Genomic DNA, 144,179 nt, shown 5'->3' on the forward strand with positions numbered 1-144,179 from the left:
TTTGGAGGTTAAACATTCCCATCACGGTTTTTTCAGCTCTGAATTAACAACTTCAAAACACTCAATAGGTTCCTGTTCCCATTAAGGCTGGATGGGAAGGAAAACGGTTTGAGCACTGATGTGTTCTTCTAACAAGCGTTATATTAATAAACTTTTCAGTGTTAAACACTTTCCTCGTTTAAGCATTTCCCACTGGTATACTTGGGTTAGTCACTGATGAAAAACCTCTTTTGTAACATCTTGTACATTTATTTCTGAGCAATGCCTCCTGTGTTTTGGCATGGGTTCCTTGTAACATTTGCCCAGCCCCTTCTACTGGCTTGGCTCTTAGGACAACCAAAGAGGATTTTGAGATGGAGGACACCTGAGCTCTAAAGATATCAATGAATGGAGAAATGTCGTAACAACTAAGAAAATACAGGTACGCAAGTCCTGTAAAATTTGAAGGCCCAACTAGCTCCCGTGCCAGTACTAAATGTTCTGAAACGTTCTGCAAATTGGTTTTGCTCATTTGTCATTAAGGAAAACTTTCAGAAGTGAAACTTGGCTGTCAATCGCTGTTTCCAGTCAGCTCCACAGCCTTGTGGGCTTCCCTTAAGCTGGATTCTTGGCATCTGGCCCAGACTGTGCCACCTGTTCTGCCTCCAAAGGCCCATTTGTAGTTCCTGCTACGCCCTCCTCTCTACCTTTACTCCCCTTTGATGCAATCGCTCTGCTAGTAGCAAAAAAAGGGAGGAGGAATATTAACTGAGAGCAGAGGCCGGCAAATTAGAGATTTAATATCCTGCTTGATGTTTGCATCTTAAGAATCTTCTTGCTCCCTCATTTTGGGAAGGAAACCTTCAACTGCCCCTCTGCCAGGTTGGATGCTGAGCCCTGGCACATAGCTCTGCTGCTGCCAGCTCCTGAACTGTCTCCCGCAGCTTGGAAGCTTGGAAGGGAAACATTCCCAAACTCTTTGCTGGCTGGGCTCTTCAAGCAAGGAGCTGCCTGATTTCCTCTGCAGTTTCTGAGATGGCGGGGAACGTGTCTTCATCATTTCATTGACTGGTTTATGATGGGGGCTTAGCTCCCCCAGGACTCCAGAGATGAGGAAATTGGCTCTAGCATTGCTCCTTCTGCACCTACCTTCTGCCTGCCTTCGGACTAAAGCTTTTGTGGACACTGTCAGCTGCACCAAGGTAGGTATGCCAGCCTTGCCATGGAAACAGGATGACTAGATGTCATAACCGTAAAGGAAGACAAGGCACTATTCAAGAAAAACGTAGGACATGACCAAATAAAAGCTAAAATCACTGATCTAAATATAAATTCATGTTTCTTAGTCATGCTCAAACCTTTTGAAATTCCTCTTGGACAGAAGGTTGACATGTAGGACCTGTCCTAGAAAAGGAGGACCTCTGGTCACCCTGCATGGAAATGGGAGGCAGGATGTCTTGACACAGCCAAATTATCTGTTCTGTAGGCTTCAATCAGATAACTTTTTTTCCTGTTCTCTCTCTGTGCCTCTTTACTGGTCCAATGGCTTGTGTGCATGTTTGTAATCTGCTCTTGGCCATGAAAACTCACTGGATGCCTTTGGGAAAGTCATACTCTCTGAGCCTCAGAGGGAGGCCATGACAAACCTCCTCTGAACAAATCTTGCCAAGAAAAACCCCAACCTTAGGGTTGCTGCAAGTTGGAAATGACTTGAAAGTAACAGCAACTGTTGTTCACAGGTTCTGTCATAGGGTTGACCTTAAGGCGAACCTATCACAGGGTTTTCTTGGCAAGATTTATTTGGAGGAAGTTTGCCTTTGCCTTCCTCTGATGCCACAGCTTCACCCCAGCATTTTAGTATAGCACTGTATTGTAGCTGTTCAGTACCTCCCACAGGTTGCTTTTCTGATGAGGGCCATGAAAAGGTGAAATCTACTGTCTGTGTAACAAAAATGACCACCTGTCACAGGTCATACTTGAAGCCATGGCAGCTCTGAGAAAGGATGATATTTAGCAAGAAGGAAAGTAATGGTAATTGGCTTGGACAAGATGATCCCTTATAGCAGTGATTCCCAAATTCTGTTCCTCCAGATGTTTTGGATTTCAGCTCCCAGAATTGCTTACTGTTGATAAAACTCCTGGAGCTTTGGGGAGTTGAAGTCCAAACATTTGGAGGACCAAAGTTTGGGAATTCCTGCCTTATAGAAATATCACCAACAACTAGAGCATATCATTAAACAGAGTGTGAACATTTAGAAGGGAATGCCATAATTACAAAAAGTCAACATGGGTTTCTGAGAAACAAGTCATGCCAGACTAATCTGATCTCTTCTTTTGATAAAATACCAGCTTGGTAGATGAAGTGAACGCTATGGATATTGCATACCTTCATTTCAGTAAGGCCTTTGACAAGGTTCCCCATGACATTCTTGCAAACAATCTAGTAAAATGTGGGTTAGACAAGGCAACTGTTAAATGGATTTGTAATTAGTTGACTGACTGAACCCAAAGGGTACCCAGCAATGGTTCCTCTTCATCTTGGGGAGATGTGGCCAGTGGGGTGCCACAGGGTTTTGTCTTGGACCCTTTGCTATTCAACATCTTTATCAATGACTTAGATGAAGGAACAGAGGGCATGCTTACCAAATTTGCAGATGACACCAAAGGAGGAATAGCTATTACCCCAGAGAAAAGGATCAAAATTCAAAATGACCTGAATAGACTAGAAAGCTGAGCCAAAGCTAACGAAATGAAATTCAATACAGAGAAATGTAAGGTACTGCACTTAGGGCAGAAAAATGAAATATACAGATATAGGATGGGGGACACCTGGCTGAACGAGACTACATGTGAAAGGGATTTGGGAGTCCAAGTAAACCACAAGTTGAACATGAGTCAACAGTGTGAAGCGGCAACTAAAAAAAAACCAATGTGATTTTAGGCTGAATCAATAGAAGTCTAGTGTCTAGATCAAGGGAAGTAATAGTGCCACTCTATTCTGCCTTGGTCAGGCCTCACCTAGAATACTGTGTCCAGTTCTGGCCACCACAATTCAAAAGGGACGTTGGCAAATTGGAGCATGTCAGGAGGAGGGCGACCAAAATGGTGAAGGGTTTGGAAACCATGCCCTATGAAGAATGACTTAGGGAGCTGAGGACATTTAATCTGGAGAAGAGATGGTCAAGGGGTGATATGACAGCCCTCTTTAAGTATTTGAAGGGGTGTCACATTGAGGATGGAGCAAGCTTGTTTTCTGCTGCTCCAGAGACTAGATCCAAGGCTGAGGCCAAGGGTAACTTACATGCACACAGGCTAGCTGCTGGATCTGTGATCTCAAACATCATTTTTGGCTTATGGGTTGCAGGAACATGTGGCTAATGAAACCTGGCATGCTAAGATGCAAAATGTATGTGTCAAGCATTTCATATGTCCTGCATCATGTTCAAACTTTATCATCAGACCCTATATATGCAGCACTAACACTGCACATTGCTTGAAAATATCACTGTTTGGACTTCAAAGACAGTACAAGTGCATTCTTCTGACTACAATTTCATACCCTCCAACTATTCCAATTTGACAGGGGCCGTCCCTATCAACCCTGTCATCTCACTTTTTCAGCTGCTTTTAAAATGTCCCAGTTTCTCTCTCCTCCCCCCATTTTCCCCCTTTGTCCTCAGCGTGCTTCCTTTGGAGCAAACTGAGTTCAAAATGCAAAAGCAGTTTGCATTTGATTAACGTATCAGGGGTGGGGAGAGAAGACGGGGCAGAATCTTGCCCTTCCCAGTAGGCTTAGGCAAATGCAAACTGCTGCAGCTTCTCCTAGACTATGTGTTTTTCTTCATTAGTAACTTTTATCATCTTGACTACACTCTGGTGTTGCTTGGCCACACATGTACTACTGTAATTTTCATTTGTCAAATGTTGGAGGGTGGGCAACTGCAAGCATCCCCCAGCCAGCTGGTACATTCCCATGCTAATAATGAGAATGATGCTGGTTTCACGTAACAAAGGAGAAGGGTTTTTTTTTTTTAGCTTTACTATAAATATTTTTTTAAATGCCTGGTATGTCAATTTGAAGTTGAGTCTAACATGTTGGCAGAGGAGAGAGGAGAAGAGAGCATGAGAGGGAAAGCCAGTAGCTGTGGCAGTGGTAAGAAAAGAGGGGCAAGAAAGAGAGAAGAAAAAGAGGAGAGGTGAGACATGGCAAAGGTGAGTGGAGGAGGCAACCAGCACAGGATGAAAAAGACAGAAGGAAGAGAAGAGAGGAGGGAGAGTGATGGCAAGCAAATGGTGGTGTCAATGGCTGGTGGGAAGAGAGAAGCAGAAAGGCAGAATAGCATTGTGTCCAAGGGCACAACAGGACACAATCAGAATGGAAGTCATGCAGTTGACATTCTCAAAAATGAAAAGAATGTCCAAAGTGGTACTGCACATATCATAGGAACATGGAATGTAAGAAACATGTGTCAAGGGAAGATAGACACAGTAAAACAAGAAATGGAACATATAAACATAGCAATACTTGGGGTGAGTGAGCTAAAATGGACAGGAATGGGACATTTTGAGTCAGAGAATTACAGTGTTTATAGTCATGAAATCTAAGAAGAAATGGGGTGGTATTAATTGTGAAGAGAGATGTAGCAAAATCAGTTGAAGGATATAATGTAAAGTTGGATCAAATCATGTCACTAAGATGACAGGGAAAACTCATCAACATTGCCATAGTTCAAGTCTGCACACCAACCACATAAGGCAGAGGAAGAAGAAAATGAAAGATCCTATGATCAAGCCCAGGAAGAAACTGATAACACACAGAAAAAGAGGATTTCATATGTGATTGGAGTCAAAAAGCAGGAAGCAGAGAAAAATAAACAATTGTAGGAAAATTTGGACTAGGATCAAGAAATGAAGCTCAAGAGTGACTGATAGAGTTTTGTGAGACCAATAATCTATTGACTGCAAATATCTTCAGGCAACCAGAGTAGAGATTGTTCACCTGAATATCAACAGATGGCAAAAATAAATAAAATAAAATAAAATAAAATATAAAACCAAAAAATCAGATAGATTACATAATTGGGATAAAAGATAAAGAAACTGGAGAAGAATTATGCAGATACTATGGATGGCTAAAAAGACAAAAGGGTTATAGAAAAAAAATCAAACCTAAAATCTCCTTAGAAGCCAAGTTTACTAAATTGAGGCTGTTTTATTTCACTCACATCATGATAAGGCATGACTCACTGGAAAACACGATAATGCTTGGAAAGGTAGAAGGTAATTGGAAAAGAGGAAGACCACATACCGGATGGATAGACTCACTCAAAGAGAACATGGCTCTAGGTCTGCAGGAACTTAGTAGAACAGTTGAGGATAGGGGGTCTTGGAGGTGGTCAACTTGAGGACAGTTAACCACAAACAACAACTAATACGTTAATAGTTTTTTGTGGGTTTTTCGGGCTATGTGGCCATGTTCTAGAAGAGTTTATTCCTGACGTTTCGCCAGCATCTGTGGCTGGCATCGATGCTGGCCATGGATGCTGGCCATGAAAGCCTTTGACTTAATATGTGATTGTTCTTGTGTCTTTAACACCTGGAGGTGTGGAAGGTCTCACTGTCCCCCTTTCTCCCTTTTCAGAAAGGGCAAAGAAACCTTCTTCCCCTCGCCACCCCATTGCCCAGTGTGCCCAGTGTGTCCTGTGTCCGTCTGGCATAGAGGCTGCTGTGGAAAAAAAGGAGTGTTGTGTGGTTGTTAAGAGAGACTGAGGAGGCCCCACCAGCTCCCCATGTTACCATAGCAGAGCCTCTTGAACTGCTGTTTACCTTGCCCTGCCACCTCTAAGTTGCTCCGGAGTTTTTGCGACCAAGGAGACAGCAGGTGCCAGTTCCTCCCAAATAAAAAGTGATGGTGCTTTTGCTAAGCTAAGAAAAGGAGACAGTCAGGCTGTGCCAGTAGAGCGGCTGCCCTTTCCACCCACTTGGCCTCACCCTTGTTTTTGTCCTTTCAAGTAGCAGTTCTGACATTACAGAAAGTAGGCAGCTCTTTACTGCCACTTATCCCTGTGCCAGGAAAAATGCCACCTAATAAGGGATCAGATCACACAGTTGCGCAGTCACACAATAACGATGATATAAAAATGGAGGAGAAACGCCACTGCATTCCACATACATCTATTTTTGTATCGCTACTGCACATGTCTGAAAATTATGGTTCCGTCCCAAACAGAAGAAAATAAAATTTATATATTTAACAAATTATATTTGTCTAGTTGAAACAAAATTGGCACTACACCTCAAAATAAGACAGAAACCCACTCCAAAGACAATCCTAGCAATAAAAAGGAATTGACTATACCAAAATGCACTCTGGATTGCTCTATGATAGTGCAAATGAATCATTATTGGCTTCCGCACCTTCACGATTGTGAGAATGAAGCACTATCAGCAAACCATTCATGGGTTTTCCCCATGAATAAAAAGTTATGGGAGCATTCCAGTTTATTCACAGTAGAAGTACTGGATAAGTGCTATGTCATGTGGAAATCTTTGTGCGATTGCATGATCATGATAGGAGCATTCAATTTTTCTCACCTTCTTTATCCCCATGTGATAATTCACTATAACCACTCAGCCATGAAACCCACTGGGGTGACCTTGGGCAAGTCACACTCTCTCAGCCTCAGGGAAGGCACTGTCAAACCTCCTCTGAACAAATCCTGCCAAGAAAACCCAGGATGGGTTCACTTTAGGGTTGCCATATATTGGAAACAACTTGAAGGCAAACAACCCAATAAGGGGTCATAGTTTATTAAGATATGGGAGCATAGTCCTAAAGAACAAGATATTTCCATTGTTGTTCCATTGCCTCTTTAAGAGGAAAGTCCAGAAAATCTTGGGTCTACTAGAAACGGAGAGGAACATAAGGGAATGATGTGTGTATGTTGTCCTATTTGTCCTACTATCACAATTTAGACTGTGTAAACCCTGTGTTCATGGACTCTTATTGTTGGGAAAATTTTAGGCTCTTTCTGTCTCCTTTGGTGGGTTTTTAAAATAACAGGGGTTTGACCAGGCAGCTCTCCCAACAAATGGCCCTCATTCCCCCTCCCCCCCCCCCTTTACAATAAACCTTTTCTGTAGCTTAAAATCTAGAAGTTGTGTCCATCTCAAAGCCACCCAACAAGCTTCATGGATGAGTGGGGATTGTAATTGGGAGTCTTTTTCACACTACACTATTCTAACACTTTGCTATCAGTTTAGGAACATTATCACATGAGCCCTGTTCTCACTGTAATCATGTAAGTTTAAGAAAACTAGTTTGAGGATAGCCATTTATTGCATGTCTTCACAATAGGGCAACTGGGGCTGTTTCTGCCATTGCACACTCTTCCACACTCCCTCTTAATTCTGCCTTTCTGCCCTTTGCCCTACCCAGTGTAGCTTTCAGTTTTGCTTTATTTTTATTTTTACTTTTTAATGCAATTTTGGAGTTATGCTAATCTGATTTAAAAAGAAAAGAAAAAAATAAAGGCAATCAGTTTGCTTGGGAATAGTGAGGGGACAAGTGGAGAGGATGAAACACTGACACCACATGACTTCCAATATCACAACTGTTCTGGCAGTGCTGGCAGTGTTTCATACATGAGGTCTGATAGGTGTGCAGGTGGGAGCTTATTGGCATGTTTCCCCCGTCAGTGAAAAGGGATGCCCTAACCATGCAGCTACGGGTTGGAGGCGACGTTGTGTGATAAGTATCACCAAAATGTCAACATTATTTTATGACTATAATTGTGGTTCAAACGCAATGTAGGATAATCTCCTAAATGCCATGGTTTCCTCCTATGAAATCCTGGAGTTTGTAGTTTAAGGAGGCATTGCTGTTCTCTGGTGGAGAATTTTAAGTATCTCACAGAACTAGAGATCCCAGAATAGAGCCTCTGATGGAAGTGTGGACTTTATCACATGGGGAAAATCGGGAGTTTAAACAGTGAAAATCACATGAAAATTGGGCAATCATCATTAACATTTTCACACACATTGCAGTTAATGAGCCATCATCCTGGGAACAAACAGGCAATAAACAGCAACAAATCATTCATGGAATTTCACCATGAATTATTTTTTTCTGTTTATTGCCTGTTTATGCCTGGGATAATGGCACTTTAATTGCAATGTTGTGTGAAAATGTTAATGGTGATTGCATGATTTTCACACAATTTTCGCTGTTTAAACCCCCAATTGTCCATATGTGATAAAGTCCTATGACAGCTAAAGTGGTATCAGAGTGCTATGGCTGCACAGTGTGAAAGAGACATGAGTATTTGAAGAACCTGACTGGAGGATTCTGGGGTTTTCATTTCAAAAAAGTAACATTTCCAAGCTTTTAAAAAGGAAATATGACCTGGTTTAGGCACAGATTTGGTACATGGAATGAACACACACACACATTTGAGAGAGTCATTAGAGAGGGTTTGTTTCTTCAGTTTCAACCTGGCTTAGTGTATTGCAAGTATGAGCTGGAATGAGGGTGGAAAAGGGGTTTGTCTTTCATAGAAACCTTACTCACCCTTGAACTTTCTTTGTCCTTCTACAGGGCTTGAACTGCCAGCTCCTGGGTAAGTAGCCTGGATGGCCCTTGCGGTCTCAGTGTGCTATGAACTTGACTCACCTTGAGTCTAGTCAGGCAGGGTTATCTTGCTATATAAACTTTTTGATTGCTTGCCGTTGCTTTAAAAAAATACACACTATAGATAAAGTGCTTTGTCTTTCAGCAATAATAAACAGACCCATGAGTGACCCATGTAAAAAAGGCAAGCGACACCAAGTGAAAAAATGAGTCAAAAGTACAGTGGGTCCTTGTTATCTGCTAGGGTTTGATTCCAGGATCCCCCATGGATACCAAAATCCATGGATGCTGAAGTCCCATTAAATGCAATGACATAGTAAAATGGTGTCCCTTATATAAAATGACAAAATCAAAGTTTGCCTTTTGGAATTTATACTTATTTTGAATATTTTCAAGCTGTGGATGCTTGAATCCATGGATAAAGAATCCGTGGATATGGAGGGCCAAATGTATTTCATTTTTTTAGTCAAAACTCTCTCTGGTACTACTGATATTAATGGCAAAATACTACTGGTATTCCTGGCAAAGAGAAGAATTGGAGATGAGGATGGCACAAAAGAAAAAAGCCATCTTCTTCAGTGGTCTTTTAGTTTTCCCTTCGCCACCGTACATCCAGATTCAGCAAATGTGCCTCCTCAGACCAGCATTAGCAAAGAGGCTCAGGAAAGCACTCACCTTAGCTATGAGGTACTGAGAAATTGCTGCAAGGTGCTACAAGAGAGAACTGTATACTTGCCCTATCCCAAAGTAGATTTGTTCCCACCGGGCTCAGGCGCAGTGAAAGATACTGTTGTTGTATCACCAGTTCAGTCAGGTTTTCTATATGGAACAGGAGTGGGTGCCACCTTGTTTTTTACCTTGAAGATTTGCTACTCCTTGTCAGCAGAACTCCAGACATCACACATCCTTAGCTTGGTGAATTCTGCTTCACAATGATAGGAAGAGCTGGTATAAAAGGATAAAAAACTGACATCGCTGTGAACACTTGGTTGCTACTAAGCCATGACAAGATATCACTTTTCAGTGATGACTGACTGTAAGCTTTGACTGGCTGTAAGCTATGGCTTTTGGATTCATCATTGCTGGCTTTTCCTCTCAAATCTGTGGACCACAATTATATGTGAGGCTTTCCTGGCTGAGGTGTGTAGCTGTAGAGAGATGTGGAAGGTGCATGGTTATGTTGCTGGCCTTCTTTAATATATCTTCTCCCAAGATAGTCCTTCAATAATGGCAGGGCTTCCTAAGCCAGCCAGGGATTGTAGGGTTTCAGTGCCAGGGCTTTCTGATGAGCAGGAAAAGTAGCATCAAGTGCCATTCCCTCTAGGCTTCCTTGTTCTTTTTGAGCTTAGCAAGGGATATATTTCCTAGCAACAACATACAGTTGGAAACTATCCCACTTGTAGAGCCTTATAAAATTACCTTTTTGGCCTATAAAATCACATAATTTCATAGCCTGCATGGCCAATGGGGATTCTGGGCATTGCAGTCCAAAAATATTAACTCTCCCAGATCTGTTCAATTGCAATGCAAAGCATCCTTTAACTATATGCAACCATTTTAGTGGAGATGGATATAGCTAGAAAACTACTATGTTAGTATGGATCAACATAGCTACTTATATTTTGGGAACTCTCTTGGCGGTGGGCACTTGTACAGAATTTACTGCTAGGTCACTGTCCTTAACCAGCTCCATAGGCCCAGGTGTAAGGCTAAAAGATTCATAGGGTACCTTTAGATGTTACATGTCAAATGTTTAGGTATGTTATATGTTTATGTTATATGTTTTTGGTAGATGTGATGTCTTAGTAATGTTTTGTAGTTTAAATGTTTGTTTGTTAAATTTATTGTTTGTCTTACCATGTGTGATAGTATAGTGAGTATATTATGATAGTCTATATTATGACATATAAGAGATATGATAGATAGTGTACATATTGTATATTATGTGTTATTTTTTAAAATTAATAAAATACTAAAAATAAAAGATTCATAGGGTAACTATGTTTTCCTCTCTCTTGCCTCTCAGAAGAGGATGTGCTGTGTATACCTGGGGAGACAGTACCAGATCCAGAATTTGGTCCTGTCTTGGTGCTGACTGAGATGACGATGAGAAACAAACTTCGATGCCAGGAGCACCAAGACTGTATCCCTTGTGTGCAGGTGATGCTACGCCTTGGCCTGCTGGGTGAGAAAGATAGTGCAGGGGTCTGGTTCTTGAAAGTATAATTCTGGTCTGCTGTCTCATGACCTGGGTTTGGTTGCAGCATACCTTCCTGCTCCATTAGATTAAGTTATTGGTCTCCAGTAGGAGTCTGTTACCTGCAGACTTCTTTCTAGTTTCCTGACAACGTGGGCCAAGTTTCAAACCCTACTCACTCTTCAAGTCCTTCCCACTTTGGCGCCAACTACATGGGTTGTGACCCTGCCCACTGTTGGAATGCAAATCCTGATTGCCTTAATACCCTAAAGGCACCAGATCCCATCTGATCTTGGCAGCCAAGCAGGGGCAGCTTTGGTTAATGCTTGGAACAGTGAGACCACTAATGACTACCAGGTGCTGTTGGCTATATTTCAGAGCAGAAACTGGCAAAACCACTTTTGAGGATTCCTGCCCTAAGAAGACTCATGGACTTGCCAGAAATCAGCAAGTGGGTTGAAGGCGCACACACATTTGCACACACACAAACACACAATGTGGACCTGGATAGGCAAAAGTGTCCCTACATTTGTATATGAGTCTGAGCCAGTGTAAGGCAGCATCATGTTTTTCCATGTTTGGGGCAATGAGAAATTCTCTGCATCAACTTTCTCCAGAATGATTCCTCCCTGGTATAATTTATTATTACACACATGATTCCCAGCCAGCATGCCTATTGGACATGCTGACTGGGGATGATGGAGCTTCTAGCCCAACTCAGGCAGAGGGTGCTGGATTGGAGAATTGGAAAAAGCTGCTATAGAATATGTGCTAGGGGGTCTAGGTCTTCATTACATTCATTCAGAGGCCCACGGGTTCCCCACTACACCCCACCATCTATGGGGAGCATCAAGTAACATCCCTGTCAGCCAGGCCAATGTGCTTTCATAATATCCACAGTTAGTCAAGTTATTTTGGAACACTAGGCAGAAAATTCCAGAAGCACCTCTCCTGCTCCCTGGCAGTAAAAATGCAACAATAACAAAATAGATAACCTACGACCTGAATTGGACATTTTGCTTTGCTTAGTTTTTAGGCTGAACTGGTCAACACCATCAATACAGCCAAACCCCTTTTCTTTGTGTGATTTGGGTCCAACCTTGGAAATAAGATATAGTCAGCTCTCCACATTTGCAGCTTGGACTTTTGCCAATTTGATTATTTGCCAGTTTGAGTAATATGTTCTCTCTAGGAATCTCTGGGTCTTCCAACGCATCTCTTCTGAAAGCTAACCATACATTTGCACTGGAGGATCTAGAGATTTCCTAAGAAAACACTTCTTTAGGCAGGTGTAGGTCCTCCATTGTAATTCTGTGGTCAATGTGTAGCAGATGTTGACCATAAAGTTGCACTGGAAGACTTAGAGATTCCTAGAGAGATGTTCTCTCAGGCTAAAAAAAGTTAGTGCTTTTTATTCGTGGTTCTTCCACTTTCATGGATGTCCAGCGCCCCTAACCCCAGCAAATGTGGAGGGCTCACTGTAATATATTCATAGCAAGCAACATTACTTTTTGCAAAGTAATACAATGATCAGTCATGTTAGTTTTAATTCTTTTTTTAAAAAACACCAACGAGTAACATCTAATAATTATTTCTAAAATCTTGGCTTTGGGGAGGCATCTTGGCCATCATTGTATATAGAAAATGTATTAGGAAGAAATCAATACAACATTACCCATAAAGCAATGATCTGTTTAAAGACAATGTCCCAAGTTCTGATTTAGCTTCCTTGGTCAGCCTAGTCAGTTTTCCTTCCCTTAGGTCATTTCCCTTATTTTTATTAATTCATTTTCTTAAAAACAAACAAACAAACAAACAAACAAACAAACAAAACAGCCAGAATTCATATAAAACAAAGGCTTGCAAACATTGTGCAAAGCACACCACCAAATGAATTGGCACCTTATGGCTTGAAAAAATAGGGAAAGAGATTGAATGCTGGCTGGTTTAGATATTTTGTTTGTTTTGGCCTTTCTGTTAGTTTCCAGCCCCTTTTTACTATGTGGTCACTTTGGATGTTATTTTAACAGAGAACGAAGCAAATATTTTCATAAAAAGAACAGTTTAACATCTCAAGGACAAATTCCTTTCATTTCCTTGTAGAGTCACCAGTACTGGTTGCAAAACAAGATGCAGGAGCTACCAACGCCAGCATGCAGCTGAAGAGACACCATGGAAAAAATGACGGTGAGTTAGAATGAACGTCTCTAGAGTAGCTTTTACTTGGCAGCTGAAAATCCCTCACTCTGCCCTTCTGACTTGTACTCTCCCTTGTTCTCTCTGCATCCAGAAATCCTGCGAACACACATATTACTTTCAGCCCAAACATACCCTTCCTCCCACTGTGTTGCAGTGGAGGTCTGGATTCCCCATGGTCAACCTGACTGGCACAATAGCACCCTGGTAAGTGGCTTCTTACATGAATCCTTAGAAACAGACAGATACCAAACAGGAAAAAGCAGCTTCTTCCTCTGTGATGGTGAATGGGCAATGGTCCCTTGCTTGCCTTTCTCATCACTTGCTATGTCTTTATTTGTGATGCCTTTATTTGTCTCTCTCAGAAGTTGACCTTACTGAATGCATGCTGAGACCCACATTCCAGCTAAACACCAACCTATTCATTACTGCCGTTGTTCTGTTGTTGTTATGTGCCTTCAGGTTGTGTCCTAGTTACAGTAATGCTATCAAGAATGGTTTCTTGCCAAGATTCATTTCAAGGTTTGCCATTGCCTTAGGCTGAATGTGACTAGCCCAAAGTCAGCCAATGGGTTTTCATGGCCAAGTGGGGATTTGAACGCTAGTCTCCCAGTCATACCTTGACTGAATGTCCTAGTCCAGCACCCAAACTACTACAACACACAGGCATAACACCTACTCACTTTGGTTCATTTATTATATAAGAATTGATCTGGGTCAGGAGGAGGTACCTTCAACATTCTTGTTGGCTGCTCCCTCTGGATGGTGGTGTTGAATTGGGTCAGAGGGAGAGGGCAAGTAAATGACACCCACAGCATTGTGGTTTATTTGATTTATTGAAACAATATTTAGCCTACTCTTAAAAAAAACAAAAGGCCATTGAGCATTGAAAAAAGCAATAATTAAACAGTCCTGCCTTCAGGTTTACCACCTAGAGAAAAGACACCTGAAAAGAAAGTAGGAGGTAGGAAGGAAAAAATGATGGTGGTAATGAAATCAGTGTCTCAGATGAATGGAATATCCCTGTTTTAGATCTGATTGATGGAAAGAGCTGTTTGACAGTGGAATGAGCTGCCTTGGATGTGTGATGTGCCATCCTTCATCGGAGGTTTTTAAACAGAGGTTGAACAGCAATCTGTTAGGGATGTTTTAGCAGTGGATTTCTGCACTGGCAGTTTGAACGAGATAATCTTTGAGGTTACTTCCAGCACTACATTTGGAGCCTTATCACATTACAAAACAAACGCTACACCTAAAAGCATGGGAGAGGGTCATAAAACTGTCCCTTTTGCCAAATGGATTTTTCCAGCTTGATGAAAAGGATGGTTTTATGACCGGAAGAGAATGAAAGTGCTTCTACGTCATGGAGAAGCAAGCAGAAAGATGCTTCCGTGTTGTGTTTTGGTAATATTTTATATGTCAAAGAACTCTAGAACCCTTAAAAGCTTATACAGTATATATTTTGTGCCCCTGTTTTTTGGCATAAAATCTGTTGCCTAGTTTAGATTTTAATAAAACAACAAAGAAGAATACTTATAGCAGTTAAAACTATAACCTAAAAACAAGAAATCAGAGTTGGATAAGACTTCTGTTATAAATATTATGAACAAGTCAAGTTTCCAGAGCCTCCAGAAATTATTTATGTTATTGTTGTGTTGTTTTTGTTAATTGCTATCAAGCCAACTTTCACTTATGGCAGTCTTATGAATGAAAGACCTCCAAGTCACCCTATCAACAACAGCCATGATCAGGTCTTGAAGAATAAGGGCCATGGTTTCCTTGTTTGAGTTTAATCCATCTGTAATGCAGTCTTCCTCTTTTCCTACTGCTTTCTACTTTACCAAGCATTATTCTCTTTTCTAGCAAGTCATATCTTCTCATGATGTGCAGTAATGTCACTAGGGCAGGGGGTGCACCTTAGAGCACCTTAGAGCAGAGTTTACATCTGGGGGGCAGTACACCTGGTGGAACTGGCACAGTTGCTGTGTGAGTGAGAAAGAGTGTTGTTGAGTCCCTTTCTTGCTTGCCCTGCAAGCATGATGGACCCCAAATGGCCCTCTGGGGGCTGCGACACTGCCCCTTCAAGCTGCTGGGGGGTAGTGTCTTCCATTTGGGCTCTGCCGATCCTTGCACAAATCACTTTAGCAGTTGCATTCAGAATTCTGACTCTATTACTGTTATTTTGTACTTTTGCTTCTTGGCTCTACTGAACTGCTAGAAGAGTTCCATCCGTTATTCATTCCAGCTTCTCTTTCTTTTGGGCTGCAGAGAGTGTTTTTTGGATTCCTCCCTGACAATGTCCCTGGCTTTAGGCCAGAGTTCTGACCCCTGGTCAACTAGACTTAATAGTGAAAATGTATATTTAAATTCTATGAGGATGTTCTTCAGGTGATATTTTGGCACAATTGTTGGTTTAGTGTTTTTCTTTAGCTTTACTCTAAGTTTTGGTTTCAGCAAATCTGCCACAATCTGCTTCTTGAGTCCTGAACTGGGAAAAAGACAGGACACCATCCCTGTGCACACACGCGCACACATCCCGCACTGTCCCCATGCTCCCCCGCACGCATTCCACCCCACCGCAATGGGGTGGCACAGGGTGAGGGGGCATGCACTGCCCCAGAAGCCCCCCAGGGACGTAGCCAGGATTTGGGGAAGGGGGGGTCCAGACTAAGTGCCACCATTATAATGGGGCTTAGGTGCGGTGGTGCAGCAGCACACACCATTCATTTTTCTAATGGAAGGGGGGGTCTGGACCCCAAGAACCCCCCCCCCTTGGCTACGTCCCTGAGCCCCCCACACCAGGTGACACCCAGTGCAGGAATGCCACTGCAGTATAAGGAGAAGAAAGGCCTTATTCTTTCAAGACAGATTAAAAGAGGAATGTAGAGATTTGTTATGAGTTTGCTCTCTACCACTTGTTGAGCAAGTTTTGGATTCATATAGAGCATCTCACAGAGAGATTGCAAACCCATGGCTACATGTCTGACCACAACTTCCTCCCTTTGCCCTACCCAGAAGTAGAGTTGGATGAACTCCATACCATGACTCAAAGCTCTGTGGGAGGGAAAAAGAGGCAAACTCAATGAGCTTTGCAAAGGGTTCTTAGTAGCACCTTTGAGACTATAGTCTAATCCGCATTGCAGAAGTAATTGACACTGCTTTACCTGCTGTGGTTCAATGCTATGGAATCCTGGGATATGTAGTTTGTTGTGGCAACAGAGCTCTCTGACATGAAAGTTAAACTATGCAAAACCATAAATCCCAGAATTCTATAGCACTGAGCCATAGCAGTTAAAGTGGTGTTAAACTGCATTATTTCTGCAGTTCAGATTAGACCTAAATCTGTGTGAGCATTGAAACCATCCCATGCACAGGAGTTTATTATTTTCATATAGCTTCTCTAGCTAGTGAGATTCCAAGGTTTGTAAGGTGTACACACTAGCAGCTGCATATCCTTACAACTGTAAGGGCTAGAAAATTGCCTTTTAAAAAGCTGAAGATCTTACTCATGTTATATTCTGCAAGGTGTGGTTGCAAATTGCCAAACATATTGAGCCCTGCCTATTTTGAGTGCAGTGCTTGGCTGTTTTAAGAGTTTAAGTGTTTGTGTTTCAGCCACTTTATGATGAAATCTACTCACTTACATGTTGGCTGGAAGATAGGCTCCAAAACAAACTTTTCTGAGGTCACATTACATTGGTCTCATTTAACTTCTCCAAGGAGACATCTAAAATGCTGTATTTTCCTGTTCTATTGTATAGAGATTTCTAAAAATACAAAGGCAACAATATTAAGATATTAGAAACTAGTAAATGAAATGGAGTCCAACATGCATGAGTTTGAAATCTTAGGCATATTAGATAAGAATTTCAATAATCACCCGATTAGGAAAAACCTCTTTAGAGTTTGGAGTAAATATGGGAAGAAATGGTGTATAAATATTCCATTATGGACATCACTGAACGAAGCTATATATAAGAGAGAAGTCCTTAAACAAAACTACTGGGTAACATATAAAGACTTAACTAAATTAAGTGAAGGAAAGAGAGATTTAAAAATGCAGGAGGAATTGAATGAAAAGGATTTCTCTTGTAATTGGTTTACGTACAGACAGATACTGGAAAGGTTTTTAACGGATGTAAAAGAAAAAGGAATAGGCCCAATGGAAGAAGCATTAGAAAGAATAATGAAGGATCCTAAAAAACAAATCACAAAATTATACGATTTGATTAGAAGATTTGAGTTAGAACAAGAAGTGATAAAAGAATTTATGATTAAATGGGCGCCGGATTTAAAGGCACAAATACAATTGGATACATGGGAAAAATTATGGCAAAAGAAAATTAAGTATTCACCATGTGTATTAATAAAGGAAAACATCTATAAATTAATGTATAGATGGCATCTAACTCCTTACAAAATAGCGAAGATGTATAAACAAAAAAATAATAAATGTTGGAAATGCAAGTTAGCAGTCGGAACATACTTACACTGTTGGTGGAATTGTGTAAAGGCAGAAGAGTATTGGAAGAAGATACATACAGAAATTAAAAAGATAATTAGATGGGATGGTAAATTGGATCCGAAACTGTATCTTTTGAACATGACAGAGGGTTTAAATTTAAGGATTAAACAGGACAAATTATTATATTTCCTTATAGTGGCGGCTAGAATGGTTTATGCATATCATTGGAAGGGGAAAGAACCACCAACTCTGGATGAATGGAGATTAAAAGTAATGGAATTCAGTGAAATGGAAAAATTAACTGCATTGATGAGAGTAGGAACATTAAACAATTATTACGAAGTCTGGTCTCCTTGGAAAAATATATGCAAGGTGAGAGGGGACAGCCACTCTACTGAAATACTGGAATATAATTGAAGATCGGGGGATATTAGGGAGAATGGTGACAGGGCTGAAATAAGACATAAAAGAAGAATAGTAAATAGTATCAAATAGTTTTATGATGAACGTAAAGGTCTTGATGTTTGAATTATAGTATTTTACAGGGAGAGTTAGTAAAATTATCTGTAAAGTATATCCGAGTTATCTGGAGTATAGCCTAAGGAAGTTATCCACAGAAAAAGAAATAAGGTTATAGTAACGAAGAAGATAATCAATGAAGGTAAAAGAAGAGAATATAGTTTTATTGAGGTATAGAGTATGGTATTTCTTGTAATTATTTTTTTTCTTTTCTAGGGTGTTTTCTGTATTTTTAACTTTCACATACGAAATCTTTGTATTTGTGATATTTAATAAAATAAAAATTAAAAAAAAAAAAGAAATCTTAGGCATAAAGAATTCCTAAGTATGACACATTTAGGCCTAAATCCCATTGTTAGTCCCAGCTAGTATTAAACCAATTGTAACTTGATAAATCAGTATTTGAATAACTGTTATTAATTCAGTTCATCTATTCTAATAATCTGGAACTAACAATACCATTCAGGCCCTGGAAGTGACCATTTCAGGTTAAGAATATTACAGGACAATTGCAGGACATAATCTCGACAACAGATCAGTCTTTTCTATTCTAGTGCTGTGGTGGAGGTGAGGTTGGGGAATGTTGTCTTCCGTGTACTTTGGAACTCATATTTGTTGGAAAAACATACTCTGATAAGAATTAGCAATTTAAAACCAAATAAATTATTAATAATAATAATAATAATATGTTTTATTTATAGACCGCTATTCCGCGATGATCATAGCGGTGTACAGTAAAATCGTTAATACAATAAAAATACAGTTAAAGGAGGGAGAAGTCTCATCCTTCAGGCAGTCCAAGATGTTGCTGGTCTGCCTGCTGGCTCCCTCTGAGGCCGAGATGACAGTTGAGGAGGGAGGGGCCTCTTCCTTCAGGCAGTCCCTGATGTTGCTGGGTCTGCCTGCTGGCTCCCTCTGAGGCCGAGATGACAGTTGAGGAGGGAGGGGCCTCTTCCTTCAGGCAGTCCCTGATGTTGCTGGGTCTGCCTGATGGCTCCCTCTGAGGCCAAGATGACAGTTGAGGAGGGAGGGGCCTCTTCCTTCAGGCAGTCCCTGATGTTGCTGGTCTGCCTGATGGCTCCCTCTGAGGCCGAGATGACAGTTGAGGAGGGAGGGGCCTCTTCCTTCAGGCAGTCCAAGATGTTGCTGGGTCTGCCTGATGGCTCCCTCTGAGGCCAAGATGACAGTTGAGGAGGGAGGGGCCTCTTCCTTCAGGCAGTCCAAGATGTTGCTGGGTCTGCCTGATGGCTCCCTCTGAGGCCAAGATGACAGTTGAGGAGGGAGGGGCCTCTTCCTTCAGGCAGTCCAAGATGTTGCTGGTCTGCCTGATGGCTCCCTCTGAGGCCAAGATGACAGTTGAGGAGGGAGGGGCCTCTTCCTTCAGGCAGTCCAAGATGTTGCTGGTCTGCCTGATGGCTCCCTCTGAGGCCAAGATGACAGTTGAGGAGGGAGGGGCCTCTTCCTTCAGGCAGTCCAAGATGTTGCTGGGTCTGCCTGATGGCTCCCTCTGAGGCCAAGATGACAGTTGAGGAGGGAGGGGCCTCTTCCTTCAGGCAGTCCAAGATGTTGCTGGGTCTGCCTGATGGCTCCCTCTGAGGCCGAGATGACAGTTGAGGAGGGAGGGGCCTCTTCCTTCAGGCAGTCCCTGATGTTGCTGGGTCTGCCTGATGGCTCCCTCTGAGGCCGAGATGACAGTTGAGGAGGGAGGGGCCTCTTCCTTCAGGCAGTCCCTGATGTTGCTGGGTCTGCCTGATGGCTCCCTCTGAGGCCAAGATGACAGTTGAGGAGGGAGGGGCCTCTTCCTTCAGGCAGTCCAAGATGTTGCTGGGTCTGCCTGATGGCTCCCTCTGAGGCCAAGATGACAGTTGAGGAGGGAGGGGCCTCTTCCTTCAGGCAGTCCAAGATGTTGCTGGGTCTGCCTGATGGCTCCCTCTGAGGCCGAGATGACAGTTGAGGAGGGAGGGGCCTCTTCCTTCAGGCAGTCCAAGATGTTGCTGGGTCTGCCTGATGGCTCCCTCTGAGGCCAAGATGACAGTTGAGGAGGGAGGGGCCTCTTCCTTCAGGCAGTCCAAGATGTTGCTGGGTCTGCCTGATGGCTCCCTCTGAGGCCGAGATGACAGTTAATGAAGTTGGAGTTTTGACAATTAAAAGGTGTAATTCAATTAAATATATTTGTCTTTGATTTTATTTGGAATATCAGCATAAATAGTTTTTTGTGGGTTTTTCGGGCTATGTGGCCATGTTCTAGAAGAGTTTCTTCCTGACGTTTCGCCAGCATCTGTGGCTGCCATTTTCAGAGAATGTTTGCCTAGAAAGGACTTGGCTATATATATTGTGTGATCTGGAAAGGCAGGAGTGATTTGCATGTATATTGTTGGTTGCTAATGGCAGTCCTCAGAGGACTAAAGTCTAGTATGGATGCCGGCCATGAAAGCCTTCCACTTCACATCAGCATGAATGTGTATCCATCCAGGCACATGTTATTAATCAATTCAAGGAACCATGGTGCTAAAGAACCAACAAATTTCACACAACCTATTTGCTTCTATACAACCCATCTCTTTAATTTTTGCAAGAGTATTTCTTACTTTTTAAAAAAGTTGAGGAATTGCAAGGTGTACTACAGGCAGTTTGGAAGAGTTGTCTTCTGTGCATTCAGATAGTCCCAGAATCATAAAACCTTATCACACGGCTTATCATCAGTAAAAAGTTACTGAAGCGTTACTGAAGCACGAAAGTGTGATAGCTGGTCACTCTTCTAAATCTTCATTGAGGCGTCCTGCTTCAAGAACGATTTACTGATGTTTTGGCCTCAGTGTGATAATCACCATAGAGTTAGAAGGTACTGCAGAGGCATCTAATCCAACCCACTGCCATGCAGAAATACACAACATAAAGTACTCTTGGGAGATGCCCATCCAACCTTTATTTAAAGACCTCCAAGGAAAGAGAGTCCACTGCTTTCCAAATCAGTCTGCTGCACTGTTGAACAGTTCTTACATCACAAAATTCTTCCTAATGTTTAGGTGGAATCTCTTATAATTTGAATCTATTGATTCATGCCCTAATCCCTGGAGGAGCAGAAAATAGACTTGCTTACATCCCTTCAGAAATTTAAAGATGTTTTGTGTCATCTCTCAGTCTTCTCCAAGCTAAATATATTGAGCTCCCTAACCTTTGGCTTCCAGACCTTTTACCATCTTGGTTACCCTCCTATGGACACCTTCCTCCCATGTTCCACACTAACACCATATAAAGGCTCCTCAACTGTTCCAGGAAACTAAATTCTGGACTCTGGGACTTCTGCTGGGACCTATATTGGAACCAGTGAGCTAATCCTATGGAATCCTAGAATTTGTAATATTTTGTGTCAACAGAGGTCTCTGACAGAGTAGGCAAAATAGCTAATAAAACTAAGGGCCCATTCACATTACAAAAAAAATCGGTTCTGAAACCGATTCAATCACGTGAAGTTCCTACTCACCCTGAATCTCACACAAGCGAATCCGGGGCTTGCACACCCGTTCCGTGTTAAATGGCCCCTAGCGCGGTGTTGTTGAAATCGGCGCAAATACCGTTTCTTTTGGAAAACCCCGGGTCCTGGGAATGAGAACTTGGCCTCGATCACGATCGAGGCAAATTGAGGGAGGGATTTAGGTCAGAGGGTGGGCAAAGGGCAAGGCATTTCCTCCCCTCATCGGAGGGGAGGGGGAGGAGGAAAGAGCCCTGGGAAGAAGAGAGCAAGGGAAGGCATTCTTTAGGAGCCTCTTTTCCCTGCATCCCCTGCCCAAAGCCCTCTGTCACTGGGCATTCCTTCCCTTGCAGGAGGAAAAAATCCAGGTCATGAACGGAGCTCACGTCAGGCAACCCCCCCCCCTTTTCAAATTCAAACAATTTTTTTTGAGCAAATATGCGCATTGAATACATTATGTTTGTATTCCAGAGGCAGATGGAGCTGGGCTTGCACTTTATATCCTTGGATCTCCTTGCCTTCTGCAGAGGGGGAAGCTACAAATGTTGCAAACAATCAATGTTACATTTTTAACATTTTTTTTGAGCAAATATGCACATTGTTTGTATTCCAGAGGCAGATAGAGCCGGGCTTGCACTTTATATCCTTGGATCTCCTTGCTTTCTGCAGAGGGGGAAGCTACAGATGTTGCAAACAATCAATGTTACATTTTTAACAATTTTTTTTGAGCAAATATGCGCATGATTTGTCTTCTGGAGCAGATACAGCAAGGGAAGCAAAGGGAAAGCTAATGTTGCTTTTAAAAGCATAAAAAAAATGCATGGCAATCCCATCCTTTGCCTGGGACAGGGGCAGATCTGACCCAAAAGCCCACAGGTTTATAAAAAAAGAGAGAGAGAGAGAGAGAGGCATCTCTCTCCCTGCTTCAGCCGCTGAAACCCCTGTGCCTGGCTCTTTAAAAAGGGAGGACACTTTCCACGATGCCCTGCAAACGTCATCATGACGATAGCTTGATTGGCAGCAGCCACCTCGCCAGCAGACACAGAATGCATTCGATTTCTAATTTGCAGGTCAAAATGCATTCGATTTCAAATTTGTAGTGGGCACTTGCTAACGGAGCGATTCGGGGGAGGGGCATCCGGATCAGCCCAGTTCCTTCCAGGTCTTTTAGACCAGTATGAATGGGGCCTACAATTCCAGAATTCCATAGCACTGAGCCAAGGCAGTCAAAAGTGGTGTCAAACTGTATTATTTCTGCAGTGCAGATGCAGCCTATGAGTATATCTACACTGTAGAAATAGTGCAGTTTGATACACTTAAAGTGTTGTAGCTCCTTTCTATGGAATCCTGGGGTTTGTAGTTTTACAAAGTCTTTAGCCTTCTCTGCCAAGTTTGCTGGTGGCCCACAAAACTACAAACCCCAGGATACAGTAGGATGGCGCCATGGCAATTAAAGTGGCATCAAACTGTATTATTTCTACAGTGTAGAGGCACTTTTGAGCAATCTGGGGCCTATTCAGTTATGTTTATGCTGCTTTAAAAGTCAGGTGTTGCCCTGTGTTCCTTCAGTTTTTAATAAATAATATTGGTTGAAAAAGTCTATGTTAAGCATGTTATACCCTGGTTCTGGTGCAGAACATGCTGGATGTCATCCAGATTGTTCCCACCAAAACCAGGGTTTGGGCTGTGTATCACCAAACAGGATGCCACCAGAATGGGAAGGGAAACGGGCCTTTTGATGCCTGCTGAAAAGGCCTTCATTGGAGGCTTGCTTTCTAAAACTGGAAAGTAAACTGGAATTTCTATTTTACTTTTACTTTAAAACAATTAAATGGGAGAGGATGATAAAAACAGTCTTTGGCATCACATGTGCCTGATGGGTTTGTCCACCTTTGCATTATTTCTTCTAATTTCAGACCAGGACAGATTATAGGCAAATTAAAACAAATAAAAAAAACCTTCCCTGCCCAAAGAATGTAGTAAAGCTGTACCAATTCATAGACACTTCTGAAACTTGTATCATTGCATCATGCGATGCAAATCAACTTCAGTCCCAGTCACGTATTTTCAGCATAGTTTTCAAAGTTGAACACATTGCCCGTGCCTGTACTGTACTAGAGAGTCAATTGCTGGTTTCCCCCCTTCAGCTCAATAAAAGGTACAGATAAGAAATGTATTTAGCAATTCCTGTTTCAAGAAATGGTTTATTATTTGTTATTTCTCGAATGCCCTTGTTGCACCTCATACTTCCAGTACAAGAGGACTGATCCCCACCCACTAGATCTTAGTAGGAAATATTCCACAGAAGATGCCAGTTCTAGGAGAAGCTGATTGAACTAATAAATCCTAGGATGGTTGTTACTCAAATAATTAAGATTTCTCAGTATGTTTAAAAGTATCTTTTAGGTCAAAAGTAGGGAATCTGTGCCCCTCAAGATGTTGGATTACAACTCCTATCATTTGGGTGTATTAACCTTGCTGCCTGGGGCTAATGGGAATTGGAGTTCAACAAGATATGGAGGATTCCCCATTCTTGGTTTAGGCAGGCACTGTCCTGAAAAGTTTTATATGAAAATGAGCCACATGCTGCCTCAGTGCTGGTGTCCATCCCACTCCTCTGGCCTGGGTGTAAAGCAAGGGCTTTCATAAACATGATCCGCAGGCCAGGTGTGGCCCCCAGGGCTATTTCTGTGGGTCCTAGGGCTCAAAGATGCCCCCACATGCACTCTATGGGGTCTGGAGGGCATTTCCACCACATTTGGAGCCTCCCTGCCCCTTGTTGTTGTTGTGTGCATTCAAGTTCTTTTTGACTTACAGGGCAATTCTATCATGTGATTTTCTTGGAAGATTTCTTCAGAGGGGGTTTGCCATTGCCATTCTCTGAGGCTTAGAGAGTGTGACTTGCCCAAGGTCACCCAGTATGTTTACATGGATGAGCCACGATTCAAACCCTGGTCTCCAGAGGCATAGTCCAATACTCAAACCACTATACCATGCCGGCTCTCATTCCCTGCCCCTCCCTAGAGTCAAAAACAATTTTTCAAAAAAAAAAAATTAAATTTAAAAACATTTTTTGCCCCACAGTGCTCCACAATGTCCACTCGGGGGCATGGGGTACATTTCCACCACATTTTATGGGCCTCCTGGGCCAATGTAAGCCTAAAAGAGGCCTTTTTTGGAACCTAGTGAAAGTGTTCCCATGCCCCCTAGAGCAGACTTGCATAACATATGGCCCGTGGGCTACTTGTGGCCCTCCAGAGGATGTCAGGTAGCCCACAAGGACTTCAAGGCTCCTCTGCCACTCAACTTTCTCCTAGGAAAGAGCTAGGCTGTAGAGAAGGAGAAAGGGCGAACATGTGCTCATCAAAGCCCTTATGCTGCAATGGCATTCCTGCACTGGGTGTCACCTGGTGTGGGGGGCTTCTGGTGCAGTGCATGCCCCCTCACCCTGTGCCACCCCATCCTTTTCTAGATGAGGAAAATAATAGGGGGTTGCGGTGGGGTGGAATGCGTGTGGGGGAGCATGGGGACAGTGCGGGATGTGTGCGCGTGTGTGCACAGGAATGGTGTCATGTCTTTTTCCCAGTTTGGGAATCAAGGTGACTTACAACAGATTGGGGAAAAATAGTTTAAAATTTGCAAAAGACAAGAGTTAAAAAGTGATTAAACTATATATATATAAATGAAACCAATTACACCCATGAACCATTAAAAAACCCAACAGTACGAAATGCCAGTCCCGACTTATCTGGACTTCCGGCCAAGATGGCGAGAATAGCAGAGCGGGATCCGTGAGCGGGATCCCAGCCGGACCAGCTGTGAAAGGGTAGGATGGAGGATATCTCTCTAAGTTCCTACAAAAACCCCCGTCGTTACTCGGGGCACAGACGGGTCCCCAAAGATCTGCAAACAAGTCTGTATTCTCGAGGTGGTGGTTGTTGGAGAGAGGGAAGCGGCTTGAGATCGCGGACGGACCGCAGTCACAGCTGGCGCTCCAAGAACGGAGCAAATTCCTGCCCTGCCGGATTTTAGAGGACACTTTGGAGTAAATTTTATAAGAAGACCAAAGTAAGCTTGACAAACACTTTTCTTTTCATCTTTGTGGACCTGTGTTGGTCTCTGCTGATCTTTTTTTTTCCACCGGGGTCTTTAAAATAGGCTCCGCGGCAGCGATCCTCCTTTGTTTGGAGGACTGGCAAAGGGCCATGCCGGCTGATCATAATTAAAGGACATCCTCTTAAGGCAAGAGAACTCTGTTTAGTAAAGGAACTGCTAACCTAAGAGGATTATCTCCTTTAAAAGCATGAACTTGAAGGAGTATTAATTATGTTAGATTGGATGTGAATTAATTTAAAACCGATGGTTACAGAGCCAACGGTGCTGGAATCAGTTGGAGGACAAAGCAAGAACGGACTAAAGACTCAAGGACTAAGTATTAAAGAATATTAAAGACTGAATTTAGGCCTGAATTTAGTAGAAGCACAGAATAAATAAATAAAGAAGATAAACTAGGAGAACTGAATTTTTATTTCTTGTTGGATTTATAAGAATTAGTCGGAACTTAAAGGATTGTGACTCAAAGGATTGAAAGCTACATTTCACAACCAACTTAAGAATAGGTTTTTTTTTGTGGGTTTTTTGTGGTTGTTGTTGACGCTGCTGGATCTTATTATCTCCTTCTACCTTCCTTCCTTTTTTCACCTCTGAGAACTGGCTGAAATTTATATCTATAAGCAACTTGTCCTTTGAATAAAGAGGGAAAAACAATAACAATAATATAAACAACAATATAACATAAACAACAATAACAAAGGAGCAGCAGTACAAGAAAGAATTCGTCGGATCTGAGGACAGGGGACGAGTCTATGTTGATACTGTGGAATAAGAACTATGTAACAATCACCAACTGACATAAGTAACACAATTGCTGTTTCTAAGTGGCTTCTATTTCTTTGAATTTTTTTTTCTTTTTTCTCTTTTTCTCCAAGCTTGGGCTTGGTTCGATACATATTGCTTCAAGTATATGTTATGAGGAATAGCTACATTAAGTGGAATAGTAAAAGAGTATAGTGGGCTTGTATCAATTTAAATTACTGGTTTAAGACACCTGAACTATTGATGTAGATGTTTTGATACTGTGTAAATTTTTGGTTTAATTAGCAAAGATATTTCATTGTAAAGAAACTGTGTAAGGCAAAGGCTCTCTAGTTAGGTATATGGGAGCTTTTTGGGAGTGTTAACCTTGTGAAGTTTATTGGTAACAGCTGGCCAAATTGGAGCATTGGAACATTGCGTCATTCTAATTAGACACCTGGCCTGAAATTCTTCTCCTTGTTTTTTTTTTTTTTTTTTTTTGCTGTTTCTCTCTCTTCCTCTACTCCCTTTTTTATTTTTTTATTTTTTTCTCTTTCTTTTCTTTCCTTTCTTTTCTTTCTCCTTTTTCCTCCCCTATTCCTTCCTTTTTTTTCTTTTGCTCTTTCTCTCTCTTCCTCTACTCCCTTTTTTATTTTTTTTATTTTTTTCTCTTTCTTTTCTTTCCTTTCTTTTCTTTCTCCTTTTTCCTCCCCTATTCCTTCCTTTTTTTTCTTTTGCTCTTTCTCTCTCTTCCTCTACTCCCTTTTTTTAATTTTTTTAAATTTTTTTCTCTCTCTTTTCTTTTCTTTCTTTTCTTTCTCCTTTCTCCTCCCCTATTCCTTCCTTTTTTTTCTTTTGCTCTTTCTCTCTCTTCCTCTACTCCTTTTTTTAATTTTTTTTATTTTTTTTCTCTCTCTTTTCTTTCCTTTCTTTTCTTTCTCCTTTCTCCTCCCCTATTCCTTCCTTTTTTTCTTTTTCTCCCTCCTTCCCTCCTTCTTTTTTCTTCGGAGTGGAAAATACAGGTTTTCTTTTTAGGTTATCTTCATAGAACCATACAGTGTTAACATCTCACTTTGACTATAGGTATTAGGAACAAGATAAGGTGCAAAGGAAAAGAATTAATGACAAGAAGGTTTGGAGATAGTTAAAGTTGAAGTAATATTGATTGTATAATCAGCATTAATATCTTGCTCCCTCCAATTGACGGTTTTGCTATTTCTAAAAAAGTAGTTAACATAACTAAAATGTCAATAGTAACTAGGAATGCAGCTCAGAGGTTACAAATAACAAGTCAGACTATGAACAGAAGACCATCTTTGGAAATGAAAACATCAGACTCTAACTCTAAAATTTTAGAAGCAATTGAAAGAATGGAGAAGAATTTCAAACAAGAATTAGTAAGATCTAGAGAAGATATTAGAAAAGATTTCAAAAGAGAGATTGATGAACTAAAATCAACAATACAAACACTGAGGGACGATTTGAAAGAAGCTCACAGTAAGATTGGGACGCTAGAAAATAGAACTGAAGATCTAGAAAGAAGAACCAAAATAATAGAGATGATACAGAAAAATGATGGAGAGGAAGATTTAAAGAGAGAATCTAAAGCCAGGAAAAAATGCCTTAAAATCAGAGGACTGGAAGAAAATGCCAACGAGGATATTTATGAGATTGTGATACAATTTCTGACAGAATTAACGGGCATCCCGTTGGAAGTGATAGATCTAGAGACGGACAAAATATTCCGTGTGAATTCGGCTATTGCAAGGAAAAAACATCTACCCAGAGACATTGTGGTTTATATGACTCGTGAAAGAATGTGTGAAAGAATTATGGAGGCGAGCTACGGGAAACAATTAAAGATAAATGACTCGGAGATAAAAATATTTAAAGATGTCCCGGCTATTGTCCTTAGGAGGAGAAAAGATTATCAATTTCTGGCACGTATAAGATTTCGATGGGACTCAACGGAAGGTATGACTGTTACATGGAATGAAAAAACATTTAAGATAGACTCAGTAGAAAAAGCAAAGAAATTGTTGGACAATATGAAGAGGCATGAGGAAGAGGAGGAGAAAGGACGGAGAAAAGAACAAAAAAAATCCAAAGAACAACGTAAATAAACAGGGTGAAGAAAACAAAATGGACGTGACAGAAGACAAGATGAACACAGATGAGGTGGATGAAAAGGAGGGGGAAAATCAGAGTGGTGCAGCAGGAGGGTTGAATGTCTCTGTTGAAGAGGATTTGGAACTAACTGGAGTGAACAAATTTTGGGAACCATCAATCGGCTCGTACTCTGAAGAATTGTATATAGGTTAAATAACTATGACCACACTATTATCCTGGAATGTACGCGGACTAAACTCACCTCATAAAAGAAGGCAGATCTTCCATATACTAGAAAAAGAGAAAGTGCAAATATGTGGTATTCAGGAAACACATATTAGAAAAAAAGATGTGAAATATTTGACCAATCATAAATTAGGCCAATTGTTTGCTTCAGCCCAAATTAAAAAAAAAAGTGGTGTAGCGATCTATATTTCCAATCAGATTCAAGCTAAAGAAATTATTAATGATGAGGGAGGAAGATATATAGGAGTTGAAATTCAAATAGACGGGAAATGTATTTTCTTATTGAATGTTTATGGACCTCTTGAAAATAAAGCTAACTTTTATAAGGAACTTACAAATAAATTAACTCAATTGGAATATGAAAATTATATATGCTTCGGGGACTGGAACGGGGTAATAAATCCATCTGTGGACAGGGAATCAATCCAAAAGAAATCAATAAAGAAAAATCAGGGCAAACTACCTCTCTCCTTCTTTAAGATGTCTGAACTATTGACTTTAATTGACCCATGGAGACTACTGAATGGAACATCAAGAGAATATACATATTTTTCAGAAGTGCATAAATCCAACTCTAGAATCGACTTTTTTGGTATCAACAGGAGTAATGAGTGATGTACTAGAAACAGAGATAAGGGCAAAAAAACTCTCGGATCATAATCCAATAACATTGAAACTTAAGAGGGAAAAGAAAAAAAGATCCTGGAGACTTAATGAATTTTTATTAAGCAACGAAAAAATAGTCTCACAAGCAAAGGAGTATTTAAGAAACTACTGTGCAGAGAATCTAGATAAAGGTACAAATACCCAAATAGTATGGGAAGCATCCAAGGCTGTGATGCGTGGGTTTTTTATTCAGAAAAACGCAGAATGGAATAAGGAAAAAAGACAAAAATATGAATTTATCAATCAACAAATCCGAATGAAAGAAATAGAACTGAGCAAGGATCTTACAAACAGTAAAATTTTAGAACAAATCAAATTATTGAGGGACCAGTTGGGAGAAGAAATAACAGAGCAAATTGGGAAAAAATTACAAAGATTGAAACAAAAAGAATTTGAAGGAGGAAATAAATCTGGGAAATTACTAGCATATAAACTGAGGAAGGAACGGGGAAAAAAAATGATCCTGAAAATGAAAGACGGTAAAGAAATAGTAACAAATTCAAAGAGGATTCAAAAGATATTTATAAATTTCTTTAATAAATTATATCATGAGAAGGAGAGTAATAAAAATTGGGAGAAAAAGTGTGAAAATTATTTACAGAATCATGGTTTGAACATTCTAACTAATCAGCAGAAAGAACTGTTAAACTCTAATATTACAATGATGGAGATTTTGGAAGGAATTAAGGAAATGAAACAAGGGAAAGCTCCTGGACCAGATGGATTTACAGCAGTTTATTATAAAAAATTACAGGAAGAATTATCTAATTTGATCTATATAACTTTTAATGATGTTAAGAATAACGGAATTCCGGAGTCTTGGTCAAATGCTTTCATAACTCTACTGCCTAAACCAGATAAAGATTTAATGGAACCTCAAAATTATAGGCCCATATCCTTGTTGAACTTAGATTATAAACTTTTCACATCAATATTGGCAAAACGATTAAGAAAAATTTTACAGGATTGTATAAAAGATGACCAAACCGGATTTTTACCCAATAGGCACATGAGACAAAATTTAAGAACAATGATAGATCTGGTGGAATATTATGAAAAAAACCCTAGCACAAAAGCAGCAATTTTATTTCTGGACATCGAGAAAGCATTCGACTCAATTAATTGGAATTTTATGTTTAAATTATTGGAAATCATAGATGTGGGCCACATTTTTTAAAAATGGATTAAGGCAATATATTTTAAGCAATCAGCCCAAATTATAATTAACGGGGAATTAACAGAATATTGTAAAATTATGAAAGGAACAAGACAGGGGTGTCCTCTTTCTCCCTTATTATTTATTCTTTGTATGGAAGTACTTCTTAACAAAATTCGAATCAATAAAGAAATTCGAGGAACAAAGATAAAAAATATAGAATATAAATTACGAGCGTATGCAGACGACTTGGCTTTAACAGTAGAAGAACCTAGAGAAAGTATACAAAAAATAATGATGGAGATGGAAGAATTTGGGAAGTTCGCGCGGCTAAAGGTAAATAAAACAAAATCTAACTTTTTGTCAATAAATATGTCCAAAACAGAAATAGAAAAAATACAGAAAGATATAGGATGTTTACCTAATAAAAAGATTAAATATTTAGGAATAATATTATCAGGGAAGAATTCAGAATTATTTGATAACAACTATGAATCAACATGGAAAAGAATTAGGGAAGATCTTCAAAGGTGGAAATCTCTTAATTTATCTTTGATGGGTAGAATCTCAGCAATTAAAATGTCTATATTACCCAAATTAAATTTTTTATTTCAAAATATCCCAATTATACAAAATGATAGAATATTCAAACCATGGGAAACAGAACTCTCAAAATTTATATGGGGAGGGAAGAAACCAAGATTAAAATGGAAAGTGATGAAAGATTCGAAAAACAGAGGTGGTTTTGGTGTCCCAGATCTTAAATTATATTATTTTGTGTGTGCCTTTATATGGGTCATAGATTGGATCTCTCTTACAGATAAAAAAATGTTGAATTTGGAAGGTTTTAACAAAATATTTGGATGGCACGGGTATTTAGCTTATAATAGAATAAATACAAATAAACAATTTGAAAATCATATCATTAGGAAATCATTATTGTTAGTTTGGGAAAAAATCAAAGCCAAATTTTACACTAAGATCCCAATTTGGATATCACCCCAAGAAGCATGGAAAATTGAGATAGTTTCAAAGGAAGGTAATTCATTAAGATACTCAGATTTGCTAAAATGGAATGACCAAGAACCTGAGATGCGGTCAGTAGAAGAACTACGGGAAAAGAATTATCTGTGTTCTTGGTTTCCTTATAGACAACTTAAAGAGAGGTTAAAAATAGACTTAAAAGATAAAGGAATCTCAAAATCGGAAAATAAATTAGATAACATTATCTTCAAACCAAATAAATTGAAAATATCTAAATTATACTCATTACTTTTAGAAAGAGAATTACAGGAGGAGGTTATAAAAGAATCTACAATAAAATGGGCAAGAAACATAGGGTATTCTCTGAATTTGGGAAGTTGGGAAAGGCTTTGGGGTAATGATATTAAATTTACTGCCTCAATGGATATAAAAGAAAATATATTTAAAATGACACATCGCTGGCACTTGTCACCTAGTAAATTGGCAAAAATGAATAAAAAAGGGAAGGGTAACTGTTGGAAATGCAATAAAAGGATTGGATCATTATATCACATGTGGTGGACCTGTACCAAAGTAAATAAATATTGGAAGGTAGTACATAATTCAATACAGAAAATTCTTGGTATACAAATTCAATTTAAACCAGAATTATTCTTACTAAGTATTTGGAAAGTAAAGAAGAAAGGAAACATTTGAAGATCCTATTGTATTTGATAGCTGCAGCAAGAATTGTATACGCAAAAATGTGGAAAAATAAAGAAACACCCTCAATAGACGATTGGTTGAAAAAAGCTACAGAAATGATGGAATTGGATAGATTAACAAATATTATAAGAAGAAACGGAGTTGAAAAAATAAACAATGATTGGAATAATTTTAAAAGTTTTTGTGAAAAATATTGGTCATAAGTGCAGACATCTTAATGAAGTAAAGAGCTATAAAATATACAGAAATTAAGAACTGAAAATGAGAACACAAAAGGTATAGTAATTCTTATAAATTAGAAAGGATGGGGAAAAGATATATATATATATATATATATATATATATATACACACACACACACACACACACACACACACACACACACACATACACACACACTATTATTTTGTAGTAGTCTCAATACTTTTTCAAGGAATATCCTTTCTTTGAGGGACCTACTGATTTACAGCCGGTACATCAGATATTATACCTATTATTTTACATCTCAACTAAGATAAGTTCACATATTGATTAAATCAGATCAACTAAAACGTACAATAGAAGTAATTAAGCATTGGCCCATAGAGAATAATTATACACATATGTATATATAAAGATAATTTATATTTAAACTGAAACACAGGACAGGTAATGCGAAGAAGCAGATGATAGAGATTGCTATAAGTAAAGAAATTCTTTGGAGAAAAAGCTCAAACAACTGTCAAGCGAAAATAATATAGATGGGATAGGGGGAAGGAGGGGTTTTTCTCTTTTATTAAATATTACACCTTTGTTGTCGGGGATTATTACACTCTTCTTGTTTATATCTTTTGTTATTTGCTCTTCAGTATATAATATGATATATAAGATTGGTGAGGATATATAATGATGAATAACTTGATTGTAATTTTCAATGTATGTTCAATAAAAATAAGAAAATTAAAAAAAAATAAAAATAAAATGCCAGTCCCACCGAAACAATCAGTCTTCAAAGGCCAGTTGAAACAGAATGGTCTTCACTGTTTACAGAAACGGAGTAAGGAGGGTGCCTGTCTAACCTCTCTGGGAAGGAAACTCCATTGCACACAAAGTGTTCCTAAGGAGTGGGAGTTGTTTAACACATTTGTTGTTGTGTGTCTTCAAGTAATTTCCAACTTATGGCAACCCTATGGAGAACCTATCATGGGGTTTTTCCTAGCAAGATTTATTCAGAGGGTTGCCATTGCCTTCCCCTGAGACTAAGAGCATGGGATTTGCCCAAAATCACCCAGTGGGTATCATGGTCTTCCTGGGAATCGAACCCTGGTCTCCAGAGTTGCAGTCCAACACTCAAAACACTATGCCACATTGGCTCTCTTTAACACATCTGTGGGGCATTAAATTAGAGAAGCCTAGCTTAAAATGCTTGCCTTCACCCTAGGTGTATGTATTAATTTTTCCTTTGGTCTTTGACACTCCTGTTATCTTATTCCCTAGGGTTTCCTCCACTTTGACTGCTTTCCGGTTTCCATCAGTGGGGAGCTGTATGTCACAGCTTTCACTAGACCGTCTTACCTGTCCTCTCATGTGTTGCAGCTCACACACTATGGGCCAGGTGAGTTTCCCTCAGGCCTCCAGAAATGAGAAGCAGAATAAACTTCAGATAACAATCAATCTCCTTTTCTGATTGCTCTGCTGTGCTAGCTGCCTTGAATCTCTGCCTTGAGAGAAAGGCAGGATAGAAATCCAATAACTAACTACATAAAATGTTTCTTTCCCATAGACTGCACCTGGCATGAAGCTAAAGATGCCATTCGCCTCTGCAAAGGTATGTAGGAATGCTAGCAATTTTCTTTCAATACTGTTCCCTTGACATAGACACCAGTTGGGACAAAACACATTTCCTGCATTTAGTTTGATCATTATCTTTAGTTTTGATTCAGGAAATTCCCCCACACATTTTTGTACCAATAAGAATTGCCTTGGTGGATCAAAGTAAGCCAAACAGATTCTCCAAAGATGATATATATACATTTCTTGGTGGAGGAGATATTTTCTTATTTTTTGTCCACACCTCAAGGCATGTGGGTATCGGATGCTTCTTGGCCAGACAAAACATAGCATCAGTTGCAGAAAAGAAAGGGTTCCATGATTTGGACGTTATCACACCAGCCTGCTGACCCATCACAAAAATGTACTGGTTTGGCATAATTTCTTATCACTCTTGCCCCCATGATAATGCTTTGGTGATCCATGGTTACATGATCTAGCACTGTCAAATGCCACCTTCAGGGAGAAAGGGGTGGAAACGATTGATCATAGTTGTGATCACCTCTTGAAGCTGGATGCTGCACGAATGTGCCCAGAGCTACTGGCTTCAGGGAGAATCATGCCCACTCACACCAAGTGACTGCCTGAAAAGTGGAACTGTAGTAGAAGGGACCTATTGCAGAAAGGCAGTCATGGAATAGCAGCGAGACTGAGAGACTAGTGATGGATTTTGCGCATCAATTTTGCGCATGTGCCAGCCATTTATTTATTTTTTTAGAGTATTCATACCCCGCTCTTCAGCCACAAGAGGTTCATGTTTTCTTTTAGACTACAGGGTGCCTCTAGAGTAGAACCTAGTTGGAGTTTGGTAGAATCTGAGTGTAAGGGTCTTTGAATGGTCCCCTCTAGCATTTTACAGATGAAAAGCAGGAGAAGATGACCCCCCCCCCCCAAAAAAAAAAAATGAGGACGAACACACAAACAAGAGGTTTGCTGCAGCACTTTGCTTTTCCCTGTGCCAAGTGGGGTCAATGGAGACTTACCTGAAGTCCTGTTGTCCTTAACGGTGGTGCATATGCATGCACATGGCACCACTGGGAACAACGGGACTTGAGTATTTGCAGATTTTGGTATTCATGGGGGTTGGTGGGTTCTGGACCAGATCCCCACATAGATACTGAGGTCCCTCTTGGTACATTTTAAAAACAGCTGCAAAAGTGGGATGAGTATTAATTGGGACTGTTTCTATGAAACTGGGACATTCGGAGGATATGAGAGTAGAGGATTTGTACAGAAGATAATGTGCATTACCTCACTTACAAATTAGTATGCCAGCCTTGCTGCATTGTGAACACCTTCCTGTTCATTTTGTCATGGAGGATCAAGTGCTGCTTCCTTAAAACACTGGATCTCTCCTGACATGCCTTACAAATAGAGAATATTAAGAATTTAGTTTCAGTTATTTTTAAAATAACATTTTATCATAATGCACAATTTTTTGATATTGGAAGCTGGAAAGAACTTGAGATTTTAAGGATTCTGAGATGGAAGAATCCTGTGCTGACAAGATTTGTATAAATTCCTCTTAATTTTTCACACCTGTATGTCAGACCAGTACAGCAACACAATCCTCTTCATGCCCAGAATAATTTATTATATTGAATTTTACTGGTGGAGATTGGGGCCCAAAGACCGGGCATTGCCAAAGTTTGGAACTTTGGATGGAGCTTTGAGTGCCTGTGTAACATTAATGGCAAACTGTCTTGCAGTGCCCAGGCTGGAGATCTCTGTGGGAAAAGAGGAGGCTGTGCTGCATGTGTGGGACATCCCTGAAGGGCAGCCCTTCTGCCTCTGGCTGTATCTGAATCAAGCAAGCGGATTTAAAGAACTGGGCGAAAGCACTACTAAGTTACTGGTGAGTGAAAGGTTCTACCCAATATCTGCTTCACTCCCCACCAAAACAACCTCCTTATTTCGTCTTGTGTTTTTTTTGCCTATGGACTCTGTGCTTGATCCACCTCTTCCATCTTCATTTTACTACCAGCCTCTATTTCCTTGCAATAACAATGAAGGATACGTATTAGCAGGGATCTTCTGTTTTGAATTCCCATTTTGGGGAATGAGCTACATCAGCACCTGTAATTGTTATCTTACTACATATGATGACATAATTTGTAATGAGCTTGAGAATTTCTACAGCTTCTAGGGTGTAAACCTGAGCAAATCTCCAGTTCACAATGTTGTCGTGGTATCTTAATAAAATATCTCACCTCATGTTAGTGTCTCGTTCTCTGCATTCACTCCATGGCAGTCTTAATTGTCCCTCCAGTGGTGCCGCTCAGCACAGACCAGTCCTTGATTGTGTAATCTTTGAGTGCTTCTACATTGTAGAAATAATGCAATTCGACACTAATACAATTTGAAACTACTGTAATTACCATGGCTACATCTTACAGAATCCTGGGATTTGTAGTTTTGTGAGGCACCAGCAGTCTTTGCCAGAGTTGGCTAAAGACCTGGTAAAACAACTAGTTCCAGGATTACATAGGATGGAGCTACAGAACTTAAAGCGATGTCAACCTGCATTATTTCTACAGTACAGATGCACCCTTCTTTGCATTCTTAATATGGAATTATAGGTGGAGGGTCCAGGAGGATGACCTTTTCACCTTCACACACACTCCTTATTTACCCATTGCTACTTTTCTCAGAGAAAATCTGTTAGCTACACAATTCCCTTTGCTTGATAGAAATAGGAGGTGTCTGTTTCGGGCAAGATTTAACAACAAACAAAGGAGTTTATCACACAGGAGGGATCACGTGCAAAAACGGGATTTAAAGTGAAAACCTCCCACAAAAGGAGATTTATTATTATATCCAGAGCCAGTCATATAACACCAGTGCTCAAAGATCTGCACTGGCTGCCTATTCGCTTCCGGGCACAATACAAGGTGTTGGTTAGCACCTATAAAGCCCTAAATGGCTTGGGCCCAGGATACCTTGAGGACCGCCTCTCCCCATACAATCCGCCCCGCACTCTCAGAACATCTGGGCAACAGCTATTGAGGGTTCCAGGGGCCAGATTAGCCTCCACATCAAGGAGGACTTTTACCATCTCGGCCCCGACCCTCTGGAACTCTCTGCCCATTGAGCTCCGCTCGGCCACCTCCCTGGTCCAGTTCAAGAAGGAGTTGAAGACTCTCTTGTTCACACAAGCATTCCCTGACACAGGCTTTAATTAGTCTCTTCCCCCCCTCTATGTCAGCAGTGACATGCTGGCTAGAATGTTTTTAATGTATATGCTTTTAATGTATTTGCTGTTTTTATTGTATGTATTGTATATGATTTTATGCTGTACACCGCCCTGGTTCACAGAAGGGTGGTATATAAATAAATTATTATTATTATTATTATTATTATTATTATTATTATTATTATTAGATGAAATCTGGGTTAACCAAACATTAATCTAGACAGAAAGCAGAAAAGACATGCAAAAGCACAGTTGATTTTCAGATGACATCACTGTTAAGGTGCATTAACGTGACAGTACCCTGACTAGAAAGTAGACAAAATGCTATTCCTTTTACTTCCGGAAAATCCCAAAGGTAAAAAGAATTGCATTTTGTTGACTTTCTAGCCAGTTTAATGTTGTGTTAACCCCAATGTGTCTGAAAATCAATCACACTTTTGCATGTCTTCTTAGGTTTTTATCAGGTTTTAAATTCCATTTTAAATCCCATTTCTGCATGAGATACCTCCCACGTGATAAACTCCAGGGCCTGAGTTTAACCTGACAAGGGAACATCTCCTTAAATGTGGAGCCACCTATCAGCTATCCTAACACTACAGGTATATCTCAGTTAATGAAGCATAAGCATTCATGGGCTTTACTTTTTTAAATGAAAATTTGGTACCAGAAGCCCAAATAACATTGAGAGGATAGAGGATGAAGAGGAATAGAGGGCTGGAAGGCATCAAAAGACTTTGTAAAAAGAAGTTACACTGTGATAATCTTTGCTTACTGAGGTATGCCAGGAACTGGAAAACAGTGGGGCTAGTGGTACCTGAATAAAGTTGGGCATTCTCACTTTGTCCACTTCTCATTCTTGCATTTCAGACTGCACCTGAAAATGTGAGCTTGCCTATCTCAAAGGTGTTTCCCTGTCTGTGCTTGCAGGTGAGGATATAATTTTCCACTCATCTTTGTTTTATACCCCACATTGTTTCTTGTGCAACATCCAAGTGCTTTATATAAAACTAAATAAATAAATGTCGAATAGGGATGTTGACAAACTCAGGTTTCATTGTATTTTCCAGTTCTCATCTTGAAACTCATATCTGATTGTGATTTTTTTTCTCCTTGCATGGAAATTCATGCATCTTTTTTGTGCAATTTTTTTCTATTTATTTTCTTCAACTAACATTTTAAGTACAAAAATTTTAAATTAGAATTTTCTAAATGTGAAATCATATTTTGTTGTTGTCCAAACTGCATCCTGAGCCTGAAAAACGATGTACCTTCAGTCATAGTTTGGGTTCCAGTCCATCCTCCCTCGGGATCAGTATGAGTCCTTGTAGTTTTGCCACATACTGCCTCTTATTCTATTTGTTATTTATTGTGTTCGTAGGTTTGGCCTAAAGTTGAAGACCAAGATGACATACCCCGAACCTACCTCTGCCCCTTTGCAAACAGTAAGAAAAATTTTATTGACCTCTTTAGCTTTGTAAGCCCCCAAGGCAGGTAAATACAGTTTGAAAAAGCTATACAGGTTGAGTCTCTTATCCAAAATGCTTGGGACCAGACGTATTTTGGATTTTTTCAGATTTTGGAATATTTGTATATACGTAATGAGATATCTTGGAGTCATTTATGTTTCATATACTCTTTATAAACATAGAAGGAAGGTAATTTTATATATAATATTTTAATAATTGTGTGCATGAAACAAAGTTTGTCTACACTGAACTACCCGTGTGGACAATTTGGGTTTTGGAGTATTTTGGATTTTGAAATTCCAGATAAGGAGAGTCAACCTGTAGTTTGGACTCCTGTTCTCAGAGTCTCCTGAGCAGCATGGCCAGTAGCCAAGCTGGCTGGAGAATTCTGGGAGTTGTAATCCAAAGATAACTTTTCCAAGTTCGGGGTAAAGAGAGGTTAAAAGTAAATATGAGATTGATTTCCAAATGGTACTCAGATTTATTTTAAGAAGAATGAATCACTGTGGTGACTTGAGATTATGTTTTTAGAAGTGGAGATATTACAATATCTGTACTTTGGGAGGGGCAGTAGAAGCATGAGTTCCTGAACAGTGTGTGAAGAACCTTCTTGCTGTGAAGTTTTTTCTGTGGAGATGATGGTGGTGCCAGTGGTATCCTTTATTCCAAAGTCCAGTTTCCCATTTCAGACAATGAAGCCTTGTCCAGGGCCTGGGCAGAGAGCCACCTCGACCTGAAAGCCCTCAGTGGGATAGTGAGTTGTTCTTTCTCGGCTCCGTGTGACCTCCCAGGAGAGTTGGTTCCATGCTGGAGAGGAGAAGAGCTAGCCTGCCATCCCCTGCACCCCCAGCTGCGCATGGACCTCATTCTACATGTGAGTAGAGAAAGAAGCAAGATGGGTGGAAAGAAATGATGTGGGTGAAGTGGCAAAGAAAACATGTTGGGGACTAGAAGAACAATGAAGCTTCAAGCTACTGGACAATCATTTTGAAAAGCAGTAACTTGAACTTGTAGCCTCCATAAAATGATGGCTAAAGGAATGCATGGCCCTTTTGTTTTAAGGAACTATGAAAATAAAGGGACAGTGGAGGGTGGGAAGCTTCAGCTTCCCAGATGTAGATGGCTACTCCCATCATATCTCACTTTTGGCAGGGGCTGGCTAGAGCTAAGGATGGGAAATGATGTACAGCAATCTCTGAAGCAGGGGCATCATTAGGGGCATGGGTGGGGAGTTTAGGACATATCAGGTGACACCCTAAGGGGTGCTGACACCACTGCTAACCAAACATCTGTCTTTTGATAGAAATGGGCAGTGGTGTTTGCCTGCATCCTTATAAAATGCTGAAGAGATGGGGTGAGGCTCAGTGGGAGGAGAAAGGAGAGGGCCCCAGTTTTTAATTTTTTTTTAATTTTAAAATTTTGTTTAAAAATTGAAATGTTTTAAAAAAAATTTAAAAAATGATTCTTTTAAGATTTTCTTTTAAAACATCACATCTTATCAAATTTTTCACTTTAACCACATGAAACTATGTATGTGTAAATACATTTAAGCTGTGCATAAGATATTGTAACTATTGTCATTACATTCCGTGATATATGGGAATTTTGGTTTAGAATCATAGAACCATAGAATCATAGAATCATAGAGTTGGAAGAGACCACAAGGGCCATCCAGTCCAACCCCATTCTGCCATGCAGGAAATCTAAATCAAAGCATCCCTGACAGATGGCCATCCAGCCTCTGCTTAAAGACCTCTAAGGAAGGAGACTCCACTACACTCTGAGGAAGAGTGTTCCACTGTTGAACAGCCCTTACTGTCAGGAGGTTTCTCCTAATGTTGAGGTGGAATCTTTTTTCCTGGAGCTTGCATCCATTGCTCCGGGTCCTAGTCTCTGGAGCAGCAGAAAACAAGCTAGCTCTCTCCTCAATATGACATCCCTTCAAGTATTTAAACAGGGCTATCATATCACTCCTTAAGTAGTACAAAAGACTAAGGGTTCGGTATGGTGTGGTATAGAAGGAGTCAGTTTGGGAGGGGAGTTGACAACATGAATTACTACACCAGTGACGCCAACCCTAGTGATGCCACTGCTTTGGAGGGCCATATGTTTCCCACTCTTGTCCAATATGGGACTGCAATGTGCTGGAATAAGCAGAATACAAACTAGTAACACATGAAGCTCTGGGGATAAGACAAAACCTTTTGAAAACAAACAATCCTGCACATAAACAATTCTAAAACAGATGCTAAATGGAGAAAGGGAACTTCCATGGGGAACTTGCAATGAAACACAGTTCAGTCATTAGATTTGTTTGTTGTGTGTGTGACTGTGTTTAGGTGGGCATGTGGGTGGGTGGAAATCTAGGCCCAGATGTAAATGTGTGCAGAGGTCAGTTTGGGTGGTAGCCCATTCTGCGAAGAATTTTGTATGTCAAAGACTTTTTACAAATCTCATAGGAGCTACAGGAGTTCCCAGGACTGAGTCCCCATCCCAACCTTTGTGTGCAGGTAGGAATTTGATAATTTTGATACCACAAGTACAAGTTATTGGTGTATCCTGTTTATGTATCTGTTTTTAAAATTCCCTAGAAAAATTAACATGCACTTTCCCATATGTAGCTTATTCACACTGCCGACAATGTGGATCTTTCAGGAAAACTCAGAAAAAACACTGATATTGAATATACCGGGTTACGTGGTTGTTTTTGCCAGCCCCCCACCCCAGTACATTGAGTGCACTCAGGTTGTATGTGAACAACAAGGATTAAACCCAGATTCATCCCAGATTATTTGCATAGTGTGAATGGGGCCTCAGAAACTCCACCAGGATTATTTTATCCTATTTTATCCTAGGGTAAAGGCTCTTTACTCTAGGGTCAAACCAGATCCTCTGGATTTGTGTCTGCACAGTCAGGATCAGGCCCGATCGTGCCATGGGTGTTTTGACCTGCGTCAGCAAAGACGAAACCAGGCCATTTGGCCCATGTGGCTAATTCCACAGAGAGATAGATGGATAGTTGAGGTGATTCAGTGCGTGTGCCTCCATAGAAGTAAGAAGACTGTTTACCAGCCTTCTGCTGTGAAAGGAAAGAATAGCTCAAGCCCACTGCCTAGCAACTCCAGTGAAAGCTTATGCCTCTCTATGGGGTTGTTCCCACTTAAGATTTGAAACGATTTAAAATACAACGTTTTTAATAAAATCGATTCAAAATAACACTGTTCTTATCCCGCTATCCGAATCGCTTTGTTCATCGTTCCCATCTGGTTATTTAAATCGAAGTTTTTACCTGCAAGCGTTCCTACTTGGCATGAAATCGGTGTTTAAATAAAGCGATTCTTCTCCTCCATACCTTATTTGGAGCTGTCAATCAATAGTACGTCAGAATGATGTAACGTTAATCCGGAATATTTAGAAGCGATTTATCTTTTGGCATCGTTTCCATTTCATTGACTGTTTGTGAATTTAGCGAATTTAGGAAAGCGAATTTAGGAAACCCAAGCTCTTTCCAGAGGAACTATGGGATAGGTTTTGCATGACAGCATCCCCTCTTCATGTCTCCCAAGACAGCCAGGGAGAATCCCTTCAGAGAGCACAGAGATCAATGAGGGAGGCTTCTGGCAAAGCGAATTTAGGAAACCCAAGCTCTTTCCAGAGGAACTATGGGATAGGTTTTCCATGACAGCATCCCCTCTTCATGTCTCCCAAGACAGCCAGGGAGAATCCCTTCAGAGAGCACAGAGATCAATGGGGGAGGCTTCTGGCAAAGCGAATTTAGGAAACCCAAGCTCTTTCCAGAGGAACTATGGGATAGGTTTTGCATGACAGCATCCCCTCTTCATGTCTCCCAAGACAGCCAGGGAGAATCCCTTCAGAGAGCACAGAGATCAATGGGGGAGGCTTCTGGCAAAGCGAATTTAGGAAACCCAAGCTCTTTCCAGAGGAACTATGGGATAGGTTTTCCATGACAGCATCCCCTCTTCATGTCTCCCAAGACAGCCAGGGAGAATCCCTTCAGAGAGCACAGAGATCAATGGGGGAGGCTTCTGGCAAAGCGAATTTAGGAAACCCAAGCTCTTTCCAGAGGAACTATGGGATAGGTTTTCCATGACAGCATCCCCTCTTCATGTCTCCCAAGACAGCTAGGGAGAATCCCTTCAGAGAGCCCAGAGATCAATGAAGGAGGCTGCTGGAAAAGCAGGGAGGGAGCACTCTTCCCAAAGATTCTCTTTCCAGGGTTGGAGGAGAAGGCAGATTCCATTTGAGAAAGGGAGGGAGAAAGGCTCTATCCCCCCCCCCCCCATTGATCAGAGCCCTTCCTTGCCTGGGCGAGATCAGATGCCTCCTCGCGAGGAGCCTTCCCTTCCCTGTCTGGGCGAGATCAGAGCCCAAGCGGGCAGGGAATGCCTCTTCGAGAGGAGCCTTCCCTTCCTGCCTCTCCTCCGTTAGAAATGGGCTCTCCCCACACAGAGGGGAGGTTGCAATCCACCGGCAGATGCAGGCGCTTGAGCAGCCGGGACTTCAGGCGCTTAAAGCGCTGAAGAGATTAAGCGCCTGTAAACCATTAAAATAAAAAATAAAAATAATCCTTATCTCTTATTGAAAGACCACAGCGGACAAAGGGGTGAGGGAAGCAAAAATGGAGACAGCCACGACGGATGGGGACAGAAAGGGCAACTCCCCCAAGGCCAGCCCCATCGCACTCGGCTCCTCCCATCCATCTAACCCGATTTCAAAGGTTGTTGTTCCTATTTAAATGCTCCGGTTCCTAACTCGAATCAAGGGAAAAATGTAGGTCGGACCCTAGTGTTTTTTTAACACGCGTTAAATGAGGAAAACTCGATTTAAATTTTTATCCCGCTCTACGATTCGATTTGTAGTGGGGACGATTGCGGGTTGCTCTAGAACCGTTCTAGGTTTAAATCGGATCCTAATAGGAACGCCACTCCTTGGATTCGATTCAGAACGCGGGGTTTCACCTAGTGGGAACAACCCCTATGTTATGGTAATTGTTTCCTTTGTGACTGGGAGCTTTTCAACAGTTGAGATCTATTTTTCAGGTTGGCATAGCCTACATCCTGTTTACATGCATTTTATCAACCAAGCCTCCAAACCTTTAGTGCCAGATACATCTGAGGTTAGCCTTTTGAGAGTATTTCCCAGGCTGTACGTTGTTACAGGGCTTGGGAAGTAATCTATTGTCATTATATCACTCATTGCAATGTTGGGAAAAATAACTACTTGTGGTCCTTGTTGTGCTGCTTGTTGTTTTTTCCTTACTTTTTGTTTAGGGTGGGTGGGTGGATAAGAGAACGCTATAAAATTGGGGGCCATGCCAGAATGGCTTTTAAATCCCTTGAATGCCATTAATAAATGTTTGAAAGGAACTGGAAAATGTTACTCACCCCACCCTCTCTCTCTCACACACAAACACACAAACTTTCTTTGTTATTTTTTGACCAGCAGGGCTGTTAAAGGAGTCTGGGAAGAGCTGGTTGTGGGATTCTGGCTTTCTGGAATTCTGTTAGTGTTGACATTCAGCTGCCTGTTCAGTTGTTTTCTGTACATGGAGAAGGGAAGAGGGTGCTATCTTATCTTTTGCTTCAGACACAAAATGGGATGACCCTGACTGCCCCCCTCCCCTATTGACCTACACTTTCTCTTTTCATGTAGGTAATTAGCAATGGAAGCACCTACCTCCAGAGCTGTCTGCAGGAAGGTGAGTCAGGGGTGTCACTAGGGGGTGCAGACTGCATTGGGTGACTCCTCAGATTGCAGTGTCACCCAGTGTGTTGAAGGGAATGGGTTGCCTTCTGAGTCTGGCAGCTCTGCTGGCCAGCAGCTCCTCCAGACCCAAAAAGCTGACAGGGCATTGGTGGGAAGGGGCTGCCTTTCAGGAATGGTGGCCCTGCTGGCCAGGAGCTAAAGAGAATCAGCTCTCTTTCCCATCCAGCCAGGAGCTATGCCAGACCTAGAAAAGGCTGTTGAAGGGGGTATTAAATGAGCCATATTGGGTGACAAATATACTAGGTACACCGCTGAGGTGAGTGCCTTGGTAGACTCCTGAAGGTAGATTAACCAGGCTATCTTTTGAAACCCCATGCTTCATCTGAAAACATCTCCCCAAGTTGCTTAAAAATAAAGGATGGAGACAGTCCTTGTGGAAATTTGCAGTTCCAGGACCCTTATGGCAGGGGGTAGGAACACACATTTTAAAAATCATAGGACTCTTTCACATGGCAAAAAGTGATGGGAGCATAGCTGGGTGCTCTAGTCACTATCGCACAATTACTTGAAGATTATCAGATGATGTCGTGCGACATCACCATAATCACAGCATTATCCTGCAAATAAAGAGTAATTTTAGAACCACTTTTCATTCATGGGACTTTCCTGTGAATGAAAATTGGTGCTAAAATTACTCTTTATTCATGAGATAATGCTGTGATTATGGTGATGTTGCACGATGTTGTCTGGTAATCTTCAAGCAATTGCATGATAGTGACGGGAGCATCCCACTATACACCTACCACTTTTCGTCATGTGAAAGAGTCCATAAATAGCAGATATGGGTTTTCCTGATCCAGAATGAGAACCTTACTGTGGTGAAAGGTAGAGGTTTTGTCCTCTACAGAGTTCTTTATTTGGTTGTAGACACTCAGGAACACTCCTTCTCCTGCCAATGGCTGCTTTTTATTTTGGGAAGAAGAGAAGATTTGATCTCTGGTGCAAATTGTAAGTGCAGACAGTGTGACCAGATGTCATCCAAAAAGTAAAATTGTCATCATCTGCTTTTTAAAAGGCATTGACACTATTGCTGAGTGCACAAACAACATCTTGACAAGCTTGCTCTCCCATAATAAGACAGCATGGGGATGATGGAAAGGGTGGCGACATGAAGGAACCAAGAGCTATCTCTGCTCCTTCATCAGCCAAAGTTATGTTGAAAGGCCTGAGTTCATATGTCTTTTGCTCTGGCCCCCAGGTAAATAAATTCTGAAAAAGAAGTGCTTCTGAACTTTTAAGCTTTGCTAGAATATATAATTCTGACTTGTAACTTTCCGTTACAAGGGTGAGGTGGGGAATGGTCTACAACCAGAGGCATCCTCTTGTTTTTTTATGTCCTCTGAATTCAGCACCTGATCTCATACCCTTCAGCATTTCACAGATGGAAACTGGAACATATGTGGTCAAGCAACATCAGCTTAAGCTTAGGACAAAAAGGAAAATTGGGAGAAGTAGAGGAAAAACTGAGACATTTTAAAAGCAGCTGGAAAAGTGGGATGACAGCGGCTTAATTAGGACTGTTCATGCCAAACTGAGATAACTGGTTGGTATATGAACGGGAAGTACCCCTCCTCAACTTGGTGCTGTATAGCTCTTTGAACAATAGCTGTCATCATCAAAAACCAACATGGCCAATAGTCTTTTAGCTATGGATAGCAGGAGTTGTAGTCTGGTACATCAGAAAGGCTGAGCTAGATTCATAGCTTAGGCCTTGAAAGTCTGTCTCACAAACTAATCCTACAGCCACCCTTTTACTCTGCTTTTCTTTTCTCCTAGATATCAAAGGAAACCACCATTTAATGGAACAACATTTGCTGTTTTGGACAACTCTGGATTCCCAAGGGAACTACTCTGTTCATGTCTTGGAGCAGGGCTCCTGGGTCCCCCTTGCTCAGGCTGTCAGCACAGTAAGGATTCTCCTAGCTGTCTTTGTTTAGTTTTGCTTTTGGGTTGCCATCATGCAAGCCTACCACCCAGACATTTTGCTGCCAGAGGCGGAGCAACAAATTGTTCTCCTCACCACCATCCAAATCAAGATGCAAAGCATCTGTTGCTGCTGTATGCCTTCAAGTTGTTTCTGACTCATGAACACCCTACGGTGTCCATATCAAGGTTTTATTTGACACGTTTCTTCAGAGGGAGTTTGCCATTGCCATCCTAAGAGGCTGAGAGTGTGACTTGCCCAAGGTCACCCAATGGGTTTCCATGGCTGAGCTGGGATTCAAACCCTGTTCGCCAGAGTCGTAGTCCAACACTGAAACCACTACACCATGCTGGCTCCCTATACATTGTATCTACATAGTGTCTACAGCCAGCCAATTCTTTTTTTACATGTGGTAGATAATTCACCATCCCTGGCAGTAAACAAATAATTATAACAAAATTAATAGCAAACAGTTTGTTACCTTTTCATGTCACGCAGTGGCCTAAATTCTGTTGTTAGTGAAACAGGCGTGGTATCCCACCTATCATAGGAGATTATTGCATGGGAAATCCCTGATGGATCTGCACTGGGTTACATGCAGGTTGTAACTGTCAGGCATTTCCCCATGCCTGGCAGCAGGCAGCCCATACACAACCCAGGCTTTTCCAGCAGCTTTTCATTGCCACTTGTCAACTTATTCTGGATTCTGTTTAGGGTTTCATTATCAGCTTCTGGTCACCTTAGCCCAGCTCATTAAATCAGAAAGGTTAAATTAACATCAACATTCTGCTCATGGGTTTTTAAGTATTGGATTTTCAGGATATTTATATGAGAATTGAGCAGGCTCTTTCAATACTTTTTAAGATGTTTATTATAAATATTCATAGATATATAAACACATACATTCCCCTTATGAGAAACACAAGACATAGCAGTATCTAGGTACTTTGCTTCCTGATTATATTACATTGCATATAAGGCATCCTTACATCATATGGTCTTCAGGATGTTATAGTTTCATTAGGACATTTCACAGGGACTGTCTCTTAGTTCAGCTCTTTAACAGCTTTTGTACTAGTCATCACATAGATTAACAATACCATTAAAACTATTTACTGTAGTTGTTCCTCATCATCAGATTCTTTCCATAATTTCCATGATGTCTGTTCAGGCAAATATACAAATATTTCATAAATGCTTTCACATGTATACAATCCCGTTCCTTATTCATAATCCTCTTAATGGTGGTCCAGGCCTCAGAGGTAGAGAGGAATTGCTGGACCTCTTACCCTTTCCCTCCACCACTCCCTTCTCCTTTTGTGTCATGTCTTTTTAGATTGTAAGCCCGAGGGCAGGGAACCGTCCAATTAAAAAGATTGTATGTACAGCGCTGTGTAAATTTACAGCGCTTCATAAATAAAGGTTAATAATAATAATAATAATAATAATAATAATAATAATAACTCAGTCTATATTTCATTCAGAATACAGTCTAATCTATTGTCATTCAAATCTCCTTAAGCATTGTTAGTTCTCAACAGCATCCATTACTATAAACATGTTCACTGGCAGCCATTACAAGCTGAATGGCATACAGTGGTACCCCGGGATACGAATGCGCCGCCTTACGAAATTCCCGGGTTACGAAAAAAAATTATTTAAAAAAACTGTTCCGCGTTACGAAAGTTTTTTCGGGTTACAAAAAAACTTTTGGTGCTTTTCGGCGCTATTTCGCACCAAATCGCGGCTTTTCCCCATTAGCGCCTATGGCAATTCGGCTTGCGAAAGCCTTCCGGGTTACGAAAAGGGCAGCGGAACGAATTAATTTCGTAACCCGGGGGACCACTGTATATCTCTTTTATTTCTATTTTAGCATTAGTCTTGCCAGTATCTCAGCATGTTTGTGCAGCATGTCTGAGCCAATTATTGAACTATCAGGTTATTAGAAACAAATATATCTGGAAGGTGGCATTGTTGCCTTCTCTTCCTACACAGGAGATATACTTGAAGGCAGTGTGATAAGAATTATGTCTGGACTTCTTTTTATCCTCTCTTTATGCCCCTTTAGCTAATTAGTTGACCAATCAAAATAACATAACTGAAGTGTGCACTAGCTCTTCCCAACTGAAATAGAAATTTGAGGTAAGGTAGGTATCTTTCCTATTCTACCTGTCACAGCTAGTGTACTTATCACAGTCTGTCTACTTTCCAAGATTTACTGATGTCTTGAATATGTGTGTTTCAAGTGTGCAGGCATTTTGCTTATCTATTTACATTACAGAGCATCTGACATTATTTCCAGTCTGATGTGACATCTGTAGCTAGTTTTCCACTGACTCACAGCTCTAACTGCCTGCATTAAATCTTATGGCATATCTTACCTTGTATAGGTGATATTAGGTTAAATGCTGCACGGCACAAAGTTGACAACTAAATAATCTAGCCTGTAACATTAGTCTTGTTGAATCTAAGGGTTTCACCTGTATGTTGACTCACTGTTCAACAGTTGGGTGAGTGGATTTACTCTGATTGGGATTGACCAACAGAATGTCACCCAAAACCTACTGCCTGAAGCAAGCACCACTCCCTCCTTAACAGTGGGGCCAGTAATGGATTGTGTAGGGTATGTAGCTTGGCTGTAACCTCTGCACCACTTACTACATTTGCCTTTCCTTTTCCACAGAGAAATTGGATTCTGCAGGAAGCCCTACAAAATGATGTGCGTTCAGGAGAGTGCACGCTGGTGAGTGCAAGGATGAGGGTTGGATTGGGATGCATGGGAGCTTGAATGCAAACAGTAACTATTGCAGACTTCTTGAACACAACAAAGTGTAAAACTGCATACACATTTATGTTGTGATGAGGGTCATGTTTATGCTAAGCGTCCACAGAGTACCACCCTCCAGAAATAGGAGTCCCATCGTCCCTGACCATTGGCCATCCTTTTTGGGTCTGATAACAGTTGTGGAAGGCAAGAGGAAGCCAGGCTGAGAATTTCCTATAAACATATACGTTAATTCAACATACAAAGCTATCTTCTACTGAGTAATAAGAAATGAACCCTTAGAATTATTTGAGAATGACTCGACATGATTACCAAAATACATGTTTCCTTAAATTTTAAAGAAAAAGTAAAATGGATGGTTCAGAACGGGGAGGTATTCAGCAGATTCTGGCAGCAGACATAATTTTGTTTTAAAAGAAAAAAAAATGATCAACAAACCAGAAGAACGAAGATGTACATTCACACATGCACATGAAGACAAGGGAGGGGCAAAAAACGCTCCTGGCCAGTCCACCTTCGTCTCCCCTCCAGACTACTGCACCCTCAAATCTCTACCTTCTCAAGTGCAGAACCTGGAAATCTTACTTTTTGCAATAATAGCTCCCCCTGTCCCTGAAACAGGAAGGGCAGTGGCCTTGATCATTGGGGATTACTGCAAATGGTACAAAAAGTGTAATTTTTCCAGGCTCTGCTTGGCAGATAGTAGGCTGTCCAATGTTGTGCAGCAGTCCACCTGAGAGCCCATAAGTGCACAAATTGAGAAAGGTGGCTCCTGTCCTGGGCTGCAATCCAGTTGTCATGTAACTATGCCAGTGTAGCAGAGGTAAAATAGTCATGAACGCCACAACAACAGAGGAAGATTAGCATAGGGAGTTCGCTGTACAGAGAAGTCTATCCTGCCCATGCCTAGACTGTTCTGGGAACTGGCAGGTCAGTTTTCTCTTGTGACAGGGATGGCTTTCTCTTTCATTTTCTGCCAGGTTAAATAATAATAATATGTTAAGGAAAAAGCAACATAGGATATACAGTGAAAGAAATAAAACATGTATGTGAGAGTCAGGATGACTCAGCAAAAGCAATTAGAAGCCACACAGGTGTAAAAGGTAATGGAATTAGCAAGTCCTAAATGCCAAGGACAGAAATGCAAAGTGGATAATTGAACACACCTGAGAATTGTTAAAGTGGACAAGGTGAAATGATGAAATCATTAATTGTGGGATGAACCAAGAGAACCAATGAAAATGGATGTACACGCCCACTGGGTGGAAACTGACAAGAGTGGGTGGTGTTTTCCAAGGGCTATAATAATGGCTATGAATCCCAATGTATTGTGTGGGCAGTAGTGGATAGTTGTGTTGGATAGTTTTGGAGCTGTATATAGTAGAATAAAGTAGATCTTTTATATAAGACTACTGAGTTGTCTGGTGTCTTGAGGTGAAGATACAAGAGCCAGCTGGATCCTGAAGAAGTGTGAAGACTTCTGTGGAAGCAAGAGTGAGAAGGCTTGGAGAGTTTGTCAGGGTCTTCAGCCTATTCTCTGTAACTCTGCTGCTTTAGAGCAAAGCTTTAACCACTGGCCAAAACTGGTCAGCGCCGGTGCGTAACAAGGTGGTGAGTTTGAGCCAGAGGTGAAGAGCTACAACTCCCATCATCCCTGACATAATAATAATAATAATAATAATAATAATAATATAATAATAATAATTTCACACTACACAGTTATAGCCCTATGATTCTGCTTTAGCTGCCATTATTACATCCAATGGAATCCTGGGGTTTGAAGTTTGGTGAGAGCTCTCTGGCTTCTACTTTTGTATTCTAAATACTATTCTCCTCAGCTGCCAGTCTCAATATTCCATAGAATGAAACTATGGTGGTAAAAAGTGGAATCATGGTGCTATAACTGTGTGGTGTGGTTCCTTATGAAGAATAACACCTGAAATTCTAGCCCCCTGTTGTATGCTGCCCTCTTCTGCTATGTTCCAGCAGAGGGGTGGATTGGAAGCACTAAAGCAGTCACACAGCTGTGGAAACAAGACTTGTCCTTCCTTATCTGATGCTGCATGGTTTGCTGTTACTCATAAATCAAGTTGTCACTTATAACAGATGGTGACACTGCCCCATGAATACCCTGTGCTATTTCAAGAGTGACCTGTCATCCTCCTCCTTTGAATGGAGCTACTCTTGCCAACCCATCAGAATTCCTTCAGTATTTGTATGCCAGGCATCTGTGGTGGGTTTGTTGTTTGCTGTCAAGTGGATGCCTGAGCAACATACAGTAACAATATTTGGCATGGGTATTATCAAGCAACCTTTCCCAACCTGCCACTCTCTAACATGTTGGATTACAACTCTGGTGGGTACTTTTGTTAGTACAGGATATCATGTTTACAGGCAGTTATCCCTTCTTCTAGCTCTGTGATCTTCTGGGAGGCAAGCCCAGGGAGTCATGTGTACTTTAATTTCTTTACAGGTATGGCAAGCTGAGGACAAGGAAGCTGGCATGCTCTGGGCCTGTTCACTGGAGAAGTGTGAGTGCCTCAAGGCAGGGACTGGCATCTTGGTCCCAACACAGTACAGTTACAGTGCTATGATTCCACCATAGCTTTATCCTATGGGATAGTGGGGTGTGAAGTTTAGCGATAGGTACTTTGAATTCTCAGCTAAAGAGCTCTAGTGCGTCACCAAACTGCAAACACCAGGATTTCATAGGATGCAGTCAAGGCACATAAAGTGGAACCATAGTGTTATAATTGTGTAGTGTGAAAGGGCGCAAGGTCACCTGGGGAAGCAGTAGTATCAGGACTGCATTCTTCACTCTCATATATGTGTGTAGGGAGTGCATGCAGTAGCAGGATTCTTCTCACCATATAATCCAGAAAAGCACAGAACACATGTCTCTGACTTGACAATTGATTCCAGTTAAACTGCAAAGAGTATGTTTTTAGCACTTACTTCAAGACCTTATAGCATACCCTCCAAAAATTTCACAGATAAAAACCATGACACACATGGCCAAGCAACATACTGTAAGAATGTGTGGTCAAAATGTTATTAATGAGGAAAAAAGACAAGCCAGAAGATCCTATTGGGAAGGGCAACACTCTACCCTCTCTTCTCCCTTCCCTCATGCTGAGTTACTTATATGCAAATTACTTTTCCACTTTGAATTCAATTTGCAGGAACTGAAGTAAGCTGAGAATGAAGAGGGAAAGTGGGAGGAGGAAAGAAAAATTGGGACATTTTAAAAGCAGCTGAAAAAGAGGGGCAACAGGAGATTAATCAGCGCTGCCCCTACCAAATTGGGATGGCTGGAGGGTCTTCTTCAGTCTACCACCAACAGCTGGGACTGGTGTGAGCAATTCCCACTTTTTGTTCAGGTTAACCCCCAACATCGTTTGAAAATCTACCTGCTTTGTGGTTGTTGTTTTTTTTCTAGTTTAAATTCAATTTCTGCATGGGATCCATCCCATGTGATAAATTCAATAAATTATTGGGAGCCAATACCAGCCATTGATTTCTACCCATCTTCTTCCCCATGCTTGTGAGCAGATCACCGATCACATTGGGTACTGGCCTGGATGATCACACTCTTTGGACTGAGCTCTATCCTGTTTGTATTGCTGCTCAAAAAGGAAGCACTGAAAGGTACAAGCCATTTTTTCTGCTCCCAATATGCTACCCATTGGTGGTGAACCTATGGCACGCGTGCCGTCTCTGGCACTCAGAGCTCTCTCTGCCAGCATGTGCACCAGCTCCTCCTTTTCTCCTGCCCTTCTGTCCCTTCAACAGTATCTGAGGAGGCAGTTAAAGGCACGGGAGGGTGGGGGGAAGAAGTGGAGGGGTGTTTTCCCTTGCCATCCCTTGAGGCTGAGAGAGTGTAACTTGTGAGTGTCGTGCCTTTAAGTCATTTCCGACTTATGGCGACTCTAAGGTGAAACTTTCATGGAGTTTTCTTGGCAAGTTTTATCAGATGGGGATTTGCTATTGCTAGCCTGAGGCTGAGAGAGTGTGCCTTAGGTCCCCTCCTGAAATCCCACCCCCTAGAAGTGCTGTCAGCAGGAGGTGGAAATCCTGCCCCCAGAAGGCAGAAGTCTTGGCCCCCCGGAAGTGCCCCCCTGGCACCGGGTGACACCTGGTGCAGGAACGCCACTGAGTTTGGACACTTGGTCTCTAAAAAGTTCACCATCACTGTACCACCCCAACCACATTGTCTGTCAGGGCTGCATTTCTACTGCTGTTTATTCTTTTACTCTAAGGATGGGAATCAAGAAACCCTTCCACATTCACTAACTAACACAGACAAAGTTGAGGAATGTTGGTGGTTGCAAAACAGCAGCCTCTGGAGGGCCACATGGTTCCCACAACTGCTTTAAAGGGAGTTTCAGAACCTGTGAGCAACCACCAAAAAGGCCCTCTCCTGTGTTCCTACCAGATGTTCTTGTCAGGTGATGGTACCAAAAGGAGGGTGTCTCACACATTGTTTTGACTTCTTGCACAATGGTTTTGTTTTCATGGATGTCTGTTCTGTGACTGGAGAATCCCTTAACATTCCTTCTCTCCTCAGGCTGGCTCAGACTATTGAAAGAAGATTACAGCTCCAGAGGTAAAAGCAACAAAGAGTCTTGTAGCATCTTGCAAACTAACCAATTTAGGCCTTGTCTGTCTGGGCTAAAAAAAACCATTTTCCTCCTATTGTAGCAGCATTCTGTATGGCAGATGAACACCCCAAACTTTGGTTCTGGGGCAAACACAGTGTTTGTCTCTCTATGTCCTGTTGTTCCTCCTGAGCAGCTCTTGGGAATCAGGGAGAAAGGGTGCAATTGTTTAATGAAGTAAAGAAAACTTTGGTTGGCTGAGGAAGGTGGAAATTGTTGAACTCAGATCCCAGCCAAGAAAGGAGAGTAAAGGGGGTGGACAAAGTCATGGAGAGCTTTGGGGAAGAATTAGAAGCTTGGTATTGCCCAGGGTGTGGGAGCAGAAAGGAAGGCAGTGCAGGAACTTAAGGTGAAGTATCACGTAGTCTTTGTACTAGAGTCATAGAGAGATATAAGGATACCTTCAGTGAGGCAATGGAACAGTGGAGAGAAGAAAGTTGCAGTAGTCAGGACAAGAGAGGACCAGGGCAGCATGGGCCTAGCAGACATGGAGGAAAACCCATATTTTTGTAACACTGTAAAAAAGAAAAATGAAACAACATGACTTGGTATTGAACTGTAAATTAGGCGTAGGAACAAAAGGGGAAGATATGTGGCAAACTGAAAACCAGGATTTTTGCCTTGTATGTGACCATCTGCCCTCTAGAATAGATGGTCTCATACAAGAGGAGAAGGGTTTGGGTGGTAAGATGAGTCTTTTGATCTTGGACATACTGCACTTGAGATGACAAAGCATCCAAGGACTTTTATCACACTAGCCTGCTGTTCTGCCACATTTGTGCTAGTTTAAAAATGGAAGCACACCAGTTTGGTACCATTTCCTGTTACACTTTTCCCCATGATAGCACTTTGGTGATCCATATATTTTCTGCACTGTCAAACATCACCTCCCAGGAAGAAGTGGGGGGTGGATGGGTAAGCTACCTGCCTCCCAAAGCCAGCAACTGTGTGACTGTGCACATAGCAGCTGACTTTGGAGAGGTGTTGAAAGCCACAATCACTGCAAGGGAGAGGGGAAGAAGAGCAGAATAACACCCATTCACACCACATGGCTGACTGAGAAGTGGAACAGAAGGGACCTATCACACAAAGGCAGCCATAGAATAGCAGCAAGATTAAGAGCCTATTGATGGGTTTTGTCCAACAATGAAAAGGTGAACTACAGTAATGAATAAAATGCAAGGCAGCAACGAGATGGACTCAATGTCATGTGATGAGTACTCTCTAAAGACACTTTTATCCTATTAAAAATTGATTTTATAGCCTTTTGTGTTAAAGTCCCAAATGGAAATATCAGAGAGGCAATTGCAGATGGAGGTTTGGATGAGTTGAGGGGTTCGTGAAACCTATGGAGCTTCCATTCGGTAACTAATACTTTCTCTTCTTTCTCTTTCTCCAGGAGTGCTTCAGGGACGTCACATTCTCATTCTGTACTCCCCAGATCACAAAGCCTTTGAGCGTTTGGTGGGCACCCTGGCAGGAGCCCTGACCCAATTGCAGCTGTCTGTTTCCTTGGAGTTGTGGAGCCGAGGGGAGCTGGGTTCTCTTGGGCCCATGCAGTGGCTCCATGCACAGCGACATCAGGTGCTGGAAGCAGGGGGCACCATTCTGTTGCTTTTTTCCCCTGGTGCTGTAGCCGGCTGTGCAGAATGGTTGGGCTGGAAAAAGACAGACAAACTCCCCCTCATCAAACCTGACAACACTTTCTTGGCCTCTCTTAACTGTATCCTGCCAGACTTTCAGGCTGGGAAGTCCAGGGGCAAGTATATGGTTGCCTGCTTTGAGGAACTCCTTGCAGTCAGTGAGATTCCCGGGCTCTTCCATTCGGTACCTATCTACCCTCTGCCATCGCAGCTTCTCAGTTTCCTGTTAGCCCTGGCTGGACCTGTTATAACCTATGAGCAGAGGAGCAGCCTGAGAAGACACGCAGTGTGGATCAGCAAGAGCTTGGAGTGTGCAGTGCTGGAGTGTCAGCAAAATAAGGCAAGCTTCCAGTATCCCCCTCTGCTTCCTGACCACTCTAAGGATGGACAGATAAAAGGGAATGATGATCATCTTTTCATAGTCTCCTGAGAGAGGATGATTCTCAGAAGGAGGTTGTGATTTTGCTCTGTAGTTCACAGGACCAAGCACATGGACCTGAAGACTCTGTGCCAGTATTTTAGACTTGGCAGCTGAGCAATCAGTGATGACATCGAATGGCTGCACAGTGTCGGAGAAGAATACATTTTAGCCTGGGGTGCAAGTGATACCTGCCTGATACCTTTGGAAGGGTTCTGCTTTCTTGCTACTGAATGGAAACCACCTGGTATTTATTATGTTTAGAGAAATGGAGAGATCCAGATCAAGAACGATACATGGGCAGATGTGGGACCTGTTGTCTTCATGCCCTGTTTGGCTGCAGTGGGAAAGCAAATGTTGTCCTGCTGGCTTGATGCTGCTGGATGACAGAAAAATTAAAAGTATTTAAAGCAGAAGGGACTATTTAGGGAAACAGTTGTCAAAAAGCACACAGCTTCTCCCTAATTTATTAATACTTGTTGTTGTTGTTTTTGTTGTTGTTGTTGTTAAATCTTGACCTAGAAGGTGAATGCCAACATTTAAGGCATGGCTTTTACCAGTTGGTTATCATATCAGTGTTACATGTCTATTTCGGGCAACCATGTTTCTCATTTTTGTGTGTGTATGTGCAATTCTTTAACCTGGTGCCCCTTAGAGTGTTTTGCACTGGATATTCCAGAATTCCTAGCTGTTTGCCATGATGGTTGTGGCTAATGGGAAATGCAGTACAAATCATGTGGAAGGCATTGTATTGCAGAAAGTATGCCACAGAGGTGTTTTTTTGCTTCAGTGAGCAGACCATAGACCACAGATGGACCACCACCCACCCTCTTCTTCTTTCTCTCCTGACATTTCTGCTCTTTACCTTCTCTGCTGCTGATAGAGACTGCTAGCATACTAAACATATAAGATCTCACAATATGTGATATCATTGTTGAACTGCAGCCCCCCATGAGCCTTCACAGGGCTCATTGGTGATCTCCCATCCAAGTAGTAACCACAGTTTGCTCTGCTTAGCTTCCAGTTTCAGGTAGGAAGGAACTGATGTCTTTAGGGCAGTGGTTTCCAAATGACAGGGTGGGACCTTCAGAGAAGCATGAGAGTTGCTCAGGGAGGGGTGTGAGACTTGGAGGCCTTGACCCCTCTTCCCCCTCCTCTTCCCAAACCTTTTCTATGTGTAAAATTTAGACTTGTGTTGAGTTAAATATTAATTTTACATAAATAAAACTGTTCTAATTTGAACGATGTTATTTCCTTATAAAATGTTAAAATCTGAACATACATGAAAGTGCAAATGAAAATATGCACACTAAACAAACAAAATATTTTTATTCATATGCTACGTCAGGAGGGGAGGTGCGATGTCCGCATGTAGACGTAAAGGCAGTCACAAAGGTAAAAAGTTGGTGAACCACTGCTTTAGGGTATTTAGACCCTATTAAAAACCTCATGATAGGTTCGCCTGAGGGTCGGCATAAATCAGAAATGACTTGAAGGCACACAACAACAACAAATGAAGAGTCATATGCCCAGGTAAAAACCCTCCTAAGACATTTTGCTACCAGACTCAAAGGAGAAGATGGTCCTTTCCACACAAACCCATTACTACCATTCCACATGCAGAAAGTGCAGGGGTGTAACTATAGAAGTGGTCAGTCAGATTATTACCCTGCTCAAAAGGAAAATTTTCTTTAGTCTTCATATTTCTAGCACCGAAGTAACAAAAAATTCCAGTCTAGCATTGAGAAATGAAGTTTAGGCATCCAGAGAAAAGGGGCAAGCAAAGTTATTAAGGGAATCTGGCACAGAGCAAAAGAAGAGTTCCAAGTGTGTCCAATGTTCAATATTTCACTGTCCACAATGCTAGAAATTGCTTTAAATTTTTTAAAACCAATACACAATATAAAACAACATCTATACATCAACATCTGTACACCACACAATAAGCACTACGTAAGATCATACGACATATACTGTAATAACAATACAGCAAGAAAAAAACTAAATACAACTTCCAACTTACTAAGGGATGGTTCTAGTTATTAAATTATTTTATTTCCTCTAACAGATATATAAAACAAACTCCTACTTATTAATCCAAGCTGCTATGCTTCAAATTTCTGCAATCCCCCCCCCCCAATATTTTCCCATAAAGTAAATTATCAATTTTCATTCTTTTTAAAGGTGACTTTGCATCTGTACTGCAGAAATAATCCGGTTTGACACCACTTTAACTGTCACGGCTCCATGCTGTGGAATTCTGGGAGCTGTAGTTTGTTGTGGCCCCAGAGCTCTCTCAGAGAGAGGGCTAAATGTCTCACAAAACTACAGTTCCCGTAATTCCATAGCACTGAGCAATTGAGCAATGGCAGTTAAAGTGGTGTCAAACTGGATTATTTCTGCAGTGCGGATGCAGCTTTATAGATCTTTGTTTAAAACAATCCAATTTGTCACTTTATCCATTTCTGCTGAAATGCCAGAAATCTGTGAAATGAAATGCACTGGGGGAACAGATTTCTAGTTTGGTCCTCCCAGCCCCTAGCCATTTCTTCTGTAATGGTGAATGTGTGGTTCTCTAGAAGTCTTTCGCTCCAGTTTAAATATTTAAAGGGATGTCATATTGGGGATGGAGCCAGCTTGTTATCTGCTGCTGCACAGCCCAGGGATTCTTGTCTGCACTTGCCAAAATACTTCAGTTGCCCCCTGAAAGTACTGGATGGCCTAACCACTAAGGATGACAAACCACCACAAAATGTAGGACATTCAAGAAAAATGTAGAACATTACCAAACAAAAGCTAGAAACACTAATATAAACACAATTTCATTTCACATGGTTTATTTACAGCTATATTACATATACCGTATTTTATTACGTACTCAGCCATATTTTTTGATGACGTGATCTTCATTAAAATGCCTCATTGCCTTGCAATATTCTTTAATTTTGAGCTAGACAAAGGCTTAAAGCTGCACTTTCCTAGCCATAAACCCTTGACTGAATCTACATTTAAATTATTCCGTTCATTTGTCCATGGTGCTGAAATTAAGGGGAAAAAACCCTCTCTCAACATTTTAATGCTGTCTTCAAGCAGCCCATTGCTTAACATGTTTGCTGTCCTGTTCACTTCGAAGAAACCAGTGTGCCCTGAGCTCTGGGTGCAAGTCTTATCTGCTGCTGCTGCTCCTTGGAAAAAAGAAGTTTAGAAGGATCCATCCTCTCCCCCTATTTGCAGCAAGCATTTTCCTGGGAAAGTTGTGCGATCACAGCAAAGATTTTCACACACATCCCAATAGAGGACTTATCGCGGGAAGAACTGGGAATGCTCCAGCAACAAACCAATCACAGGGAAAATCCATGGTTTGTTGCTGGACACATTCCTGGTTCTTCCTGGGAAAAGTCTTCTTAGATTGCGACATCGTCTGAAAATCTTCGCCGTGATCATGCAACTTTCCTGGGAAAATGCCTTTTTAATCTCCTGATTTTCCCTGTGGGATAGTCTCCAATGCTGGGCAACTTCTTCAGACCTTATAGAAACTCACACCCACATCGGTGGCACTGGGCAACGAAGGGAGACCATGAGCAAAAAGTCTGTTGTCATCATTGTTGAAACATCTCTGAAAACCTGCAGGGAAAATGTGGGTTAGAAAGAGAAAGCCCTCAATTGGGTCCAAGTGTTGTGAAGACAGTCCAGCAAGTGCAAGGAGAACTCAGGGTAAAACACCTATGTAGATAAGGCCTAGGACACTGAGCAATGGGTTCAAACTACATGAAAAGAGAGTCCACCTCAACATTAAGAACCTCCTGACAGTAAGAGCAGTTTTTCAGAAGCTGCCTTGGAGAGTGGTGGAGTCTCCTTCTTTGGAGGTCTTTAAACAGAGGGCAGGCTGGCCATTGGTCGTGAGTGTTTTGATTGCGAGTATCTGCATGGCAAGAGGTTGGACTGGGTGACCCTTAGAGTTTCTTCCAACTCTATGGAGTTTATCACATGGGAGGAAATTAAGAGTTTTAACAGTCATTAACCCGTGAAAATCACCCAATTGAGATTAAAACACAATTAAAATGAGATTAAAACAAGAGCCATTATTATCCCGTGAATAACCAGGGAATAACCAGGCAATAAACAGCAAAAAGTCATTCATGGGAAAATCCTGTGAATGATTTGCTGCTGTTTCTTGCTTGGTTATTCAAGGGATAATGGCACTTTAATCACATTCCATCTCGACGTCATGTGAAAACCATGAGTGCAACTGTGGGATTATCACGGGTTATTCACAGGATAATAGCACTTTGAGCATGATGTCATGTGAAAACCATTTGTACAATTGCAGGATTATCACGGGTTAATCACCATTTACACTTCCAATTGTCCCCCGTGTGATGCTATTCTATCCAATCTTTATCTGTTTATCTATCTAATCTACCTACCCCTCTGTCCTATATATTTATCTACCTATCTATCCATCTGTGTATCCCATCTATCTATTCATCCTATCCATTTATCCTACTTATCTGTTTATCTACTTTATCTATCATCTGTCAATCTCATCTATCTATCCAATCTATTTACCCTATCTGTTTATGTTTATCTGTCTAATTGATCCATCTATCTACCTCATCTATTTCTATATATCTGTTTATCGCTATCTATCCATCGATCCCCTCTATTTATCCTATTTATCTGTTTATCTATGTAATCTATCTGTCCATCTATCCTATTTATCTGTCCATCTCATCTATGCAATCTATTTATCCTGTCTCTTTATCTGTTTATCTATCTAACCTGTCCAGTCTGTTTATGCTATCTATCTGTCTATCCAATCTATTTATTTTATCTATTTTATTTTATTTTTAATCTATCAATCTAATCTAATCTAATCTAAAATTCCCTTCCTTCCTGTCTCACTATTCCTGCTGCAGAGCACTCTTTCCTTTCTCTTTCCACAAGACGCTGCCCCTTTAAGAGGCCTGGCAGGTGCGGCTCAGCTGGGAGCCGGAAGTTGCTCTCCGATTGGGCGCGAGGCCAGCGAGGGGGTGACGTCATGGGGCACGAAGCGACGCTATTGGCTGAGAGGCGGGTTGGGCCACCTGACTGCAATCTGCACTGAGCTGGGGCCAGGAGGGGAGGGGTGGCGCTGGTGGTGTTTTGCTGCAGCCGCTTTGGCCCTGGCCAGGCGGGGCCCCAGGTAGGTGCTTGGAGGAGCCCCAGGCAGGAGCATCTGCTGCTGCTGCTGCTGCTGCTGCTGCAGGGCTCTCCCTGGCTGCAGCCTCCCCTCTCCGCCTTGGGTGCAGAAGGGGAGAAGTCCCTTGCCCCAGAGCCTCTTGGAAGGAAGGGTGGGTCCCCAGTGGATCCCTGCCACTCTCTCTCTCTCCAATGCACTGGATCCTTGGGATCCGCTGGGGTTTGCTTGCAGGCAGGCTGACCAGAGGTGTCCTCCTTTTCCAGGACGCGTCCTCCATTCCAGTCTTCTTCTCTCCAGCAGGGATTCCAAAAGGTCCTCCGTTTGGAGCATGGCTAAGAAGCATGGATTCATATTTATACAGGAGTGTTTTTAGCTTTCATTTGGGTATGTCCTTCATTTCTTTCTCGAAGGCCCTACATTTTGTAATGTCTTGTCTTCTCTGCTGTTAGGAGGCCCTCTGGCCACCCTGGAAACATTTTCCTCCATGGGTACCAAAATCCTTGGATGCTCAAGTCCCATTGAATACAGTGGCATAGTAAAATGGTACCCCATATAGAAAATCGCAAAATCAAGGCTTGCCCTTTTGAATGTATATGTGTCCTTGTGTGCTTTGCAGCCTTTCCAACTTATGGCAACCTATCATGGGGCTTTCTCAGCAAGATTTGTTCAGAGGGAGTTTGCCATGGCCGTCGCCTGAGGCTGAGAGAGTGTGCCAGTGGGCTTCCATAGCCAAGCAGGGATTCGAACCCTGCTTTCCAGAGTCCTAGTCCAGTGCTCAAGCCACTACACCACAATGGCCCACTTGAATATTTTCAATCCATGGATGGTTGAATCCATGGACACAGAGTCTGTGGATATGGAGAAATGACTGTAAATACATACACACAGAGAGAGAGAGAGAGAGAATAAATCAACTGATATATCACATTAATTTTGGGTGGGCTTGTTATTATATATAATTTAATTGCCCTTTTAAATTGATGTGTCTTTTAACTGATGTCTTTAACTGGTGTTGTTTGTCTATTAGTTGTTATTGTTCCCTGCCTCAATCCATGGGGAGAACGAATAGGCAGCCAGTGGAGTGATTTCAATATAGGTGTGATATGGTCACTCCTAGTTGTTCCTGTCATCAATCTGGCTGCCATATTCTGTACCAGTTGAAGTTTCCAGACTAGGCACAAGGGCGCATTGCAAAAATCAAGTCTTGAGGATATCCGGCACATGTACTACAGTTTTGAGGTCACCCTTTTCCAGGAAAGGGTGCAGTTGGCGTATCAGCCGAAGCTGATAGCAGGTGCTCTTGACCCTCGCATTCACCTGATTCCTCATCTGAAGCGACGGATCAAGAAGCACCCCCAGACTGTGAACACAGTCCTTCGAGAAGAGCGTGAACCCATCTAGGGCTGGAGGTTGCAGCCCAATCCCTGGTTTGGGGGCCCCTACTGTTTTATCTGGATTCAACTTGAGCTTGTTTTCCCTCATCCAATCCATTACAGCCTGAAGACAATGGTTGAGGGGAGAGATGCCATCTGTCGTCATTGCTGATGACTGAGGCATGGAGAAGTATATTTGGGTGTCATCAGCATACTGATAACACCCCGCTTGAAGGCGCAAAACAACAAAGGGAAGGAAGTGCCATCATGAAATTAGCTGCAGGGCTTTTTGTCCAAATAAAAACACACTGCTTTATCAGGCTTGTATATGCATTGATGAAGGGGGCTGTCGGGCTCAGGCTAGGCCAAATTTCCAGCACATTGATCTGTAGTAATAATGATGATGATAATTGTTGTTTTTGTTTGGTTCAAAGCAGGGTTTCTTGCCTTCCTTTGCTGTGAGCACCGCAAAGATGTAGTGGCTTGAGTGTTGGACAAGGACACTGGGAGACCAGGACTGGAATTCCCTTTCAGTCACAGAAACCCATTGGAGTGACTGTGCGCAAACCATACTCTCAGCCTCAGAAGAAGGCAAAGACAAGCCTCCTCTGAACAAATCTGGCCAAGAAAACCCCATGATAGGTTCACCTTAGAGTTGCAGGAAGTCAGAAGTTAGTGAGCCCTTCATCAAGATTATGGAATGACCTACCGGAAAAGATCTGTCTCATTACTACCTTAGAGGCCTTTAAGAAGGCACTCATAACAGATCTCTTCCGGCGGGCTTATCCACTGAATTCGATATAAAAGGTTATGACGACTGCTCTTCCATGACTCTGATTGTTGGCAAATGGACGAATTGTAATTTTTAGAGAACTAATAGGAATTCTTGATAAATTCAGTGTTAGTATTTTATTGTTGTATTGATTGTAAATTGTACTAAGTGTCTTTTAAGGTTGTATTCCCGCCTCGATCTGTGGGAGAGGCGGGAGGTATAAATAAACTATATTATTATTATTATTATTATTATTATTATTATTATTATTATATACAAGCCCAATAGAGCCGTGTGTGTTTATTTGGACAAAAAGCCTACAGCTGTTTTCGTGGTGGCACTTCCTTTCCTTTGTTGTTGTTGTGTGCCTTCACACAACATTTCTGACTTAATGCAGCCCTAAGGTAAACCTGCCATGGGGGTTTCAACCAACTCTGTGGTTGAAAGAGGATTCGAACCTTGGTCTCCCAGTGTCCTTGTCCAACATTCAAACCACTATGTCTTTGTGGTGCTCACTGCAAACAAGGGCAAGGCACAGCAAAATGTAGGCCATTCAAGAAAAATGTAGGATGTTACCAAATAAAAGCTGAAAACATTCAATATAAATATAAACTCATGCTTCTTAGTCATGCTCACAATGGAGGACCTTTTGGAATTCCTCCTGAACAGGAGGTTGAAATGTAGTGGATTCCTTACAAAGCCTGTTTCAACTGATGACCATGTTGTCCTGTTTGTGCCCCAAACAACACAGCAGGGATAGACTGTGTCTATATAGCTATCTAATGCCTCCCTCTTCCTCCGTTCTGTCATAAGATGCTGATCCTGCAGAGTGCATGACTTCAACAGCTTCTTTTGCCCCAAATCCTAATTTGCTTGGTGGAGAGATCTGTAGATCATAGAAACTTGCCCAAGAACCCTTAAAACAATTATTGCATGGCCCTCATAAAGGTATTGCATGCACTCTCAAATGAGGGACATGCTATGTGAGGGTCACAGATTGTGTACCTGGTTACTTACATTGGGCAAATGGACCCAAAATCAATGGACTTGAGCTTCAGCCTTCTTGGTTTTCTTGACCTGGTGATATCCAGACATTAACAGTGGGCAACTTTCACACCCATGCTTCCTGACACTGTCAGTGAGAGCTGCACTTTCAATCCACAGTTAAAGAATTGAGGGAAGGGTGTGTGTTGTTGTGGGAGAAGTCTTCATTTATGTATTATTTTACAGTCTGTTCTCAAGGGTTAAAACCATCACAAAAGAAATTATTGTGTTGTTGGGCGCCTTCAAGTGGTTTCTGGATTTACGGCAACCATAAAGTGAAGCTATAGTGGTGTTTCTTGGCGAGATTTGTTCAGAGTGGGGTTGCTTTCCTTTAAGGCTGAGAGTGTGTGACTTGCCCAAGGTCACCCAGTGGGTTTCAAACAATTATATCACTCTGACTCTCATACATACATTTTATATATACACACACACACACACACACACAATCACATATCTCAAAATACACTCACATATTTCAATATACATAAACTATAAATTCAATTCAAAAATCATTAAAATAACCAATGTTTGTTGTTCTTGTGTGCCTTCAAGTAATTTCCCACTTATGGCGACCCTTAGACAAACCTATCATGGGGATTTCTTGGCCAAATTTGTTTAGAACAGGTTTGCCATTGCCTTCCCCCAAGGCTGAGAGCATATGACTTGTGTCAGCCAGTGGATTTCAGAAGCCATAGTTAAAAGCACAAATAACCAAATACAGAATGTAGTAAATGATATGTTTTTAAAATCCTAAAAGACATCAGAAACAGGGCCCGGCTTCCTTCCTGGGGAAGGGTGCTCCATGGGTTTCGGGTGACACCACAGAAAAGGCCCTGTGCTTGATACTTGCCAGCTTCATGGATTCAGATGGTCATATTGAAGCTCAGGAACATTACATGAGCAGAGCCCAGGGGCTCTGGTTATATCAGCTTCCTCAGTAGGATCACCAATCTTATAGCTCCTACTCTTTCTTCCAGCCTTGTTCCTGGCATGAAGATGGCTTTGCCCTGGATGAAGGTCCTGCCTGTGCTGCTCTCATTTCTCTTGTTGTTCCTCTGGCTTCCAAGCCCAAGTGTTTCCCAGCAAGAATCTTGTCAGACCTGCAGGGATCTTGCCAGCAACTTCCATAAGGTGAGAGGCTAGAAAAGATTTTGATCTGGGCTGGGGTGTCTTAACAACTGCCCACGATAGTGATTTGCAAGCATTTAGCAAGGAGCACTAGAGCCCAGCCCTACCCTTTGCTTTCTTCATTGAAGGAAGGCTTGGGGAACTTGGCTGAAATAAGAGCCACTGAGAGATGGGCCCGGGTGGGGGTAGGCTGTGGTTTTTACAAAGCATGTCTTGCAAGCATCAAGAGTTTGTGGGCTGCTGCATGTGGGTGTGGAATAAAGGGTTTTTTGGGGATGGGGGAAAAACCTTAGCTTTGGGTTTGCTGTGAGCCTTCTCCTGCCTTCCCAGGGTCTGGAGCGGACACAGCGAGAGAACTTCGGGGGCGGGAACACAGCCTGGGAAGAAGAGAAACTTGCAAAATATGCAAACAGGTGACCTGAGGCCTAAGCTGCGCCAGGTTGTGGGTGAGATGCTGCTACTGCAGAGTGTGCTGGACTGGCGTTCTTGTTGAAGATGGCAACACCAAGATACTGGTCTTGAAAGAGTCCAGGAAACGGGCATGTTCACGATGGTGCCATTCAATGTACCCTAACAATACAACCCCATACCTACATGGGAGTAAGCCCCAATTAAGTCAGTAAGATTTAATTTTGTGTAGATGTGTATAGGATTGTACTGGATGTGGAGAGGTGAAAAGCCTTACTGCAGCTGTTTCCCTTCTTTGTTTTAAAAGCAAGTTGTCATTATGTGCCTTCATGTCATTTCTGACTTATGGCGACCCTATCATGGGGCTTTCTTGGCAAGATTTATTTGGAGGTTTGCCATTGCCTTCCTCTGAGGTTGAGAGTATATGACTCACCCAAGATCCCCCATAGGGTTTAATGGCCGAGCTGGGATTCAAATCCTGGTCTTTAGCGTTAGTCTTAATGTTAGCCCCAATAGAATAGACCAACTGCATCCATTAGAACCAAGTAAGTTGACAGTTCTAAGGATCCCATTTATCCATTAAAGCTTCTACTTTGGTTGAAAATAACAATAGGATTTAAGCTATAAAGACAAAAGCTGAATAATATGTATTTGTAGCATTGCACTACCTACATTGCCTTGGTAGTCTTTACATCAATATCATTATCCCCTTATTGAGGAAGGGGAACTGAAGCACACTGTAACTGGCTGGAGACTGCCAAGTAAGATTGTGGTTGAGATTTGAACCATTGAGGATTCCCAGTTCATGTTTGTAGAAAGACAGATATAACACATGTCAGTCAATGGAGCCACATCTGAATGGACCTTTGCTAAATTCCAACCAAATCTACCTTTTCTTCTCTAAGACTGAGCTTGAAAAATGTGGATTATGCCAGTTTAGAAGAGCAGCCAGCTGTGCAGATTGATTGGCCCTCTGTGTTTTCATCAAGAATACACATACACATATACCTGATCTCATTTTGGCATGTCAAGTAGACATTTCCTTTTTATTACTATTAATAAAGATGATGAAAGTATAGATAAATGATAATATTCATGCTCTATTTGCCCTACTGTCATCTCAAAATTGACAGCTGCCTTGAATCCCATTTTGGAAGAAAGGTAGGATATAAATACAATAAATAAATAAATTGCCATTAACCCCCTTCTCTCTCCTCCCAGAAGATGATAGAAAAAAATTACCTTAAGACAGTGGCTGTTGTAAGAATTTATTAGATAAAGAAACCACCTTCAAAATCCCTTACCTCTTGGCCACAAATGGCATGTTCAGGTTCCCCTTGGTGGTTTGTTTGCCATCTTGCTGGTTCTTAGGTTATTTCTGGAGAGGAAGGAAAACATTAAGGACTAGTTGCCTGAGCAAAGAAAGCTCTGTTTATCTTGGTGGAGCTTAGAGAGAGAATATATGGGCCAGCCAAGATAGTTTGCTGCTGGAGAGGAAACCAGCTAGAATAGTAGTTGAATCTTGGTTCAGCTGTACCAATGGAACATTTTTCCCACAACACCAGAGGGCAGCTTTAGGGGCTGTAGGACACTCTGTGTCTAGCAGACCCTGCAGCTCTTGTTTTCTAAGATATGACTGCTGCTGCCTCTGCCCCACAGCTAGTATCTACCTCGTGAGGCTGCTGCTTCACTACCAAATGGTAGAAATGGCCTTGATCATGCTCTCATGCATGAATGGAGAAAGGTATACATGGTTGACTGAGGAGGAAGGGGAGGTAGAGAGTTGGTAGAGAGGTTGCTTTGGTCTCTGTCCTAGTGAATTGATGCTCACTCAGACTCTTTCTCTCCTTGCAGCGAAACACGCCTGCTGGAGGTACTGGAGGCCGTGTGCGCCACATCAGACTTTGCCTGCCATCAGTTGTTGGAACAGAGTGAAGAACATGTGGAGCGGTGGTGGTTCCACGAGTGAGTGGAGAACAACAAAGTTGGGATGTGTCTTCGCCTGCGATTAGAACTGCAGCAAGAAGCCTGGGATCCTTTCATACTGCACAGTTATAGTACTATGATTCCACTTTGTCATAGGTCCAGCTTATGGAATCCTGTGATTTGCAGTTTAGGGAGAAGTATTGAGAATTCTTAGCCAAAGAGCTCTGGATTACAAATCCAAGATTCAAAAAAAAATGCAGCCATGGCAGTTCAAGTGCTATTCCACCTGAACTGCCAGGCTGTATCCTATGGAACTGTGCTATAATTGTGGGGTGGGAAAAGACTCCAGATGAATGACGAATAAGGGAGATGGAGCAATGCAGAAGCAGGGCTGTTACTCTTTCTGATTAAGCCTAACCTTTTATATCAGTAGGTAGTAGTATGAATACAAGGAGCTGGAAAGGGGAAAAGGACTGATTCCCAATTCTGTTTTTTGCACTTATCTCATGTTCCTTTCCTCATAATTATATCTATCTATTTATTTACTTACAGATATTTATAATCCATTTGGCTCAGAAGATTTCAAACCAGTGCATAGCAATAATAATAATACAAACAATAAACACAATAAAAACACAGTATTTTCGGAATTGTCCATTTGATGAATGTTGAACTAAACTGGGAAGGAGTGAAAAAACAGGCATGTTCATAGAGTAGGCTCCATAGACTATATTTCACGGTGTGTGTTTTCATGTGTTGAGTTCAGCTTTTTGCTTTGTTTTGGGAGCAGTGGATGCTCAAGCAATTGGTGCTGAAATGTACAGTCTCAAAGATCAGGTGATGCAGGGTTTTGCTGAGCTGTATTGTTTTATATTGTGTTTGTGTGTGTGTGTGTGTGTGTGTGTGTGTGTGTGTGTGTATGTGGTGAGGGATATTGCCCATTTTTTTCTTTGCTTGCTAGTTTTTTTACATGAAGGGAGTTGGCTCATTTGTCTACCTAGTTCAGTATTGTGTCTTGTGGCTCTCCAGGGCCTCAGACAGTGGTCTGTGCCTTCACCTGTTCCCTGACACTTGAAGAGACCAGGGACTGAATCAGGCACCTTCTGCATATAGTGTCTGTACTCTGCTATCACTTCTCAGACTGAGCAAAAGAAGTCGTAGCATAAACTTTTATAGACTTGATCTAGTCACTCAAACGTTTGGACTCCAAATCTATGACATAGACCAAGTCTACAAAATCGTATACTACAACACTTTTCACTCAGCTGGTCTCAAAGGTATTACAGAATCCCTTTGCATACTAATATTCCAGACTAACATGTCTGTGTTTTTCAATTCTGCTGTCACTGTTATGGTCCCTCCTAAATGGCTGGATGTAGCTGACAAAGCCCCATTGAAAGGCCAGGATTGTCTGATGGACAGAGAGCCAATCAGGAGATCCAAGTTGTGGGAACCTGAAGAAAAATCCTTAACAAGTGATGCAATTAGGGTAGAGCAGGAAGATGGTTGCTACAGAGCCCTGTAAGAGAGGAGGCATGCCATTTTAAAATATGTCTATGGTGTTTACAGCCATAGAACCTGGAGTGAGATGTTTTTGGACTACAGCTCTGTGTGCATCTACACTGTAGAAGTAATTCAGTTTGAAACTACCAACTGCCATGGTTCCATTTTACAGAATCTTGGAATTTGTAGTATTGTGAGGCACCAGTACTCTTTGTTAGTGAAGGTAAAATATTTTGTAAAACTACACATCCCAGGATATTGTCAAATGGAACTACAGCACTTAAAGTGGTGTCAAACTACATTATTTCTACAGTGTAGATGCATTCTCTGCCTTTCTTTGCCAGCAGAGCCAGTGATAATGGGAGAGGCCTAACAAACATTTCTGGAGTAAAGAGTCCAGATCTTGGGCTTAGGTAAGACTACCAGAACACAGTTGATGAAAATGTGGACCTCCAGATATTGTTCTACAACTCCCATCAGTTCTAGCCAGCATAGCCTATGCTGAAGATTGACAGGAGTTACAATCAAACAAGATTTGGTGAGCCACATGTTCCCCATCTCTGCCATAGACCATCCGTCCCCAACCTGGGGCACCTCAGAAGTTGATAGACTATCACTCTTGATAGGTCCAGTCCCACAGCATCTGGAGTGCCCCAAGTTGAGGAAGGTTGCTGTAAATCATCTCTGCAGGGACACCTTTCGTATCAGAACTTGGCTGTCCTGTTCTTGGGACCAGTGGTTGAGTAATGTAAGGCCTGTATTACTAGTAAAAGATAACACAATGCAAAAGAGGTGGCAGTAACAAGACTCTTGTTTTCCCCAGGCAGCAGCAGCACCCGGACTTTTCCCAGTGGCTCTGCATGGATGCATTGAAACTCTGTTGCCCACCAGGCACTTATGGCCCTGATTGCCACAGTGAGTTGTTATATGGCCTTCTGCATTGTTATAGCAGTGTCTAAACATTTGTGTGTGCGCCTGTACCTCAGGATGTGCTTGGGTGGGTTCTTAAGGATCCCTGCTGGGAAGCAAACTCAAAGATAAGCCCTCTATAGCCAAAGCTATATTGCAAAAGACTGATGAATCTTGTTTCCAAATTCTGCAAATAGCCCATTTTATTTCATTGTGTGAAATTCAAAGACAGGCAGCAAGGAAAATATAGCTGCCACTGAGCAGGTCATGCTACTAAGTGAAACTAAAGTTAAAGGTATGGCTTTCAGGCTATGCATATTAATTTTTAATCTTAGGCCCGTTACAAATGGGCATAAAGTACGGACTGGGTCCGTATTAGGGTTAGAAAGGGGCGTCCCTTCCGGATGCCCCTAACCCTAATACGGACCCAGTCCATACAAAATGGCGGCGCCCGTTCCACATGGGGGCTGCCATCTTTACGTAGCAGACGCGCTGCATCTGCACGTCACTCCCTGGATGTGATGCTGCGAGTGCGCAAGTAGAGCCTCGCGGTATTCCATCCGGGGCACAAGAAGAAGCACCATTTTGGCGCTTCTTCGCTGCGTCCGGGAACTGCGCGGTTTGGCTGCTGCAGTTCCCAGACGCAGCAACCGGCGGTGGCGGCAGAGCACCGCTTTTCGGCGGTCTGTAACCCGCCTTAGTTACTTTTTTTAATAATCTAGGAACAAAATCAATCTGGATTCTGACTGGAAAAGTGTTTGGTTAAAGGGTCAGCGAAACTTCTGTCCTCAAATACCAAAAAGCATTGTATTGAATTAATCAATTGCTAGTATTTAACCCCCATGAAATGGAAAGGATTTTCTGTCTAAAGGCTCATATGGCTATTGTTGGTGACAGTATGCTGAGTTGGGATCTTACTATGATATGTGGTGGCCATGCCCACAAGTACTTCATTTCTGGAATTTGGTATTCAGAAATCAGTAAAGTTACATCAAGAATAATTGCAATCAGAATTGGGACTAGTATCTCTTTTCCATAATGCAAATGAATCTCATAAAGAACTTATCAAGTGTTTATGTTTGGCAGGGCATTTAGAGATTGCAGAGATATGAGAAGGCTTAAATGCCTACCACTTTCTTGGTGGTTAGATAGAGTTTGGAACATCATGCTGATGAAGAAATTAACTAAAAAAATAAATAAAGGCTGCTAGAGATAACTAAGAGCACTCTAAATTCTATGAGATTCGATATAGGTTTATTATATGCAAACAAAAATACCAGTCTTCTAACTTCCCCTTCCTCCCATGCTGATTTTGCAAAAATACTTTATTATAATTGTCATTTCAGCTGGAGATTTCTTATTTAGGTAATCAGAGAATATCAGCTCAACATACCTCACTGTACTGGATCTCAGATGCATTGTTTGTTGGATATGTTTGTTTCTGTAACATCTTTTAAAAACCATTAAAAAAAAAAGCAAAATGCTGATGAAAGGGGAAAATTTAAAGTCACTTGATTTTAAAGGTTAAGGTACATTTTGGGCTCCCAACTCTCCCAGAGAGGGCAGGATTCTATTGCTCTGTGTCCTATTCTCTGGAGCAGCAGGAAACAAACTAGTTCCATCCTCAATATGACACTCCTTCAAATACTTAAAAAGGGTCGCCCCTTAACCTTCTGTTCTCTAGGCTAAAGATACCCAGTTCCCTAGGTCATAGGGCATGGTTTCCAGACCCTTCACCATTTTTGTCGTCCTCCTCTGGACATGCTCCAGCCACTGGACACTACATTCATCTGTTGAATTGGTTGGGCTGAGCATTACAAGTAAAAACCAAATTCCTACTGATTCCAAAATATAATTATATCTCTCCACAGCCTGTCCCGGAGGTGCCCAGAAGCCTTGCAGTGGGTATGGGCAATGTGATGGTGATGGCACACGTGGGGGCACTGGCCTGTGCATGTGCCAGACAGGCTACGGTGGCCCTTTCTGTTCAGAGTGTGGAGATGGCTACTATGAAGCTGCTCGCAACGACAGCCACCTGGTATGTGCGGGTATGTAGAGAGCCCGTGCTGGGCTGGACTGGGGGCAGGGTCCGGAGATGGAAGCTCTACTGCCCCCTGCTGGCTGGTACTGGTTAGTGATTCTCCACACCACCCACATCCATATTCTTTGGGTCTACTGACAACTCTAACTCTTTAGTTTGGCCCAGACTCTGTGTGTGTCCAAGTCTGAAAATCACCATAATGTTCTGTTAAATAAAATGTAAACATCATCCTTTTCAGGAAAAGCAAATGCTCTGAATTTCAAAGGTATTGATCAGTTTCTTAATCAATCATATAGGTGTTTTTGTGTGCCTTCAAGTCATTGCCAACTTATGGCAATGCTATCACAGGCTTTTCTTGGCAAGATATGTTCAGAAGGGGTGTGTCTTTGCCTTCCTCTGAGGCTGAGAGAATGGGACCTGCCCAAGATCACCCATGGGTTTTCATGACTGAGCACGGGTTTGAACCCTAATCTCCAGCATCATAGTCCAGTGCTCAAACAGCCACACCACACTGGCTGTCTCCCTGGCTTTTATACTGAAAGGGCTGGTGTACTCCTCAGTTAAGTCTGACAGGCTTCTCTCCACAATACACAGTATTTTACCCATGCATTGAGGAGAGAGCAGAAGTAATTTTTCTTAAGTTTTCTAACTTAAAATAATTGTTATTGAAGTGTGGAGCCATAATAATAACAACACACTACTGCAGTGCAATTATTCTTCTAAATATCATTGCTATTTGGCATTAGTAAAAGAATATTTAGGAAGACAGGAATCTATGGGATACCAGGTGCAGCTCTTTGTCAGTTCAGCTTAGTAAATGCTACTCTGATTGGCAGACACTATCTAGAGTTTCGGGGAGAGAAGGGGGTCTTCCCCATCACCTGCTTTGTTGTTGCTGTGTGCCTTCAAGTTGATTCTGGTTTATGGAAATCCTTTCCTCGGGTTTTCTTGGCAAGATTTGTTCAGAGGAGGGTTGCTTTTGCTTTCTAAGGCTGAGAATATGTGAGTTGCCCAAGTTCACCCAGTAGATTTCTATGGTCAAGTTGGATTTGAACTGGTCTCTAGAGTCCAGCAATCAAACCACTACACCATAGTTGCTCTGTCACTTCCTATTTGAACCTATCATCCATGCTGAAGATTGGCCCTGGCATCTTCTCTGCAAAAAGGATATGCTCTAACACTGGAGCTTGTCATGGGCATTTTTTCTTTATCATCACAGAGCCTGTTCATTTTTTTTTTTAAAAAAAAGACTTTTTAAAATTTACTGAAGCAGACCTATTAGGTCAGCACTGGGCCTGTAGCTCTATTTCAGCTCTCACCACAATTACAAGTACATTGGTAAGAAGAAATGAATTAAATGGAAGTGTCATCACCTTCTTTACATTCCTCAATGACTCATTTTTATTTTCAGTGGCCACTCCCCATTGTTGCCCCTACATACTAGGTTCTTTTTTCTTTCCCCATACACAGAGTGCTACCGGGCTTGTGGACGCTGTTCAGGCCCTGAAGACTCAAGCTGTCTGCGCTGCAAGAGGGGCTGGATGCTGCATGACCGAAGATGCATTGGTGAGCTTGTGAGGCTGGGCTTGAAGAAAGGGCTGGTTAGCAACATTTGAAAAAGGATTTACCCTTTTAATGCATTGTGTATTCTGGATAGAGGCAACCTTGGCTGCTACCACACTGCAGAAATAAAGCAGTTTTACTTCCATGGCCCATTATTATGAAAGCACCAGAACTCTCTGATAGGGAAGGTTAAATATTTCACAAAACTGCAAATCTCAGCGTTCCATAGCATTGATTTCTGGCAGTTAAAGTGGTGTCAAACTGCTTTATTTCTTCAATGTATACACACCCCTGTAGGCTGGAAAGTTTTGAGAGTGAAACCCCTACAAAGAGTTGTGTAGTGTACTTTGGGTTGAACGAAGAGAGTTCCTATAGCGAGGGAGGGGATTACACAATTCTTAACTTAACTCTTTTCCGTTAAACAGACATAGATGAGTGTGGCACAGACATGGCGCACTGTCGCTCCAACCAGTTTTGTATCAACACGGAAGGATCCTATGAGTGTCGAGGTAAGAACTATAAGCCTGAAAAGTGGGCAGCATGAATGCCACACATGCTTTGTTCTGAGCTGGTCTGTACCCTATAAGGTTTTTTTTCTCCCTTCTAGTGGACAAATCCTAAGATTATGACATGGGAAGGCACTCATTCTTTTACAGAGGAGTGGGTGGAATATATAGGCAGCTGTGGCAAAAGCAACCTGGTCAAGACACAGGCCTATCTGAAGAGTTGCTTTTCACAGGAGCTTTTGCCCCCCGTTCTCTCACACAGAGCAATGCTGGCTTTTCCATGAGGCAGAGTGAGACAGCTACCACAGGCAGATGTCAGAGAGGAAGATGAAGGGATGCAGACTAGAACTGGATGTTTCTGATTCTGTTCTTAATAATAATAATAATAATAATAATAATAATAATAATAATAAATCTCACCTTTCTCCTGACATGAGACCTAAGGCAGTTTACAACAGAATTTACCCAAAATATATCTAAATACTCACTGATAAAAAGTTAATACAAAGTTAAGCTATCTTATTGAAACACCATTAATGTTATAAGTATAAAATAGTTTTAAAACTTCACAATAAAGATATAAGTACAGCACAAGTTCTGCATACCCTCATAAAAACACATCCTATTAGTTATCAAATAACAAGGCCTGATGACCTGACACCCCCCCCCCCCCAAAATGATCTTGTCACTTTCAGGTGAATTGGAGAGCACTGTCCCCTTGCAGGTTAAATGAAGAGCCTGATCAGCTTCTCAAGCAAAACCAGTGGTGTCATTCAAAATAATAAACAATTGGTGCTTGCTTGCAGTAGTGTGCCCTCACCCCAATTTTTCATGTACCTACATATATTTGCATAGGGCTGGGAAGTGGAGCATGTGGCCTTTGGGACATGGTTAGACTGGACTCCCCTGTCCACCATGGTCACTGCAGTTCAACAACAAAGGGAAGACTACACTTCCCCACTCCTAACACAACATAAATACAATTCCCGTTTTTGTTTTCCTTTCCAACGTCAGGGAGGTCATGAGAGGGAAAGGGGAAGAAAATAAAAGCCTTGCTTGCAACCCAAATTGAGGATTTCAGTTAAAGAGGAATTTGGTGTTCAGTCTGGTTTCCATACACTCCACCATTATGAAAATAGCTTGTATAACGTGTGAAAATGTAATTTCACCTTTCACAGAGTCCTCTCTTTGAAGGTCTGCCCACTTAATTTGACTGGAACTTAGTCCAGAACTCAATTTTAATGCCAGAACTCAATTTTAATTCACCTTCCCAATTTAGAGGGGAGATACTCTACATGGTCAGGACTCAAACTCACCATGAGTCTGTGTAAAGGAACCAGTGCCATACAAGAGCTCTGCACCTCAGGGGCTCTCAGCTCCTTTTCTCTGTTGTTTCCACAGCCTCCTTTGTGCTCCTGCCTGGGGGCCATTTAACAAATGGTTCATGTGAACTGTTGTGAACCAGTTGAATAACACCACTGGGCAGAACAGGCAGGAGGTGGGCACCATTTCATATTCTGTCTCAGGTAGCAGAATGTCTTGTACCCTCTTATACTACACATGTATCACTATCACCAGTACCATAACACAAAAGTTTCCCTTGGCCAAAAGAAGTTTGTGTTCCTATCTCCTTACTTTTCTCCTTCCTTTCTCTGCAGATTGTGCCAAGGCCTGCATTGGCTGCATGGGAGCTGGACCTTCTCGCTGCAAAAAATGCAACAAGGGTTATCAGCGTGATGGCGTCAAATGCCTTGGTAAATCTCGTCACTAAGCAATGTTTTTTTTAGTAACTATCCTGTCTCTACATGATTTAATTAATCTGGATAATGCAAGCTGTGTTCTTTGAGGCCTGTGGAGGGAACATGGAACAGCCTTCTAAAACTACTATATTTTCCCCACAAGCCCACATACTCAGTTCTTCAATTTATTATAAAATTGGTAGTCTTTAAATGGTTGTAGACTGTATTTTACCTTCTCTGAACTCTGAAATGGGGGACATTTCATGCTATACAGCTACGTGGCTTTGATCCCATTTTAACTGCTAAGACACCATCCTATGGAATCCTGGGAGTTGCAGTTTAGGGAGGAACATGTAGAATTCTCAGCCAGATGCTTTCTTTAGTGCCTCGCCAAACTACAAACCCAAGATGTCATAGTATATTAGCATGACAATTAAAGTGGAATGAGACTGCTTTAATTTCATCATGTAAAATTAAAGTGAAATGATAGTGCTATAATTGCATTCTGTGCTTCTTTTTATCTTGGGAATCCAACAGTAGGGCACTGCTGTAGAGATCACTGTGGCATCCTTGCTATTGTCTCAGTTTGATACCGAAGGTTCTGAGTAATACTCTGTCATCCCACTTTTTCAGCTGCTTTAAAAATGTCTTGATTTCTCCTTCCACCCCTCCGCTCTTTGTTTTCATCTTAGTTCAACTGCTGCAAACTGAGTTCAAAGTGCAAAAGCAGATTGCACTCAGTTAGCAGGGAGGAGAGGAGAAAGGGGAACAGAATATTGCTCTTCCCAGTAGGCTTAGGCAAAGCAAATTGCTAAAGCCTCTCCTAGCATGTGTGTTCTTCTTCATTAATAACTTTTGCCATCTTGACCATATGCTGATGTTGGTTGGCCACATGTATCCTGGTTCTAATCTGTGAAATGTTGGAAGGTATGGATGACCTTAAGCTCTGAGTGAATCTACCACATGAAAGACTACAACTCTGCTCCAAATAGGTCTTGGTGACTGAAGAGAGAGTTAGCTTAGCTGTGTCACTTGTTGAATATGCAACCAACTGAAGTTGGCTCAGAAATTAGGGCATTTCAGAAAATATTTTCAGGAGAGTATCATAAAGCACAAAATACAACTATTTAAGTACAACTACTGTATCTATCATTCTTAAAGATTAGTATATATTATGACTTTTGGCTCTTGTAGAACAAAATGAATGCATTTAAAGAAGAGAGGTGGGGCTTTCTCTCTGTCTCTCTCTCTCTCACTGTGGGTTTAGACATCTTCCTGTATAAAATGAAAATCCACCTACCATAAAAGCTGAGGAGCTGCTACTTTGGTGTGTTTGTAAATGTGGGAGACATATGGTCATATGGAATGGTTGGTGTTGGGCCTAAGGAGTATACTAACAGCTCTATGGGTTTATAGAACCGTTTATTATCCCCTCTGTTGTAAGCCGCCCAGATTCCCAGTGATTGGGCGGCATATAAATAAATCCTATTATTATTATTATTATTATTATTATTATTATTATTATTATAGTTTCCAACCCCCTAATGTGATTTACAAAATCCCCTTTTTCCTTCCACAGATGTCGATGAATGTGCTGGTGAAGTGGAAGAACCTGTATGCACTAGTGCCAATGAGGCCTGTGAAAACACAGATGGCAGCTATCGGTGTGTTTGTGTGGAGGGATATGTACGCAAAGAGGGGATCTGTGTGGAAGATAAACCTCCAGGTAAGCCCCAGAAGCAGCATCCTTGATAGCACATAGTGTTCTCTAGCTGAGGAATTTTGGATGTGTTCACATAGAGTCAGTTTCCAGGGTTTGTCGTATGCCTTGGAAGCAGTTTTGTTCTTTTGCTTGGAGATGGTCCAGTTTGTATACTGTACCTTCTCTGCTATGGGTTCTGGTTGTGGAATGGGCTCCTTTTGGCTAAGTTGAGGCTGATGTCAGCCACATTTTGTTACCAAATTAAAACTTAGCTCTTCAAGCTTTTGTGGTCCAGTGACCATACTTTGCTAAGATATAAGGGTGGGATATAAATACTTCAGTGAACCAATGACAAATAATAATGTTGATAGCTACTGGATTCTCCCAAGTATTGTTCTGCCTTGGAAACTGCATATCTATGGTCTGGTTCCACAATGAGGTTAGCACCTCCCAGCATGACAGGCTTCCCAGAGACAGGCACTCAGGTACAGCATTACATACAAATAAGTAAATAGATGGGTGTAAAATTTAGGATCAAAATGAGAGAGTGGTGGAATCTTCCTGTCTCTTACTAGTTCAATATATCTGTATTGAGAGTTGTCAGAACTCACTTGGCGGTTGGGGCAGAAGCAGTGGTCTAACTCTCCAAACTGCTTCAGGGGGGGAAGACACTTATGACTCTTGCTTACAGCCTCTTCCATTTCCCACAGATGCTCCGGAGAAAGGCTTTTTTGATGACATCACTGATGATGAAGTGGTTGTGCTGCAGCAGATGTTTTTTGGCGTTATAATCTGTGCGCTAGCCACGCTAGCTGCCAAAGGTGACATGGTGTTCACTGCCATTTTCATTGGTGCTGTGGCTGCTATGGCAGGCTACTGGCTGTCGGAGCGCAGTGATCGTGTGCTGGACGGGTTCATAAAAGGCAGATAGTGCATGGCAAAGTATGTGTTCTGTGCGGCTTCCTGCCTCAGAGAGCCAGCTGGTTGGCAGGAACTCCCTGACCCTGCTCCCTACCCCCTACCCTGGCAGGGCTGTAAAATCTAGAAGGAAGAGGTGGAAGGGCCATTCTGTATCCCAGCCTGGGCTGATGGAAGCCTAGCCTAGCATGCTCTGAAAGGAGAAATGGGAAAAGAAGCAAAGCATGCTCGCCAGCCCTGCTGTTGCCTGAGGAGAAGATTTCTGGGGAAAAGTAGGATAAATTGAGAGGTTTTGTGTGGGATACCATCTGTGGGTCTCAAGAACAGGCCTCTGTTACTCTCCTATTGGCCCAGCTCTTTGAATCTATGGGATGATCTCAAACGTGTTCCAACCCATATGCTCTCCCCCATTTTAGCCAAGTAACATTAACCAGAAAAATGCAAATCACTTTGGAGAGAAACCTGGGACTGGGTGGGTGGGTGGGGATTGCTTCTTGCTGGCTCTTTGAGGAATTGTCCCCATGGCCAAGAGCTGATCTGCACATTATGCTGAAGGAGGCAACAAAATGAAGTAATATAATTGATAATTGTACCACTTCAGGCAGCTGTTGTTTTTCATTTCAATGCCATGCTGTTGCCAAAGGTTTTTGTGTGTGGTAAACTAGCACCTTCAGTCAGAGCATGTTAGACCTTCTTCCTGGTATGCTAGTTTATTGCATGCAGAAGATAGAGAAGGAACATTCAAGAAATAACCTTCACTCATGCTCAGACCTGCAACCTGAAGTGGTATGGTCCAAAATTTTATCACCTCAAATTCCTGTCTCATCCTGTATAATGTGCAGAATAGCTCTTGTGACAATGTGTAAAGCAGAGGAAGCCTGAGTGGCATGCATGTCCACACTTGCCCCTTTGCGTCTGTCCACTCACTATACTGTTTTGTCCATCCATATCTCAGGAAAAATAAAGGCCTGTGTACACACACCGTGTTGGTTTTTTCTTCTTGTGTGTTTCTCTCCTCTTTTACAGAGTTATCCGGGGTTTACATAAGATTCTTTAGTTCACCTTTGTCGTGTTTAAGATGTGCCGCTCTTTTTGAAAACCCAGCACTGTAAAGTGTCAGCGAAAAGCTAGTTTATCTTCACATCTGTGTTTGCACATGCTCAACACTTAGAATGTGTTCTGTTTCCCTTCTACTAACATCCACACATCATATAAATCTTCACTCATATACGGCAGAAGGAGTGCTAGAATTTGCAGGAGTGATGAGTGAAGTGGGGGAATAGAGAAGCTGTGTTTCCTCAGTGCTTTTGAGATTTCAGACCTGTGAAAAATGGGAAATATCCTTTGCTCCTTTGGTCATTCTCCTCACCTCATTTTAAATAGCATGAAAATTTCCATTCTCCCTTCCCCTAATGTGGGATGAAGTACTGATTTCCCCTTTAGAGCAATGGGTAGGCAATGCAGGTAAAAGAGAAAGGCTCTAAAAATGCTTTAAGACACATGGATAACTCTAGTTCCCCATCTTCTCATTTATTCTGTTATATATGCATCCAACCCACTCATTCTTTTCTTCCCTTTTCAAGCAGTTATCCCATTGCCTCACCAAATAGCAGGAAATCTAGCCTTTATCTTTGTGCACCATTGAGCCAACAAAACCAGGTGTCTCTTTGTGTAAGCCTCTTTTCCAAGGTTGGCCCAAGACATTTTGCTGCCAGAGGTAGAACAGCAATTGGCATTCTCCTCCACCTTCAAATCAGGGTGCAGAGTGCCAAAAGCTAGCCTAGTCATTTTGAAGCAAATCCCACTAGCACCTCTCCCATCCCTTAGCTGTAAGAGTATAACAAAATAATCCCCAGTATGGTCCTCCTTTATGATGCCCAAAATCTGACCCTGGAGGTGCTGCTTCACCTGACTTAGTGCCAATCTCCATGACAGCCGCTTCCCAGCTGCTGGCCTTTCTTCAACTCCCCTAGCATTTCATCACACCCTTGGTATCACTTTCCAGTTGCTATGTGTTTCTGTTTCTGACATCATGACAGGCGGCTCTGAAGAAAGACCTCCTAGAATTTGCTCCCTGGGGCTATTACAGCCATTTCCATTTCCAGTGCTTTTGAAGCTAAATGCCAGCAGCAGTGGGTTGACAACTTGCTTTTGCATATTTACTACTGTGTCCCCTTTGAACGGAGAGCCTGTGTGGTGTAGTGGTTTGAGTGTTGGGCTATAACTCTGGAGACCAGGGTTTGATTCCCTCCTTGGCCATGAAACCCATTGGGTGACCTTGGCCAAGTCACATGCTCTCAGCCTCAAGGGAAGGCAATGGCAAACCTCTTCTGACCAACTCGTGCCATGAAAACCCCATGATAGATTTCCCTTAGGCTTGCCATAAATTGGAAATTACTTAAAAGGCACACAACAACAACAGTCCCTTTGTACATACATTTTATACATCAGTTTTTTAAAATCCTTCGAGCTGCGGCTGAGAATTTTTTCTTAAAGAAGTAATAGTCCAGGAGCACATCTATTTCATTAACTGAAGTATACCTATAGCCATAGAAATCTCCATGTAAATATACATATGCATGTATATACAGGGCCACATCAGTGCATTTATGCTGATCCCTCCAAAACTGCTGTCTTAGTCAGGTTCTTATATATGACAGCAACAGTATGGATTATAGTCCTCTTTCATCCATGAATGTTCCTCCAAAGGGTATGGAAATTTATGTTTATCATTTTCACACAATTGGGAGACTCTTTAAACCTGTCAAGAGGATGATTAAGAAACAGCACATGCATTATTGTCTTGAGAATCCTTTTTATGGAAATGATTGCCTAAAAATAGCTTGGTTTTCTGGATAAGGTTGGTGGCAGCGGGGGTGACTACTCTTTCACATGACAGTCGCTATCTTTTTTAAAAGGGAAAGCAAGGTGGCAAATGAAAGATTAGGCTGACCGTATTTCCTTGAGACAAAAACGGGATATTGGAATGGCAAAAGCGGGATGGCGTTATGTAATATTCCATACTCATGATAAAGTAAGATGATAACAAATGTTTTATTACATGAACCTGTTGAGCTAACAATTATTCTTTAGTGACAGAACTAATACAAAAATTCAGATAAATGTAGAGGGGGACTGTATTTCACCAATTGTACCATGAATATTTATTTCTTGGATGACGTAATCTTACATAGCAAATTTCTGTCTTTCAGCACCTTATCATAAAACTTTACAACTCTTCTTTACAACTATTAAAGGTACAGGAACCCTGTCCTGTATCTCACCCAACAACTCTACATGGGAAGGAGCTATATTGGTCCCTGGAATCCTGTGTAGTCTTCTCTCTCCACTCAGATTTCACTACATCCTGCTTGAAGCAAGTCAATGCACTGTTGGCAAACATTACACCCCACCTGAGAACAGAAAGGAAGGTTCTCAGATTGAACCTCTTAGCTCCTGAGTATTGCCTATGAAGTTTACAAACCTATATTCTTGAAGATTAGATATTTGCTTTAAAAAGAACAAGAAAACCTTGAGATTCTTTAGACACTGAGTATTGCACCAGAAAATAATTCAACAACTTTAAGCCCTGCAGTCTAGAGACTGTAGGATGCCATATTTGATTGCCAGCAGAGGTGGAGATGGGGTGGAGGCGACAGCTCAGTAACAGACCACATTCCTTGAATGCAAAATGTCCTGGGTTCAATTCTTGGCATCTCCAATTAAAAGAATGTCTGGCAGGTGCTCAGATTGATTGATGCCTTGAAATTCGGGAGGTCCACAGCAAGTAAGTATGAAAAAGGACTGGATGCATGGATAGCTTATTTAAGTTATTATTTTAAGTATTTCTTTATTGCCTCCCGGCCCACAAGGGTTCAAAACAAAAATAAATAGCAAAATAAACAACAAATAAAAAAACTGAAACAAAACAATGATAACATTTTAAAAATACATTAAAATACTCTAAAAACTCCTAAAAGCAATAAAAAAAACAATCCTGGAATCCAGTTTTGAAACAGTTAAAACAACAGTTTCAAACATTAAATGCCACTTGGAACAGCACTGTTTTGGCTGCCCACTGGGAGCTTAAAAGAAATGAGGCCTGCCTAACTTCCTTGGGTAGGAGTTCCATAATTGAGGTGCTGCTACAGAGAAATCCCTGCCATATGTACCCACAAAGCTAACTTCGCAAGGTGCTGGGACACACAACAGGGCCTCCTCTGAAGATCTCAAATTTCTGGCAGGCTCAGATGAGAGGAGGTGGTATTTCAGATATCCTGCTCCCCAGTCATTTAAGGCTTCGTAAGTCAACAACAACACCATGAATTGAATTCAGAAACAAACTGGAAGCTAGTGCAGTCCTTGCAAGATTGGTGTTATATGGTCTCTAAAATGCACACCTGGCACCAGTCTGGCTACTGCATTTTGCACTAGCTACAGCTTCTGAATACTTTTCAAAAGAAGCCAATAGTCTAATCGGAAGGTAACTAAGGCATGAACTACTGTGACCAGATCTGCCTTCCTTAAGAAAGGGTGTAGCTAGAGCACCAGCCAAAGGTGGGCAAAGGCACTTCTGGCCACCCACTCCAGCAATCTGGCTTTCCAGGAGCAGTGCTGGGTTGAAGAGCACTCCCAAGCTCTGAACGTGATCTTTCAGGGGCTATACAGCATGCATCCGCCCCTTTCCTGGTTGGATTGATGCTGCCGCAACCAGCATGCAGCTGCCGCAACCTCATACCACGGCCCCAATCCAGCCTGTGGAGGGCACAAAAAGGAGTCGCAAAAAGCAGCTCCTTTTTGCATCCTCCAAAGGGCATAGCTGTATGACGTCCCTTCGATAATGCATCATGTGGATGCAGCACCAGTGTTGTGCCATGATGCCATGGGCTGTCTGGAACATTGTGCAGCATCATGATGCCCTGGGGGCGGAGTTAGGGCATCCAGCATCAGGATGCTGCACCCTGACTTCACCCACAGGCCAGCACAAAGTGCCAGTCTGTACAGGGCCTCAGAAGGAGAACAACCCCATTGAGAACAGGCTGTGATCCCAATCCCAGTTTGGTTTTCCTACTGACCAGCAGCATTTCCATCTTGTCTGGCTTAAGCCTCAGTCTGTTCACTCAGATCTTTACTGCATCCAGACAACCATTCAGGTCTTCTGCAGCCTCCTTGGCATCAGTTGTAAAGACAGTAGTGGGCATCATCAGCATACTGTTAACACCCAACCCTAAAACTCTGGATTACCTCTTCCAAGTGCCTTCATGCAGATGTTGAAAAGCATAGGAGACAGTATTGACTCCTGTAGAACCCTACAGGCTAATGACAAAAAGCTAAACCACAGTCTCCCAGCATCACCTTCTGGAAATGTTCAGCCAAGAAAGACCAGAACCACTGCAAAGCTATGCCCCCAAGTCCCATATCAGTCAAAAGACCCACAAGGATACCAGAAAGATACCATGGTGCCATCCAGCCATGGAGGGAGAGATTCAGGCTCAGCTCCATCAGGCCTGGCCTAGATTAAGAAGCAGAGCCCTCCCTCCAGTTCATCCGGTGCCATCTGGCCATGACATAGGCAGGGTTAAAAGAAACGTATGCATACTGGTGTGACATAGGATGCCAGCCAATGTGCAAGTGATTTTTTGAGTTTTTGTGAATTCTCTACTGTTCTTGTGCAACAACCAAAATCTGCTCCAAGCCTAGCTTTTACCAGCTGCATGTCCTATTATGGCCATTTACTGTCCAGTGGAGAGTGGAAGGGATGGCAACAGGGTGGCTGTGTTCCTGTAGCAGAATATACAGCAATGATATAATTCCCCCAGACCTTTGGAGGACCTCTGCATGGTTCCAGAAAATGTCTGTTGTTGTGTGTCCAACCACAGGAACATTGCTAGATGCTGCTCTGCCACTGTTTTTTCCACCAGCCAGTAAATTGTGGGTTTTAGGAGTGGAAGAAGAGATGTGGTGTAGATCTAGCAGGGCAGGGTGAACAAATGGCCTCCTTTTCCAGAACACATTCTGCATTTTGGCCTTCTGTCCAGGAAGAATTCCCAAATGTCCTCCAGGTTGAGCATGACTAAGAAGCATTAATTTATAGTTATATGAGTGTTCTTAGTTTTTATTTAGCAATGTCCTGCATTTTCCTTGAATGTCCTTCATTCTGCGGTGCCTTGTCTTCCTTTGCGGTTATGACATCTGGTCACCCCGTAGCTGGCAGAACTTTATGATGGCTCTCCCTCTCCCTGACCCAGGATCCTGACTACTGTGTTGTTTTATTTGAATAACCAGCAAGAAAGCGAGAGAGTGAGAAAGCGCTAAGCAGCAGCAGCTCATTCATGTCTCTGGATAGCAACTAGTTCTGTCTTAATTGGCTTGCCCTATTTATAGCTTAGGCTGCACTATCCTATCAAGAGTACCCTGTTTACAAAGAGGGGCACCAAAGCAGGTGCCACAACTGGAAAGGTGAGGCAAGGGCAGTGCCCAAAGGAAACACCTCAGGCAAGAAAAGTGGAGCTGAAATCCTGGGACATGAAACACAAGCTGAAAACCTCCTAGCAGGAATGAGACCATCTGGTCTGCAAGGCCAAGATATCAGGGACAAAGGGTCAGAAATAATATGGGAGAAGTGGCTGCTGAAATGAGACTGGCCACCTTTTCCTATCCCGAGCAAAGCTCCTGTGGTCTAAACAATTGCAGGGCCTGCAGGAACCAAATAGATGAGGCTTTTCTTAGCACAGAGATGCAGTGATGATGAGGAAAACTTCATCCATCCAGTTTCTACCTGTAATAGAAGGATACAGAGATCCTCTGCACCCATCAAAATTACCTCCAGAATTACTGTGAATCTCCTGCAGCCACTACCTCATGGATGTGTCGGTTAGGGGAAGGATCTGAGAAATGGCTGGCTATGTCCCCATAGGGCAGTGGTTCTCAACCTTCCTAATGCTGTGACCCTTTAATACAGTTCCTCATGTTGTGATGACCCCCAACCATAAAATTATTTTCATTGCTACATGCAAATATGTGTTTCCTGATGTTCTTAGGCGACCTCTGTTCTTAGGTGACCCCAAAGGGGTCCCGACCCACAGGTTGGGAACCACTGCCATAGGGAGATGTAAAATGGTGGCACCATCTGCTGAGACCTTGGAAGGACCTCAGTGAGTCTCAGCAGGGGATGTGATCATTTTGTACCTGGCTATGGGGACATAGGTAGACACTTTCTAGTAGGCAGGGAATGTTATGCTAACTCAGCATAACCCTGGTCTACAGAGGTCATGCTCCCTTCCCATGTGTTGAGAGCAAATGGAAGTGCCAGCCCAGCTAGCGTCTATATAGAATGGAGAAGCGCCATTTTGTCTTTTGCTTCTGGCAGCATAATGTCATGGTGCAACCCTGTAAGGACATTTGCTAAGAAACAGACATTATTGAGTTCAGTGGAGCTTGTTCCCAGGACAGTCTACAGGACATAGCAGCTGGTGACATGTTAAATCAGTAGATTTATAGAAGTCTCCTCAAAGAAATCTTATCTTTTGTATCAATTTCAGCATTCACCCCTCAGTCAAAAGACAAGCAGTGTCTGGAAGTATTCTCTAGCCCTTCCCTGATGTAGCATTCTTTGATATCTTCCCTTTGCTGCTGCTTCACTTGCAACGTGGAGCTTGTTTTTATTAAATTCCTGGATTTCGTCTTATAGTTCTTATCTGACCAAAGCTCTGACCCTGCGGTGCATAAATATAAGTGGGCTGAACTAAAGCAAGTGTTTGTGAATTCTGAACATATTGTGTAGAGACCCTTGTCTCACCTCTGTAGGCGAAAGAAATGGTGGCAATGGAGAAAACTTGCTTAGGTATATTTAGGATGAGATCCAACAATACAGTTATATAGTGTAAACTTACACCCGCAGAGTTATGCAGTGGTTTTACTACCCCACTCTTACTGTGAATGCTGGCGTTGTGATCATATATCTGTTTTGTTGATTTTTATATTGTCTTTAAATGGTTTTAATTTCGTGGATTGTTTACTTTTTAAAAAAATGGCTGACATCCTGTTTAATATTTAGGATGTCTTAAGATGAATCTACAACATCATAACTATTGGAATTAAGGAACCAGCTTGATATAGTGGTTTGAGCATTGGACTATGACTCTGGAGACCAGGGTTCAAATCCCCACTTGGTCACCACTGGGTTACCTTGGGCAAGTCACACATCTTCTTGTACCTTTTTTTTTAAATATAAACTCACACAGTTGTGCACAGACAAACAAAACTCTACTTTTGATTTTCCAGCACAGATACAGGAAGGAAAAAAATGTATAACTCTGCCAAAAAGCTACTGGGCAGCAGCAGTAGAGGAAGTTGACTCTGGCAGAGGATAGATAACACTTGTTAGTACTATATAAAAGGAGGCTTTTATGTAGTCTTTTACCATTAAACCCCTATGATGAGACAACAGAAAATGAAACAAGGGATAGTGCCAGAAGATGAAAGTCCCATGTCAAATGGCACTAAACAAGCCACTGGGGTACCGCAGACAGGGACGTAGCCAAGGGGGGGGGGTCCTTGTGATCTGGACCCCCCCTTCCATTAGAAAAATGAATGATGTATGCTGCTGCGCCACCACACCCAAGCCCCATTATAATGGTGGCACTTAGTCTGGACCCCCCCCATTTCCTAAAATCCTGGCTATGTCCCTGCCGCAGAGGACAACTACGGATAGCACCATGGTGAATGATGTAAGTGGACTCAAAGCAAAAGGGTGTGCTCAGAGGTGAAAGGAAAGTCCAAAGCTGTACATATTATAGGTACATGGAATGTGAAAAGCATAAATCAGGGAAAGCTAGATATATTAAAAGAAATGGAAAACATAAACATTGCAATACTTTGGGTAAGTGAGTTAAAGTGGACAGAAATGGAACATTTTGAGACAGATAACTACAAATTGTTTTACTCAGAAAATGAGTACACTCCTTGCATGGCCTCTGGTCAATCATTCTCTCTCAGCCTGAACTACCTGACAGGCCTGTTGTGAGGATAAAGTTTGGAAGAGGAAAAATCTAGACATGCCACCTTGAGCTCACTAGAGGAAAGGATAGTTATTAATGTAACTAATGATAAAAGAATGAGAACTGAAGCCAAGATGACATACTCTGATAGATGGTTTCTTTTTATTTTGGCACAAACTGACCATTATCACATTCAACAGTAGGTCCATCCAACCACAGGTTTGGGCACCTCCTTCCCTTCTCTGTCCTGCCACAGCAGGAGACCAATATAATACCAGACAAATACAATTTGTGCTATTGCAAGGAGACCCAGACCAAGAAAAGCTGCAGTTTCTCCAGTTTTAACAAACCCGCCCCACAGCTGTTGTTCCCTCATCCAGCACCATCCCACAATACAAAAACCAAGTTTTGAATTTCAAGCTATTTCTGGAAAGGTTTGGACTTAGATTTTTTTTTTTAAAGACACAAAGAGAGGGAGCAAGACTGTATATAGATTACATGGATGGACAGAAAGGAAGAGCCCAGAAGGCTGTGGAGAGCTCTCACACCCTTTTCCATTCTAGTATCGTAAAATATAACCCAGGTGTATGCTTGCATGAAGTGGGAAGGTTCTCTCTTTTGGATAACAGAAGAAACTGGCTACATGAATCACCTTTTCTACTGCAATCATGAGGGCTATACATTTGTTTTCTGTCTGAGAAAAGATAAATGGAAGTTTCCCAGTGTCTGAGCAAAATCATTCCATTTTGGATTGTGGAAATTGAACCAGAAACTTCAGTTCCATTATTCATAGGGGGCGTTTCCACTTGCGATTTAAAACGATTTTAAATACAGCGATTTGTTTTAAAACGACTCAAAATACAGCGAGTGTTATCCCGCTTTTCAAATTGCTTTATTTGTATTGTTTCCATTTATGTAACGTTTTATTTTGTTTCGCTGTAATTGACACAGTATCGTTCCCATTCATGGATGAATTGATGTATATTTAAACCGGTTTTGTTACTTTTTCGTTCACATTCACTTGTTTCGGCTATGAATGTCATGTCAATCAAAGAGACGTCATCATGACATCACAATACTTCGGAGTAACTTGCATTGATGTAGCCTGTACCTGCGTTCCCACTACCTGACCGTTTTTAATTCGTATTAAATTGCGCGGTTTTTTAAAAAAAGAGCCAATGAGGAGGTACTTAAGCTCTTAAGAGTCCTAAGCGCCTAAGCTCTTAAGAGTTAAATGCATAATAAAATGCACAATAAAAATACTATGCATTTAACACACTTACCTCATATCGCAAAGACCTCCGCGGACAAAGGGGCAAGGGAGGGAAAGATGGTGGCTGCGACAACGGATAGGGACAAAGAAAGGGCGACTCCCCTGAGCCAGCCCATCGCGCTCCGCTCCTCCCATCCTGTGGAACCCGATTCAGACGCCGAAACGTTCCCATTTAAATACAGCGATTCTTATATCGGCACAAGGGATAACCCGGGGTAAAACCTACTATTTTTTTGCGCCGGTTTATAGGCTTCTGATCCGGTTTAAATGTCTGGATTCGAATCAAATTCGAATCGCTGTGGGAACGATAGAGGGTAAATCTAGAACTGTTCTAGAGTTAATTCGGGACTGAGTGAGAACGATACACCCTGGATTCACTTTGTAAATCGGTTTATAAGCGAGTGGGAACGCCCCCATAGTGTAAACAGCTGCACATACAATACTTAGAAAAGTACCTTTTTTTGGGACTGTAATTCCCAGAATGCTTCAGTTGGGAGATGCTGGGATTCACAGTCCCAAAGGATAGCTTTTTCAAAGCTCTGTGTACAAATTCATTAAAGGCTGCTTTCTTATCCTGATTCATGCTGCTGGCCCATCAAATCCAGAACTAGCTGTTCTTGCCTGGCATGGACTCTACAGAAAGCCTCTTCTGCTCTTGTTGTGTAAAATAAACCCCTTAATAGGGTTGCCAGGCATGGAACATGCTGCATGCAAAGCATATATTCTACCAGTGAACTGTTGAGCACCCCATATTTGGTTGCAGGGCTGATGCTGCACTTGCAACCTGATACAGTAGCAGTTCCTGGCAAATCTTACCATCCCTTCTTGACTGTTTCTTAAAGAGCATCTTTCTATGGGATGCTATGGAATATCACAAACACCAAACAGCAGCTAAACTTGTTAGGTTTGCAGGTATGATTGTCTCAGATGTGGAGAATGATTGTGCCCTGCCTCACCTTGTCTCTTCATCTGAGTTTGAGAAACTTACTTTTTTGGACTAAAACTCTCAGCATTCCCCGGCTAGCAGTGGCCATGCTGATGGGGTTTCTGGGATTTATTGTCCAAAAAAGGAACTGTTCCAAATCTAGTTCTCCACAAGAGACTCCATGTTGCAATTGGAAGGTATTTCAGCAATCTTCCTATTATGAAATCCACTACTGGGCAATGTCTTTATTAGGAGCAACAGAAATACTCCAGACGTGTGAAGGCTTTTGACTGCTTCAGACATCATCAGGCTATGTGGTACCAGATATTAGGGGTTGGGGAAACAAAGTCCAAAATAGGCCAGAAAGTGTGACCATAAGATCTGTAGTTAGACACAGTCATAAGATGGAGAGTACAGACTGATTAAATCACTGGTAGGTGTGGAGGTATCAGGTTACACGGAGTAGTGCATTTTGGGATTGAAAAACAATGGCAAATCTCCATTTCTGGAAACACAAAGGCTGGTTGTAACTCAAGAGATCTGACTATTGCTGACAGTACAGAACTTGAAATGAAGTGGCTACTGGGTACTGCTGGGTATATAGCTGACAAGGTGTGGAAGTCTGGTACTAGACGTTAATGTGGCTGATACTATAGGAAAGGCCCAGCCAGGACCATACTGGAGGCTGTTACATGAGTGGCTGGTACTAGATGTGATTGGGGGGCAGAGGTCCCATTGCTTTTAAAAACGAAACTGGATTTTCCCCTGGCCCATGCTCTTTGAAACAAACCAGCTCCACAGCAGTCGTCACCGTCTTCTCCTCCTCTTCTTCTTTCTGTTTTTCTTTTCTTTACTGCTCTTTCTCCTCAGCCAACAACCAGGCTGGTGTCTCCAAGTGGGCACAGGCAGGCAAAAGCCATTGCCCAGTCTCACAATTCAATAGTGTCACTTGAGAGGCTACGGGAATCCACCTGCTTGCTCAAGGCCAAGAAGCTCCTCCTGGCCTCACGTTCGGAGTTTGGAGCACTGTTGGATGGAACCGGGGGCAGGTCATCTGGAAGCAGCTGGGTCTGGCTGGGAAGCTCTTCAGGGGGCAGGCTCTCGGGTGAGGACAGGCCATGGCGCCAAGGATTCCAACTAATTTTGAGGGAGGCACGGGAAAAGGAGGTGCGGGAGAAGCTGTCAAAGGAAGTATCTGTCGGTGGCTCGCTGGCCAGGCCCCGGCTGTGGGTGATGAGCTCCCCCATTGAACTGGCCCGCGCTAAACTGTACAGGCAGTCCGGGTCGCTGCTGCGGCGTGGCCGGGCCAGAAGGGGCTGAGCGGTATGGGACAGCGTCGAACAGTCGCCACGCAATGATGAGCAGGAATCTTGGCGTGCCAAGCGGGAGGGAAAATGGAGGCTGGAGCGCAGGAAGATGGAGTCGCGCACCAAATGCTCCCGGAAGAGCGCTTCGTCAATGCTGCGGCTGAGGTTGATGGGTGAGGGAGGCCGGAATTCGAGCTCCGCCAAAGAAAGGACCGAATCCCTTTCAAAGCAGATGCTGGTGTAGGAGCGGCCCATGGAAGCAGCTGCAGCATTGGGGCACTTGGGGCTGTAGACAGGACGGACGGGCAATGGGCTGGAACCTTGTCTAGCTGCGGCCCGTAATTCATTGCTGTCCTTGAGTGCCCAGAGGCGTCCACTGCTGGGGGGATTTCGGATCAAGTTCTTGCTGATGTCATTGTTGGGTACTTTCTCCAGGACAGCACCAGTCCAGTCATAACAATTGTTGGGATACTCTGGCACCTCGGCCTTGCGGTAGGTACAGAAGTAGCGCATGAGCTTGGCCCAGCAGGAATGTTCAGTAGATCCATAACGCTGACAAAGAGCCTGCCAGGCTAGGAAGACCAGGGCGAATGAGAGCACCAACTCCCCAATCCGGAACCAGAACTGCACGAACCACCAGCCCCAGGTGAAAAGGTCCACTTGGCCCAAGAGCTCTGCCTGCCACAGTACACCATAGAACTGCAGCCCACAGCACGGCAGTGCCAGACCACTGCTTCCCAGGAGCACCCATGCCCCACTCCACACGCCTGGCTCAGGAGTACCCTCCACTGCCACATTGTGCTGTAATTGTCGGTACACAAACACTGTGGCTGGCAGGAGAGAGATGCCAGCTATGCAGGAAAGTGTGTGCAGTCCCACTGGCACGGCTGGGTGCAACGGAGGTGAAAATAAGTCAGCTGCCAAGAGAACAGCACTCTGGATGGTCCCCAGCACTGCCAACACTGGCAGGCTTTGCCACTTTGGGGGCAGGATCTCTAAATGGGCTTGGCAGAAGAGTCGTAGCAGAAGCATGGCAAAGGTGGTCAACAGCAGGGGGAAAGGTGCCGTGTACAGGACTCGCAGAGCCTGGGTGGGGAGCCACTCTCGGGAGCCATAGGGATCAGCCAGAAAGAACGTGGCACGCAAAACTCCAAACAACAACAGCAGAGTGCTGGCACCCATGACGTAGGGGAGATGGGGCACACGCAAAGCAAGGGAACCCCCCAGGCAGGCCAAACTCAGTAGGCTAAGAAGGAGGTAAAGCACCCCAGAGCCATAGACATGCAGCACCCAGGCAAAGCTCAGAGTGCGCTCAAGGTCTCCCCAGTGGAGCAGAGTCTGGTTGGGCAATAACTGGCTGCAAGCACCACCTGCGTGTGGGCAAGGGGCGCTTGAGGCAGGCAGCATGGCGGGCAGGCTGGGCTCTGGTCTGGTGAGCTGTGGGTGCTGCAGAATTCGTTGTGTGGTGACTCGGATAAGGCCGCGGCGAGGAGTAGCCAGGATGCGAGCAGAAGTGCTGGAGGCCACAGGGGTGCTCTGCACAGGAGGGCGAGTCTCAGCTGCATCTGCAAATCACAAATGAAATACTTGAGTGGTCAGGACCAGAAAGGGTGCAAAAAACCAGGGCTATCCATATTGCTCATTTTTCCTTAGGTGCTGGGGAAAGGGGCAAGAAATGCGGTTCTGAGTATAGAATTTAAACTTCTGGTTTTGCCCAGAAGCTACATTCTCATTTTATTTTTATTTTATTGTTTTGTTATAATCTTTATTGACATTTATTTACATTAAAATACTTACAATTCTTCTTTTACTACATTAACAACATAACCTTCACCCCTCCCCCTCCCCCCAGATTGCTTGTATATTTGTTACTAACATAATGACAGCTTTGCTCCAATATTCCTCAATTCTGATATAACTTATCTTTATCTCACCCTTTACATATTGATTGTGAGTGTTTACTAAGATTGTGCAATATGTGTTCCTTATGCAATTTGTTACAAAATATCCTTACACATATATCTATTATATCTTATTACTAAATTATCTTATTACTTTAGTAATACATTCTAATTTTATAAAGGAAGAATTTTACATCTTGTACAGTTTTCTCCCCATTTTTTTAATTTATTACAATTCAGGAATTATATAAAATATCAACATATAAAAACAGCAACAATCATCTAACAATTATTAGTAACAAACTAACAAATCAAAAATGATGTGGATATGATAATATAGAAGAAGGGCACTGAGGAAAGTTTTAAAAATCCAATGCTTGAAGGGCATGGCAGGAGTGAGGAAATGTTGGCCTCCAAATGTTTCTGACCATATATGGTGTCTTCCAACTCTATGATCCTGTTCTATGCTGGCTGGGACCTCTGAGAGTTGAAGTCCAAAACACATGATGGTTCCCCAGTGGAGGCATTTGCTCTTAATAAATATCAGTAAAGCCCTGCCTTTCAATAAATTTCTAGTGGTCTGACTAGCTTTTCAAACCTTGCACAACTCAGGAAGAAAAATAAAAGTTGACTATATGATGCAAAGGAAGGAAAGTAATATAACTCTAGAATATGCAAAAGATCAAAGAATTCAGCTTAGGACAGATTTTGGGTCTCAATGGAGACTTTTTTTTTTTTTTTTAAAAGAACACATTACACACAAAACTGGTCTGAGTATGGAAATGTTTGTCGGAATCCTATGTGACCTTTTACGTAATATATCTTTGTGTTTACCTACTTACATAGGAGCCAGCATAGTGTAGGTGTTTGAGCACTGGACTATGGAGACCATGGCTCGAATCCCAGCTTGGGCATGAAAACCTACTGGATGACCTTTGGCAAGTCACACCCTCTCAGCCTCAGAGGATGGCAATGGTAAACCCTCTCTGAAGAAACTTGCCAAGAAAACTGTGGGACAATAGAAAGATTGATGTGATGTGCATTGGTCCCACTGTGCATCAAGCATCATGTGTATCGGGCACTTTGCCAGCTCTGCTACATGGTAACATAACAGCACCCCTCTACTAAGGGAGCCCTGGTAGCACAGCGGTTAAATGCCAGTACTGCAGCCACAAGGTTGTGAGTTTGATCCCAGGGCTCCAAGGTTGATTCAGCCTTCCATCCTTTCGTAGGTCAATAAAATGAGTACCCAGCTTGTTGGGGGAAATTGTCTTACACATTGTAAACTACTTAGAGAGTGCTGAGTTCACTGATAAGAGGTACAGAAATGTACTTGCTATTGCTATTGCTCTACGGGATCTGGATGCTGTGCAATGTCGCAACTCTAATTCTTGCAGACGTTAAGTCCAATTACAAAGACACTACACCCCAACAGGACTCCAGCCTTCACTCTGTGGACTCTGAGTCCAGTATTTAGGGGATTGTGGGGGCTGTAGTACAAAATAGCAAACTAGTCTTTACCAAACCATGAACCTGCCTCTCTTCCCCTTCCCTTGCTACCTGCCATTTTGTCTTCTCAGGAGTCTCTGATTAATTTATCCACTGTAGTGCAATTAAAGTTCTCTAATGGCCCACAGTATGGGAATTGCTGACCTTCTTATGTCCCCCTCCCCATCCCACTTAGTGGCAGCTCTCCCAGAGAAAGAGAGAGAGAGATTGAGATTCATTCCTAGCCTGAGTGCCTGAGATGCTTTCCTTAGATGTGATGCCAGGGATAGAAGCTGCAGCAGGCCTTCTGCATGTGAAGCGTGCGCTCTCCCACTGAGTCATCTGGGCAAAAAGGGAGGGGAATGAGGATGACCGCAGCAGCATGACATGAATGCTTCTCTCCTCCCTGCCGGCAATCTCCCGAATTGGAGGCGACAGCAGTCAAATTAAGGAACAGCTTCTGCTGCCATCTGCTCCAGGGTCTGCCAAACAGCAGGTGCCTGACCCAGCGCCAGGCATCTGCCTCCTCCCCTTCATTTGCCCCACCACCTGGCCATAGTTGGCAGGATGACTGCTGCAGGAATGCTACAATAAAAGGCTTTCCATACACAATCTCCAACAAAGATGGCACACAGTGCATATGCAAGTGTGCAATAGCAAGAAATAGCACTAGCATTTACATTTCTATACCGTGGTTTACAATCTGTAAATCAACTGCCCTCAACAAGCTGGGTCTTCATTTTACCAACCAATGAAAGAGTGAAAGCCTGAGTCAACCTGGAGCCCTGTGGAGATCAAACTCACAACATTGTGGCTGTAGTACTGTGTGCATGCACAGCAACATTTGTGCATAAGAGGGAAGTGACAGCAGGTTGGGGCAACCCTCAGGTTATAGAATTAGGAAAAAGTACTTTGCAGTACAATGCTCAGAGGAACTGAGGGCACTGCAAGTTAAAAAAAAGTGACTCTCAATCTTTGTACAACTCCCCCTCCACAAGTATTATTATTATTATTATTATTATTATTATTATTATTAACCAATAGAAAGCCCTCTCCCCAAAACCCCAGGACTGAGCATGGTCAACAGCCTTACTGCCTGTTCTGGAGGGCATGGCTAGTGGCTGGTTGGAATCTAGAACATCAGCTTTCTGCACAGCAACATTTTGTTGCAGTGCATAATAACTAACCCTCCTCTTCCTCTTTCTGAAGAGGAGCCTGGGGATAAGGGAAGACTTAGTAGGATAGTTAGGGAACCATAAGGTAAACTAGGAGGCCACTGCTGAGATAAGCCGGAGGATATCAACTGGAGATCCTGGGAAGCTATAGAAGGGAAATTGTTCCTTCCTGCCATGAAGCAGGAAAGTGAAGCAGGAGATTTAGGGCCAGGCCCCATGCTGCCATTGAAATTAATTTGAACAGCTATGTATGGCCAGGGGAGTTTATCTTTTACACAATTACACTGGACACAGTGAACACTCAGAGTGATTCCAAAACAAAGCATTTTAAAAGACCAGAGAATAAGCAAGAGTCAAGAGATGGAATGTCTGCAGCAGAAAGAAAAAGAAATACCTGCAGACTGCATCCTGTTTCTAAAACCAGAAAATCTGATTGTGAAGAATCTAGGCAAAAATCCTGGAGGGGTGTGTTGGATGCTTTGCTGTTAAGACATAGAATGTATGGTCTGCCCTCCACATCCACAGATTCTTTATCCATGAATTCAGCTAGCCAAGGCTTGAAAATATTCCAAAAATATATACGTTCCAAAAAGCAAACCTTTATTTTGTTATTTTATATAAGGGACACCACTTTATTATACCATTGCATATAATGGTACTTGAACATCCATGTATTTTGGAGGCCCTGGAACCAAACCCCAGCAGATACCAAGGGCCCACTGTGTTGTTGTTGTTGTGAGCCTTCAAGTCGTTTCTGACATATAACTACCCTAAGGCAACTATTTCATGGCGTTCTCATGGCAAATTTATTCAGAGGGAGGTTGCATTGCCATTTTCTGAAGCTAAGTGAGTGTGACTTGCCCTAGATCATCCAGTGGGGTTCCATAGCTAAGCGGGGATTTGAACCTTGTTTTCCAGTGTCATAGCCAAACCACTATATCCCTCTGGCTCTGAAGAATGTATAGAGACCCTTAACTCTCCCAGGACAACAAGAGATACCTATCAAAGGCTCCTCCTGCCTCTTTCACCCATTCCCAACCCCCTTGTCCATCCTACCCCCACGCTGCTGTAACTGATCAAAGCCTCCTGCAGCCAGTGTGGTGTAGTGGTTTGAGTGTTGGACTACAACTCTGGAGACCAGGGTTTGATTCCCAGCTTGGCCATGAAAACCACTGGTTGACCTTGGGCAAGTCACACTCTCTCAGCCTCAGGGGAAGGCAATGACAAATTTCCTCTGAACAAATATTATCACAAAAACTTCATGATAGGTTTAACAGCCTTAGGGTCACCATAAGTCGGAAATGACTTAAAGGCACACAACACACACAAGGCTTGGCTAGGGAGGAAAATTATAATAGCTATTATTATTATTATTATTATTATTATTATTATTATTATTATTATTATTTTATATCCCACCTTTCTCCCAATATAGGAACTCAAGGCTGCAGACAACAACTTAAAAACAACACAATTTAAAAACAATACATTAAAATATATAAATATAAAATTAAAAAAACACAATCAAGCAATTTTAAGAGTTTATAAATTATAAATTTATAAATTATAAATTAAAATGTAATGTGTTAAAATGCAAATCTTAAAATTTAAATTGCACATCATTTAAAACCCAGCCCTTATCAGCTTGAAAAGGCCTGATGGCATAAGAATGTCTTTATCTGCCGCCGAAAAGATATCCTGGATGGCGCCATCCTGGCCTCTCTGGGGAGGGAGATCCAAAGCTTGGAAGCAGCCACTGAGAAGGCCCTCTCTCTTGTTCCCACCAAACAAGCCTGGGAAGATGGTGGTGGGACAGAGAGAAGGGCCTCTCTGGACGATCTCAATACTCTCGTGGGCTTGTAAAGGGAGCTATGGTCCTTCAAATAACCTGGACCCAAGTTGTATAGGGCTTTATGGGTCAAAACCAGCACTTTGCATTGTGCTTGGAAAGAGAGTGACAGCTAAAGAAGCTGTTGCAACAAGGGAGTAGGCTTTTGGATATAAAGTTGTTAAGTTGGAGATGTATTCTTCTAACTTTGTCCAATTGTTTTTGCAACAAGGGAGTTGTGTGCTCCATGTAGCCTGCTTCAGTTAACAATTTGGCTGCAGCTCTTTCAGCCAGGTGAAGTTTCTGAGCACTTTTCAAAGGCATTCCCATGTAGTGCGCATTACAGTAATCAGTACAGTAAAAAAGCTATACCCCACAAGGAAACTGCTAGGTCCTGCGAAATAAAAATCATGACTCTGTGTAAAGCCACTGTTTTTCTCACCAAACAAGCATGTGGCAAGACATGAGAGAGAAAGCGAGAGAATAAAGGGAACAGAGGAAGGGAGAGGGAAAGGGTGAGTGGGATGGGTGGGAGAAAGGAAAGGCAGTAGGGAGCATCAGAGAGAAAGGGTTAATGGGTGAGAAAGTTTATTTGGGCAAATCACTCTCTCAGCCTCAGGGGAAGGCAATGGCAAACCTCCTCTGAACACATCTTGCCTAGAAAGCCCCATGATAGATTCACCTTCGGGCTGCCATAAGTCAGAAACAATTTGAAGGCACCCAACAACAACAAAAGTTGCATTGTAGGGACTAATTACTTTAAAGGCACCAGATCCTGTCTGATCTTGCAAGCTAAGCAGAGTTAGTACTTGGATGGGAGACCAGCGATGAATACCAGGTGCAGTGGGCTGTATTTCAGAGGAAGGAACTGCCCAACCCACTTCTTGAGTATTCCATGCCTAAGAAAACCCTAAAATCAATGGGGTTGTTATAAATCAGCAGGCTACGTGAAGGCACACGTGTGCACACATAGTTAGGTGAGCAAGGAAGCTTTGCCTGTTGGGTTTCTATCTGTCATTTTGCTCTTGAAAGCAAATAAACCTCACCTGAGAAGAAAAACCTCAAAATGGTATCATGTGACCGTTAAGACAGATAGGACATTTGTTTTAGTATTTTAGCATATTATTTTTATATTTTAGCATTTTATAGTGTTGTGTTTATTGTCCAGTTTTTGATTATAGATGTTTGATGTTCTGCCCTTTGATTGAATGGACATTATAAATAAATGTTGTTGTTGTTATGTGATCTTGGCCTTCACACCACCTTCTCCTGCAGTGAATGTATCAGAGATCCAAGGCCTAAGACACAGGCAACAAAATAGCTCAGCATGGCCATGCAAAGCTTGGGGAAAGAGGGAATTTCTTTCGTTTGGATTAAAATTTCCAGAATGGCAATTTCTTTCTGTTACAATGGTGCTTATTGATTGTAAGAATTGGTTAAACTGTATTGTATCTTATCTTTTCTCCCTGAGTCCAACGTCAATTCTGGAAATTCTGAGAGTAGTTGTCCAAAACAAAAGGAATAAATTTTACAAGCTCTGCTATGGCAGAGTTAGGGTCCCCCGGTTGGACCTGGGGCTTCTTGCATTCACAGAGACATTCAGCAGAGTCTATTGGGAAGGAGTAGTTACAAACAGGGGAAGCCCAGCCTGCGTAGCTTTGTGTTAATCAGGTTGAGAGATTATCCTGATTGGAAACGGCACCAAGCTCTCAATATAACCAGTACCTCCCGCTGCCTCTGGAGCAATCCCTTTAAGGCAGAACTGGGTCCCTCACACGACAACCTACCTCCCAGCCCTCCAAAATCCTCCTTGTGGAACTAGGGCAGAATCACTAGAGAAAGCTCTGGGTGGCTTACATACCATATTTGGATTCCCTCTTTACAATGGGCTTTATGTACTGTATGCAAGCAATAACTTTATTACGGTCAAAGACCAGCAAACATGTACAGTATGGATTGCTTACATTTTTTGTCTCACCTTTTCTACTTGAGAGGATCAATATTCAAAATCACCGTAACAGATTAGAAAGCTGGGTCAAAACTAACAAAATGAACTTCAGCAGGGAGAATTGTAAAGTACTACACTTCAGCAGAAGAAAAAAAGAAATGCATATATACAGGATGGGGGACAGCTGGCTTAACAACACAACATGTGAAAGGGATCTAGGAGTCCTAGAACATAGATCACAAAGTGAACATGAGTCAACAGTGTTATGTGAAGCTAAAAAAGCCAATGTGTTTCTAGGTTGCATCAATAGAAGTATGATGTCTAGATCAAGGGAAGTAATAGTGCCACTCTATTCTGCTTTGATCAGGCGGCCTCACCTAGAATACTGCATCCAGTTCTGGACACCACAATTTTAAAAAGATGTTGAGAAGTTGGCTGTGTCCAGAGGAGGGCAACCATTCTCCTCCCCAGCAGAAGAAGAATGGTTAAGGGTCTGGAAACCATGCCTTATGAGGAGCAACATAGGGAGCTGGGTATGTTTGGCCTGGAGAAGAGAAGGTTAAGAGGTGATATGAGAGCCCTTTTTAAATATTTGAAGGGGTGTCATGTTGAGCATGGAGCAAGCTTTTTTTCGGATGCTCCAGAGAATAAGACATGGAACAATGGATACAAACTGCAGGAAAAGAGATTCCACCTAAACATTAGGAGGAACTTCCCGACAGTAAGAGCTGTGGGGCAGTGGAACACCCTCCCTTGGAGAATGGTGGAATGTTCTTCTCTGGAGCTTTTTAAACAGAGGTTGGATGGCCATCTGTAGGGGGTACTTTGATTGTGAGTTCCTGCATGGCAGAATGAGGCTGGACTGGATGGGCCTTGGGGTTTCTTCCAACTATATGATACTGTAATTCTCCCTGAGTGCAACGATTAATCCTCACTACTCTCTCAGAAAAAGTCTGTGGTACAGGGTCAGATAGAAAGAGAGAGTGAGAGTAATGACCCAGTTTTTCTCTTGTATGACTTTTTAACACTTTTGCCTGTAAACAAACCAGTGGAGCTTTGAAAGCTTGCATCATGTATTTGTACATTTTGGTTGGAGCCATGAAGGTACCACTGTTTTGTGGATTTCAGATGTTATCATACTTTGCGACATGGTCAACATGGCTACCCCTGAATATGTTTCCTGGATCCAGTGAGTTTTCCTAGCTCAATGGGGACAAGGATTACGGCCTCCAAAGTCCCAAGTCATCATTCCAACCCAGGCATAGGAATTGTCAGCCTCTGCAGACTGGCCATTAAGGCTGGCCTGGGGATGGAGTCGGGGCATGGCATCCGCACGGCGCATGCCTCAACTCTGCTCCATGGTGGCATGGCACTGTGTGTGGCAGTACAGCGCTCCTTTGGCGCTGTGTTTGGATGATGCAGAGCCAAAGGAGCACCGTAAAGGCATGGTACAGCAGCTATGGCGCCCTTTCCAGGGCGCAAAAAGGAGCCACTTTTTGCTGCTCCTTTTTGCGCCACAGAAAGGCCAGACTGGGGCATCGGCATGCAGTTACCATGGCCCTGATCTGGCTCTAAAAGTAGAGGCTGCAGGCCACCCCTTAGGGGTCGTCTGCACAACCCCTAAGTCTTCTTCCAGTTATTGTTGCACTGCAAGTTCCCCCTTCCTAGGTAGACTGCTAGAAGTTGCAGTCTGAGGATATCTGGAGAGATGCATGATTCTCACCCTGGCTCTTAATGCACTGCCTTTAAAAAAAACAACAACTACCTGGAATGGCAGGAAGGACATGCCTTATTGCTATACCCCTAAACCAGTTATGAAACTTTGAAGAGTTTCTGTTACTCTAGATCCCTGTCAAGCCTCTTGGCCTTTCTGAAGTCACCCTTATAGGCACCTTCATCCTGGGAGAACCAGTGACTGGGAAATCTTAAACCAAAGACTGTTGGTCATAGAAGCAGAGATAGCATGTCATCTAGATGTAAAGTGCAAAAATTTCCATCATTCTCCAGCCATCAGGGGGTGTTGCGAGTCATAACCCAATGTATCTGGTGGGTAATGGATATGGGAAATCTAGGATAACATCACCGTCCCAGACCTATGCTATCCCAGTTATACACTGGCATAAACAATCATTGCACAGAACAGAAGTTCCTGATTTGGGCAAGCCAGCCAAGCCACACAACTAAGGCAGACAGAGTTATGTGTCTATGTCACTGTTCTACATTGATCAGAAAAGCTGCGGTAGTCAGCCTCTACAGAATCTCTGCTTTTGCTGTTTGTGTTTATTAAACCAGGTTTCTTGCAGCTTGCAGATATAATATGCATAAAACTCAAATGCCTGAAGAACTGCTGTCTTAGCTATACCCGAATGAGTTTAAAGCTATCTTGTTCCCATCTCTGGTATAGATGAACCAAGGGAGACCATTGGTTCATCTATACCAGAGATGGGAACTGTCACTGAACTGCAGAAATTGCTGAACTGCAACTGCTAGCAGTCCTAGCCAGCATAGCTAATGGTGAGTTGAAGTTCAACAACATCTGGAGGGTCAGACAAAATGGCAACTAGTGGCTTCCACATTGGTGGACAAGTGAATCTGCTCTGAGTTTCAGCAAGAACATTAAAGCTAAACCCTGTAATTTGACCACTACCAGAAACTTAACTCGAGCTGCATCAGTGATGTGATTTGAATCTGTATCTTTAAGGGGAGACCAGAGCACCTGGTAAAGGGATGCAGAAGCCTTGAATCTGGTGTCATAGCTCTCTCAGTCAGCCTGACGTTCAATAGAATGCCCTGCATTTAACTATTACCATTCTCCTCCCTAGCAGAAGAATACATTATGCAAAATAAGAGTAATCATGATTATGATGCTAGTCAACTCGACATTTTTGCAAGAAGGGCATGTTTAAAATCTGCTTGGAAACTAAAACTCAGCAGTAATGTAATTCACCACCTTCAATAACACATCCAATCTATTATTACAATTTATTATTTATGGAGCCCTGGAAGAGTGAACAGCACTTTATGGAGCACTGTTAGCGAACAAGAGACACCTTTGCCTTGTGGGGGGCCCCATCCAAATTTAATACAGGGTTGCACAACTTTTTCTGGTCTGAAGGTCACAATTAGTGTCAGGTGGGAATTGCACATCCATTCACATATACGCATGCACACACAGAATGGGAACAAGAGGCTGTGTCTGGGTTGTTGTGATTTTCACCTCCTCCCCATTCCAATGACCCTGATAAATACTGCTGTTGCTGTTTCTGCCTTACTAGTTTGTTGTTGCTTCTGCCTTCTGCCATACACCCTGGAATCAGAGAATCCAGTCTGCACAAAGGGGGGTCTTGAGGCAGAGACTTGCATAACAGGCCACCAGAGGCTTTTCCACATTACGAAATTATAGTGCTATGGTTCCAGTTTAAATGCCATGCTTCCATCCTATGGGAAATGCAGTATAGGAAGAGGCATTTAGAATTTAGAGCAAGAGAGCTCTAGCACCTTGTTGTTGTTGTTAACTATCCTTGAGTTGATCTCGACTCATGGCAACTCTGTGGATGAGACATCTCCGAGACTCCACTATTCTTTTAAATTCTTGCAAATTTATACCTGTGACCTCCTTAATAAAGTCCATCCATCTAGCATCTAGTCTTCCTTTCTACTTCCCTCCACCTTTCCTAACATTATTCTCTTTTCTAATGAGTTGTGCCTTTTCATGATGTGGCCAAAGTATGACAGCCTCAGTTCAGTCATCTGTGCCTCCAGGGAAATTTCAGGCTTGATTCGTTCTAGGGCCCATTTATGTGTTCTTTTTGCTGTCCACAGTATCCTCAGCAGCCTTCTCCAGAACCACAACTCAAATGAATTTATTCTCTTATTAGTATATGTGCTGCTGAAGCGAGCACAGAATTTTTGTCCATTTTCTTAACTGTCTGGTTCTCGCATCCATGCATGGTAAAGGGGAATACAAGTGCTTGGATGATTCTAACTTTCGTGCTTAGTTTTATCTTTCCTTTTTAGAAGCTTTTCTAGTTCTTTAATAGCGCCTCACCAAACTGCAAATTCCATGATTCCACAGTATGTAGCCATGGCATTTAAACTAGAATCGCAGCAGTATAATTCTGTAGTTCGAAAAGGCTCCATGGTGAGCCACGGATGGAAGGTGAGTCATGGTGAGTCCATGATATAAACAGTGGAGACAGACAACAGTTAGAGCAGCACAAAAGGAAGGGAGAGCCATGGGAACAGAGGATGAATAGATGATAGAGTTACATAATATTCTTAAAGCCAAATTACACATTATGTCATTAAGTACCCCCCCCCCCCTTTAAAGGAATGCTTATAACTGGTTACTTTTACTCTGAAGAAAAAGCAGTCACAGGCCAGAATCTTGCCAATGTAGTAAGCAGCATAACTACTCCAGCATAGACTATGGAGGCAGGAAAATAATACCTGGAAAGGCAGGCAGTCATTGGAGAAATAGGCTGCTTGGAGCTGGCATTTTGTCTTCCCAATCCTAGAAACATCAGTAATCAAAGGGATCTTGTAGCACCTTTGAGACTAAATGTGCTTTCATAGACTTCTCAGGTGGATGGAGTGAACTGCCTTATACAACAGCTTTCTTCCTGCCTTTGTCCCTCAGTGACCATAGTTAAAACTGAACTTGTCACCTCATCACCGTATACGATAGTTTTGTTTCTATGGCTATTCATAAAGTCTGATTATAACGGTCCTTCCTAGGCAATGCTTCATTCCATGCATCTAAGAAAGGAGACCAAATGTATGAAAGTTTATGTTACAAAGTTTCTTGTGGGATTTTCGGGCTATGTTGATATCTTCTAAAAGAGTTTATTCCTAACGTTTCACCTGTATCAGTGGCTGGCATCTTCAGAGAAGATGCTACAACATCCTTCCCAGAGTTTGTCTCAAAGGTAATACAAGATTCCTTTGACTACTGATATTCCAGACGAACACGGCTGGGTCTCTGAATCTGACCCTAGAAACAGTGCAACTGGCAGTGCTCCAACAGGATTCCAACCACAGAAGGTGTTCTCAGTTTCAATCTGGTTATTATAAATTCAAATCAGGCTACTGGTTATTAAAATATTATAACAAGCATTTATTAAGTCCTGCTATTACTTAGGAAAACAATTCTATCTCTTCCTTGAGCACAAAGGTTGCAATGGCTGCTAAGAGATCCAAAACTGCTTCCCTCCACCCTAAGGTTCCCAAGCTTCCAAGACAGCAATAAGGGGCAATTGAAATTCATGACTTGCAGGATTGACAAATCAGGGAGTAGCTGTTAAGAAGTTTATGTTCTACTGAAATAACAAATGAAAGTACAGTTGGCCCTTTCCTTACACAGGGATCCATTCCAGATCCCCCCACATAAGGGAAATACCATGTATGCTTGAGAAATGGGTCTTGTGCATGTGGCGCAGTATGCACAGCATGGGCACGTGCACCATTGTTACTTCCGTTGCATGGCTTCAGCATAAGCTGAAAGCTGCATATGGCATGCCTGTATATGGCAGGCATTGGTTTTGGTTTCAGTTGTATTGGTTTCAGTTAATTTAGCCAATCTCTAATCTCTGTAAATTTAAGATATTATCCACGTTCATAAATTACATGACACACACATTTCTATCTTTATATTAAGGGTATGTGTGTGTCTCTGTGTTGTGTGCATTCAAATCATTTCCCACCAATGGCAACCCTAAAGCGAACCTGTCCTGGGATTTTTCTGGCAAGATTTATTCAAAGGAGATTTGCCACTGCCTTTCCTTGAGGTTGAGAGTGTGTGACTTGCTGAAGGTCACCCAGTGGGAATTGAACCCTAATCTCTAGAGTGATAGTCCAACACTCAGACCACTACACCGCACTTGAAGGGATCATACCCTAAAATATAAGATTTTTGGCATCCTCTTCACTCTATATGAAAGTGAAGGAAAAGCTTTCCAATCTGAAATAGGGGACATTTCTTATAAGAAGGGACACCTGGAAACCTTACTCCACCCCTCTGAAATTCACAGCAATCCTGTAAAGACTGTGATGCTGAGGGTGCATCCTCATGGTAGAAATAATGCAGTTTGACACAACTTTAAGTACTGTAACTCCATCCTATGGAACCCTGGGATTTGTAGTTTTACAAGGTCTTTAGCCTTCTCTGCCAAAGAGTGCTGGGTTCAGTTCCCACTGGGTGACCTTGGGCAAATCCCAGGATTGTGTAGGATGAAGTCTTGGCAGTTAAAGTGGTGACAAAGTGTATTATTTCTGCAGTGCACATGCTACCTGAGAGACAACAGCTGGCTGAGAGACTGACTGACTGGAAACTGAAATTACATATGGCCTTTCCAGTCGTAACTCAGGGCAGGCTACAAGGAAATGTTTGATGATGGGAATTCTATAAAAATGCTTGTTCCCGCAGTTGTTTTATTCATTAGGACTCAGTGTGAAAAGCAGACTCCAAACACACTCACTCACTCACACAAAGAACACATGGTCCTTTATAAGGGTGACTAATAATGATCAATCCAATGAATCACTGAGCATGCCAATTCACCCATTGCTTTCTTTTCTCCTTTTTAAAATTAAAGAACACAAAAAGGACCTAACACTAAAGTCTCGTACATAACAAAAAAGCAATTTATCTGATATGTTTACATTCATATGTCAAAATGCGTTCTGCATCTTGTTTATACTACAGCAGTAGCCCCTAGCTTCATGTGTACTGGCAATCACCTTTTTCTCAGTTATTCCACAACACAGGCACAGGGATATGAATGGCAACGAAATGGCAAAGGGAATAGATAACTAGAATTCAAATTAGCTGGCCATATGCTGTTGGTAAAATGCTGTTTGAAAACACTGAAATTCTGGACCATGTCAACAACTATCAGGTCAGAATGCACAGGGAAGCCATTGAGATCTACAAACACCTGGATAACTTTAACAGGAAAGAACAAAGAAAGTTTGGCTACCAGTCCTGAAAAACACCAAAATCAAGACCTAGCCCATGCAAATGAAAACCAGCCAGGGTGAGGGGGTTTCCCAGCAGACAATGGATCATTAATTAAATAAGACACACTGAGACCTTGCCATTCAACCTCAGAACAATACACAGATTAACATGCAAATTACTTGCCCTCAACCAACAGTATATATACCCCCTTCTCTTCCATGCCAGCATTCTCTGAAGATGCCAGCCACAGCTGCTGGTGAAATGTCAGGAAAAAACTCTTCTAGAACATGGCCACATAGCCCGAAAAACCCACAAAAAACTTTAGATGCTGGTCATGAAAGCCTTTGACTTCACAATGAGAAGTTTATTGCCTTTCTATATTGCTTGTGAGCTTCTGAAAAGCATCTGGTTACTGCAGACTTCTGTAAGACTACGTCTCACCTTCTGTAAGAAAACATCTTCCTACTGTTGTTCTCACTTACCTGGATGCTTGGTTCCTGGGCCATTCCTCACCACTGAGCTGTCTTGTCCAGGAGTAGAGGAGCCAAAATAAGTCACTGGGACCCTGGGGTTCACTGCTCCCCGAACTCGTTGCGGCTCAACAACATCGATTCCTGAAAGACAGGAAGAGGCTCAGCTGGAACCAACAACAAGGGGTTTTTTCTCCCTTTGCTTTTACTCTGTGGAAAGGAAAACCCCTTCAGTTTCCTTCTGAAGCTGCTGTCCTAGTTCCTCTAGGAAGCTTTGCTGTCAATGGGATGGAGGTCATTTTAAACAGAGAAATATGAGGGAGATCCAACAGCTCCATTGATAATCTCATACACACACACACACACACACACACACACACACAATTTGTTATAATTAAAAACATATATTGCCATTAACAGTTAACACAGAACATATCTATACACAACATAAAACAAATGCTTAATCATAACATAAACTACAAACAAATATAGCAACTTTATATATTAACAGACTTCCTTGCCAACAAGATTTGTCTTTGTTGTCTGTTTATATGTCTTATCTCATTCTAAATATCAAATAAAACATCCTGTTGCATTATCAAGCTTTGCCTACATATATTTTCAAAAATAAAGTCTATACATTTATATATAGGATTTGTATTTTTGCATATTTTTCCATATCTATATGCATATTCCCCACACATACATATACAAGCATTCCACCCTGGACACGTCTGATCTCGTCTGAGCTCCATGAACAATTCTGACAGGGTTTCTAAAAGGGAGAAGACCAAAGGTGAATCCTAATTCAAGGGAAGATCCTGAATTGTTATTCATTTATATGAGGGGTGCAGATCTTTGGTCCTCATGATAGGCCGTGTGCTACAATTCCCACAGTCCCTTACCACTGTCCAAGTGTGTGTGTTGATGTGAGTTACACCCAAATATCTGGATGGCCACAAGAGATTGCAAATGCCATGGGGAGAATTCTGAAGGGGCTTATATGCCTGTTACACTGGTGCAGGTACGTTTTCAAAGCTTGCTTAAAAGCAATTCCCCATTTGCCTGAAGTGCAGCCGGCCAGTTTAAAGGTTAGTCCCGCTTGTGAGCACAAGTAAATTCCCAGAATGGCCCCTAAAACAACCTGGAATAGCCTCCCAAAATGTCTCTGTGACACTACACAAGATCTCAGCCTATGTTTTTGGGATGACATTTCTCAGAATTCCCCAGGTATTTTGGCAACACCATTTAAGTTTTTTTCTTTGAAGGTATTCCTACTCAACTACTCAACTCTCATTCACAAAACAAAAAGGAAATGTGTGTGTGTGTGTGTCTGTGAGTGAGACAGGAAGGGAGGGAGGGAGGGCTTAAACCTCCCAGAATCCCGCAACCAACATGGCCAGTTAAAGTAATTTTTACAAGCTTTGGCTAGGAGCTATGAAGTCCATCAGAAACCAAGTGGGATGCCCTTAGGTGCTAAAGGCAAAGACAGACACCAACCTACCTGCAGTGACAGAGCTGCCATGAGGGAAGCGAGCCCTTTCCCTTTCAGTCACATCCCAAGGTCCAGGCTGCTGGGTCGTATCAACACTGAGACTCCAGTGGGTGCTGCTTTGACGGGCAGCTGGTCCCTGGCTGGTCCCTGTCATGTCACCTGCTGGTGAAGGGGTGGAAGAGCCTAGGAAGATCTTCTCTGGGGCTGGTTGGTGGGAGCTTCCTGGGAGAGGGGTCCAGCTTTGACCCTGTCCAGCCAGTGCCACAGTGGACTGTGGTGCACGGGAGGTGGAAGCAACGGGCACAGTGTCCCTCTGTGGCAGATTCTGGGTATATCCCACTGCTGGAGTGGTTGAGAGATCCCTCTGGCCTTGGGAACTATCATAGACCTGTGTGCTCCTGTATGATGCCAAATATTTGACTGTAGTTTGATTTCCCCCCAGCAGTTCCTGCTCTAAGACCCTGCCTCCTGGATGCACTACGGAACTATCACCCCAAAGACTGTTACCCTCAGTTGGCAGCCATTGCATATGGGGACTGTCAGTGGGTAATGGTATCAAGGGGATGGTGGACACAGTCGGTACAGGGCTTAGTGTGGTTGCTGTGGAGAAGTGTTTGAGTACTTTTAAGTGGTGACTAGGCCTGGTCTCCTCCTGGGAGGCCATTGTGCCTGAGGCCTGTATTGTGGACAAGGAAGGGAGGGAGCCTGATGCGGTCTCAATGCCAGGAAGAGTCAAAGATGGACTATTCTCTTCCTGCTCCAGACTTAGTCCCAGAGTTACAGGGCCAATAGTTTTAGGCTCTGTTTGAACAGTAGAAGGGCCCACAGTTGATAGAGTGAAGTTGTCCACCCCAGGAAGCTCCTGCACATTGGGATGGGGGGCTAAACTACTTCCAGAAGTACTGGTGGTTTTTCTCAAGCTGGAGTTGGTCGTTGTGGGAAAGTCAAAGGGCGTCATGGCTGTAGGAGTCCCAGGAACGTGAGCAAGAGTATCCCCCCTCCAGTTCTCATCGCTCAGTTCTTCCTCCCCACTGGAGGCCTCACGGGGAGAGGGCTCTGCAGAAAGTTGGGCAGGTGGCACACTTGGAAGAGGCCCTTGTGTGGGATCTTCAAAAAGAGGCACCCCAGGAGCTGAGTTCAAAGGAAGGTCCCAGGCAGGGCTGTCTGGGGTCGGGAGTCGAAATGCTAGGTGCAAAGCTGGTAGGAGCAAGCTCAAGGCGAGGAATAACTCAGTAGCAGCAGCCATTCTTGATGTGAGATGGCACAGCTCAGTGCCCAGAGATGTCATGGGTTCTCATGCTTCACCCTGTGAGACAGAAACATAATAAGGATGGGTGGGCAGGGGGTAAGTCTGAAGGGCCAACCCAAGCAGAGAAGGCATTGGCTAGTGGTGGGTTGATGAGTGGTCACAAGATGCATCTGTGGCAAAGCAGACCTTTGAAAAGTTTCTAGTTTTGGATTAGATCTACAAGATCCCTTCAGCTATAGTTCTGGCAATACTGGTTGGGGGATTCTAGGAGCTGTAGTACTAAAAAAAGAGGAAGTAATCCAAGATCTGTGCCAAATTACTAGAATGGGACATAAGAAGATGAGAACATGAGGTGAACCCTTTTGGATCAGACCAAAAAAGACCTAATTTAGTCCTGAATTCTGCTCCCACAGTGGCCAGCCAAATGCTCCAATAGGAAGGCAACAAACAGGACAGAAGAGCAACATCATTTCCCATCAACAACTGGAATGCAGAGGCAGGCTGCCTTTGGTCTCAGAGGCAATGCATAGCAAAAGAACAAAATCAAAACACTTGAGGAAAAAAATCAAAGAAAGAAGCAGCCAAACCAAGAGTGAAAGAGCTGCAGGCAAGCATGAGTGTATGGCTGTGCATGGCTGCGCTCGTGCCAAGGCACATGGATATGAACATGAAGATGCAATCACATGCATCACATGTCTGCTATTCAGCCCTCCTAAGGCTGAAATTATGCTCCCTTTCTGCCCAGGCGCAGCTTCGTGTCCCCTCCTCACTCTCTGCCAACCTCAGAGACTGCACATGGCAGCTGCCAAGACTTCACCCTCCCTGCAGCTACAAACACTGGGGGTTGCCACAGCACCTGCCTCTGCAGCTAAACCCCAGAGCATAGTAATGAGGTTGTTCTCTCAGAGATGAGGTGGAGGATCCTTGGAAGCTGAGCCTGAGGCAGCTCCTCTCCCCTGTGCTGTCCTCGCAGGACTGGTGTTGCCCCTTTCTCCTTGCCATTTGGTCACAGTAGCAAAGCATTCCAGAGGAAAGAGCATTATACACGGAGCTGAGTGAGCCTGCAAGCCAGCATGATTCACTCTGGCTGCCAGCAGCTCCTTGGGGCCTCTGAGATCTTTCTCTATCTATGCAAAGAACATTTCCCTAGAGGCGCCAGGGACTGAGCTTGGCACCATCTACCCAAAAGCAAGGAAAAGAGCAAACCTGTCCTGCTTCCAAAACACAGGTGAGCCCACTGAAACAGCTCAATCTCCAGATGCTGTGCAGCTCCATGGTCGATGCCAAAGTCCTGCAGCAAGCGCACTGATTCCCGGCTGCACATGCAAGTTCACCTTGGGCTCCCACTCCAGCTCAGCGCAAGGATGGGGATGCTCAGACCAAGGCAGCCGAAACCTGCACCCCGATTGGAGCCTGGAATCCTGCAGCACTTTATTTAACCCTTGATCAGCAAGGCAGCAAAGAGTTGCCCGCATCTCTCACTCTGCAGTCAATCCCTTCTCTACAGCTGGTGACAAGGTATTTCTTGTAGAGGGAGCCACTCTCTTCTGAAATGCATTCCTCTCCCTCTGCACAGATTAGTAGCATAAGCACCCATTCTATATGTAAAAAGGAAAGCAAGGCCCCGTGGAGCACAGCTGAACTGAAACTTGGGTACAAATACCCATTCAGTCAGGGAATCGTGGGGTTGTCTCATGGGGCATAGCTGCACTGCAGCTTGGATGCAAATATCCATTCTATTAGGGACTCATGGGATTAGCCCATGGGGCACAGGTGAACTGAAATGTGGGTGCAGGTGCCCATTCCATTAGTGGCACAGTGGGTTGTCCTATGGGGCACAGCTGAACTGAAATGTGGGTGCAAGTACCAATTCCAATAGGGACACATGAGGTTGTTCCTGAGCAAGTTCCTATCTCTCAGCCTTGATTCCCCACTTGTACATGGGGGCAAGAATTGCTAAATTCACTGGCTTAAAGTAAAACAAATGACAATGTCTAACAATGGGAGCCAATGTGATGTAGCAGTTTGAATGCTGGACTATGACTCTGGGAGAGCAGGGTTCAAATCCCAGTTCAACTATGGAAACCCGCTAGATAAGGTCATCCACTGGGTTTTCATAGTTGAGCTAGGATTTAGATCCTGCTCTCCCAGAGTTATAGTCCAGCACTCAAACTGAACCTATCACAGGGTTTTCTTGGCAAGGTTTCTTCCCCTGAGGCTGAGAGAGTGTGACTTGTCCAAGGCCAGACAAGTTACACTCTCTCAGTCTCAGGGGAAGAAATCTTGCCAAGAAAACCCCCGTGACAGGTTCATCTTAGCTCGCCATATGTCGGAAATGACTTGAAGCCACACAACAACAACAAATGAGCAACATTAGGCTGCACCGCTGGCATCTCTTGCCTATTCACCCACTTCCACATTCTCACATGTTTGTGCTGCCACCCCACAATCTCATCCCGGAAGCAAAACAGTCCATCTCTTCTCACCACAGTCCTCCAACCCCCCCTTGCCCTCTTTTGCTCCAAACCTGGAGGAGTTGGCAAAGCCTGGAGCACGATGTTCCTCCCAACGCATGCCTTACCTGGGCTTCTCTGCACCTGGAATCACATCAGCCTCTCCCCAGTTGTCCCCAGTTTGAAGGCTGCTATTCCCTAGAGATGGTGGATGGAAAGGGAGGTTGAGGAGAAAATGCCAGGCCAGGTGGCACAACAGTGCCCTGGCAGGGAATGGGGAAGGAACACAAGGAACGGGGTCACGCTCCCTGTGAAGGACTCCGTGCGCAGTCTGGGGGTGCTTCTGGATTCGTCGCTTCACCTGACTGCTCAGGTGAGTGCGACGGTCAGGAGCACATGTTATCAGCTTCGGCTGATTCGCCAGCTGCGCCCATACCTGGCCCAGAGGGACCTTGAAACGATCGTACATGCTCTGGTAACCTCAAGATTGGATTTTTGCAATGTACTCTACATGGGGCAACCCTTATACCAAACTCGGAAGCTACAATTGGTGCAGAATATGGCAGCCCGGCTGGTCACTGGTGCTCCCAGGACCAGCCATATAACACCGATTTTAAAAGATCTTCACTGGCTGCCTATTCGCTTCCGAGCTCAATATAAGGCGTTGGTAATTACCTATAAAGCCCTAAATGGCTTGGGTCCAGGATACCTGAAGGACCGCCTCTCCCCATATATTCCGTCCCGCACCCTCAGAACATCTGGGCAGCAACTCCTGAAGGTGCCAGGGGCTAGGCTTTCTTCCGTCACTAAGCGGACGTTTTCCATCGCCGCCCCGGCCCTCTGGAATACGCTGCCCGCTGAGCTCCGCTCGACTACCTCCCTGGCCCAATTTAAGAAGGATTTAAAGACCTTCTTATTTCATCAAGCATTCCCCCCATGAACATCTTTTTAGGGCCTCCCTCCTCTTCCGTGGCCATGAGGAAGGGCTAATTGGGGTTTTATCCTTTTTATTGTTTTTATTGTTTCTTTGATGCACTGTTTGCGCGCGATTTGTTGATTTATGTATTTTTCACTGTTGTAAACCGCCCTGATCTATGGAAGGTTGCGGTATATAAATAAAACTTTTATTATTATTTATTTAAGCATGGAGGGTGACTGGTTAGAGTCAACTGCGTGGTCCAGGAGGGTAATGAAAACAGCAACACGAGTGCAATTCTCAGCCTATCCAAAGCAAGGGAGATCTCCACATCCAGAGAGAGAGGAGGGGCCTGTGTGAATGATTGCCCTCCACACCAACTGATGGGGAAATGGGCCACGCAGTTGACTCTAACCAGGCACCCTCCATGCTTGTGTTCCTTCCCCATTCCCCTGGTTTTTAAGAGCCACCCTGGTTTAGTGGTTTGAGCATTGGACTCTGACTCTTGAGATCAGGGTTCGAGTCCCTGCTTGACCATGAAACCCACTGGGTGATCTTGGGCAAGTCACACTCTCTCAGCCTCAGAGGAAGCCAAAGCTGAATCCTCCTGAACAGATCTTGCCCAGAAAATCCATGATAGGGTCACATAAGGAGGGGGGGGGGGACCTGAAGGCACACATCAACAAATCCATGGCAACTCACATCAACAAATCCTATGATAGGTTCGCCTTAAGTCAAAAATGACTTGGAGGCACATAATACACACATATCATTTTTAAAGATATAGCTGTGTTAGTCTGTAAAATCAGTATGGAAAAAGATCTTGCAGCACCTTTGAGACTCCCTGCAAGAAAGAAGTTAGCAGCATGAGCTTTGCTAGGCTCAAACCTACTTCCTCAGATGCATTAGTTGATCTTACTAGTTTATCCTAATGCATCTGAGGAAGCAGACTGAAGTCTAGGAAAGCTCATGCTGCCAACTTCCTTCTTTCAGTTTAGTCTCAAAGGTGCCACAAAGCATTTGGAGGGCTATGTCTTTGAGCAACTACAGAGCCTTTGTGGTTCGAGCTATACATAGTTTATCTGAATGCATTAAAATAAACAAAATAAAATGCCTCCTTGTCTTTCATCCAGAACAATTTGGGGGCTACACACTCCTCTATTCCTCTCTCTTAACCCCCCCCCCCAATAGAAACCCTCTGAGTGACCTTGGGCAAGTCACACTCTCTCAGCCTCAGAGGATGGCAATGGCATTGCCAACCCCTCTCTGAAGAACCTTAGCCCCCCAAAACCCTATGATAGGTTCACCGCCTCAGAGTCGCCCTAAGTTGGAACGGACTTGGAGGCACTCAACAACAACAACAGCAACAACAACAACCACAACACTACCACTACCCCTGGGGAGAAGGCAGTGGCTGGTGTCTTACCTGAGGCCCAGGTTGCCCGTCCTTCTCCCTCCAGGTGCCCTAAATGCAAAGGAGGACAAGGCACCCCAAAATGGAGAGGATCCCAGGAGAAGGGAGGCCATGGCAGCAAGGGAAGCTCAAGCCCTGCTGCTGGCGATCTCAGTCCATGCTGCCTCTGAGCCAGGCTCCCAAGGGAGGAGGAGGAGGAGGAGGAGGAGGAGGAGGGCCTGTCCTGGAAAAGGAGGACGCCTCTGCTCAGCCTGCCCCAGGGGGCCTCACCGCAAAGGGGGCCGGGAAATGGAGGGCCTTGAAGGAAGATGTAGGACGCGGCCACAGAAACGCTCCAAAGACAACAGAATTGCCAATCCCTGGGCGATCTTCAGCGATGCTCCAAGGGAAGCAGGAGGAGGGCTCCTTGCAGGTCCTCCTGGAGAGAAAAGGAACCCTCAACACAAGGCAGGCTTCTGGGGGGTGCTCCAAAGGGAGGACCTTCTCCTGGGGGGCGGGTCCGGGAAATGGAGGGCGCCTCTGGACCCTCCTGCGCTCGGGGAATACGGCCAGCCCTCGGGCCCTAGATTTGGGGGGCAGAGATCCCCTTCCCCTGGCTGCCCTCCTCCTCCGCCCCAGCGAGCCTCCCAGCAAGGACCCAGCCACGCTGCCCGAGGAGGAGGCAGCCAGCCAGCCAGCCAGGCAAGCGCTCCCTCCTCCTCCTCCTCCTCCTCTTCCCTCTGCCGGGACCCAATTCGCACCCAGGCCCCTGCCTCCTGATCGCCTGGACTGCAGACTCTGGACAAGGAAGGAAGGAAGGAAGGAAGGAAGGAAGGAAGGACTCGGACTGGATTATTTCTCCATTGCAGAGGCACCCTATGGCCTGTTACAGACTGCCCAAATAAAGCTGCTTGGGGTCTCTTTGGAGGTATGCTGTTTAAATGCTGCATGCATCCTAAGAATCCAAAAGCTGCACCAAAGCTGCACTCCAGTGCTTAGGAACTGAGTGTGGCTTTGGTGCGACCTCCGGACTCTTAGGACCCAAGCATCATTTAAACAGCATACCTCCAAAGAGACCCGAAGCAGCTTTATTTTGGCAGTCTGTAACAGGCCATAGTCTACTTTTCATCATCCTTCCCCCTGCCTTCATAGATGTGTGTGTGTAGAACCAGCATGGGATAGTACCTTGCTTGAGCCTTGGACTGTAACTCTGGAGACCTGAGTTCAAATCTTCGCTCAGGCATGGCAACCCATCTCCTCTCAGCCTCAGAGGAAGGCAAATCTTGCCAAGAAAACACCACGAAAGGGTCGGAAATGATGTTCAAGCCACAGGGCAGATGTGTGTGTCTGTGTGTGTCTTTGCACATGCACACACATGCCCCTTAGGCTGGTGAGATCTTCATAACTTTGCAAGCAAGGGGAGACTGAAGGGACTGTGAAAATGGGACTGTAGGGAGTTTTCCCTTTGGAAAGGTTTGGGCCTTTTTGTCAGGCTGCTGGGGCTGGAAACTACCCAGCAGGATTAAAGTTTAAACAGAAATAGTTCCTTTAGGGCAAGGCTATGGGGCAGAAGTCCAGAGCCCAAGGGAAAGCAGAAGGGTCAGTCCATCACATTTTGAAGCGTGTGATCATGCAATGTACCTAAAAGAGCCTCCCTGCCCCCCAAAGACCATGAAAGTCCAGAGTCTAGAAAAACCAGACTGACTGCAGCATTCCTTAAACAGTGTAAATATCCCACCGCACCAAGACACCAAAAGTATCAAGAGAACCTTCCTGAAAAATGTCACATTGCTGGAGAAAATTTCAGAGCAGTGGCCTTTCCAGGAGCTCTGGTCCCAATTCCAAGTGACTGCTTGTGGAAAGGCATTTTGTATATGCTCAGAAGCCCTGACGACTTTGTGTAAAAATCATTGCTAATATTTTACATTGATCACTTAGTTGCAGAGGACCAGCGTGGTGCAATGGTTAGGCATTGGACTAGGACACTGGGAGGCTAGGGTTTGAATCCCGACTTGGTCATATAAACGCACTGGGTGACTTTGAGCAAGTCACACTCTTTCAACCTCAGAGGATGGGAATGGTAAACTCCCTCTGAAGAAACCTGCCAAGAAAATTGTGGAATAGGTTCACCTTAGGGTCACCATAAGTCAGACACAACTTGAAGGCATGCAACAACAACAACAAACTTAGGGTATGTACAGGCCACCCCTAAGGGGTGGCCTGCAGCTGCCCCTTTCAGTGCCAGATCGGGGGCGCGGCAACTGCACGCCACAGCCCCAATCTCACCTTTCCATGGTGCAAAAAGGAGTTGCAGAAAGGGCACCATATCCTCCTGCACTGTGGCTTTTCCATGCTCCTTTGGTGCTGTGTCATGTAGACACAGCGCCAGAGGAGTGCCATGACACCACATGGGGGTGGAGTCAGGGTGTGCATTGTGTGGATGCCATGCCCTGACTCCTTCCCTAGGCCAATCTTAATGGCTGGTCTGTACAGCCCCTTAGTTACATATACATACACACACATATAGAGTGAGTACTGTGTAATACAGAATATGTGGTGATGGTAGTAGTAATATATAATGAGTAATAAACTGTTGATCAATGGCCATGCAGTTATAATTAAAATGTAGTTATAAACTATAGTTATAATTAAATTAGTCATCATTAAAGCAGGGGTTGGCCTGGATGGCCCTTGTGGTCTCTTCCTATTCTATGATTCTATGATATGCATAACTAAGGGGTTGAACAGACCACTCCTTATGGGCGGCCTGCAGCCACCTCTTTCTTCACCAAATTGGGACTGCGGCAACAGCACACTGTGGTTCTGCTGTGGAAAGGGCATCATAGCCACCAGTGCTGCAACTTTTCAATGGTCCTTTCACACTGTATCTGGACACGGTGCCAGAGGAGTGCCGTGATGCTACCCGTCATGCGGTGTCTCGCCAGCATGGGGATGCCATGCCTCCATTCCGCCCCCATGCTGGCCTTTGATGCCAGTCTGACCAGGCTGTAAGTAACAAGCCCTGGCCTACCCTCTCCAGTCCACTTCAATAGCCAGCAGCCATTGACAAAACCTGAGCTTCCAGCCTCAAAACTACAAACCTGCATCTTCATGGGGAGTGAAACCCCATCCACCACAGGCTGAATCCCTATCTCTGATCTGCCTTTTGAAAGACTAGGAGCATCTCTGAGGTTTTCACACGGGCAAAAGTGATGGGAGCATAGCAAGATGCTCCTGTCATTATCACGCAATTACGCAACGATTATCAGATGACATCGCAATAATTGTGTCATCTCATGAATAAAGAGGAATTCTAGCACCACTTTTTATTCAAGGGATAATGATGAATTAATCAGTCTGCAAAGGGATGTTGCAACACCTTTGAGACTAACTGAAAGAAAGATGCTGGGAGCATGAGCTTTCATAGACTTCACCCTACTTCCTCAAATGCCTGGATTAAGTTTGTCTGGATTATGTTTCAAATTGTACACCCTCATCCTTGACCATTACTGAAGATAGGCGATGGGAATACTATGGCTTGGACAAGTCGAATATTAGTGTCAGTTGTATATCTTTACTGTTTAGGATCTTGTCCAGTTCTTTCATAGCTGCCCTTCCCATTCCTAGTCTTTGTCTGATTTCCCGAATGCAATCTCTATTCTCATCAATGTTTGATCCAGGGTATGGGAATGCTTTATTTCCAGTTTCTTCAGGTTGAATTTATGTAGCTCCTCCATGGTCATTATTTTTGTTTGCTTTATGTAAAGCATTAGTCCTGCCTTTGCACTTTCATCTTTGATCTTCTTTAGTAATTGTTCCAAGTCTGTGATGTTTTCCATTAGTAGTATAGTGGATATCTTCATATCTTAGATTGTTGATGTTCCTTCAGTCTTCAGTTCTGATAAGCAGCCTCTTGTCCTGAGTACAGGTTACGCATCATGACTATCACATGTTGTGGCACTTCCATTTCTTTTAGAACAGTGATTCCTAAAATTTGGTCTTCCAGATGTTTTTCACTTCTGTTCCCAGAATTCCTAATTGTTAGCCAAGCTGGGGATTCTGGGAGTTGATGTCCAAAATAGCTGGAGGACCAAAGTTTGGGAACTACAATCGCCCCCTCCTTTCTTGCAGTCTGTGATCTTGAATATTCATGGAGGGGTGACCTCTGTAATTTTCAGTGGGGTGCACCCATGTGGCATGTGCCCCATGCTCACTCGCAGGGACACAACCTATTCAACTCTATTGGGCTTGAATATAGGTGAGTCTCCATTTTCACGGGTTAGTCTCTCGCGAAAACAGAGGGCCGACTGTACTGTTTTAGAGCAATACTGTACATAGCTTTTTGTGACTTATGCAGTCAAAGGCTTTACTGTAGTCAATAATACACTGCCTGCACCTTTTCTTTGGATTCTGTTTCTAAATGTTCACCTGACGTTTTGAGTTACTGTAATGCTAGAAATTTAGGGAATGAAGGAAAAATGATTTGTTTCCCTGTAGCTACTCCCCTCTACTCCAAAAGAGTCACAGGAACTCTGTTTTTGTTAGGGAGAGAATAAACTAGCTGCCTTACATGGAATCAAACTCTTGGGATGTCTAGACTGAGAGGCTGCGGTTCTTCAGGGTTTCTAGAAAAAAAATATTTCCTTTTCTTACCTGGAAATACAAGGGATTAAACTAGGCACCTTCTGTGATGTCTGTCCCCCTCACATATGGTAATTTGAGGAAAGCAAGTTACCTCTGAATACAGAGGATGCATTTAGCTGTTGAATTGGTCTAATCCCTACTATAATGATATCTAAGATGTTTATCACACTATACTCTTAAAGTGCTACTATTCCACTTTGACTCCTCAGCTGCCTCCTGTTGCATTCTGGGATTGGCAGTTTTAAGGAGGGGTATTTAGAATTCTCAGGCAGAGAATTTTTCACTTCTGTTCCCAGAGAACTTCTCTGCCTGAGAATTCTAAATACCCCTCCTTAAAACTGCCAATCCCAGAATGCAACAGGAGGCAGCTAGAGCAGTCAAAGTGGAATAGTAGCACTTTAAGAGTATAGTGTGATAAACATCTAAGATAGAACCCTTCCCCAGCACTTGGGGTAATGAGTCCCTCGCATTAAGTATACTTTGCCTATAGTAGTCCCCCCTTATCCAAGGAGATACTTTCCAAGATCCTCACTGGGAACGTAACACTGTGGATACTACCAAACCTTATTTGCTGTTGTTGCTAACTGCCCTTGAGTTGATCTCGATCCATGGCAACCCTTCAGATGAGGTATCTCTAAGGACCTTACCACACGGGGGCTTCTTGAGCGTCAATTCGCATTGGCCAATGCAATTTCACGTCATATCGCATTGGGCATCCACATTCGCACTCTCTCAATACGCTTTGCCGATCCGATTTCACATCATATCGTATCATTCATCCACACCTGGGCGGCCTTCTGGATCGGCCAATGCGCATCGGCCAATACGTATTGACGCAAAGCGAGGCCAGTGCAGATTGGAGAACCACACCAGCCGAATAATGTGTGTTTGCCGATGCGCATCGGCAGCTTTGCGCATGCTCTGTGGGGCTCTGAACGGGGCGCAACATTTTTAACTTCTGGGGGTGAAGAATGAAGTCACTGTTTAGCGCGGAATATCGCGAGAATTGCTGCCTTAAGCCACTTACAAAAGGGGTATGCTCCATCTGTATGTGTGTGTGTGTGTGTGTGTGTGTATGCACACACATAAATACATACATACATACTTATATATATATATACACACATAGTGGTATAGCCAAAAGTGTGATGCCTTTTCTATGTGTAAACATACATTTGTCTGTATGAGAGTTTATATATATATATATATATGTGTGTGTGTGTGTGTGTGTGTGTGTGTGTACACACACATACATATACATATACACACACGCATATACACACACACAAACTGTGGAGCAGCTGAAAGTGTAATGCTGCATGTATATGCTTGCACACACATCTTTGTGTTTGTGTGTGTATATATATATATATATATATACACATACATATACATATGCACACACGCATATATATATATATATATATATATATATATATGCAGGAATTCCCTGTTACAAGGAAATTTCCCTGGATGGCAATTGCCAAGGATCCACTCAGTGAAATCATGCGGTTGGTACATTGCCACTCAGGAATACTGGATCACCCACCCATGGCAATGTACCTGCCTTTCCCTTGGGATTGGGATGAGAGTTTATATATATGTATGTATGTATGTATGTGTCTTTTTAGATTGTAAGCCTGAGGGCAGGGAACCGTCCAATTAAAAAGACTGTATGTACAGTGCTGTGTAAATTTACAGCGCTTTATAAATAAAGGTTAATAATAATATATATATATATATATATATACACACAAACACACACATATATATACAAAAACACACTGTGCCACAGCCAAAAGTGTGATGCCTTACAGTATTTATATGTGTACACACACATCTGCCTGCTTGAGTGTTTATATATATATGTGTGTGTGTGTGTGTGTGTGTGTGTGTGTGTATATATATATATATATATACTGTGGAGCAGCTGAAAGTGTAATGCTGCATGTATATGCTTACACACACATCTTTGTGTGTGTGTATATAAATATATATGTGTGTGTGTGTGTATATGTATATGTATGTGTGTATATATATATATATATATATATATATATATACACACACATACATATACATATACACACACACACACATATATATATATATATATATACACACACACAAACTGTGGAGCATCTGAAAGTGTAATGCTGCATGTATATGCTTGCACACACACACACATATACATTCCCCCCTCCCCGGACACAAAAGCTTTCTGCTTTATCTCGTTCAGTGGAAATAACGCTCCCAGCCCCAGCGGTTGTGCTAAAAGGGAAAAGGGCCACCGGAAGGAGAAGGGGGAAATTCCAGCGCAGCATCATGGGAGGTTTGTAACCGGTGGTCTTCAAGAGAACCAGCGGATTGGATGTACACACCAGCCAAAGCAGCAGAGGTTCCGCACTGGCCATCGGTGCAGATCCAGCCGATCCCCTAATTTTGCGGACTCGGAAAACGGAGGAGCCGGCTGCCTTCAGTTCGGAACCCAGCCGTGAATATGCATTGACCAAAGCGTATTCATGTTATATCGCATTGGTCAATGCGTATTCAGAGCTCACAGGTGTGGAACTCCAATGCTATATAACGTGAATACGCATTGGCCAATGCGAACTGACGCTCAAAAAGCCCCCATGTGGTAAGGTCCTAAGACCCTCTGTCCTCCACTGCTCTGCCCGGCTCCTTCAAATTCATACTTGTGATCTCCATCTAGCATGGGGCCTCCCTCTGTCCCCTTCCCTCCACTTTATTGTTTTTTCCATTGAGTTGTGCCTTCTCATGATGTGGCCAAAGTACGAGAGCCTCAGTTTGGTCATCTTGGCTTCCAGGGAGATATCTGGCCCGATCTGCTCCAGGACCCATTTGTTTGTCTTTTTGGTTGTGCACGGGATCCTCAGCACTCTTCTCTGGCACCACATCTCAAATGAGTTGATTTTTTCCCTCTTCTTTTTTAACTGTCCAGCTCTCATTTCTATACATGGTAACAGGAAAGACAATGCCTTGTATGAGTCTAACTTAACTGAAACCCCAGAGACCAAAACTACAGATAAGGGGCAAACTGCAGCCTCAAAAAGTGATCAAGCTTGAGACTACAGAGCATGGAAAAGTTGCTTCTGGGAGCCAATTTTGCCACAATCCTCTCCACCCCTGCAATCAGCATGGCCATTGGCTAGGGCACTCTGGGAGCTGTAGTCTATCCAAGTAACTTTTCTATGCTAATGGGAGCTTCCCGTCCTACACACTGAAGAAGCATTTTTGATTGGCACCTAGGAGGGGGTTGAGAGGAAGGATTTAAATTCCTACGCTGTCTGCCCTTTGAACCTGTGCCTGTCCTCTCTGAAGCCCACATCCCTCTTCACCCTGTGCTACTATTTGCATAGGAGAAAAAGATTTAGGCAAGTTAAACAGACACATTGAGAGTCACATATGGTTAGCTGTTTTTTACTAAATCTAGAGAACCCGAAATGCGAGTGACTCTTCAGATGTTGGGACTTCAGTTTCCACCAGTCCTAGCCAAGAAAGATGATACCAGTTGCAGACAAACAAATTCTTGGAGGACACATGTTTGCCATCCAGGGATATAGCTGCAAGAAGGGGGACAAATGCCTGTCCATTAATACCCCTCGACACAAAATTCCTTTAGTTCCAAATGTCTAATATTGTAGTATGTTGAGCTTTTGAAACTATAGTTTAGACATCCAGACAAAAGGAGCATAGTCAGGCATAGTTAGCAAAGGAATGTGGACACAGCAAATATAGGACTTGTAGGTATGTGAACCACTTCCAGTGTCTCACTCTCTGCAATGCTAGAAAATTTGGGGACTGAAGGGAAAAAAACAAACATTTGGAGAGGCAGATTTTTTATTTGCGGTATGATGTACTTCCCCTCTACACCATCCCTGTTTTTAGCGCTTCTTTCCTGGGCAGGTGATTCAAATAAATTGTTATTTATTACCCATTTCTGTACTTTCCCCCAGAATTCTGATATTATTTCTAAGGAGTTTGTCACACAGGAGGCTAGGTCCAAGAAAAATCCCACAAGAGTGGGATCATTTTCACACTCACGAGGGGCATTGAGCATTAACGTGAAAATAAACGGCACAGAAAGTGGACAAAATTGGCCACTTTTTACTTTCGGGAGAATCCTGAAAGTGCAGAATAGCTGATTTTGTCCACTTTTCTGTGCGGGTTATTTTTGCATTAATGCTCAATGCCTGTGACATCGTGTGTAAACAATCCTGCTTTTGTGGGATTTTTTCACTTTCTGTACACATTAATACATGACGTCATGTGAAAATGCTCCTGCTTTTGCAGAATTTCCCTGTTTTAAATCACGTTTCTGCACAGGAAAGCCCCCATGTGATAAACCCATAAGGCAGGGCAACCAAAACTATACAAGGGGCATCAAATTATGTTTTATATATTTACCCTGCCCTTCTGCCAAATAGTTTGCAAGTCTTCCTTTTTAGGGCAAGTGCAATAAAACAGTTTCACCCAGTTTTCACCAAATGCTGTCCAAATGTAGGGGACAATTGGAGCTGAATCCAGTTTAGGGCCCAGGGCCTCAGGGCTTTAACTTGGAGGGAGGAAAGTGGGGATTTGTCTCGGTTTTCAGCAGAAAATCTGGATATTATGACATCAGTGTGAGGATGGAAGCAGGAACTCAGAAATATTTGCCTCAGGATGCATCCACTGTGCAGAAATAATCCGGTTTGACACGACTTTAACTGCCATGGCTCCATGCTGTGGGAATGGCTCCGCTCTGGTGCAACAACAAACTACCATTCCCAGAATTCCATAGCACGGAGCCATGGCAGTTAAAGTGGTGTCAAACCAATTATTTCTGCAGTGGAGCAGTGTGTGTAGACGGGTCTGTGGTCACTGTGGATTGAAATAACCCAAAGGTAAACTTCAAAGAAACTCGGGGTCACCCATAGAGCTTTATAACTGAGTTTTACCTTGGCAATTTGTATAAAGTGTGCAGTACCAATGATCTTGTTCATCCATTTTAACTAGCAAAGATAATCACAGTCCCATCTGGCTTGCAGATGTCAAGAGGACAGGAAAGCACTGAGACAGATTTCAGGTGTGGGGTGAGGAGACTCTGAGGTGGTGATGACCTAAATGTCACTTATACAAGGGTAGTCAAGAGGAAAATTGGCTTAATCCATGCATTTCCGTGTTTATTTTATTTATATCCTGCCTTTCTCCCAACATGGGCCCCAAGGGAGCTTACAACAAGGATCAAAGAATATATAATTAAAAAGTGGATGATAATTAACTAAAACACACAAAGAAAGTTAGCTATTGGGTTAAAGTACCAATAATTGAAACAGGATATATTCATTTTTTAAAAGTAAGAATACGGGTAAAAATGTAGCACACCCCTCATTAAAAAAGCAAAAGCCCTTTTGCTGTGTATCCAGTGACTCTCCAAATGAAATTTGAACCACAATAATGTCTCTCATGGAGCTCAGAGTGGTATATCTGTTTTTCTCCCATTTTATCCTCACAGAGCCAGCGTGGCGTAATGGTATGAGTGTTGGGACTACAACTCTGGAGACGAGGGTTCGGTTCCCATCTTGGCCATGAATCCTACTAGGTGACCTTGGGCAAGTAACACTCCCTCAGCCTTAGGGTAAGGCAAGGGCAAACCTCCTCTGAACAAATCTTGCTAAGAAAACCCACAGATTAGCTTGCCTTAGGGTCGCCATAAATCAGAAACAACCTGAAGGCACAAAGCAACCACAACCCTGTGAAGTAGGTTAAGGCGAAGATCCATGCATTTCTTGGTTGAGTGGAGATTTGAGCCTGGATACCTTGATCTTGATAGTGTTAGTTCATTGCTTTAACCACTAAACCACACTGGTCGTGAAGGACTGTGTGGGGATGATGCCTCCAAACATAACTCAAGATAATAATTCCCAACTGACCTTATATTCTGCACTGATGAGAACAGTATGGCAGGGTGCACCCTCCCATTAGACCAGTGATTCCTAAACTTTGGTCTTTGGACTTCAGCTTCCAGAAGCCTCAGCCAACTTGGGCAAGAGTCAGGAATTCTGGGAGCTGAAGACCAAAACATTTGAAGGACCAAAGTTTGGAAACTACTGCATTGGACAGAGTGAAGCAGCAAATGCTGGGAGCAGTGTGGTAGCCCCCCCCCCCCTTTGAGCCCCCCTATTGCTTGAATCTCTAGTTTTCCTGTGTCATCTTTGGGCAACAAATGAAGGTGCATATTCTTCAGTTCTGGAGGGCTCTGCTCCAGGCAAGGGGAAAGAACTGTGTGCAGATCTCCTGCTCAACTATTAAACAATTTGCCAGTGGCATCATTAGGATTGGCATCAGCCGGTGCAGTAACTCATAGGGTCACCCCCCCCCCCACTCCATTCAGAATCCATAATAAAAAATAAATAAATTTGTACTAATGTTACTAATCAATTGTAATTCTTGTATATCACTGGATGTAATGGTAATAATTGTGACAAAAACAACTAGCAAAAGTAAAATTATACCTCTTAATTAGAATATCATTTGCACAGCCTAAATGTATTTCATGTGGTTAAAGTTAAAATTCAGCAAGATGTGATTTAAAAAAAATTGAAAAGCATTTTAAAAATTAATTTGTTACATTTTAAAAAAAATCTGGGGTCTCTCCTTTCCACTCTCACAGAGCCTCACCCCACTCACCCCATCTCTTCAGTGTTTTAAAGGGATGCAGGCAAACATTACAGCCTGTTTCTGCCAAAAGGCAGCTGTTTGGGGAGCAGTTGTGTCATTCCCTCCCTTAGGGTGTCACCTGGTACGGTCCACATACCCTGCAGCCCCCTTATGACATGCTTGCAATTTGCAAGGTTTAACTGAGTTGTTGTTGCAGCTTGCAAAGACTCTATGTATTTCTGTATTTACTTAATTAGTGTCCTTCTTCCCTCCTAGCCACTGAAGTGCTAAGGTTCACCTTCTGCTCTGCTGTGCATCACCTTCTGTCTCTAGAAGCAAGGAGAGTAGATGAATGTTCCTTATCTCAGCTCCTTATGTAGGTGAGAAGGAACAATGCCTTTATTTCACCTTGACCTGACAACAGCCCCTTTAGCTAAGATTTCTGTCTTAATTTCCGAAAAGGAAAACATGTTCTCTTTGCGTGTGTTTGAATAAGCTGTGAGCAACTGAATGCATAACAAATTAATGACATTGCCAGGGGCCATCCCTAGGTTTCATTCCAACTTAGAAACCTCGGGGCCTGGAACAATCCTAAAGCAACAGCCTTATAAATCACAGCTAGAACTCTTATATAGTATTTGCTTTCTTTGGACCTTTCCACACAGGGCACAGAAGTAGGGTCAGTTCACATTGGCCGATGCGTATTCACGTTATATTGCATTGGTGTTCCACACCTCTGAGCTCAGAATACATTTTGACCAATGTGATATAACATGAATACGCTTTGGCCAATGCGTTTTCACGGCTGGGTTCCGAACTGAAGGCAACCGGCTCCTCCGTTTTGCGAGTGGATTGGCGGGATCCGTATTGATGGCCAGTGTGAAACCTCTGCTGCTTTGGCTGGTGTGTATATCCAATCCGCTGGTTCTCCTGAAGACCACCGAGTTACTAATTTCCCATGATGCTGCGCTGGAATTTCCCCCATCTCCTTCCGTTGGCCCTTTCCCCTTTCAGGACAACCGCCAGGGCTGGGGAGCGATTTTTCCACTGACTGACGAGATAAAGCAGAAACCTTTTGTGTGTGTGGGGGGGGGGGGGAATGTATATGTATATGTGTGTATATATACACACACACACACACACACACACAAAGATGTGTGTGTAAGCATATACATGCAGCATTACACTTTCAGCTGCTCCACAGTTTGTGTGTGTGTGTGTGTGTGTATGCGTGTGTGTGTAAATGTATATGTATGTATACACACACACACACACACACACACACAGCTGTGTGTGTACACATATAAATACGGCTTCACACTTTTGGCTGTGGCACAGTGTGTTTTTGTATATATATGTGTGTGTTTGTGTGTGTATATATATATATATTAACACTCATACAGACAAATGTGTGTGTACACATAAAAAAGGCATCTCACTTTTGGCTTTACCACTATGTGTATATATATAAGTATGTATGTATATATATAAGTATGTATGTATGTATTTATGTGTGTGCATATATATATACATACACACACACATATACAGATGGTGCATACCCCTTTCGTAAGTGGCTAAAGGCAGCAATTCTCACGATATTACGTGCTAAACAGTGACCTCATTTTTCACCCCGGAAATTAAAAATGTTGCCCCCGTTCAGAGCCCCACAGAGCATGCGCAAGGCTGCCGATGCGCATCGGCCAATACACATTGTATTGGGCTGGTTTGGTTATCCAATCTGCACTTGCCTCACTTTGCCTGAATACGCATTGGCCGATTCGCAAAACCTCGATTCGGAAGGCCACCCAGGTGTGAATGAACGATGCGATATGACGCGAATACAAATCGGCAAAGCGTATTCAGAGAATCCGAGTGTGAATGAACGATGCGATATGATGCGAATACACATTGACCAATGCAAACTGACCCTACTTCTGTGCCCTGTGTGGAAAGGTCCTTTGTATTCTCTGGGTAACGCAAGACAATGGATGCTGAAATTGTATTTCTAAATGTTCAACTGAAATTTTAAGTTAATACAATGCTATACATTTGGGGACTGGAGGAAAATTTAATGGGGGGGGGTAGAATTCTTATGGGGGAAAATAATGGCATTTTGAGAGCCATCATGGGGTAGTGGTTTGAGCGTTGGACTGTGACTTCAGAGATTGGAGTTTGATCCCCAGCTTGGCCATGGAAACCCACTGGGTGACCTTGGGTGGGTCACACACTCTCATTACCAAAAAGACCCGTAATAGGTTTGCCTTTTGTGTGTGTTGTTTGCCTTCAAGTAATTTCCAACGACCCTAAGGCAAGCCAATCACAGGGTTTTCTTAAGGTCAAAGTAAGTTGGAAACTGCTTGAAGGGACCCAACAACACAATGGCATTTGGGTGCAGAGAAAACACCAGTAGAAGGCACTGCTTCCCTATCATCATTCTGGAGGTAGTAGAAGGGGTGGCTTGAAAGAGGATTGATTGAGCTTATAGCTTGCAATGGCAGTAGCGTGGGTGGATGGGTGTTAGGTTGGAGGTTTCACTGAAAGTGTTTTCATTCATGAGATTTATATTGATGTTGGCTCAGATTGGCCAGTAAATAATGGAAATATGTCAGCCTATAGCTGAGCAAATTCTTATTTAATTCAAGTTCCCTGTTTCAGATGAACAGCATTCCTACAGACATCTTGGCACAAACAGAATACAGGCTTCATTTGAGGAAATTAATAAAATGGTTCCTGAACTGCATCCTACTTCCAACTGCATGTGAGGGACCCATATGTGGCATAGTGGTTTGAGCTTTGGACTGTGACTCTGGAGAACAGAGTTCAAATCACATGGAAACCTACTGGGTGACCTTGAGCAAGTCACACTCTCTCAGTCTCAGAGGATACTAATGGCAAACCCACTCTGAAGAAACTTGCTATAAAATTCTGTACCAGGTTCTCCTAAGGGTCGGCAACGATTTGACGGCACACAACAACAAACACCCATACTTAAACTGTTCTGCACCTGCAGAATTTGCATTCTGGAAAATTGACATATTCTAGCTAGGCTAGAAAACATTCTGGTGCCTAGATTTGTAAATGTAAGAGATGAAGAGACAAATGACACACAAAAAAGACAAGCTGCTGTACTTGGTGCTGCTCTGGTCCATAGCTAATATTTATTTATATAAATACAGGGGGCCCTCTCCTTACGCAGGGGATCCATTCCAGACCCACCCCCCCGCGTAAGGGAAAATCCGCATATGCTCACACCCCATAGGAAACAATGGTGGCGGTGTGGTGTGTGTGCCAAGGTGCGCATGCCATTGTTTGTATCGTCGTGCGGCTTCCACGTAAGCGGGCACACTGTATTTATATCTTGCCCTATAGCCAAAGATTTCAAGGCTACATACACTAAAATCAGTTTAACTAATTTCAAAAGTAAAAGAGCATTTAAGTCTAAAACATATCAAAGTATATATAACAAAATAAGTTAAAATAGAGCCTTCCAGACTAGAAAAATTAGTATGTGAAATTCCCAGGTTTTGTTCTTGTACAAACTGAGGGGCCATTCAGACTACCTTTTAGCCCGCATCCCAAACCAGATTAATAGTGGGAAGTTCCCACTGGCGCTAGTTTTTACACACCCGGATTGGGGTTTTGCACACCCGATCTGGGACAAATCCACCTCAGAGTGGGTTTTCTGAAGGCGTTTTCCCCCTGTTTCTTTTGGGAAAACCCACTTCTCCCAGGGTGCCAGCAAATGTGAACTTGGCCCCAGTCATGATCGGGTCAGGTTCAGGGGGAGGGATAAAGGTCAGAGGGTGGGCAGTGGGCAGAACATGCCTTCCCTCTCGCACTGGTCACTTTATAAGTGGAATTTTTTTTTAAATTATTTTTTTGTGTGTATGACAGAATATGCAAATGCTTGTGTTACATATGTTTCCCTTTCAAATTTGGCAAATTGATACAATGTGTGAATGCTTGTGCTACATATGTGTGACTTGAGATGGCACCAGGGTGAAAAGAGAAGGGAAGGCAAGGGGATATAAAGAAGGAGAGAAGGAGGGATGGCATTCTGGGATGCAAAAAGGAGGGAAAGCAAGAGGATGCAAAGAGGAGGGAATCTGAAATGACCCAAAGGCACACAACACATGCGCATAAACACCTTGACAAGTTGGCAGAATATGCGAACGGTGCCGCCAGTTGTTGTTTTTTTTAAAGGAAAGGGAAAGCATCCATTCCGTTGGCCAGTGGTTGTAGGACACGTCACCATTGACGAAAACAGAAGCGAATTTGATTGACAACAAAAGAGGCTCCATTTTAAAGTGCTACTGCAAATGTGAACTTCAGCGGGGCAAATTGCATCAATCAAGGTAAATGGTAGTGGGAACTTCTTTCTGGGGAGATTCGGTACCGGTTTACTGAATTCGATCTGGTTCCACCCAGGGCAAATTCCCACTAAGAATAGGGCCTGATTTTGTTTTGGAGATCCACAGGACATTTTCTCCTGCAGTATTTCCTGGGAACTACCATAATAGTATTACTAAGGATTTTTCATACTTGTCTCCCAGGTGAGTTCAAATTATCCCAGTATTTTCTGAAATGTAACATATCTCACTTTGGCAATTTGTATTATCCCAGCACTATAGCTTCTAGCAGTAAACACAGCTATTGTTTCCAGAACACCAGTTCAACAGAGATAAAGCAAGGAAAGAAAATGGTTTGCACTCAAACAAATAATCCTGATGTAATATTGCAAAAGCTTCTTAGGACTTTGGCTATAACTCCTGAATAATAAATTTCAGTGAAAATATATGAGAATCAATTTCTGAAACATTAGAGGAAAATGTGAAAGGTGATCAGTGAGAGGGGAAGGAAGAAAAGCGAGTCTCAAAGGAGAGAGGGAGGGGGAGTCGGAGAAACCCAGGATATTTCAACAAAGAGTTTGGAAGCAGATCTGGGAATTTGCGGGTAAAATCAAAACAACAACAGTGGAAAATGTCCAGAGACTTTGGGGCTGTAGAGATAGCCTCCAGCTGCCCCTTTTACAGCCAGATTGAGGCCGCAGCAACCATGCGCTATGGCCCTGCTCTGGCCTTTCCAGCGGCACCTTTTTTCACCCTAGAAAGGGCACAATAGCTGTGGCACCACAGCTTTACGGTGCTCTTTCAGGGCTGCGTCATGTGGACGCAACACCAGAGGAGTGCCGTGACACCATGCATCATGTGGTGTGGTGCACAGCATCACACCACCCTAGGGGCAGAGCCAGAGCATGCGCATGTAGACACTATGCCCCGACTCCGCCTCAAGCCGGCCCAAACTGCCAGTCTGCACAGCCCCTTTGTTTCCCTTCTGGATGAGTCCATATTTAAAATAATGTACATTGTGTACAAATTGAGCAACATCAGCTGCATCCACACTGCAGAAATAATTCAGGTTGACACCACCACCTGAAGATTATTTTATTTTAAATATGAGCATGAAACCAAGTTTGTGTATATCGAACCATCAGAAAGCAAAGGTCTCTCAGCCACTCATATGATCAATTTTGACATTTTTCAGGTTCTGAAATTCTGGATAAGGTAGACTCAACCTATAGTAGTATCTCAGAAAGCTCTGTCTTGTTTTCCTGCCCCCTTTTAAACCTCAGGAACCTTATCAGCAGTGCTTTAGTTCTCTCTTGTGTTCTTATCTCTCACCCACCCCTTTAGGAGTGTTGGCAGTCTCTTTTATAGACACACACACACATCTCCTGTGCTCCAGCAGTGTCAAACTGCATTCTTTCTACAATATAGATGCACTTGCTGTTTTCCTGTCTATAGATTTATTCTGGAAAACTTTCTCAGAGTGATTGCCTTTCTGATTCCTCCAGGGTCCATTCACAGTTACCTATATCACAATTCATAGGAAAAGGTGGGTGGTAACAACAACAACAACAACAACAACAACATATCGCTACGGACAACAACAACAACAACAACAACAATATATGGCTACGGAAAAGCGGTATATAAATAAAGTTTTTATTATTATTATTAACAACAATATCATCTTCTGTAATAATAGCTTCTGTTATGATCAGGAAGGAAGGAAGGAAGGAAGGAAGCAAGGAGCCTCCTTTGGTTTACTTCAGGTATGGGGACTCATGTGTTGATGCTTCTTAATACTTCTCATTTCTTTCATGACACAGCAGTTTCCTCCAGCTCCATTTTTCCTTCTCTGCTTCATCCCGATCCTTTTCTGACTGCTGCTTCTGCCTCCCTCTCCTCCAGTTTTATTCATGCACCACTGATTAAATGTGGTGTACTAAATATATCTTGTTCCCAAACTATGAATGCTTAATCCAGGCAGATTAAAAGGAGAAGGAAAGCAGCTGCCAACAGAAGGCCAGGTTTTGTGTATCACTGAATACCCAAAAGAGAATCAAAACAGCAGTTTAGAGCTAGCAGGGGGGAAGGAAATAAACACTTAAAAAAAAACCCACACCAAACAGCACATTCCTTGCATATACTGTGGGCATAGGATGGTAAATAAAACAAATCAGATTGCGAAGGAAGGCGCCAAACTGACAAGCTTATCAAGTGCAGCTTCATGGTGACTGTATTTAATATCCAGCCCTGAGAAATAAAGGAGTTGAACTTTGTCCTGTACCTGAGAAAAGTCAGAAGTCCTATCCTGCTCAGTCTTTGCGAATTCAGGGCCAGAACCTGAAACAAGTGAATGGGCACATGTTCTTCCATAATGGTAACTCCTTGTGGCGTTAAAGGGCAAGGCAGGGGTAAAGTTATTGGAGGGGGCATAGCTATGGCAGGGTGGGGACAACATGAGAACATTGCCACCCCAATACAAATTCTGCTCTCCCCCATGAAATTTTCCTTCAGTCCCAAATTTCTAGGGTTTCAGTAATATAAAACTTGATTTGAACATTTGGAAGTACAGTGTAGATATCCCAAGAAAAGAAAGAGGCAGTGTTCCAGGGAAAACAAACACAACAAATATAAGAGTTCTAAGTGTGAATAGTTTTCAGTGTTTCACTTTCTGCAGTGCTAGAAATGTGGGGATTGAAGGTTAAGCATAATTCCTGTTTGGAGAGGCAATGTGTTCATCTTGGCCGTTTCCTCTGTAGCTACACCCTTGAGACAAGTGTTTGTACATACTGACACTTTTGGGTTGAGCCAGAGAGCTCTAGCACTAGCAGGAAAATGGTGGGGAGGGATTCCAGGTTTAAAACCCACCTCTCACACTCAGACAGTTTTCCCCTTCTCTGGAGCTACTTCTCACCTGAATTTGTCTTCTCACATGAAGATCAGGAAGGAGATGCATACTGATTCCCTGAGAATTCAGCCAATTCTCTGAAACCTGGCAACCCTAATGCTCACACTACAATTTTCAGCCCTTTTATACAGTATGCAAGGAAGACTATGCTTGCCGGAACATTTTATATCCAAAGCCAAAGGAGATGGACTGGCAACCATAGTGACAAGGCATGTGTCATGCTTTGTGCTCACACCACCTCCCCCTCCCCCTTATAGAGCCCTGAATCCTTCAATAGGTCCATGACAAAAGTGCAACAGGCATAGCTTTCCTCCTTATGATATCTCTCTGACAACAAATGTTGTATGGTTGAATTTCTCTTTCTCATGTTAAAGACAGGGAGTCAGAAAAAGGGGTAAAGTGGCATCTCTTTTTTTTTTTTACTAGATCAAGCCCTCCAACTTGTGTTCACTCATGTAAGTAGGGATTATCATACTTGTAGTTTTTCCAAGTCTGGTAAAATGTTGCATGAAGTTATTCAGCTTTTTCTCCTTGATTAGCTAGTGCAGTGGGTCACCTAAGACCATCAGAAAACACATATTTGCACATAGCAATGAAAATAATTGTATGGTAGGGGGTCGCCACAACATGAGGAACTGTATTAAAGGGTCGCGGCATTAGAAAGGTTGGGATCCACTGAGCTAGAGGATGGCATCTTCAGAATTTTTGTATCTGGATGCTGGCGTATGGCTGGAGTACATGTGGCCTTCCAGATGTTGCTGGACTATAACATCCATAATCTTCATCACTGCTTCTGCAGGCTAGGGCTGAAGGAAGTTACAAGTTCAGTCCTCTTAGGAGGGCCATACATATCCCAGTGGCACACCCACTGACTGGGTATTATGGATGCTTCAGTCCAATTCACCTGGCAGGCATCAGATTAGAGAAGGCAATTCAGACATCATGTTGGTGACTGAAAAGTTTCTTGAACAAATCTGTCTTTGTAACTTTAACTTTAAAAAATCACTGTACCATTAACATTAACTGCCTTATGACAATGTTATGCTGCTCTTTGACATATAATGTTTTTAATATTTTATAGCTTCGTTTACAAAATTAGTTTAAAAATGAATTCAGGGGGGAAAGAGACTAGTGTAACAGAAACAACTGAAGTGTGATGTAGGGAAAATCAGAGTAGCTGTTCCTTCTTTTAGCCCTGATCTTGTCTTTGAACCCCAGTCTCTTAACACTCTCAGATGGGAGGAACAGGAAAGCAATTGAGAGCATGGGAAAGGGTTTGTGTGTGTGGGGTGTGTGTGTGTGTGTTGTTTTTTGTTTGTTTTTTGGAGTACCAGAATGGCCAAACTAGATGGAGGATTTGGCAGGTTGTCATCTGAAACAGTAACTGTTCCAAAATCTGGTGCCATTGCTCAAGAGACACACTCCTCTGCAATTTTTTTCATACTGTTTCTTCCTCTGCTCAGGTGGCTTCTTTGCATGTCACCCAAATAATGACACAAGTAAGCTTCACTTGCATGCCTCTGACAGGGACACATGTGTCTTCAAGCAGAGGCAACTTCTGTGTCTCTAGTCTTTCCTATTTCCTTCCCCCTTTCATTTTTACAAGATTTATGGGGATCTGTTAAATCTTAGGTTTATGGAATAGGTTAATTCTTATGTTTTCTTTCTGCTCTTAAGAAAAATGCATTAGAATATCAGAGAGAGAGAGAATAGCCTTACCCATGCAAAGCAGATTATTTTCCATGCCACCCTTAACACACCTGAGCTGGCATCTGTTTGTGCTATATGTGAGTGTAAGACCATCTTATGCATGTGTATATATTTGTTGTTGTTACAGCCATTTTGTTTCTGGTGCTGAGTGTGTGGGGAGGATCAGAGAAGCATCTGGCTATGTCCCCATAGCCAGAAGCAGAATGGTTACATCATCTGCTGAAACCTTCAACAGACCTCAGTGGAGATGCCCTTGGTCTGTGTCTGGCTGTGGAGAATAGCCAGATGCTTCTGTGATCACTCCACTCTGCTGCAGCAAATATGGAATAGCCTTTAGAGGGGTTACTGCAGTAAAATCACTCCTGGGGATTGTGAGTGGGGAGTTGTAGCAGAGATTCACCTCAGGAATACTAGACAAAATAGGACCCTAGTCCTAATCGTGTCTGATTTCAGGAGCTAATCAGAGTCAATCCTTGTTTGTACATACTCAGAAAGGAGACAACAGAGGAGCAAGGATTTCCAGACAAAGCTAGGAAAGAATCCTGGTTGAAATTCTGGAGACCTGCTGCCAGTCAGAGTTGACAGTACTGAGGCCCAGAACAGACGATTCAAATGCACTGTGCTGGTGATGATTTTAGGGTTAGGGACTGCTCACCAACTGCACGGTCCCTAACCCTAGTACGTGCCGGTGACACAATAATGGCAGTGTCCCGTGTACCTGGGTGCCGCCATTTTGACATGATAGACGTGGCGCCGCTCTTACGTCACGAGTGCACCATTGGTGTACTTGCAATGTAACGATGGTGGCACAAAAAGAACCTGGTTTTTCTGGGTTCTTTTTACTCTGGAATGACGGCGCGCGCTTTGGGAGCTGTGCCATCCCTCTGAAGTAAAAACAGGTGCCTGCAGACTGCCATTTCTCGGCGGTCTGTACTTCCCTTGAGTTAGATGAGCCAAGGTAGTTTCCAATATTAATATGCTTACCAAAAAGAGGGCAAAGTCTTTGATCCCATTGTTGTTAGTTGATGTGTGCCTTCAAGTCATTTCCAACTTATGATGGGTTTTCTTGGCTTGTTTCTTCAGAAGGGGCTTGCCATTGCCATCCTCTGAAGCTGAAAGAGTATGACTTGATCACTGTCACTCAGTGGTTTTCATGGCTGAGCACCAAATGAGACCCAGTGAATCAATGGGATTTACTTATATGTTGCTGCGAGTCTACATTGAATTGATGGGTTTGCTCTTGTTGCTGTCTGCCTTCAAGTTGTTTCTGATTCATAGTGACCTTATTGTGACCCTATCACAGGGCTTTATTATTATTGTTAATATTAACCTTTATTTATGAAGCGCTGTAAATTTACACAGCGCTGTACATGCAATCTTTTTAGTTAGACGGATCCCTGCCCTCGGGCTTACAATCTAAAAAGACATGACACAGAAGGAGAAGGGAGTGGTGGCGGGAAAGGGTAAGAGGTCCAGCAGATCCTCTCTACCTCCGAGGCCTGGACCAAGGCAGATGGACTGGAGGGAGGGCTTGGGTTCTTAATGGATGGTTAATCATTTTCCAGGGAAAATACATACTCTCAAGTAGGATAATGCATATACAGTACATAGCAATACAGGAAATGGTTTGATAAACAGGCACCAAAAGAACATCAAATAGCTTTCCTAGCAAGATTTGTTCAGAGAAGATTTGCCATAGCATTTCTTCTGGGGCTAAGAGAGTGTGCCTTGCTGATGTTCACCCAGTGAGTTTCCGTGACCAAGCGGGGATTTGAACTCTGATCTCCCAGAGTCCTAGCCTGATCCACTGTCGTAATGGTTTCCTTGAATCAATGGGTTTGCTCTAGTTAGGATTAATTCAAAGGATGCATGCCAAAATTTGCCTACTTTTTCCTACAGTCAAAACAAACAAGAGCAACTTTGTATGTTACAAATACGCCATCAGACAGGAGATAATCAGGTTTTCTCAAGGTTGTTGTTTTTCATAATCCTAACCAAGAAATCCAAACAAAAACCCCCTATTCTCTGGCCAAGGAATAAATACAATAGACAATATAATGCATACAATATTCTCAGCTGATAAAATGTTTTGCATCCATGGACACCTATCAAATGTTATCTTCGTTGCAGATAGGGTGTTTCCAGTGTTAGGAAGCACAAACCCACAAAGGCACCTCTGGAAAGGCCAAATGTTTTCATCCAAATAGAACTTGAACATATGGCTGAATTTTAAGTGTGGCTGAGCTAAGTTTTAAAAGGGACATGTACAAGAAATGGGGAAAAAGGGGGAATCACCAAAGAGGAATTAAAGCAAATAGATAGCACATGTAGGGAGAAAGTCAGAACAGCTAAATCACAGAACAAGCTCAAGCTTGCTAGAGAGATTAAAAACGATAAAACTTTGGTTATTTCCATAGCTATCTCTCTGAAAACAACCTTAGAGTATGAGTCTTTTAGCTATAATAAAGCCATGTAGGATGCAATCATGTTAGCCATTAGCTAATTTCCAAGTCACAGGAATATCGTTTAAAAGGACATACATGTCTACAAAGATTTTGTACCAAACTTTTTTCTAATACAATATTAATTGGTTGTAACACAACCAGTCAGAATGGAAGTACCCCTGCACATGTCTGTTCTGGTATTACTTTGTCAACATTTAGTTAAAGTAACCAATATCTTTCTAATAAGATGTAATGATGTTCCTGAACCAAACCTAGTTTGTAATCTAAAGAGTTTTTAGCTACTGAGGTTGGATTAATTGGTTGATTTTGAAAATCTAAAGGATAGGAGATAAAAATAGAGATTTTTTTTTTAAAAATGGGAACGTGGAAAAAAAAAGCAAAAAACTATATATTTGTTGGTCTCTATATCCAACTCCTTTCACTGCTTATTACTTTTCAGTCTGTGACCTATTGTTGTTGAACAGAAAATCCCTGTCTAAAGAGGATTTGGGCCCATGTATCTTCTGTGGATCTCATATCTCATTGTTAGAGGATTCAAAACTGCATTCACCGGGCCTGGGGCAGGGACCTTTAAACCCATGGAATTTGGGGAATGCTAGTGGAGCGATCTGGGCATAAAAGCATGGTTTTCAGAGCATGGGGCAGCTAATCGGTGGATTTATGCAGGGGAGGTTGGGAAGTCAGTCAGCCACAGTTTTCAAGTACAAAGAAATCAGCAAAGTAACAAGAATTTTTCTGAACCAGGAGTAGGAATCATGCAGTCCTCCAGAAGCTGTTGGACTACAACTTTCAACATGCTTCATCATACCCTCCAACTGTTCCAGTTTGGTAGACAAAATCTGAATTAATCCTCTCACTTCTCACTTTTCAGACACTTTTAAAATGTCTTAGGTTCTCTCTACCTTCTCCTCCCCTCGCTCTCCTTTTGTCCTCAGCTTAATTCAGTTGCTGCAAACTGAGGACTTTATCACATGGACAAAAAAGATGGGAGCATAGCAGGATGCTCCCATCAATATCGCGCAATAGTACTAAGGTTTTCATATGACATCACACGATATCACGATTATCCTGCAATTATTGCATGAATTAAGATAAATTCTAGCACAACTTTTTATTCACAATAAATTCCTTTTTAAAACTTGCACAATATTGATGGGAACATCCCACTATGCTCCCATCTTTTTTATCTGTGTGATAAAGTCCTGAGTTCAGAATGCAAAAGCAGTTTGCACTCAGTTAATTCAGCAGGGGATGAAGAGAAAAGAATCATAGAATCATAGAGTTGGAAGAGACCGCACGGCCCATGGGATCTTGCCCTTTCCTGTATGCTCAGGCAGAAGCAAACTGCTGCAGCTTTCCCTTGTTCTCTCTCATTGGCCCGGTACATATCTCTTGGTAAGTCTGGAGTGGTAGTGGCTTTTTTTCCTCTGCAGGGAAGCCGCAGCCGCCAAACTGCGCAGCTTCCCTGAGGAGGAAAAAGAACCCTCAAAAAGCGGGTTCTTTCCCCCCGTGTCAACTACGTGTGACATGCAGACGCTATGCATCCGTTATGTCATAATGGCGGTGCCCGTATACACGGGGCGCCACCATTATTGCGCTGCCAGTACGTGCTAGGGTTAGGGACCGTGTGGTTGCTGCGTGGTCCCATAACCCTAGCATGGCACGAGCACGGCGCTTTAGCACCGTGTGTACTGAGCCATTAATAACTTTTGCAGTCTTGACCACTTTGTGATGTTGCTTTGCTGGGGGATCAATGGTGGAAGGTATGCCTTATCACTAGCTATGCTGAGTAGGACGCTGTGAGTTGTATTTCAGTAGGTTCTGGGAGGAGCGCAATTCTCAACCATTCTCTAAACCTTGGGTTGCCAACAAATTGGGGTGGAGGTAGGCTTGCTATATCCCACCTGGGGGCAGGACTTTCCCGGTTTGGGGCGGGTCTGCACGGTCCCGCCCCGGTTTGGCCCCGCACCCGGGATTCCCCCCCCCAGTGAGGCCCTGGAAGGCTTCGCCGGGGGCTTGGGAGACACTGTCTCCCAGGCCCCAGCGAAGCCTTGGAGCGACTCTACGATCGCGGAGCCCTGGAAGGCCTCGCCGCGGCTTGGGAGACACTGTCTCCCAGGCCCTGGCGAGGCCCTGGAAGCGGCTCCGCGATCATGGAGTCCTCCAAGGCCTCGCTGGGGCTTGGGAGACGCTGTCTCCCAGGCCCCAGCGAGGCCTTGGACAATGTTTTAAAATGTAGGACCTTTTTTTTAAAATTTCCTGGCCAGGAAATTTTTTTAAAAAAGGGTCCTACATTTTAAAACATTGTCCTACATTTTCCCCGGTTTGGAGGTCCTTGGGGATGGCAACCCTAGGTGGAGGGAGATGTATTCAGCCTGCCATGTTGTCCTGTGTTTAATGGAAGCCTGAACTGCAGAAATGAGCATGATGAGCTTCTGAGTGAACCCTACCTTTGTGCAGAGTAAAGCCCTCATCTCAGGTGACTTATACTGAGGTGGGCAGAAAGGAGTAGCAAAGTGTTTTGGGACAAAACTGCATCTGCCACAAGTTTTGTTTTGAGTTTTACCACTAATTTTGTCCTTCAGCTAGCTGTGATTTTCAGAGGAGAATGTCCCATCAACATTTTAAAACTAGCAATTGGCTATCTGTCTGGTCAGCTTCTGCACAAAAAATGGAGTGCTGGATGAAATGCTATATATCCTCTGCCCACCTTGAGGGGAAAAATACGATTTGAACTACAGATCCCAGTATTGCCCAGGCACTATGGTGAGGGACTTTAGAATTTGTTATCCAAAGAAGTAACTTGTCCAGGGTCATTCTCAGCAGAAAATTGTCTTTGGCTGGCCCTATTTTCACATTATGGTGGCGTGGGTGAAGGTAGTGAATCACCTGCTAATGTCTGCAGATCAAACTACACTAAAAGTATAGGAACATAGGCCTATATGTACATATGTTTGTGTCTGAAAAAGGTTCGCAGTTCTGTACAGTATATGTTTTTGTTGTTGGGTATTTTCAAGTCATTTCCGACTTATGGCGACCCTAAGGTCAAATTATCATGGAATCTTCTTGGCAAGTTTCTTTAAAGGGGGTTTACCATTGCCATGATATGTTATGTATATCATGTCATTAAATGGATAGGTTGATAAAATGCAGAGTTGTCACTTACCATTGCCAGTGCAAAGCCACAGTAATACCTACATAGGTATGTAGCCTATTCGTGTCTATTGCACAGTCTCTAGGCACCACCTAGAGGCAAAATCAATGCCAGGCACATTGCTAGCTCATCTGTCCACCACCACTGTCCTAATGTTTGAGATCTCAAGCCATTAATCTCTGCTTGGATTTATTCTGGTTGCTTTAACAGCTAACTGCAGAAAGTGGGGATATCTCTACATATTCTCCTGTCTAATAAACTCTAATTTTTGTCCACATACCTTTTGTGCAAAAACTAAGTCAGTGGAGGTTTTCTTTTCTTCAATCCTGGCACAGAGACGGAGTAAAAGGGATGTATTTGCTTGCTTTATTCCGGCATAGTGTATAGAATTTCTCTGCAGACAGTGACCTGACTCCTATTAGTTATTCCCAGCTAGAGAAGTCCAGTTGAATCAATTGTTGCATGGGTCAACATGTAGGCATATCTCACTGATATAATGGGACTTCTCTAGTTGAAACTAACAGTAGGATTCAGGCCAATGTCAGTAAGTCAACTGATATACAAAGTGGAGTTAGCACATCCAGAAAAATGGATCTATTAGGTTTCTGCCTCTAATTCAGCTGCTAACGCACAGAAGTCCTGCCTGTACAAAAAGATGGCAACCCATAATTCTGGGCATTAAAATGAAGCATAATGATAAAATTATTACTGTACTTCAAAACTCTTCCTTGTAGCCTCTATTCCTTTTATTCTTACTGTTTCTTCATGCTACCCTCCCTGTTCCATTTTTGTAGGCCAGGTTTGGTTAAGGTCATGCTTAAATACAATTCTCACCATCCTTGTTCATTTTTTGTAAAACACTAGTCTCAGTACTGGTGAAAGGGCAGGAATAAATAGTGATCTAGTCAAGTCTTTTCCTCCAAATCTCAAGTCAAGTCTCAAGTCTCTACTTTTCAGTCTCAAGAGTCTCAAGTCTTTGCAAGATACTTTGAAGTCAAGTCACAAATTGAGTCTCAAGTCTAGGAGACAATTTTTAACAGGAAAAAAGGAGTTGGGATGTGTTTCTTGGAGGAGAACAGCAAGCACATTAAGCAATGGGCCTGAGGTGGGGAGTGAGATCTGTTTAGCTGCCTGTACCCACTGCACATCAGAGGGGCCTTCTAAAGTGTTTCAAAAGCTTTAGGAAGATCCTTCCATCTCAAGCCCATGCCCAAATGCATTTGCTGGTCCCCTCTGAGAAATGCACCCATGCACTGGGGGCAAATCTTGCCTGCTGCTCAAATTGTATGATGCCAGTAAGTCGGTTGCTAAAAATATACTAGTTGTGGGTTGAGTCAAGTCAGTGTTTCATTTATTGCTGAGTCAAGTCCAAGTGGATTCACTCAAGCAACTTGAGTCCTACTACTTTAGCCTGAGTCAACTGACTTGCATCTAAATCAATGGAAATAAATCATCATCATCATCATCATCATCATCATCATCATCATCATCATCATCATTTTCTTCTTCTCTTAACTGCAAAACAGAAACTGGACAGTGACCAAGTGGCCTCACCCTGTCTTAGCCACTAATTGATTATGGGGTGCCTCTGACATTGAAAATGACAGAGGGATCAGTGTGAAAAAAGTACAAAATACATCTTTGCAAATTAACAAAAAATTGCATAGAATGATATAAAAGGAGGATGTTTTCATGTTTTTCACCAACGGGATACCAACAGGATTTCAGCAGCAATATAGCTAGGGCTGAGCCAAGACATTTTACTGACTGAGGTGAAGGATGAGATGAAACCTTTCTCCTGTTCCACATACAGAAGCTGGCTGAACTGCCGACTGAACCTTACTTCAGTGCTGGCAATAGTTCACCACTCCTCAGAGCAGCAGACTGATTTAAGGGGATGGGAAAGGCCTTATGGCACATCCAGTTCTGCTCTCAAAGAGAAAGAAATGGTTTACGGTCTCAGGAGGAAGTCAAGGAAGTGATGCTGGTGCATCCCAGCTATGCCCAATGGTAAGGCAGGCTTTGTGCATAGCTTTGTTCACTGCCACTCCTCTTCTTCACTGCAGCTTTCACAGGATGCATCCAGACTGACCGAAAAGTCCCAGATTTTGTTCTTGTTGTTCTAAATTTTATACTGGGTTAAAATAAACCCATTTGGGGGTGGGTGGGGGCTGATATAAAAAGTTTCTGATCATATTGTGACTTGACAAAAATATTCTGAGATAAACAAAAAGTGTATGGCTCTCCAAAATAAATAAGAAAAAAATATAGGAACAAAATTTGGGGCTTTCTGGTCCTTTTACAGGAAAATGCTTCACTAGTGGATGATTGCCATTCTGAAGTCAAAGGCTTTCACGGTCGCCATCCATAGTTTTTTGTGGGTTTTTCAGGCTATGAGGCCATGTTCTAGAAGAGTTTATTCCTGATGTTTCGCCAGCAGCTGCTATAATTGCTATTCTGTTACTTTATATAAGAATTTCACCATTTATCCTGGGAGATTTCCTCCTTATTTAGCCCTTTCTCACCAATATGACCTTAAGACCCTTTTAACTAAGTGCAGATTAAATACTTTGCATCTTAAGGAAGTTAAAGGGGAATATGATCGCATACCAAACTCCAATAGACAGTGCATGTATTGCTGTAGAAAGACAGAAGATTTGTATCATTTTTAAATGGGATGTTCTTTGTATTTAGACTTGAGAGCCCAGTACCTTGACCCTCTTATTGTACATATCAGAGAAACTTTTAAATGATCTAGTGACAAGATACAATCTTAGACTTATTTTGTATGTTTTATTACTAATTTAACTGTCCCATTTTATCTATGGTTTAATATGGTATTGGACTATTTTATGATTTTATGCAAAGGCCTGGTTGGCTAATGTAAATAAACTTGTGTATGTGTGTGACTGATCTTCTTCATCATTGTCTGGTTTCTCACTCACCTGGCTTCACCTCTGATTCAGTCTGAAATGCACAGTTTGGCACGTGATGGGCAAGCACATGATATCACAACTGTGTATTTCATATGTATTTTCTTTATGCTGCAAGAAGACATTCAAGCTGAGGAAAGGCAGATGGCTGTTGGCACATTAGCCATGATGCAACTGTCTGGTGAAGTGGAATGAACCAGACAGAAATAGCCATGAACTGCATGCTGCGAGCTCTAAAAATATCTGCTGCCTGAGAAGAACAAGAGCATTGAGAAAGCATGAGCCATAGTAGCCGGTCTTGCTTGACACCTTTTCCCAGAAGGTGATGTTTGCTGTGTGTTGACTGAGAGTAGTACATGCATAAGCAAAATGGCCTGACATTGGTAGAATCCATATCTTTTCAAAAGGCTTTTGTATTTGTGTAGGAATCATTTGTAGACTTGAGTTGCAGTTTTGTAATTCTACATGGCTCAGTGCAAGTTTAAATATTTGCGGGTCAGAGCTGATGGTGGTTCTTCTGATTTCATATCAGAACCTGGAAACATTACTGGGTGGGGATATTTGAATGAAACACTGCTTTCAACCACACAGATGGTAAAAAAGTTAAAAGCCAAATGAAGCACTTGCTTTGCCCTGCCTGCCTGCCTGCCTTTTTTGTCCAAGTGGAAGAGTTACTTTTTTGAACCACTATTCTCAGAATCCGCATGTTACCCCAGAAACTAATTATTTGAAGCTCCTTGTGCAAAAGCTGGATAGAGTGATAGCTACAACCCTAGTAACAGGATAGAGCTGCATTCTCCATTGCACCACTCTGTGCCAGGCAAACCTCAGGGGCTTATGACAAGTCATGCAGTGGACACAGAGCTCTCTACTTTCTTTGGCATCTTGTCTCTGCTTCCTCAGCATCTCAGTGGACACCAGACTCTGCCTAATGATAAGTCTAGTCTGGGATACTTGTTTATATCAGAGATTTTTGAGCTGTGTGCAAGATAAGCCCAGAT

At 42.8% G+C, this 144,179-nt stretch overlaps 3 protein-coding genes across 11 annotated transcripts; 2 read left to right on the top strand and 1 right to left on the bottom strand.

Annotated features, from left to right (window-relative positions):
- The first annotated feature begins 748 nt into the window (after nucleotides 1–748).
- IL17RC (interleukin 17 receptor C) lies at nucleotides 749–57,102 on the top strand. 3 transcript variants are annotated; one of them, XM_089517887.1, is made up of 20 exons: nucleotides 749–1,181; nucleotides 8,576–8,597; nucleotides 10,635–10,793; nucleotides 12,909–12,992; nucleotides 13,096–13,208; nucleotides 33,654–33,771; nucleotides 33,940–33,984; nucleotides 35,696–35,841; nucleotides 38,047–38,106; nucleotides 38,558–38,621; nucleotides 39,335–39,519; nucleotides 41,105–41,155; nucleotides 43,252–43,383; nucleotides 44,319–44,364; nucleotides 46,209–46,339; nucleotides 49,040–49,099; nucleotides 51,615–51,672; nucleotides 52,694–52,789; nucleotides 53,709–53,747; nucleotides 55,199–57,102. In XM_089517887.1, the coding sequence occupies exons 1-20, from the start codon at nucleotides 1,089–1,091 to the stop codon at nucleotides 55,870–55,872; spliced, it is 2,376 nt and encodes a 791-aa protein (XP_089374013.1). In that variant the 5' UTR covers nucleotides 749–1,088; the 3' UTR covers nucleotides 55,873–57,102. The 3 variants fall into 3 exon arrangements, with proteins under 3 accessions (XP_089374013.1, XP_089374023.1, XP_089374032.1); XM_089517897.1 differs by lacking the exon at nucleotides 43,252–43,383; XM_089517906.1 differs by lacking the exons at nucleotides 749–1,181; nucleotides 8,576–8,597 and having other exon boundaries at nucleotides 10,665–10,768.
- A 3,863-nt stretch (nucleotides 57,103–60,965) lies between these two features.
- On the top strand, nucleotides 60,966–79,553 carry CRELD1 (CRELD disulfide isomerase 1). Of its 4 annotated transcripts, none has more exons than XM_089517919.1 (12): nucleotides 60,966–61,045; nucleotides 61,306–61,426; nucleotides 65,209–65,362; nucleotides 65,690–65,772; nucleotides 67,622–67,732; nucleotides 70,020–70,111; nucleotides 71,977–72,153; nucleotides 73,617–73,712; nucleotides 74,135–74,218; nucleotides 75,874–75,969; nucleotides 77,534–77,680; nucleotides 78,367–79,553. In XM_089517919.1, the coding sequence occupies exons 3-12, from the start codon at nucleotides 65,222–65,224 to the stop codon at nucleotides 78,585–78,587; spliced, it is 1,248 nt and encodes a 415-aa protein (XP_089374045.1). In that variant the 5' UTR covers nucleotides 60,966–61,045; nucleotides 61,306–61,426; nucleotides 65,209–65,221; the 3' UTR covers nucleotides 78,588–79,553. The 4 variants fall into 4 exon arrangements, with proteins under 4 accessions (XP_089374045.1, XP_089374055.1, XP_089374065.1 ...); XM_089517929.1 differs by having other exon boundaries at nucleotides 60,978–61,045; nucleotides 61,340–61,426; XM_089517939.1 differs by having other exon boundaries at nucleotides 60,982–61,045; nucleotides 61,343–61,426.
- A 7,681-nt stretch (nucleotides 79,554–87,234) lies between these two features.
- PRRT3 (proline rich transmembrane protein 3) lies at nucleotides 87,235–114,542 on the bottom strand. 4 transcript variants are annotated; one of them, XM_089517972.1, is made up of 5 exons: nucleotides 114,386–114,542; nucleotides 112,172–112,241; nucleotides 108,351–109,647; nucleotides 106,859–106,990; nucleotides 87,235–92,643 (listed from the first exon to the last, which is right to left on the bottom strand). In XM_089517972.1, the coding sequence occupies exons 3-5, from the start codon at nucleotides 109,627–109,629 to the stop codon at nucleotides 90,701–90,703; spliced, it is 3,354 nt and encodes a 1,117-aa protein (XP_089374098.1). In that variant the 5' UTR covers nucleotides 109,630–109,647; nucleotides 112,172–112,241; nucleotides 114,386–114,542; the 3' UTR covers nucleotides 87,235–90,700. The 4 variants fall into 4 exon arrangements, with proteins under 4 accessions (XP_089374098.1, XP_089374108.1, XP_089374088.1 ...); XM_089517982.1 differs by lacking the exon at nucleotides 112,172–112,241; XM_089517962.1 differs by lacking the exon at nucleotides 114,386–114,542 and having other exon boundaries at nucleotides 112,172–112,303.
- Nucleotides 114,543–144,179: the final 29,637 nt, after the last annotated feature.

This window comes from Sceloporus occidentalis, unplaced genomic scaffold (genome assembly GCF_023333645.1).
Source record: "Sceloporus occidentalis isolate IW3139 unplaced genomic scaffold, rSceOcc1.0.p SCAF_1, whole genome shotgun sequence".
NCBI classification, from domain to species: Eukaryota; Metazoa; Chordata; class Lepidosauria; order Squamata; family Phrynosomatidae; genus Sceloporus; species Sceloporus occidentalis.

Coding starts and splice junctions, on each gene's coding strand:
- IL17RC (XM_089517887.1), top strand. CDS start 1,089: ATGAGGAAATTGGCTCTAGCATTGCTCCTTCTGCACCTACCTTCTGCC. Junction 10,794..12,908: donor GCTACGCCTTGGCCTGCTGG/GTGAGAAAGATA, acceptor ATTTCCTTGTAG/AGTCACCAGTACTGGTTGCA. Junction 13,209..33,653: donor ACTGGCACAATAGCACCCTG/GTAAGTGGCTTC, acceptor CTTATTCCCTAG/GGTTTCCTCCACTTTGACTG.
- CRELD1 (XM_089517919.1), top strand. CDS start 65,222: ATGAAGATGGCTTTGCCCTGGATGAAGGTCCTGCCTGTGCTGCTCTCA. Junction 65,363..65,689: donor TTGCCAGCAACTTCCATAAG/GTGAGAGGCTAG, acceptor CTGCCTTCCCAG/GGTCTGGAGCGGACACAGCG. Junction 70,112..71,976: donor TTATGGCCCTGATTGCCACA/GTGAGTTGTTAT, acceptor ATCTCTCCACAG/CCTGTCCCGGAGGTGCCCAG.
- PRRT3 (XM_089517982.1), bottom strand. CDS start 109,629: ATGACATCTCTGGGCACTGAGCTGTGCCATCTCACATCAAGAATGGCT. Junction 106,991..108,350: donor TGGCAGCTCTGTCACTGCAG/GTAGGTTGGTGT, acceptor CCTGTCTTTCAG/GAATCGATGTTGTTGAGCCG. Junction 92,644..106,858: donor CCCAGGAACCAAGCATCCAG/GTAAGTGAGAAC, acceptor TGTGATTTGCAG/ATGCAGCTGAGACTCGCCCT.